The sequence below is a fragment of the Lemur catta genome, chromosome 20 (genome assembly GCF_020740605.2).
Source record: "Lemur catta isolate mLemCat1 chromosome 20, mLemCat1.pri, whole genome shotgun sequence".
In the NCBI taxonomy this organism is placed as follows: domain Eukaryota; kingdom Metazoa; phylum Chordata; class Mammalia; order Primates; family Lemuridae; genus Lemur; species Lemur catta.
Window position 1 is genome coordinate 4,970,813 of NC_059147.1, and position 144,179 is coordinate 5,114,991.

The 144,179-nt window shown below is 45.0% G+C and overlaps 1 protein-coding gene and 2 long non-coding RNA genes across 9 annotated transcripts; 2 read left to right on the top strand and 1 right to left on the bottom strand.

Moving 5' to 3' along the window:
- Positions 1-1,065: 1,065 nt before the first annotated feature.
- On the top strand, positions 1,066-8,958 carry LOC123625114. 6 transcript variants are annotated; one of them, XR_006730363.1, is made up of 5 exons: positions 1,066-1,169; positions 1,575-4,860; positions 5,346-5,497; positions 5,632-5,700; positions 5,788-8,958. It is a non-coding gene; the product is annotated as an uncharacterized LOC123625114 (long non-coding RNA). The 6 variants fall into 6 exon arrangements; XR_006730360.1 differs by having other exon boundaries at positions 1,575-3,594; positions 3,982-4,860; positions 5,632-8,958; XR_006730362.1 differs by having other exon boundaries at positions 1,575-3,495; positions 3,982-4,860; positions 5,632-8,958.
- A 7,962-nt stretch (positions 8,959-16,920) lies between these two features.
- Positions 16,921-75,525, bottom strand: N4BP1 (NEDD4 binding protein 1). Of its 2 annotated transcripts, none has more exons than XM_045533101.1 (7): positions 75,111-75,525; positions 38,274-39,961; positions 30,880-31,010; positions 29,253-29,349; positions 26,210-26,317; positions 24,237-24,344; positions 16,921-21,213 (listed from the first exon to the last, which is right to left on the bottom strand). In XM_045533101.1, exons 1-7 carry the CDS (start codon positions 75,306-75,308, stop codon positions 20,856-20,858), a joined length of 2,688 nt encoding a protein of 895 aa, XP_045389057.1. In that variant the 5' UTR covers positions 75,309-75,525; the 3' UTR covers positions 16,921-20,855. The 2 variants fall into 2 exon arrangements, with proteins under 2 accessions (XP_045389057.1, XP_045389058.1); XM_045533102.1 differs by lacking the exon at positions 75,111-75,525 and adding an exon at positions 49,896-49,925.
- LOC123624957 lies at positions 17,836-30,456 on the top strand. The gene is made up of 3 exons (XR_006730314.1): positions 17,836-18,665; positions 24,072-25,022; positions 30,311-30,456. It is a non-coding gene; the product is annotated as an uncharacterized LOC123624957 (long non-coding RNA).
- Positions 75,526-144,179: the final 68,654 nt, after the last annotated feature.

A 144,179-nucleotide genomic window follows, 5' to 3' on the forward strand; every position in this document is an offset into this window, starting at 1 on the left:
GGGGAACTGGTCTGTACGGTACCGTGATGGTGGATACGTGTCGTTATACACATGTCTTTAAACGCACGGAACGTACAGCATCAACAGTGGGCCCTGATGTAAACTGTGGACTTGGGTGATGATGGTGTGTCAATATAGGTGCATCAGTTTTTTCTTGTTTTTGTTTTTTCTTCATTTTTCTCTAATTATTTATAATTGATATGTACTTTTTAAAAAATATGTTACTCCCCACTATACAAACAAGGAATTTTCATCAGTTTTAACAAATACACCACTCCGGTGAGGGCTGCTGATAGTGGGGGCGGTTGTGTGTGTGGGAATAGAAGGTCTATAGGGACTCTACTTTCTGCTCACTTTTGCTATGAACCTGAAACTGCTCTAAGAAATAAAGCTTATGGCCGGGCGCGGTGGCTCACGCCTGTAATCCCAGCACTCTGGGAGGCCGGGGCGGGTGGATCGCTCGAGGTCAGGAGTTCGAGACCAGCCTGAGCAAGAGCGAGACCTTGTCTCTACTAAAAATAGAAAGAAATTATCTGGCCAACTAAAAATATATATAGAAAAAATTAGCCGGGCATGGTGGCGCATGCCTGTAGTCCCAGCTACTCGGGAGGCTGAGATAGGAGGATCGCTTGAGCCCAGGAGTTTGAGGTTGCTGTGAGCTAGGCTGACGCCAACGGCACTCACTGTAGCCCAGGCAACAAAGCGAGACTCTGTCTCAAAAAAAAAAAAAGAAACCTTATTAATTTAAAAACTGAAAAAAAAAAAAAAACACAACAAAAACCAGAAATCAGAGAAAGGCCAGCCAGTTCTCCCTCCTGCCCTGCGGAACCCAACAGTCACCCACCCCTGGACGGTCTGGGGTCCCCTCATCCATCCTGCTGAGAGCCAGGCCCTGGGAGCCCCAAAAAACACGGCCCAGCTGCTCCCGGGCGCTCACAGCCAGAGCAGCAGCAGTTCTCAGCCAGCTGCGCGTCACAGTCACAGGAGGAGACTAAAGCCGGCTGCGCCCAGGCTGCCCTCCAGACAGCTGAGTCACAGTCTCTGGGGGCGGGACCCAAGCGTCAGTGTTTTTTACAGTCCCTCAGGTGACTCGGGTGTGCAGTAGCAGGTTGGGAAGACTGGGAGACAGAGCCACACAAGCAGACACAACCCGTGGGGAAGTTCTGCAGGTGACCACGCTGAGGGCCCGTAAGGTGGCCTGGGAATGTGGAGAGGCCACTTTGGGGAGTGTGGGCTGAGGGAGGGCTCGGAGCATCTCAGGCAAAGCAGGTGGAAGGGGGACGTGTTTCTGCAGGGGACGCAGCGTGTACCTAGGCCGGAGGCCCAGGGAGGGCCTAGAGTCCACATCTGCCCCGAAGTACACGGGAGCCCCTGAAGGGGACGGATGTGACTCATTAGAGTGGGGCTTGGAGGACTGGCTTGACGGGGCCAGGCCTGGGGCCTCGAGGCCAGCGTGGTCCTGCACTGGTCGCTTGTCTCCAGGCCTGACAAGTTGAGGGCATGGCCATCTGTGTCCCTTGGCAAAAAGTAGGCTCTCCGTGAACTCTTCTTGGTTGACGTCATTTGCTTTTCAGGTCAGCGTGGTCCACACAGGCGTCCCAGAGGAAACAGCGGGGGGCGCACCAGGGAAGATGGGGCTGAGGGCCTGATTGTTCAAGTCTTCGCGGTGGAACAGCCACCGGTGCCAACTCTGAGACCAGTTACAGGGGACACAGGAGGGAGTATGGACAGCACAGAGCCGTAAGGCAAAGGGGTCCCAGGTGGTCCCTGTTCTCCTAGGAGCCAACTCCACCTACCCCCAGGCTGGCTCTTCCCAGGAATTGGCAGTTTTCTGGGGGTCTGAGGGAAAGACCTGCTTGGAGAGAGCCCCAGTTTGGGGGAGGAAGTCAGGAGCAGAGACTTGCTGGGAGATTCTTGGTCCACGGGGAGTCGGGGGGGCCTGGGTCCCCGTCACCAGGTCTACCCGGGGGAGGCGGGCCGGGTGCAGCCTTCAGCGGGAACTAGACCACACCATGGAAAAGCCACCTGGGGATCCCCAGCCCAGGCTGGAGGTTCGGGGGTGTCTGGCTGAGAGGGCTCTTCCTGGGAGGCCTGTCCTACCCCACAGGGTGTGTTGTTTTCTCCAGAGGAGGCATCTAGCACCCAGAACGCCCAAGCTGGGCAGGGCGGGTGTGAATCAGCTGGGGCCGGGGGTGGTGGCGCTGGAACGGGTGTGCTGTGGGGACAGTGCCCGGGCTGTGCTGCCCGCAGACCCAAGTTGAATCCAGAGCCTCAGTTTACTCCCTAGTGAAGTGAGGATTCAATAAGACATATGTGGACGTCACCTTGTGCACCAACAGGAACACGGCAGGCACTTGGCAAGTGGGAGCTGTGACTGCCCCAAGACGGAGCCTGGTGAGGTTGGCATGGCCCTGAAAACCCATAGCGTACCCAGGGTCCCCCAGTGGAAAGACCCGCTGACTCCAGGCAGCTGCACTGAAGGGGGAGTCTGACTTGTGTTGGGGTGGCGGGGTAGCCACCTAGGGGCGGAAGCAACCCACTAGAGAGGGGCGACAAGGGTGGCTGAGAAGTTGAGAGGAGGGAGTCTTGGGCTCCAAACGCGGAGGCCACGCACATCCTGGGGGCAGGCTCAGAGCCCCCCTACCAGTGAGCTTTGGCCAGAAGTCCAGGGCAGGATTCCAGCTCAGGGGCCAGGGTGCTAAAGACAGGCTCTGCCCAGGGGACTCCGGGCCGTAGGCTGAGCTCTCGTACCTTGGGCTGGGAAATGGCGAGATAGCACCAGCCACCAAACTTCACCCAGGACAGAGCCACCCGGGCTCTTAAAAGCCACCCCTGCCTCCGGGCTCCAGAGCAGCCTTGGCTGCTGGCTGGCTGCAGATCTGCCAGGAGCCATCCCTAGGGTCTCTGGGGAAGGTGCCCTCCTCTGGCATCCACACGGGCAACTTGCAGGGGCAACCAGGCAGCTGGGAAGAGCGTGTTGGGTTTTGTTTTGGAAGCCTGTGTGGACAGACAAGAAAAAGCAGCCTTTGTTGGGGAGGCTGACCCGGCTGGCGAGGCCGCTGTCCCTGGGCGTGGCTGTCTGCCTGTCTGGGAGCAGCGGGTGGGACTGTCAGGCCCTGCTGGGCAGGCTAGGGGCGACGGCTCCCTCCCTGCTGACGCGGTGCCCGCTGCACCCGAATCTGTTCACACGGCATCTGGACGGTTGGGCCAGCCCTGCCCTCCCCTGCTGGGGAAACTGAGACCCCACCACACTCTCATTTCAGGACGTGTGGCTGGATGACTGACTCACACATGGAACTTGGGGTGTGCTTTGCACTGTTGTCGATGCCACAGGGAGGTCAACGCATCCCTCAGGATGCAGGGTCAGGGGTCAGGCCTGTGCCCCAGGCCCAGGGGAGGAAACGAGGGCTTGTGTGTTTTCAGGCAGAACTGCTCAGAGAGACTTTGCCTTGTGACCGTGGAGGCCCAGTGGCAGGACCGCGCTGGACTGCAGAGGTGGGCAGAGCACGGGCCCAGCACAAGGACCTGGCCTCCAGGAAGGGGGCATTTGCCGTGTGGTGGAGACCTGGCACCCCTCATACCCAGCACCTGGAGGTGACTGGTCCGTGGGTGGCAGTGGTGTGATGTCCTGTCCTTGACAGCCTCAACAACGGCTCTGCGGCAGTCCTGGGCCCAGAGACATCTGTCTTCAAATCAGGAGCCTAGCAGGGGGACATCCCATCTAGGAGGTGGGGCCTTGCCCTGTGGGGTCCAGGTGGCAAAGTCCTGGAGTCCTCGCACGGCCCAGGCAGGGGGAAAGGCCACAAAATGTGGCTGGTATTGTGTCTCTGCAACCGCGGCCAATGGGGGTTCCAAACGGATGTAATTTGGTTTAGAGAGAAATGTGATTTAGAAGTACCAAGAAATATGACATTTCTTTTACCTCAAATGCCTCAGGTGGATTTGTACCTGTTGCAGCCATTTGACCAGGTTTCTTCACAGGTTGAGTGGTTTCTCGTGGCCAGGCCTTTGCTCACGTTGGCTTCCTCTCCCTCTGTGGCTGGCCCTACCCTGCCAGTCCCAGCCAGCCTTCTCCGGGAGCTTTCCTGGGGCCCGCGGATGCCATCATTCTCTCGTCTGCTTCCAGGCATGTGTATCCTCAGACACAGGAGGAACCCATGTGTCTGTCTTCACTCGTCCCAGTCTTGCCCCATCCAACAGGTTCTCCACTCCGCAGGTTGTCCCTTGTGTGAGTCCCTCGACTGGGACGCTCCTTCCGGAACCTGGCTAACTCCAGCTCCAGACAGCCGCAGCCAGGCCACGTGGGAGGGAATGAGCTTTCAGATGGTCCCATCACCCAGCCGAGTCCCCAGACTCATGGGGTAACAACAGGCCAGCCCCACAGAGCCCTTGCTACATTTCCAACCCACAGAAATGTGAGAGACGATGAATGATTATAGTTGCGGAAGCCCCTACATTTGGAGGTGATTTGTTACGCAGCCGCAGCTCTGCAGACCGACACCCTGCGCCTGCCCTGCCCTGGTCAGATGCTCACAGCACCCCACTTGTTTCTTCTTTGCACGTGGCACTGTTGTCATTTTGTCCATTTACGTGTGTTTGAGTAATCTCATTCCCCCACTAGGACGTAAGCCCCACGAGGGCAGGAACCTTGTCTGCTGTGCCCACCGTTCTGTCCCCAGCAGTGAGCACAGCGTCTGGCTCTCTGTTCAATACAAAACATGAGCCGTGAATGAATGAATGAATGAATGAAGCTGGTGAGAGGCAGGAGCCTGCCCCAGCGACCTAGAGGTGGAGTTCAAATGCTTCCAGGAACCTCCTGTTTGCTCCTGCTTGCAGGAAGCTCCGCGCTGGCAAGTGGCAGTGAGAGAGGCGGTGCTCCGGGAGGGTGGGGGGAAGGTGGCAGCCAAGGGCGTAACCGATAGCCAGCCCAGCAGGGAGAATTCCCGACTCCAGTGCTCTGCCTGACTCTGGTCCACCTGGTGGCTTCCTTCCTGTCTGGGGACCCTTTGGTCTCCGCCACTCTTCCAGACACACTTTGCTAATTCCTGCGGGGGGCAGGCCTGGGCCCACATGTCCACCTCCACCTGCCCAGCACCACCAGGGGTGGAAAGGTGCTGTCCCTCCGCAGGCTCCTGCAGCCCCTGGGCTGTGTCCTTTCACACCCACTCTCGAGTTCCTCCTCCAGGAAGCCTTCCAGGTTCCCCTTGTCACCTGTCACGTTAGGGCACAGGCACCTGTCAGTTCTATAAGTACCGCAGGCCCCACCAGCACCAGGGCAGCAGGCAGCTCCGGGGGTGAACAGCACACCGAGCAGGCACCCGCCAACGCCTTCCTCCGCCCCACAGCACAGCAACCTTCACTTCACGACAAGCCGCAGGGGCCTCTGCCGCCACCTCTCCTTATCTTCTCGCCCTGAGTTCTTCTCTGAGGTCCAGGCGGGTCACCCCCATATGCAGCGTAAGCTTCGTGGAGGCCTTGGCAGAGCACTTTGTTTGGGGTGAGTATCCTGTGCCCCATTCACAAGTCCAGGTTTTCTTCATTCTAGTTTTCCAGCGTGGTGGAAATGTTGGCCTGCTCCTGAGGCCACAGAACAAATGAACTGACATTGACCTTCTGCATTTCTTGAAACAGCTTCCGTGCCCTTCGGACATCCCGGGAGTCACACTCCCTACTCTACCCTGCTGCCCCGCTCTGGCCTGGGTAATCCTTCACGGAGGCCCGCGGGGAGCGAGGGAGGCAGAGTGTTCTCAGAACCAAGGGAGTGCTGGTCCCTGGCTCCGTCTACAGGTGACGATGCAGGTGGCGGAAGCTGGAGGGCGGTGTCAGTGACTGATCTGGGACCAGCCAGGGCGCGCAAACCCAGCGCCCTCCAGCGTCCTCCACGTAACTCTGCTGGGTGGCCCGCTCTGTGCCTCCCTGCACAAGGGCTGCTGGGCCACAAGCCGCCATTGCATGTCGGGACCTGAGAGCCCCCATGTCCTGGCCCCCGCACCTCTGGGGCACGCAAGTGCTTGTGAAATGACTCCCCCTGGAGGCCCCTTGGCCCAGGTCATCAGTGATGACGCAGGGCTGAGTCACCTATTTTCCTGGAGGAGCTTCTTAGAAAGGGCTGGGCCCTGCCCTCCCCAGGTAGCTTCCAGCACCCCGCCCCCCCGCACCTGTCTTCCACAGAGAGAGCCGCTCTCCCGCCCTCCCAGTCGGGACTTCCGCTTGCCCGGGCTTGCAGCAGCAGGGATGGCTTGGGAGGGGCCACGGGATCTCTGGCCTGGGGCCGTCTCTAGGGAGCCTCAGCATGTGGGCACGGAAGGGACTCAGCGCCTTTTTGGGCAGCAGAGGAGACCGAGGCACAGAGAGCAGGGTTTCTCTCTGATGCGTCCCTCACCGCACCTCTCTTGTCCAGCGTCCCCCCACAGCCCGCACTAGCAGGTGTCGACTGGAGGCCGTGCAGAAGGGTGGACGCAGATCAGACTGGGAGCCGGCACCGGCCCAGGGACCGCACATCCGAAGGCTGGTCAGCCACACATGAAGGAGCCTGGGGCAAAGGACTCTGCCCCAGGGCTGGCATTAACCAAGCCAGTCTGACTTGGACCACACTGAAGAATACCTAGGGACTGGGGCTGAGAGCAAGAGGAGACCAGCAGACACCAGAGATCCTGGAGCCAAGGCTGCTGCTGTCCCCGTACCACCGCAGGCAGCTCTGGACCCCGAGTCCTGATGGGTCACAACTGGGCTCTCCCCCACCCCCACTACGGCTGCCATCTTGGCCACCGCCTCCAAATATACACAGCTGTGTACACTGTTTCCCTTTTTTTTTTTTTTTTTACATTTTAGAGTTTTACATTTAGACAGGACCTATTTTTAGTTAATTTTTGTATTTGGTGTGAGTATGGTTGGAGGTTCATTTTTGGGTTTATGGATTGTATTGGTTTTTTATGCTGCACAATAAATGAACCCAAACTTAGCAGCTTAACACGTTTATGACATCACAGTTCCTGTGGGTCAGGAGCCTGGGCACGGCTTAGCCACGTCCTCTCCTGAGGGTCTCCCCAGGCTGTACCTGGTATTGCTGGGCTGTGTTCTCATCTGAAGGCTTGACTGGAGAGAATCCATCTGCAAGCTCATTCAGTTGGTGGTGGAATTCATTTCCTTGCAGCTAGAGGACTGAGGGCCCAGCTCCTAGAGGTGTCCTGCAATTCCTTGACATGTGGGCTTCCCACACACGACTGCTTCTTGTCAAGCCAGGAAGGCCAGTCCAGAGCAGTTGGCTAGCAAGACAGAATCTTAAATAAGGTGACGCAATCATGAGGACAACATCCCATAGCTTGCCATATCCCACTGATTAGAAGCAAGTCACACTCAAGGGGCAGGGACTTCCACAACGATGGAACCTTGGCTCTAGGATCTCTGGTCTCCACTGGTCTCCTCTTGCTCTCAGGCCCAGTCCCTACATATTCTTCAGTGTGGTCCAAGTCAGACTGGCTTAGATAATGCCAGCCCTGGGGCAGAGTCCTTTGCCCCAGGCTCCTTCATGTGTGGCTGACCAGCCTTTGGATGGGCGGTCCCTGGGCTGGTGCCGGCTCCCAGTCTGATCTGTGTCCACCCTTCTGCACATCCTCCAGTCGACACCTGCTAGTGCGGGCTGTGGGGGGACGCTGGACAAGAGAGGCAGGGGCCATCACGGGATCTGAGATTCTGCCTGCTGCATGGACGTACCATTTGCTGAAAAGACTATCTTTCCTCCATTGAATTGTCTTTATACTTCTGCAAAAAATCAATCGCTCATATTTGTGTGAGCACATTTCTGGACACCACCTTCTATTCAACTGATCTACGTGTCCATCCCTTTGCCACTAACACGACGTCCTGATGACTGTAGCTTGTGCTGCATTCTATCAGCAAATCGTGTTCCAACTGGGCTGTTCTTTTTCGCAACTGATTTTAGGTATTCTAGGTCCTTTGCTGTTTCGTATACATTTTAGAATTGGTTTACAAATTTTTGTTAAAAAAATCCTGCTGGAATTTTGATTGGGATTGCTTTGAACCTATAGAAGTGAGTAAAAATTTTGAGTCAAGATTTAAAAAGTGACTTGAGTTTACATGTGAAAAACTCTAGATTTCCAGGTTTTCTTGGGAAATGAGAAAATGGAGCAGCAGCAGGCCTGTGACCCTACAGGTCCATGACCAGATGACCAGCTCTCGTCCTGCCCAGCAGGTGGGCCATGTCCCAGTGCACCTGCTGTCCTCTTGCCCACCCACGGTGGCTCATGTGCCACACTCTCTCTCTCTGTTCACTGTCGCCTGCCTGGGCCTCTCAGGCCCTAGAGTTGGTGGCTCCTGTGCTAGCCTCTCTGTGCTGTAACTTAGGGGCAGGATGCTCTCCCTCCACTCTTGGCCTGGCTAATAGCTTCTCATCGTGCAAAACTCAGGGCCCCAAGAGGCCTCCCAGACCCAAGCGAGGTGAGGACCCCAGGCTTGTGATCTTGTAGCTCCCGGAGCTGCTCCTCCTAAGTCCTCACCCCAGGAGGACGATGTCTGTTTCTCCCAGTGAGTTCCATGAGGCGAGGACCAGGCCTTTTGGTCACTGCTGCATCTCCAGTGACTGCCGCAGAGTCTGGCACATAGTAGATGCTCAATAAACATTCAAAGGCTCAATGAGCCTTTTCCCAGGCTGCAGCTCAGGAGCCTTTAAGTAGTTCCCCATGTCCTTCCCCCCTCGCCCCGTCTTGGCCTCCTTGTTTGAAGATGTGCCTGTGAAAATGACAAAGTGGGACACTCATGTTCTTGGCCTGGAAACTGCTCCCTTCTAACAGGACAAACAAGCTCCTTGGAGCCTGGGACAGGCTTTGGCTGGAAACCCAGGACACTGTCTCCTTGCACGGCCCTGAGGGCTCTTGCTCCTTTTCTTTCTTTCCTTTTTCAGCTTTAATCATTTAAAAAAATTAAAGCATTATTTACATACATTAAAATGCACAAGTCCTAGTTGTCCAGTGTTCTGACAAGTGTATACACCCACATAACCCCCACTCACAGCTACACATGGGACTTTTCCACCATCCCAGGAAGTTCCCTCTTGCCCCTCTCCTCCCGACCACTTTCTGATTGCTGTTCCCATATAGTAATAGTTTCGCCTGTTCTGGAACTTCATATAAATGGAATCATACAGTGTATACTCTTTGTGTCTGGCTTCTGTTTTTAATTTTTTTTTTGTTGTCCAGGCTGTTGTCCAGGCTGCAGTGCAGTAGCATCATCACAGCTCACTGCAGCCTCAAACTCCTGGGCTAAAGCGATCCTCCTGCCTCAGCCTCCCCAGTAGTTGGGACTACAGGCATGCACCACCACACCTGGCTAATTTTTTTATTTTTTGTAGACAGGGTCTTGCTATGTCACCCAGGCTGGTCTCAAACTCCTAGCCTTAAGCACTTCTCTCACCTTGGCCTCCCAAAGTGCTGGGATTCCAGGCGTGAGCCACCGTGCGAGGCCCTGGTCCAGCTTCTTAGACGCAACACCATGCCTGTGCGATTCGTCCACAGGGTTGCCTCTGGGTATGGTCTGAATGCCGTATGTACGTGCGGGTCTGAGTATCTGCTGAGGGCTGTTCCACTGCATGCATGTTCCACCATGTGGATGTTCCACCGTTAGCTAATTCGCTCATCTACCTGTTGCATACTTTGATTACTTCCAGCTTTGGCTATTAGGGAGAGGGCTGCTATACACATTCTTGTACAGTCTTTGTTTTGTGGACATATGTTTTCATCCTCTTAGGTAGACACCTAGGAGGTGCTGGGTCAATATGTGTGCAGCTTTGTTTTCTAAGGAGGCCTGGGCTTGTTCTTCCTGCTCTTGGCTGCTTCTGCTCTGCGTGACAAGAGGAAATTCCAGGCATGGGAAAAGGGTAGAGCTGCAGGCCTTGGGGGGCAGGGCTTGTCCTCAGATGCTCCCTGAGACCTGGGGGAGCCAGAACGGTGACTGGGGCTAGACTGGGGCTCAGCAGAAAGGGAGAGAGTGTCGCAGTGACAGCAGTGACAGCAGTGACAGCGGTCCGACGCCTGGTGCCAGGCCTGGCTTTCTGCAGACGCTGTCGGTGCTCCTGAGAGATTTGCCTGTGGCTCCAGCCTGGTTGGGAGGGTGCCTGTTCTTGCAACCAGAAGTTTCTTGGCAAAAAATTGAAGTGCGAGGTGCCGCCCTGCTGACTGCCCCGACGCTCACTCACCCAGCACGAGGGAGGGAGATGCCGGCCAGGTCAGTGACCAAAGCCACAGCTCCACGAGGGCCCAGGCCGCGCTGCATGGTTCAGGGCTGTGTGCTCCCTGCGCCCGAACATAGACGCTGTCCCAGGATCAACAGCAGTGGCTGCTGCACTCGGGGTGGGGGCGCGGCTCCTCGGGAGACTTCCTGGAGGAGGTGGCTTGGAGCTGATGCCAGAGAACTCTCTCTCCAGTCTCACAGTGCTTTTACCTCCATGGGTCTCACAGCCGTCCAGTCCATCACAGTGTGGGGACTCTTACGTATGTGTCACCTAGTGGGACACTGACACCCAGAGGGGGGAAGGGACACGACCACGGGAGCCCACAGCGCAGCTGGGACCCGCACTGGGGAGTCTTTGGCTGTGGGCGGCAGGAGGAGGGACTTCCACCCTCGGTGCCTGTCAACCACCCTCCCGAGGGGACCTGGAAGCAGTTTCCACTCCGGACAGGCGGTTGCCGTGACCCAGGGCATGGCGGGTGACGAGGAGCACCTTCCTCCGGGAAGCCTGGGACGCAGGCCACATGCACGGCCATTGTCCAGCTGTTCCAACTGAAAACCTTGAAACCACCTCCTTTTTGCTGCTTTCCTCTCATCCACCAACTGGGCACGTGGTTCTGACAATTTCATACACTTTTTAAAGAAAAGAAAAGAAAATTGGTCTTTTTCTTGGAAAGCCGTGTCTGGTTGGTTCTCTGTAGATGAGCTCGTGGGGGTTCCTCTTGGCGCCCCTTGGCGGGAAGTCAGAGCCCCGGGGGAGCGGCCCCCGCTCTGGGCCTTGGTGGGTCTGAGCACTTCAAAGGCTGCGGGCAGGCGGGGGGCGCAGGTTTCTCCTCAGCCCAGCAGTCAGGTGTCTCCTGCAGTCGGGTGTCCCCTGCAGTCAGGTGTGCCCCACGCAGGTGTCCCCTGCAGTCAGGTGTCCCCCACGCAGGTGTCCCCTGCAATCAGGTGTCTCCTACAGTCAGGTGTCCCCCACGCAGGTGTCCCCTGAAGTCAGGTGTCCCCTGCAGTCAGGTGTCCCCTGAAGTCAGGTGTCCCCTGCAATCAGGTGTCCCCCACGCAGGTGTCCCCTGAAGTCAGGTGTCCCCTGCAATCAGGTGTCCCCTGTAATCAGGTGTCCCCTGCAGTCAGGTGTGCCCTGCAGTCAGGTGTCCCCCACGCAAGTGTCCCCTGCAGTCAGGTGTCCCCCATGCAAGTGTCCCCTGCAGTCAGGTGTCCCCTGCAGTCAGGTGTCCCCCGTGCAGGTGTCCCCTGCAGTCAGGTGTCTCCTACAGTCAGGTGTCCCCCACGCAGGTGTCCCCTGCAATCAGGTGTCTCCTACAGTCAGGTGTCCCCCACGCAGGTGTGCCCTGCAGTCAGGTGTCCCTTGCAGTCAGGTGTCCCCCAAGCAGGTGCCCTGGAGCCTCTGTGTTTTAAAAGGGCCTGCCCTCCCTGTGCAGCGGGAAGCGGAGTGGAGCCTTTCTGAAGCCCATTAGAAGCCGAGGCTGCAGCTACCGTGGAGGGAGGCGGGGACTGAGGGGCACGAGGGAGCCGAGATGCTCCTTCCTCTCCTGGGTCCTGGACACGGTGTCCGGGTTGTGAGCGCGCAGCGAGCTGGCTGCTCACGACGTGGGGGTGCCAGCCACACCTCAGGCAAGGCCACAGAAGGAAAGGGAACCAGCCCCTCCTCAACTGCACAGAGCTCGCCGGATATAAACGGACAACGGTGTCATCTGGCCAAGCAGGGTGACAAAGTGCACAGACAGGGGAAACTGAGGCTCTGAGTAGCTACAGGATCCTCTTGAACAGAAGTCATAAATACATTAGGTCACGATTAGGAATGAATCTTTGCCCATAAAACAAGCCAACGTGTCTTTTCCCAGAAAGGAACCAGATGCCTTTTCCTGCCACCAGAGCGGGGCGTGACCCGCGCAGCCACAGGCGGGAGGACGGACTCGCCCGGCTCTTCAGGGAGGCACAAGTGGGGCCAGAGGCGCCGCCCGGGGTCCTCGCGGAGGAGCCAGCCCAGCCTGAGGGCTCAGGCAGACTCAGCCGTGGCCATTTGGCCCCAGGCAGCATGTGCCACCCTGGGCCCCACACGCTGTGACGGGCTGGGCCTCCCAGAAGGGGCGCCTGGGCGCTCAGCGTGCCGCTGCATCAGGGAGGCGCCGGCCGCTGCAGGGGTCGGGCTGAGCGACTGGAGACTCGGGCTGCCCTCCTGTCCCAACGGTCAGCGGGGGCGGGAGGCAGAGTGGTGACAAGGCACAGGAACGCAGACAGGGGAAGGGCTTTTCCAGAACAGACTGTTTACCCGCCGGCCTCCCCCCGTCCCCCCCGGGGGACAGAAGGCAGAACACAGCCTTTAGGATCTAGCCAAACCCTCTTCCCTGACCTCTCCAGCCTCAAGAAACTTCTGAGTTCCCTGGAGAAAATCTCCCCGCCGAGGCCCTCCTTTCCCTCTGCTGTCCCCCTCAGGAGTGGGCCTATCCCCAGCCCCGGCCTCCCCAGCCTGCCTCATTTGCTCCACCCTGGGGACACTCCAGTGCTGCCCCTGCCCAGGGGCCCTGCCAGGCCCCACAGTGGCCCTTCCCGCCACCCACTTGGTATTCAGCAGCATGAACAGAGGCTTGGTGACCTCCGCGGATGAACACGTGCCCGCCTGGCTATGGCTTCCTGAGCCAGTCCATGGAGGGACAGAGTGGAGACCCAGGTTCAAGTTTTGGCTCTGCGGATCACAGAATGACCCCGCCTCAGTTTCCTCACCTACTGCACTGGGCTGCTGCAGAAATGGGTTCAAACGAGAAGACGGTGAGCGGGTCTGGCTGGGACTGGGGTTCCCTGAAGCCCGCACCTGCGAACAAACCACGTGGCCTGGGTCTTCGGCCCGGGAAGGTGCTGGAAAAGGGCAGGTCTTAGTCATTCATGCTGGGGCTGGTCCTCAGGCTCCAGCCCCAGACCCGGGGTGAAGTTTTCCTGCTGATCAAAATGCCAAGCCCCGAGTGGGGATATTAATTCTGATAAACCTGAGGGTGGCAGATGAATCCAAACCTGAGCACAGGGACGTCTGGGGTAGGCGACCGCGTCGGCGGAGGCCACTTCTGTGGTGGGCAAGGGCCTCTCCCTACCTGCTGTCCTTGCACCCTGTCAGGGCAGGATTCCAGGAGGGAGGGACCAGGTGACTCTGGCGGTCACTCTCCACTGTCCCCGCCCCTGCAGGTGCATGACACCTGGCTGGTCCTCGACGCCAAAGTCCTGGGCTGGGGGTAAACCGGAGGTGTTGGACAACTGGAAAATGCTTGCAGGAAAACACGCTGGTGTCCTCTGCGGAGGCAGTGGACAGAACTGACGCGGCAATAAGACCCAGATCCGGTCTGGCCTCCCCTGATGGCTGACGGTCGTGGGCAGCCCCCCAGCCAGGCCTCCGGACACACCGCGCACGGGGGCTTCTCCACCGCGTGGTCTCCTCCTGCCCTTCCCGCCGGCGTGGCTGCCTCCCAGGCCCGTGAGCCCCGTGGGACAGCGATGCGCTTTGTGGGTGTCCGACGCTGAGTGCAGTGCGACCGCTTAGTGGGAGCAGCTTGCACGCTCAGTGAGTGCAGTCGCTCCCTGCCCTCTCTGCTTCTTGCTCAGAAACCACCCCCAGATGCGATCCCAGCCAGCTTCTGCCAGGGAGTGAGGACGCACCGCGGCGCTGGGGTCGGGAGGGACAACCAAAGCCAAGGCTGGCGCCCAGGACACAGGAGCCGAAAGGCGTCGTCCTCTGGCTCCATCAGCTCCTTGCGCCCCTCTGCACCCGGCCCCTGCAGCGTCCTAGACTGGAAACCACCAAAGGCCAGATGAGGCCCTGAGGGACGTTTACTTGGACCTCGTGCATTCTAAGCGGACGATGACAGGCCTCTCAGGCTCAAAGGGGCCGTCCTACTTGTGGGCTGTCAGGAGAGGGAAGGACTCTCCTGGGGCCAGGCCGATGTCTTGGGAGTCAGCCCAGGTTGCAGCCATTCTTTAGTGGGGTGGTGGCTCGCAACCTCGAGGGCAGAGTGGGATCACCTGGGGATCGGCACAAACTACAACGTCCGAGATTCTGGTCTCCGGGGCCTGGCGTGTGGCCGGGCACGAGCACCGTGACAGGGCTCCCTCCCAGGGGTTTGATGGACAGCCAGCATTGAGACCACCCGCTGTAAGGGCAGTGGCATCTCTCCCACCACAGATGAGGAACCCGCGGCTTTGAGAGGCTGAGTAACTTTCTCAAGGTCGAGCAGCAGTGCCAGAGCAGGTGACGCTCACCCAGGGGCTGGCCACACGTGGGGCCCTTCAGAAAAGAGGCCATTCCCGCTGTCTTCTACCTTCCCCCAGCACTGGGCCCTGCACACAGTGGCTGCTCAAGGACAGTGGTGGACAGGGCATGGGGACGGGGGATGGGGCCTGGGCTCCAGCCTGCCTCTGCTGCTCAGCCGCCGGCCGGGCCCCTCAGCCTGGCCGCAGGAGCCAGAGTGAGTGCCCAGCCCTCCGGAGGAGCTGGCAAGCGGAGAGGGGAGTGGAGAGACAGACACTTTGGTTTGAGGAAATCATGTGAGCAAAACAGCATCTGCAGCGCCCTGGGGCAGCTGCGGGAGGCCCCCTTCTTCCTGCTGCCCTTTTTGGAGGCTGAAACCTTAGACTGATCCTGGAGCCAGACAGGCGGGCAGACAAGCACATTCTTTTCAGGGGAGGCTGCCCCCTCCTCTCGCTGGGGACAGTGGGGAGGGCAGAGCCTGCCCAGGCCTGACCCCAGGCTGGGTTTCTGGCTGCGGGGCCAAGCTGGGTCCCCTGGGGAATGGGGGCGGGTGAGGAAAGCCCCTAAGGCTGGAGGCTGCGGTCTGCAGCCCCGTGCCTGGCAGGGAAAGCCACCGCGCAGCAGGGGTGGGAGGGGCTGTGGGTACTCCGGCAGCTCGGGGCAAATCCCTGCCCGCCCGGCACCACGGTGTCAAGGGGACGGAGCCCGCGTTGGGAGAAAGGCTGCCCTGGGTGTTCAGAGCCGTCACGGGCCGGTCACTGATCTGCGTCCCTCCAGTGGGGCGGACCCTCCCGACAGCTTCCGCAGCTCCGCTCCACCTTGTCTCTTCAGCAGTGGCCCTGGCGTCTCCCACGGCAACAGGGCGGACGCCCCGCACAGGCGGGGGCGCTTCCTTCCCCAGCCTCCTCGACCTCCGTCCCTCACAGACCCTCAATTCTTTTCTTGGGGGCGTGGGGGGTCCCTCCTTAGGTGCCATCCTGGCTGCTGAGTCACCTCTGAGGGAGTTTTGCTTTTTGGGGAGGTGGGATGGCCCAGTGGAATGCGAACCCCGACTCAGGGACGCGTTAGCTTTGACCACTGCAAGTTCCTAGCGTCTCTGCCCAATTCCCCCCACAACACGGAGACACAGCACCCGCTCAGGGGACTGTCGTGAGGGTTAAATGAGAGGAAACCGTGCCTGGCACATACAGGACGCGGGCTCGGTGGGGGCCGCCAGGACTCACTGTCCTGGCACCGTGTGGGCAGGCAGTGGGCGAGCCTCCCCTGTCCTCTCTCCTGGGCGCCAGCCTTGTCAGGGGAACAGTGCCCTCTGCAGGCCACCGCCGGGCTCCCACAGCCCTGCTGGGCACTGACCCGAGCGCACCCTCCTGCTGGCCGGCAGGGACAGAGCAGCACACTCAGAACCCGGAAGATGCAGCCCCTGAGCTCGGGCCAGCAGAGGTGTGGGATGAGGGGTTGGTGTGGGGGGGGGGGGAGCAGGAGCAGGTTTCCACAGGTGTCCTCTGGGCTGGCAGTCGGAGCCGTGACGTGACAACGCCGTCCTTGAATGGGGCTGTGGGTCAGGCACCTCACACTTACCCCTCACAGCACCCTTGGAGTAGGAGGCATGACTTTATTATGCCTATTTTAGATGAGGAAACCGACAGAAAGGTCAAAGTCCAAATGCGCAGGGCTGGCTCTGCCCGGCTGGGGAACAGAGCAAAGCACTTCCTATCAGGGAACAGGGACACGACCTCCAGGGGCTGCAGGGCGGCAGCAGGAAACAGCTTGCACGGGGGAGGGGGCGGGGAGAGCTCTGAGGGGCCCGAGGGTGAGTTTCGAGTTACTCAGAAACTGTCAGGCTCTCGCACCGTTTTCCGACTGGGATGGCGACTCCGAGTCTTTGGGACCTTTCTGGACATGAGGGACGTCTCCCAGCCGGCCTGGAAGTCCTTGCTGAGGACGGTGATGCATGTTACTCAGGACTCCGGATTTCAAGGAAAGTAAATCCAACTGGAACTAGCTTAGCCAAAAGGGGAAGGGTGGTGACATCTGGGGACGGGCTTCCCCGGCAACAGGACCCCGGAACTCGTGTTGCCAGGAATCTCTTGTTTCTGTCCCTTTCCTGCCACAGACCAGCTCCCGCCATGGCAGACAGTGGCCTCTAACACACCGGGGCAGGTCATCCCACGCTTCCCGCCGCCAGAGAGGAAACTCCCGGAGAACCACTCTGACTGGCGCAGCTCGGGCCATGCCGGAAGTGGAGTGCCCGGGCAGGTGCCACCCCCCGACCAGTCTGTCCCGGACGGTGTGTGCTGGGAGCTGGGAGCTCGCTGGGGCCCAGGCCGAGCCGCCCCCCCCCCCAGGTCTCCCACAGCAGGTAGGGATGCGTGGCCCCCAGTGGGCCCTGCGCTGGGTGCCGCAGTCAAGAAGGCACCGTCCTCCAGTTCGCTTGAGCAGACATTTATTGAGCACCTGCCAAGTGCAAGTCACTGTGCTAGGCGCCACGGGAAATACAGAGTAAACACAGATGGTCCCTGCCCGCGAGGAGCTCACAGTCTAAAACGGGAGGTAAGACGCGGTACACGATCAGCTGCGGTGACACCAGCCAGAGCGGCAGGTGCCAGAGGCGAGACACGAAGCGCTGTGGTGTCACGGAACACGCGGGGCCGCTCCTGCGCGGCAGCACTGGGCAGGGGCGCGGAGGACTCGGCCGGCCTTGAAGAGGGAAGCCCTTTGGGAGCGCGGGTCTAGCAGGGAGAAGCACTCGGGTGGGCGGGCGCCTGCGGGCACCTGCGAACCCTGCGTGGCTGCGGGAGGCATGGGGAGGGCTGCGCACGGCTGGGAACGCTCAGCTCGGGCGTCTGAGCCTGATGCTGGGTCAAATACCACTGGGTGTCACTGAACAGGAGGGGTGACCAGAAGGAAGAGCAATCTGGCAGCACTGAGCACTGTGGGAGAGGGGGAGCTGATGGGGGCTGGCTGGTTGGGGCCCCCTGCCCAGGGCGGCCGTGAGAGCAGGGCTAGTGGGCAGCGGTGAGCAAAGGAGGGGGCGGGGGGGGGGCAGCGAGGTTAGGGAGAGTGAGACCCCTAAGAGTGAGGGCAGTTTCTCAGGATGCGGCCTACGGCCACCCGCACGGGCATCACGCAGGACCGTGCTGGGCTTGCAGGTTCCCGGGCCCTGCCGCCGGGCTGCCGCGTGAGCGAATCGGGGGCACCACACAGCAAGCTGCCTTTTCAACCTGAGCTCCCCCTCCACCTGGCCCCACAGGCGGGCCAACATTGGGGAACCGCCTGTTGAGAAAGAGAAGGGTTTAAGGACTGACTTTTAGGTAAAAGAAGGGACAAAAAAGAACGAAGACGTCCAGGAGAGAGGGAAATCTCAGAAAATAGGGAAAAGGCCCCACGGTAGCAAAAGCTGTGGCTGCCGCGTGTGCGCCCTGCGACCCGGGCTGAGCACAGGCCACGGACTCCAGCCACGAGTGGAGGGCGAGGGCCGGGTGTGCAGACTGGGGAGTGAGGCGCGGGAGGCAGAGCCACGGCCAGGCGGGATCCTTAGGGAATCGGGCTTTACTCTAAAGGATCTGAAGGAGGCAGGCTAGATGGCGAGGTAGACAATGAAATGGAGGTGAGTAGGAGGGACTGACTCCAGGCAGGAGAGGAGAGGTGGTGGTCGCAGGGCAGGTGGGGACGAGCAAGCCCCGCGAGGAGGGTGGGCAGGAGGCAGGCGGGGGTCTGAGGTGCGGGGCAGTACCAGGCTGAGAGTCGCCTAAAGCACACGGCCCTCCTTCCACAAGGAACACGACAAGCCTACATAAGACCGATGCCATCTCTCCTTTCACTGCTACCAAAGGCCCGCACCAGGCCCGGGTCCCCAGCAACACGGCTGCAGGGTCTCCCACACTCCTCAGAGAGGCTCCCAGAGCGCGGCCTGGGCGCTAAGGACAGAGGCACGGGCGTCACCCAGCCCCACCGGCCACTCCTGACCCTGCACAAACTCTCCAGCAAGACACCTGGTCTGTTGAATGTGGGTGACATGCTCTGCCCTGTCAGCCACACCACATTAATGCTGAGCCACAGGGAAGCCTGAGGAAGTGTCACCGTGGCCACGCCCAGGCAGTGGCTGAGGCCCACGGAAAGCACTGACTTAGCAGCAACGCTGGGCCCAGCGCTAGGAGGAGGCTGAGAACAGGTAATGAGTCCTTTTTATTTTTGTTTTTCTTGTTTCTGTTTTGTAGAGACGGGGTCTCACTGTGCTCAGTCTGGTGTTGAACCCCCAAGCTCCAGCGATACGCCAGCCTCGGCCTCCCAGAGAGCTAGGATTACAGGCGTTGAGCCACCACGCCCGGCCAATGAGTCCTTTTTTAATGGTTTGGTAATTAACTAAATTTAACTGAATTTGATGGATTTCAGAAAAACTGTGAATTGTCTCATTACCATTTATAAAGGTAAGCACTTAAGCTTTTCTGCATTCCTCCTGCTGGGTCCCTCCCATGCCCAGGAAGGGGAAGAGGGCAGGTAGATCTCTCAGAAACTCAAGGGTCACAGGTCAAAGGTCAAGTTGCTTCTAGAGCCTGGAAAACCCAAGACCCCCTCAGCCCAGCCAGTTCCACCCTGTGTCTCTTCTCTGAAAGCGAGGAGAAATACTGGATTGGCAAGGCTGCTGGACTGAACTCCAGCTGGCAGGTCAAGGCCACTGCAGACAGCTGGGCCCTCACACCTCTGCTGTGCTGCTGAAAACCACCCGCTGAGAAGCCCAGGCACAGGGGCTGTGGCTGAAGCCACCTTCCAGGCTTGCCTCAAGTCTCTACCTCTACTTCCACAGCCGGGCGACCTGGCAACCTGCCCCAAAGAGACAGGGGACAACCAGTTTCACATTAGGATGCAGCAAGGCATCCGAGAGAAATAAGATTGAGGTACAAGTCTGGCCACCTGGAGGGCTCTGGCTTTGTCCTGAGGGATGCAGGCATCAAACAAACCTAAGAGGAAACGCGCCTGGCAGGAACATTCTGGGATGCCACCCAGGCCCCTCACCATGAAGAACCAACAAGCACCCAGACCTCAGCCACTGTCCCGGGGGCTGGGAGAGAGAGATGGTCCAGAGAGCAGATGGGAACTTGACCACGAGCAGGCTGGGGAGCGCACAGGTGTAGAATACAAAGCCCTTTGAGGTCGAGATAAGAGTAAAGATGTTAAAAATTGCCCAGGAAAAGAACTTCACTGACACAGAATTTGGGCAACACTGAAAAAAGATAATACTAAGATATCAATTCTGAGAAAGACTCACAGGAAAGATTGTTTACGAGGACACTAAGGAGAAAACACAGGAAAAATAAATACAGGGGCTCTGGGACCCCACGGAAGTTACTAATGCTATTTATCGGCTTGGGTCATTCTTGAGAATAGAAAACCGCTTTTTGGCAAAGCTGCACAAATTCTACATCGGGACATCTCCCATGGTTCTGGACACAAGATGGCCACAATGATGGAGCTCTTCATTAAACTTCCTTACACCCTGCCATGGTCTTCAGAGGCTAAGACAAGACTTCTAGAGTCAAGTCAGGTGTGTGGAGGCCCCAGCCCGGTGAGTGCATGAGAGCACTGGCTGAGGAGTTTGGTCCCTGCCCAGCCACTCCACGGCCGTGGACGTGGCCCGTCCAGGAGGTGAGCATTCCGGGCCTCTGTTCCTCTTCTGTAGGGTGGAAGGGGAAGGAGGGTGGGGACTACACGAACTTCAACACTTCTTCTAGCCCTGTTATTCTGTGAGTCTGACTTTGCCCTGGTCATTAACAATGGCTAGGCACAAAGTGCCATCTAGTGGCACCACTGGTCCACTCCCACACATGGCTTCAACAAAAGACCCCACAGAAGCCAACCAACTAACTCCTACTGACTCCAACTCTGGGGGTGAGGGCAGAGGAGGCTGGGAGGGGTGAGCACACTTCATGTTAGTGGACATGACATATTCATCTCAAGAAAATATACTTTAAGAGATCTTGCTTTCCTTAAGAAAGCAACTCTTTTTTATTTAGAAAGGCTAACCATATCCATTTGTCAATATTTTCAGCTTTAAGGAAAATAGTTTAAAAAACATAAAAATGTAAATACACTCAAGAGTAACTGCTATTAAACAGTTCCGAACAGGCAGAAAATGTAGGCTTTCCTTTTACAGAAAATGTTAAATCTGTAATAGCAGCAAAATTTATATATAGAAAAAAGCTGGTTTTGAAAACCCAGATTTTTTGTACACAAAACATTTTTTCTATACAACAGCGTTTACACTGGGAAACGGGTTCTTCACATTGCGCTAGTTCCCGTCAGGGACAGGCAGTAGCTTGAGTTTGATCCGCGAGCCCTGAGCTCAAGCTCCTCAGCACAACCTTCAATCCAACACCATGGCAGAGAGCGCGTTCAGATCTTTCATGTACGGATGGGCCACCAAGATCTGGTCAATTTTCAGTCTCTGCTCTGAGTCAGGGAAGATCTTCAGAAGGGCTTCCCTCAGCTCGCTGGTTTCCGCAGAAGATCTCTGTGCTGGCATGGGCAGATTCTGCTGGATACTGGGAAGGTTCGGCAGGAGTGGGAAGTGGGGCTGCTGAGGAAGCCAGTGGCTAGGAGGGGCTCCCTGAATCCGGGTGGGAGGCTGGTGGCTGGTGCTGGCTGCCTGGTTGCCAGGGACTCTGAAGCTGGGGTCAAAGATGCCCACATTTGGCAGGGCATTGAGTAGGGGCTGCATGTCTCTGTGAATGGAAGCAAGTCCTGGTGAGTTGGGTTACATGATAAATAAGAAACCCTTCTAACATATCTACTGTTGGCCTTGGGGCTCAAGACTTTGCTCCCTGGTTTCCAAAGCAAGACATGAGATTGCAGTACAGGCGGTGATGTCAGCTGCCCCCAGAGGAGCCTGCAGGGATTCCACCGATGCCATCCCTAGACCGATCACAGCAGGGAAGGAGAGCTCTTCATGAGCTGGCACCAGCCTCCCAGGTCTGCTCCTGTGAGGACTGACCCCATCCAGCTGTTTGGCTCTAATCCAGGCTGCACCTGGGAGCTTTCAAAACACATAATGGGGTCTTACTCTTCTGGAGATTCTGATTTTGCACAGGGGCAGGGCTGATAGAAATTAGAAAAAGGGACCCCCAGGCCAGCATGTTGGCTCACATCTCTAATCTCAGCACTTTGGGAGGCCAAGGTGGGAGGATCCCTTGAAGCCAGGAGTTCAAGACCAGCCTAAGCATCATAGCAAGACCAATTTGTACAAAAAACTTAAAATTAGCTGGGCATGGTGGTGTGCACCTGTAGTCCCAGCTACTTGGGAGGCTGAGGCACGAGGACCATTTGAGCCCAGGAATTTGAGACTGCAATGAGCTATGGACACCACTGTACCCCAGCCTGGGAAAACAAGGCAAGACCCTGTCTCAAAAAAAAAAAAAAAAGAAGTATCTACTGATTGTCCTTAAGATTCATAAAAAAAGGAAAAAAAAAAAAAAGGAAAAAAAAAAAAAGAGGCCGGGCGTGGTGGCTCACGCCTGTAATCCTACCACTTTGGGAGGCCAAGGTGGGTTGATCGTTTGAGCTCAGGAGTTCGAGATCAGGCTGAGCAAGAGCGAGACCCTGTCTCTACTAAAAATAGAAAGAAATTATATGGACAACTAAAAATATATATGGAAAAATTAGCCGGGCATGGTGGTGCGTGCTTGTAGTCCCAGCTACTCGGGAGGCTGAGGCAGGAGGATCGCTTGAGCCCAGGAGTTTGAGGTTGCTGTGAGCTTAGCTGAAGCCACGGCACTCTAGCCTGGGCAACAGGCGCAAGACTCTGTTTCAAAAAAAAAAAAAAAAAACAGAAAGAAAAGGAAAGAAAGAAAAAGAGGCCCTATTTGGGCAGAGGGGTAACCCTACCGGCTCGTGGATTCTCCTTCCCCACCAAAGTCTGGGTGAGGTGCCGGTGTACGTGGACGTGTGCAGTGTGTGTGTGGGGGCAGACGCACTGTCCCAAAGCTGTCCACCTGCCTGCGGCCTGCAGCAGAGAAATGGGGCTGGCTGAACAGTTTTCCCAACCCCAAAACTCAACTAACTTCTAAAGTTAGCCCCCCTGTGGTAGAAGAGATTAATAAATTCTTTTTTTTTAACACTCCAACCTGCCCTCCCACTCAGTTGTTCTCTCTTACTAAATTCTTAACAAATTAGTTAAGACCTCTGTAAAGAGCCACTAGGTGAGAAGAAAAAGGGCAGGCAGGACTGAGCCCGCTACCAGGCTGCTGGAGGAGCGGGAGGAAGCAGAGACTCCCCTGGTCAAGTCTGCCCCGTGGCCCTGATGCTCACACACAGGCCTCAGGTCTACAGCTCAGCAGAGGCTTTCCAGGTCAAGAAGGGCGGCAGTGAACTGAGACGGACTGACGTGCAGCAGGTGTTACAAATGGCTGCCGTTCTCCTGGTGTGCGCAGAGAAGCATGACACTTGGGAACTAAGTCCTCATCTGTGTAATAGAACCCAAAGGCTCAAGGAGAAACAATTCACAAGACCAGGGAGCTAAAATTGTGGTGGTCTCCCGGACAGAAGACACCTCGGTGTGAATCTCCGCCATCACTGAATCCAAACCTAGAACCCCAAAGGCTCCCGTCACAAATAGAGATCAGCTGGAAAGTTTTACTGCCTAGAAAACTGGAGAGCTGTGTGTCTTCCCCTCAGTGTACCCCCGACCCCCCAGGATCCCCATGCAAATAGCTGCTGGGAAATGCAAAGCATTGTAGCCTATTTTAGCTTTAAAAAAGAAGAAAGGTTATATGCTATATGTCACCAAGGTTATATGATTTGCCAGTTAGGCAGGAAACTTCAGTTAACAATGTCTGTTACCTGAATTCTGAAAACAAACTGCCACTACACCAAGGTCTTAAAAACAAACAAACCAATCCAAACTATAACAAGAAAACCTAAACTATCAAATCAATTTCACATAAATATGGAATACTAGCTTTTCCATCCAGGGAAGGTAGAAATCAACTGTCAGTTCCCCAGGTCATGATTCCTGAATAAATTAATGTAAGCACAACATATTCAAAGTAAATGACCTTAGAAAATGAAAATAAAGACATTTTACACATATATAATGAATCCAAGTGGCATTCGCTAATAAGTGACCACCAGCATAGAAACTCTGCTTTGTCTTTTTACACCACGAAATAAGTTTGGCTCCCAATCCTCTCCTAGGATTAAAACCCAAAGGACCACAGCTGAAAATCTGGGGTGCGTGCTGGATTAGCTTCCACATGCATTACACCAGCAGTAAATCTAAGGCTTTAAAAAATTTTTTTTTGTCTTTCTTCTTTTTTATTCCCACTTGCTCATGCTGTATAAAAAAAATTAAAATGCCATTTTTAGTGTTTAAGGACAGCACTTGCACTAAAACACAATTAACTTAATGGAAAAAAATTTATTTGTTTTTTTTTTTTTTGACAGGAGTGCAGTGGCACAATCACAGCGCACTGAAGCCATGAACCCCCAGACTCAAGCAATCCTCCTGCCTCAGCCTCCTGAGGAGCTAGGACTACAGGGGCATGCCACAAGGTCCGGCTAATGTGTTTTTTTTGTTTGTTTGTAGAGACGAGGTTTCGGCATGTTGCCCCAGATGGTCTCAAACTACTGGACTCAAGTGATGACCTCTCCCCCATCTCAGCCTCCCAAAGTGCTGGGAACACAAGCATGAGTCACTACACCTGATCTGAAATAAATTTTTAAGTACAAGACAGTCTGAACAAGGAAATACCTAAGAAAGACTTCCTTCCGAAGAAATTCTTCTAATCGGGGTCCACTTCTTCCCAGAGGATCATCAGGAACCATAAATATGTCCCCCACGAATGTATATTGAAGCAATCTACAACACAGAAAATAATCACAGTGCTGGGGAAACACGAAGTCTTCATTGCTGCAGGCTGAGAAGTCTCTCAAAGTAGCTACCCAGTTCCAAAGCAATATTTCTGGTCAGCCTATAGATTCTAAGACTGCTTAACTGCCCAAAGGGGAAGCAAAAAAATAAATAAATAAATAGAAACCACCCAAGTTAAACCATTTAAATTTCTGTTTTGGACACAAATACAAGGACTAAGAAACGTGGTCACAGCTGGCCCTCAAATTTCTCAAAGACTTTCAGATTTCTAGCCCAGCCTGGAAAGCAGCTTCTTCTCCTACTGTAACTTTCAATATAACTTTCAAAAACAAGATGTAAAGACTGTCTGTCAGCTCAGGAACCAACAGGTACTCAATGAAGGTTTAATTTTAGAATAAAAGTGGTAATAAGTGTGCCCATAGGCAAACCTACTGAAAACAACCTTTTAAAAAAGAAAAACAATATATGAAGAAAGAAAATCTGAGGTCAGCAGAGCATTATTCATCAAATCTGGGGAAGATGGAAAAAAAAAAAATAGTCCCAAGTGCCTGTGTTTGTTGCCCAGGTCTTGTTTCTGCCTTGCTTTTGTGGATTCCGAAAGCAACGGGTTGGTCTGAAAATATGAATCTTGTATTCTCGTGCATTTAAAGCCTCCAGCATGCACAGGTGAGTGTCCCATAAATAGTGACAGTGAGCCCTGGGCAAAGATCCAACAGAAACACGCCCTAGGAGATTAATGGCTGATTAACCGTGCCCAGAAGGTCAAGGTCAAAGGCCAATTCTTGGTTCAGCTATCAACAACAGCTTTTTAACAGAATATGGGTCAAAGTGCATTTAGGAATTAACTCTCAACTGGGCTTTTACAGAATAGAATCTTTTTCTAAAATCCTCTAATGATTTAGCAAAATGTAAAGACCAGACAAGGGGAAACTGTGAGACCCCAATAGAGATAAATATGTAGTTATGCTAGTTATATTACTAGTTACATTATACACTAGTTATACTTAGTTTGAGGTATGTTGTTTCGTGTTTTAAGATGTGTGGCATATGTGACTTATCCCTGGTACTAGCATATACTCGTGCTTTTCGGTTTAAATAACCGGTCAGGCGATGCTTGTTAACAAAAAGTCCCAGAAGGCAGTGTTCACTGATCTTAAGGCAGTTTTCAGCAGGTGTACACATTCACAGTATCATCAAAAACAGAAGCAGCAATGAATGCTAAACTCTTGACTTAATTTTGTTATTTTGGATGATATCTAAACATGTTTTCAATACAGATGATTAAACTATGACTGTAGAAAGCTCAAGAAAAGCATCAGACATTAAAAAGTAGAAATAATCTTTCCCAACCCTCAAAAGTGAAATCCAATCAGCGCGCTGCTTTTGGTCCTCCCCTTGGTGGAATCAAAGTATTTCAGAGCTGGAACCTCAGGTGACATAACGTCCACCCTTTCCCTTCACAGTTGAGAAAAACGGGGAGGCCCAAGGACCTGCCAGTCACCATGGCATCAAGGCAGGGTGAAGTCAGGAGGCCATGTGTGCTCCATCACAGTTAACTGTGCCACAAAACTTTTCCCTTGTGGCACGCAAGAAAACACTGACATCTCAGAAGACACCACGTGGCCACACGCAGCGTGCCCACACCCGTCACTCGCTGGTTCTACAGCTTTGTGCTGGGTCCTCCCAATCACCTAGCGGGGCCAACCACCCTGTGGACTGTGAGGACGGCACGGCCATGTGACAATATGGTCCCCTATATTGCCTTCTGCAGGGCCAGCGTGCATAAAAAACGAACAGAATGCAAAAAGAAACAAAAAAACTTTTCTGCCCAAAGACAAAGAAAAACATACTACCTTTTTGTAATAATTTCTCGCCAAGAAACGGACTCAGTCACAAATTCTCTGAAGTTATCATTTGTTACAATTATGCCACCAGTTTTGTCTGCCAAGTGTAGCAGAAACCTGTGGTAATATAAGAGAATTTAAAATGAGCAACAAGCACCCCTGGCTTAGAGAAGCTGTGTTATAAGAAAACAAAGGGACATCCTGTTCACAGGAAAATTACCAAAGAATTTTAAGCAGCAGAAAAGTCAAGCCCGTCATCTGAATCTCTGAAATTATCAGTGATTATAAAAAAATTATTTTTCATACAACCTAATTCTTTTTCCAAATGACCTCAAGTATAATTTACATATTTTTCCAGAAAAGTCACATTATCAATAGTGGTAATATGAATACATGAGGACCAGAGCAGAGAATGAATTAAGTTGGCAAGCTATGACATCACAATTCTGTTTTTAGTTGCTAAGCTACAGACAATATTTTGGTTCTCAGATTAGCTGTTTGGTAAATCAGCCTTGCAATTCTTCTTTTCTGTTTTTTTAAATTTATAGGTTCATATTTTTTGCTCTGATTTAAGAAGAGATGTCTAGAACTACCTTTCTGTTTAGCCTAAGTTCTAGATTCATTCTAAAGGAAGTTGTGAAGGGACACACAGTGACGAGAAAGGGTAAGAATTAAATAGTAAAGAAGAATTCCGTTTCACTGGTGGAGATTATTCACATTCAAACCCTCTTAATAAGGTATCTGTGAGGAAAATGTGACGTTTATCCCTTAAGTCAGGATGACTGCTTTTGTCTAAGACAGTGTAGACAAAGATAATAAAACAATAAAGACAATCACTGGAATTAAAGCTGCAAAACAAATGCTTTTATTAGCAGTAATGAGTACTTAAAGGGAATTTAAAAAACAAACTTCAGGCCCGGTGTGGTGGCTCATGCCTCTTCTGGGAGGCCCAGGCTCAGGAGTTTGAGTATAGCCTAACCTCTCTACTGAAAATAGGAAAGTTAGCCAGGCATCATGGCGCATGCCTGTAGTCCCAGCTACTCGGGAGGCTGAGGCAGGAGGGTCACTTGAGCCCAGGAGTTTGAGGTTGCTGGGAGCTACGATAACGCCACTGCACTCTGCCCAGGGCGACAGAGTGAGACTCTGTCTCAAAAAACGAAACAAAACAAAAAGAAACCCCACCAAACTTCGTTAGTTTCAGAGATCTTAACAAACCTTGAGTTCTTTGGCTTTATTAGTGAACATTTTACAAATTATTTCTAACTTGCATGAGTTGTAAGTGGTGATGTCTGCTCAGAGGTGTTAATAAAAATAGGTAGTAAGGCTTCTGAGTGCAAGTCCTACGAATTAGGACATACATTCGTGTCCTCTAAAAACCCAGACAGCCATATAAATCAAGCTAAAGCTTACTATGCACACTTGTATATGGGTTCAAGTCCTGCTGGTGTGAGGACAAAGCTGCAGTGTCAGAGGACCTGAGCCCTGCAGGGTCCCTGCCCACTGTCACTGGGCTGAGCGAGAGGTGCCTTCCACACCAGACTCCCAGTACTGCTCACCCCTGCGCCTGCCCCCTCGTGCTGCCCTCCCAGCTGCCCTGTCCCTGCTGATTCTCCCCATCAGATCTGGTCTCTCACACCAGCCTGGTGCAGGGCAAGGGGCTGTCAATGAGAAGGCCCTCTTGGTGAACGAATGTCTGCTGTGGTCCCAAGTCCCCTTCCCCCTGCCAAGGCCCTCTTTTCATCTCTTACCCATTCAACTATCATTCACTGGCTTGGGTTGCAAGCTAGACACTATGTCCAGTGGGGAGTATTCAGGTGGAACACTGAGGCAAAAGCACCATGGGGGCTCTAAGTGCTATGAACCAGATAAACAGGGTAAATGCACGAGAGCAAACACTAAGCAACCACCACTTAGGTCCCCAAGTACTGGCAGACATATTCCTAATTCCACACCATGAGGAGCATTTTAAAAACTGGTCCTCATGCCACTGGGTAAGTTTAGAACCTTCTCTTAGGCAAAACTCCCCTCTGTTACTTACACGTGTGCCTTTTCTAGACCACAGTTTCTTTAGGGCAGGAGGCACTTCTGAACCACGTTATGTCCCCAGAACCTAGCTCTGCCCATTGAACTTAGTGCATTGGACTTGGTCACTGCTTAGTAAAGTGTTTTGTTTGTTTGAGACAGAATCTCACTCTGTTGCCCGGGCTAGAGTGCCGTGGCGTCAGCCAAGCTCACAGCAACCTCAAACTCCTGGGCTCAAGCGATCCTCCTGCCTCAGCCTCCGGAGTAGCTGTGACTACAGGCATGTGCCACCATGCCCGGATAATTTTTTTCTATATATTTTTAGTTGTCCAGCTAATTTCTTTCTATTTTTAGTAGAGATGGGGTCTGGCTCTTGCTCAGGCTGGTCTCAAACTCCTGACCTCAAACTATCCACCTGCCTTGGCCACCCAGAGTGCTAGGATTACAGGCGTGAGCCATCATGCCTGGCCTGCTTAGTAAAGTTTTTAAAAACAAATTTAAAAGGTGCATACTAAATGTTGGTGACCCAGGTACACTAGAGGCTACTTTCCAGGCACACCAGCATAAGAAATGCAGCTTGCTTCTATCACACTAGGGTCAGTTGAGACATCTTCCATTATGTGGAGGAAAACAGAGGGCTTAGGCATCACAATGACAAACTAAGTCAGTGGCCAAAAATAGAACAGGAGGAGACAGACATTAGTGAAAACCACTTTTGAGGTTGCCATGCTAAGATAAGACAAACATGACTTGAAGTATGTACCAAAGAAAGCCTACAACTAAATATCTACTCTTATTGATTTTCAGCCATGTTTTAGTAAAAATCCAAACCAAACCTCTTAACTCAACAGCTTCTTTTGTGACGTTCCTGAAACCATATAGCAAAGGCTGTTAGCATCATGTTAATGACAATAGATGTTAAAATTCTCAACCCCCCCCCGAGTCAAGCGAGTCCTGGAAGAGTGTGGACCTGTCCAGCAGGACAGCGCCCCCCCACTCACACCTTAGGAAGGAAAAGGGCCTTTCGTACCTGTCATCATGAGAAGCAATTCTTTCTCCAAAGACCATCCGGGCAGGAGTCAAAGATAATATTCCGAGCTCCTGGAGCTGGGTTAAGAAGTGCTGTTCTGTTCATGGAATAAGTTGAATACACATTCAGAAAATGGCCATATTCTCAGATGTGTAAATAAATGAAAGTACACCCCAGTGTTTCAATTGTAGAGTAGTAAAAACCTTTTTTCTGCTGACTCAATTTTACTAACTCATTGGGAAAGGAAAAAACAAAAAAAAATCAAGCAGATCCATACTAAGGCAAATACAATGTATGAAATGACTTTAGCTATTTTTTAAACATAAAAAGGTTCAACTCATTTGCTAAGAAAAGTAAATCATAAACCTGTATTTAATGAATCCTACCATCAAGAACTTTTTCAGAGCCATATTACAAGAAGCAGAGGACAAAGAGTGATGAGAAGAGGCCACAACAAAGGGTGCGGGTGGGGACAGGGAAGAGCTATGGGACTAGCAGCAGTGGGAGGGACCAACCGCTTCACCCAATCCCAAGAAAGGTCCCCCTTTCAAAATCCCCCTCCAGCCAGCCTCCTATCTAACTTCTCTTAGTTGTCTGTATAAATATTTACTGGTTTTAATGGGGGTGGGTGGTGACAGAGGAGAATGGGGGGCCAATGCCCCATTTTAGAAAACCAGTAATGGGCAAAAAGAAGCTAAAAGCTCATGGTCTGAGATTCCCACACCTGCATCCCCCACAATGGCACTCACCACTGACTCCAACTGAAATGCCCAAATATAGTGTTTTATTGTCCTAGAACAGCACAGTATATCAGGATTCTAAGACTCTTTCACAGATCCAATTGCAAAAGTAACTACAAAATGAGTGGATCTGCCTCATTCCTCATGTACCTGCTGTTAAAAACAAATACGCTCTTCACAATGAGGGAAGTTGGGAATACTTGGGAAATGTGTGGTTTGACCATTTCCACCTCACTAGTGACTAAGTTCACTTCCTGTTTAATGTGTTGGGCAAGCCTTGTACTCACCCTCCCTCTCTGATCTACCTTTTATTTCTAGGTACTCTGAGCTGCCTGGCAAAGCCTTTTTAACCATCTTCCAATCATGACCTAAGCCACAAACAACTTGAAGTTTCCCTGGAACATTTCATAATTCATAAAAAGTTCAAAACCTTCACGAGTGGCCTGCCGGTCAGTCACGAAGTACTTTACAGTTAACAGAAATGATTTATATTAAGCTATTAAACAGACTGTTAAATAGACATATTTGAAGGTGCCAAATTTATCAAGTGACCTCAAAAATACTATCTCAACAGTCAGAGATGCAGCCTAAAGGAAAGATATATTTTACTTTTTAGAAAGTAAAAAGAAAACTATTGTGATACATAATGAACTCAACTTTCTATACAAACGACTATATTAACTTTCTACCTATCCTTCCTCCAAGTATTTCTTATGCTATAACACTCTCTTCAACTGATATTTTACTAGGTGCAATGAATTTACAATTTTGTCTTTAAAGCTGCTGCCCATGGCACATGGCTCTATTCTAAGCAGCTAGGTGTTGCAATTATAAGCCAACTCACCAAACATCTAATTAGAAATCTGAAAAAATTCATTTTGTCTCACCTGTGACATTAGGATCACGTCTTGTTCTCCACTGAGGGACAAATACAGTGATGTTTCTGTTGCCAAGCTTCCAAAAATATTCGACTGCAATTGCAATTCCACGGCAAGAAAAGAACTTTTTCAGACCATGGCTATAAGAAAATAAGTAAAATTTATTTCAGTTTAAAGCATCTTAAAAGCATATTAAGTTCACTATGAAAGGCTAAAATCCACAGACAGCAAAAACAGAACAAAATTCCCCGCCCCTCTTTTTTTTTTTTAATTTTTTGGTATATGGTTGCATGGTCTGCTGCTTTGCAAAGCCAAGACAGCACCCTTTGTGGAAGATATAAGACAGAATCTTATGATTTTTCTTGTATTTTGTTTAGTTGATGTAATCAGGTGTGCCATTGTGGTAGAAGGCTATGAACTTCATGGTAATACTTGTTTATTGTACTTTTTCTTTTTTAAAAAAGAACCCATTCTATTGGGGGGAAAAAATACTATTTTTAAGTCCTGCCGAGTCACTGGCCTCTGAAGTACCTGCCGAAGCAGAAACAATTTAGTAGCTGTGCTGATGCTTACTCCTAGGACGGAGGAATGGGGTGAAAATGTGACATGGTTGGCACCACTGCAGTGTCCAAGGCTGCACCTGCCTCCCGCCTCAGTATGGCTCCACCCTCCTTCTGGGGAAAGGCAACATTTACCCCGTTCACACCTTACAGGAAGCAAGCTGAGGGCAAGGCTCAAATGAAACTAACTGGGGGCCATGGAAAGTGATTTTGTTGAAGAAAGCAGAAACCAGGGGAAAAAGGTAAACAAGAAACAACAGAGGATTAAAAAATGCACACTCTCCCAAAAATACAGTGTCACATTTCAAAACCAAGGAAGAAAAATATTTAAATTTTATTCTCCAGAAGTGGAGGTAAAAAAGAATAGTGTTTTTTAAGTTTAAAATTCTGTAGGCAGTAATCTGTTTGTCTACCCATGGGTATTAGAAAGAAAATAATATCAAAATCTCAAACTGTGACGCTACAGTTTATGAGATTAGCATAATCTATTTTCACTGCTTCAGTGATCACCTATATTCCAGTGACAGTAAATTCTGCATCTTCAGTCCTGACTTCTCTCCCTGTCTACTACCACACATCAAAACTGCTTCATGAATATTTATTCCACTTGAAAGTCCTGCCATCGGGGACACGTGTGTCCCAAATTAAACCCAGGCTCTCCTAATTCCAACCCACCCTGCAAATGCCAGTTAGATTAACCTCTGAAAGCAGCCCGAGGCCTTTGATTCTGCTCAGGGCCGTCAGCAACACTGTCCTTCTAACACAGATCCTCTGCCTGGCTCTAGGGCCACTCCTCCTCTGACTAGTCAGAAAGGATCTGGCCAAGTGAGCCTCCCGCTACCATCTGTCAACACACTCAGTTCTGACCAGATGGTCCTGCTATCTTGCCCCTCCTGGTCTCTCAGCTTTTCCTTTTGTTGCTTTCTTTGTGGACAATTTTCTTGCACCTTTCCCTTGCTCCTTCTTCAAATGCCCCCAGGACTGAATTCCAGTCTCTCTTCTTCTAGGAAGCTATCTCTAGACACAGGCCCTCTATCAGCCTCCTCCCTCTCCTCTGACTGCCTATCTTGTATGGTGCACCAGAACCACAGAGACAGAATGAATTTAGATTCCTGTGAAAGATGAGGAGACGACACTTAGAGACAGAGCGATCTGCCCTGGGTGCACAGCCAGAGGGTGGAGGAGCTAAGTCAGACTCAAGCGTCCTCACTCCTGGCCAGGGCCCTTCCCACTCCTGCACAGTGGTACCTGCGCACCAACGGTCCTCGAGAACAGGAATGGGCTGGACACTCACAAACATCTAATGCCATGAGGGAATTAGAAAAGCTGCTCACGAACTCTTTTTGGAGGCTAACGTCTACTCTCTTTTTCAGTGAACCATAAATAAGAAACTACAGAGGATCTTATCCTAGAAAATATATGCAAGTAAATAAACGTTTTCTTTTCTTCTTCTTTTTTGAGACAGAGTCTCACTTTGTTGCCCAGGCTAGAGTGAGTGCCGTGGCATCAGCCTCGCTCACAGCAACCTCGAACTCCTGGGCTTAAGCGATCCTACTGCCTCAGCCTCCCGAGTAGCTGGGACTACAAGCATGCACCACCACGCCCAGCTAATTTTTTTCTATATATATTTTTAGTTGGCTAGATAATTTCTATTTTTTTTTTTTAGTAGAGACGGGGTCTCGCTCAGGCTGGTCTCGAACTCCTGACCTCAAGCGATCCACCCGCCTCGGCCTTCCAGAGTGCTAGGATTACAAGCGTGAGCCACCGCGCCCAGCCAATAAACGTTTTCTTGATGAAATAATTCAGGAGTGATTTATCCTAAAAGCACTCAAATATGGCAAGAATGCAGCAAAAATATGACATCTGTTACTAGAAAAAAGACTGGTAGTTTTTAATAAGAGGCCCTTTTAAATCCTTAAAAAATAATAGATCATCTATTACTCTAATTGCTTAACTACAAGGACAGGCCTAAAGTTAATGTCAACGACAGCCTTAAAAATGACAAGTCACAATACAAACGCCTACTGATTCTTGTTTGTTTGGGGTTTTTCTTGGAGGATGGGAGAAGAGAAATTTATTAATTTTCTGGAAAATGAGGAGGTTGGCAGACTCCCATCTTGAAGTACCAATGTCCTCAAGCCTACTGATTCTTAGAAAAACCAAGGGATATGTATGTTTAGTCCTCAAAATGATAACCCCTGAGAGAAATGCACTGAAAAAGTTTGTAAAGTGCCTCCTTGGTTCTTTAACAGTGCTTCAACTGTGTACTTTTCCTCTTTTCCTTAAATGCATCTGTTGACAGCAACAGTACAAACTGGATAGAGGTAGATTGCCCAGTCCCATTCCACTGGGTCACTGAACAAAAAGGCAAAAATGCAATAGATGAATTCTACAAACCTGGAAAAGCTCAGAGAGGAATAAATGGAGCTTCTAGAAACATCAGCTCTAAACTAAGTTCCAAAGTGTTATTCCCAGTGATAAAATCATATCATTTTTGATACTCTGAAAACTCTCCAGAGCTGCAAATTCACACAGAAAATAAAACAGAAAAAAAAAAAAAATCAAGTGGAACCAAATTATTGTCCTCAAAATAATAGAGGGTCCACTAGGGCCCCTTACTGCTTCAGGTCCAACACCCCAACCAGGCAGACATGTGCTTAATCATCACTGTCTCTGAGCCTCTTTGCAATCAAACCAGAGCAGCTTATTTATTGACAGGTAAACCCTGACCAACTGTCTATTTTGACCTAGAGACAAAGTATATATACCAAGTTTACGTACAACACCACCTCTCTACTTACGGGAAGGCCATAGCTCTGGGGCTCCCAGCTCCAAATGCAGAATGAACAGCTATTAGACCTGGAAGGCCAGGTGTGCACACTCTTAAGAGAGATTTAAACTACTATTTCCATATAATTGGGAACAAGTTATATAATCAGGTTGTTTCCCATATTATAGCAGGCAGTCAACTAAAAGGAAGAGTGTCAAAAGCAGAGGAGAGATGGGTGACACATGGCTCATGGCAGTCACAGAATCAGACAGGGCAGTGTGGGGAAAGAGTGGAAAGCCCTTTCTGAGTTACCCAGGAAAAAGTGATTTCCTTTTACAGCTTCCACTTAATAAAAACAGCCATGGAACCTGATAAAGACTAGCATAAAAATGGTTAAAATATGGAGTTGTAGCAAGTGAAGGGACAAATCTCATCTACATGGAAAATTATCAACCTAGCTAAGTCAGGTGCTCTTATGCTACAGTTTCAGACTGACAAAGCCCAAATGTTATCTGGCCACCACTGTGCTGTCTAGCCATACACCGCAAACAATTTCCACTTACTCATCATTTGACTCATTTATGGTGACAAGGGGGAAAAAACCAAGTGAAGATATACATGATTGGCAGCATTAAGTAGGGTATTTCGGAATTTCTCACGGGTGTATATAAGCTGCAGACATCACACTAGACAGGCAAATAAACAAAGACTTTGCAGAAATACAGGAAAGGGTGGGCCTGGGCTGCTTTAGGGCATGGTTCACACAAAAGGATCCTATTGCTTAAGAACCCAAATTTCCTTTTAACTACTTCCCCCAACTAGTTGGGTCAAATGAGTGAGGTTTACTCATTAGCGCTTATGCAGCTAAAGACTTAAGTATCCAGTGATGCCAGGGCCTGAAAATCCCAACCTCAACTTCTGTTGGAGAAAACAGGGTGTGTGGGGGGTCTGGGGAGAGACATTATAGGCCCAAATCTCATTATCTGTATAACCCTGGACAAGATTTTTAAGCCATTTCATGCTATATACATTATGATTTTTTCCTTGCACTGTAGGTGTGAAGAGTACGTTTTTCAAAAATAAAGTACAGTGCCCGATATACACATAACAGGCATTTCAGCTTTAAGATCACAAATACTTGCTGAATTAAAAATATGGGCTCAGTTAAAATTTAATCTAAATTGATCATTGGAATAGCAACTATGAAGTTACAAATGGGTGGTAAAAAGCCACTTAAAAAATCCTAAACTGGCCACAGTGGCACTTTCCTGTAGTTCCAGCTACTCGGGAGGCTGAAATAGGAGGATCACTTGAGACTGGAAGTTCGAGTCCAGCCTGGGCAACACAGTGAGACTCCATCTCTTAAAAAGAAAAGAAAAATACCAAATTATCTTTAAGTTTTTAATTCATTTATTCATCAACAAATCTTAAGATTGAGTACCTACTGTATGCCAGGGGCTACAGATATTAGGGGTAGTTCAGTGAATAGCACAGACACGAAGCAGTTTCTTCATGGAATTTGGTCTAATCTAATTCACACTTAATATTGAGGCAACTAATGGAAAATAATGGCTGATTTTTTTCCAACTTAAAAAAATTTATTATTCACATAATATGAAAATAACCATTTTAAAGTGGCTAATTAAATGGCATTTACTAAGTTCACACTACTATGCAACCGTCACATCTAGTTCCCAACTATTTCCATCACTCCAAAATAAAACCCTACACCCATTAAGCAGTTTCTCCCATAGAATAAGGGTTAATTTCAATTACTGATATTTTCAGATCAATCTACATCAAATTAAGTATAAGTCTGTCTTCTCAGGGGAACACATCCTTTTGTAAAAGTGCTGCTTTTAAACTGAGACATCTGTGAATTCGAAGAAAATGCAAATCCTCCCAAAATCATCAGTTTTCAGAAACATTAACAAAAGTCAGCTTGCACATTTCCCTTAGTGCACTAACCAGTGGTTTTCAAGAGCTGGTACTGTACTCCAGTGTGTTAGGAAATACCTGGGGTGTCACAATGTCTGCGGAGGAAAACTGTGGGCAAAGGGGGGGTGAGATACAAAGTACTTCCTGTCACGGACAGATGGCACCACTCTGAATTCTAACAGTGACCCCTCTGAGAAATACGCTAGTTACTACTACAAAAGGGTTTTTTAAAGTATCATTATCACTTCTTATTCTATGTTAATTTGCATTTCTTATTCTTTGAACATCAATTTGGGAAATGTTTCCACATACAGAAAAGTGAAAAAGGATTAGTATTACTCACAATTGTGACCTAAATTTTTTACCATCATTTGGCTCAAGAAATCATAACAATGAGGAACTAGTGCTGGGCTTGGACTATCTACGGATGACTGAAGTTAGGTTTTACATTTTTACTTAGATAATGCTATGCAGCTATGGGTCATCTGCTGGGTTTCCCCCAATAGGGCTGCCAAAAAAGCAAAGTGAAATGACAATCAACAGTGTTACTTGGAAATGAAGACAAGCATGACATATTTTTACAGCCTATCTTCAAAACTTTAACATCTGAAATGCTAGCATTTTCTTTTCCTTTTTAACAGCAAAACAAAACATCAGTAATTCATTCAAACAATAAAAAGCAAAAGAATCCTTGTACTTTTAAAAACACATACTAAAATGTTTGTGGATAAAATAATATATTGAGATATCCTTCAAAGTAATAAAGGTGTAAGGCAGTAGGTGAGGTTAAGGTTGAAACAAAATTGGTCAAGAGTTGATAACTGTTGAAGCTGGGTGATGAGCTCATGGGGATTCATTGCATTACCTTGTGTATTCAGAAATTCTAATTAAAAATACTCACAAAACAAAAAAATTACAAATGCTGCCTCCCTATCCTGAGTTCAAACATAGGGAACTTTGAACTAACTTAACTTAGTATGTAAACAAACTGCAACCTAACAAGAGCACTCTTGTAGAAAAAAAAAACAACAAAACAGCTGAGTCTCAGCCAATCACAGGTTGGGAAATGATCAGACCATGCCCAAAGAAGGCAAATCCGGAGCCATAACCAATCAGGTTGTTTCTGTAGGTCACTTCCTCCTTCTGTCTATAAATACTGCCTGCCCACATCGCTGGGCAGGGCTTTGAACCTCTCCTGGCTCAGGGTACTGCCTGCTTGATTCATAAATCATTCCTTGCTCAAACAAACTCTGCCAAATTTAATTCGTCTCAAGTTTTTAACAACAGGATGACTGGCTATCAAAAAGGAAGGCAAATTTACCTGCCAGCTGGGGAAATGGCATGATAAAGATGTCCTTAAGGACAGGTCAAAAGGGAACCTACTACAGCAACTGAAACTCAGAGGGCAGTGACCTACTCCAAATCAAACAGCTGGTCCACAGTGGGCTGGAGACTGACCCTCACACTCTTCTTAGCCATGATATTAACCTGCCCCTTAGGAAAAAAACCCAGTCCCACACCACAGGTATAAAATCAAAATGCTAAGAGTGGTTCTAAGTCAGGCTAAATAGAAATGATGGTTTCAATTCTTTCACTAAAAGCAAACACTACAAACTTTTAGCAAGAGCAAAGGCCCACAATGAAGTTCAAACTGACCAATTTCCTTACAAAGGAAATTGTGATTGCTCCATCAACAGAAGTGAATCCCACCTACTACCACTGTACACTCCTGGCTAGAAAACAGGCATTCCAGCATAACAAGACAGAAAAATCTCTTTTTTAATCCAAATCTCCATCCTTATATTCAGAATCTAATGGTTTTCATAGTGTTGAGACCCTAATGACTTAAAGTCTCTATACTGCGTATCACCAGGCAATGTAATGTGAAAAGGTAAATTTTCTATAATCTCTTGTCTTTAGAAATATAAGTTCAGCAGGGTGAAGCAAAGTTCACAACTCCAGAAGACAGAATGAAAACCTTTCCAACCAGCTGGTTGTCCCCTTCAATCCCCCTGGTAAGGATATAGAGATCAACTAGACAAATGCATAGCGTAGTTCCTATATACATATATAATTCTGAGACATTACTTGGGGTCCTATTTAAAACTATAAAATAATTTGCAGAGTGGACTTACGTAATTGCAACATTGCTCCCATCTATAACAATGTGCTTCAAATCCGTTCTCCCAGGTTCATTTTTTAATTCCAACTTGTAGGGTACCTTTAGAGTATCTCGAAACCTTTGGACCCCTGTAACTGAGGAATCAATATGATCAGAAGGTCCTGCCAACCTTGCATCGGTAACCAAAGGTAGTAGCTGGGACAGTGGCACTGGTGGAGAAAGGGGTGGACAATTTGGCTTAGACTGAGGAGAGTTACAACATCCTGAACGTTTTTCACAGGTAGATTTCATATTATTTGGAAACAAGGGTTCTACTTGATGCGGCAAACCATTTTCAGGAAAAGCTGGACTTCTGGGCTGGTGACTTGAAGCTCCCCTTGAAACAAAATGGACTTCTTTAGGACTTGATGAGGCAACAGAAGGTGAGAGCCCGTCAGTTTCAAGGTCTACATTAAGAACATAGTTCTGGTTTGAAACCCAGATTTCATGTTTCTGTTCTGTCGGCACTGTTCTGAAAGTATTAATTTTGCAATTTGAGGTACATGGTTTAGCTTCTACTTTGAATGGTAACTGAGAAAATTTTTCTATCATATTTTGCTGTGTGTGAGTCTGTGTTTTCTTTGGAGTGGAATCTGTTGAAAGCTCCTTTATGCTGTTAGAAACATCTTTATTTTTGGTTTTGTTGCTCTCTGGACACATAGTATCAGGTGAAAATTCTCTGTCTTCTTGGAACCTTTTATTTTCTTTTTCAATTTCCTCTAAGAGCAATAATGGTTCAGTAGATGGCCCATACTCCCTAATAACCTTTTGAACAATTTCTTGGGAATAGCCCATGGTTTTAAAAAAGTTTACGAGGATGTTGTATTCCATCTCCGCAGTAGTGTCTTTTACATCTGGACTTAAATTTTCAGAACTGGTAGAAGAATCAGATAGGTCGATGATTACATTTCCGACTGAGGTCTTACTCTCATGTAAAAGCTCCCCCTCTTGAACATTTTCCAAAGAAAACTGCTTCTTGGTATGTCTTTCTTCAGAATCAGAAGATCTCCTTTTGTAACAAACTCTCTCTTTGGAAAGCGCTTCATCTACGGTTAGGCCATTTACTGGAACGAAAAGCACATCTGGTGAGCTAGAAAAGATTGAGTCCATTTGCTTTGTAAGCTCAGTAACAGGAGTCCCAGCTTTATTTCTTTCATCTTCCTGCAAAACAATTTCATCTTTGGAAATATTTAGCCCTGTGGCAGCATCCTGCGTAAACTCTGTTTGTTTAGAATCTCTAATTTCAATAACATCATCATCTCCTGTTTCAAATAGATTCTCCTCACCTTGTGTGAGCGTCAAAAGTTCTTTTTTCAATGAAGTGGGCAAAATTAACAAATCCATTGTATAATTGTCTGCACGGGCTTCAACAAATTGTCTGAATTCCCTTTTCACCTCTGATTCTTTCTGACTGCTGGGTAGGTTCTCATTATTCTCAAAGAGTTTTACAAACTGTTGAATGTGACTCCTAGCCATGACTACGGCCTCGGCACTTCCTCGGATGCCAAGCAGGCCAATATCCAGAATGCAGAGGTCGGCACAAGTATCCTGAATCAAGCTCTTCAGAAACAGGCTCTCTGCCCCAACGAAAATGCAGTGCATGGCCTTGGGGTAACATTCCCTTTCTTCTAGCTCAGGTTCACAGATCCCTTTAATATATTCCTATAAAGAAAGAGAACATAAGAAATTAGATCAATTTACAAAAGCTCCTTACAGCACGTACTAAGTTACACATGTAATTCCAAAGCTGGGTTTATTTACATCTATGAAAAACAAACATCTTTGCTTGCTACCAGTTACTACCATGACAAAAATCAAGAGATAAAACAATCAAATCAAATGATTTACTAGAGAACAAGCCTTGACTTTTGCTTTGATACTATGACCCTTGATTTACAGATATAACAAAAACCATTCTTGGTCTCCAGATTTCTTGAAGGCATTTAGAAAGAACAAGATATAAGAAAAAAAAAATTTTCCAGCTGGTTGGAACAATCTATATCCTACATATAATAACTCTACATCTATTTTCTAAAGAAGACCAGCCTGTTTAAACTAAATGCAGCCCTCACAGAAGCAGAAAATGCTGGACATTACGGACATTCTCAGATGCTGGTATTGAAGGAGGCCTGCAAGTGGCAAGAAAGGGATTCGGGTTCTTTAATAATCAGGCTGCTACTGGAGGCAGAAGTGTGAAGCGTGCGTGTGCACACACACACACACACACATCTGTTAATAACTTTGGTTCTCAAATCAGTGTCTTAGTCTCAAATTCCAGCCATATGAATGGCTCAAATTACCAATCTTTCTAGGCTCAGTTTCTTCAACTGTAAAAGAGATAAGGATAGTACAATTGCAGGGGTCTTGAGGGAATGAATGTGAAAGTCTTGACAGTAGGGCCTTACACATAGTAAGTGCTTACTAAATATGAATGACATTCTTACTTATTAGTGAAATCATTCTGGACAGACATTTGTAAGAAACGAGCCTGGTGATACGTGATCTACAAACTAAAATTAGAATGGTATTCCCAAAAATGATGTTATGTAAAAGTTCAACCTGTGTGGCACCAGTCAGAGGCTTTATAAGCTTGCGCCTACCATACAGTTGCTACGCTGATGGCCACACTGCTTCAGTTAGAATTTATATTCAAACACGTGTATACCTATTACTTATGCATCTATAATCGGGAACTACAACGTCAACACCAGATACATGAGTAAAACGTCACAGAGAACAAGTGCTACCTAAGAGTATGACATTCAGCTATGATTTTTTGGGTCCCTGCGTCCTTCTGAATGTGCCTGGAGCGCCTGTGGTCTTGGCGGTGCAGCACAGAGATAACTGGTGCTGAACAGCGGAGCTCTGTCTTTTAATAGCGCCGTTTGCTATTTTTGTCAACAGGGTAACTGAGTTAAACACAAAGTTCCAGTAAACTTATCATCCCTTTTTCCTGAATGAGCAGCAGTGTTAAACACTGACGTCAGCATCCCTGAAGATCTTCAAAAAAGCAACATTTAGCTATCACTTGTTTGAAATTACGCTGCATTAAGGTTGTGGCTTTAAGTTTTTTTTTTTGTAAACATTTTATTTCAAAATAGTTACAGGTCTGTAAGATGTTGCAAAAGTAGTACATAAAGATCCTGTGTACTCTTCATCCAGTGATTCCCCTGATCACTACATCTTACATAATTATAGTACAATATCAAAATCAGGACATTTACATCAACACATTATGTATACATAGTTCTATGCCATTTTATCACACGTGGCTTCGTGAAACTAGGCAAGATACAGAACTATTCCATCACCACAAACATTTCCTTCATGTTACCCTGTACAGTCATGCTCACCCACTCATACCTTCTTCCATCTTAGCTCCTGGCAACCACTTATCTTTTTTCATCTTTATAATTTTTATATAAATGGTATTTATACAACACGCGACTTTTGAAGTTGGCTTATGTTCTTGAAGTCCATCCAAGTTGTTGCATATATCAGTAATTCATTCCTTGTTGCCACTTAGTGGTACTCCATGGTACATCTGAACCAGTTTTTTAACCATCTACTACTGAGGGACATTTTAGTTGTTCCTGTTTGGAAATATTACAAATAAAACTGCTATAAACAATCAAGCATGGGTTTTTATGTAAACTCACATTTTCATTTCTCAGGGATAAATGCCCAAGGGAGCAACTGCTGGGTCACGTGGTAAGTGTATGTTTAGTTTACCATCAATATACCCTCTTCAGCTAAATATCTGCCATTTTCTAACTGGACTGTATTTTACTATTGAGTTTTGAGAGTTGTTTATACATTGTAGGTGAGTATTTTGTCAGATATGTTATTTGCAGTGTTTTTTCCTAGCTATAGTTTGTTTTCCCAGCATCTTAACAGGGTGTTTTGTGACAAGTTTTTAATTTTAAGAAAGTTCAGTTTATTGATTTTTTTTCCTTCACAAAATCATAGGTCCTGAAGATTTCTCCTATATTATTTTCTAAGTTTTACATTTAAATCTATGACCCATTTTGAGTAGACTTTTGTATAAGGTATGAGGTTTAAGCTGAGATTGTCTTTGCTTATGGATATTAAATTGCTCTAGCACCATTTCTTGAAAAGACTATCCTTTCACCATTTAATTGCACCTTTGTCAAAAATCAGTTGGCCATACTTGTGTGGCCTTACTTCTGGTTCCCTATTCTGTTCCATCAATCTCTGTAACTGTCCCTTCGCCAATCCCATACCATTTTGATTGCTGTGCTTGTAGGATGTCTTGAAATTGGGTAGTGACGGCTCCCTTTTTATTGTTCCTTTAACAATTGTTTAATTATTCTATTTTTTTTGGCCTTTCCATATAAATTTTAGAATCATCTTATCTACAAACTACCTTACTAGAATTTTGTCAGCAATTGTGTGTCAGCAACTGACATCAATCTGGATGGTAACTGACATCTGCTGAGTTTTCTAATCCATGAACCTGGTACATCTCTCCATTTATTTAGATCTTTGCTTTCTTTCATCGGCATTTTTAGTGTTGAACATACAAAGTCCTGTACATGTTTTGCTAGATTTACACTTAAGAATTTCATTTTTCTGAGTGACTGTAAATGGTACTGTATTTTAAATTTTATTTCCTATGTGTTCATTGCTAGTATATAAAATACAATTGATTTTTACATGTTGATCATGTATCCTACAATCTTCCTCAACTCACTTATTCCTAGGATTTTTTTTTGTGCGTGTAGTTTCCTGGGAATTTCTATGTAGACAATTATGTCATCTACAAATATTTTTTCTTTTCTGATTTATATTCCTTGTATTTTTGTTTTCTTTATTTACTGCAGTGGCTACAAAGTCCAGCACTATGTTGAAGAGCAGTAGCGAGAACTGACATGCTTGCTGTGTTCATGATCTAAAGGGAAGCACATTCAGTTTTTCACCATAAAGAATGTTAGATGGAGATTTTCTGAAGATGTTCTCTTTTCTTTCCTTCCTTTCCTTTCCTTTTCTTTCTCTTTTAAGATTATACCATATTTTTACTGTATTTATAGATGTTCTTTATTACATTGAGGAAGCTACCTAGCTTTCTAGGAACATGAACATGAATGGGTATTGAAATTTGTCAAATGCTTTTATGACATCAATTAATACAATCTTGTGAATTTTTTCTTCTTCAGCCTGTTAATATGGTGGGTTACATTAATTTTTGAATACTGAACCAGCCATGCATCCCTGGAATAATCCCTACATGCTCATGGTGTGTAATTCTTTTATATATTGAATTCTATTTGCAAGTATTTTGTTAAGAATTTATGCATCTTTTGCATTTATATTCATAAAGGACTTTATAGTTTTCCTTTTTGGTTAGGTTTTTGTGTGGGTTTCGCATCAGGCTAATTAACACTTGCTATACATGAGTTAGGAAGTGTCCTCTCCTCTTGTATTTCCTGGAAGAGACTGTGTAAAACTGATATTCTTCTGAAAACATTTTGTAGAATTCTCCTGTGAAACAAGCTTGCCCTGGAGATTTCTTTTATGGGAGTTTAAAAATTATTAACTCAATTTCCTTAATATCTATCTAAGGCTATTTAAATCAGCTATTTTATATTAGGTGAGTCATGGTAGTTTGTGCCCTTTGAGGAATCGGTCCATCTCACCTAAGTTACCAAATTCATTAATGTAGAGTTGTTTGTAGTATTTCCTTATCTTTTTGAAGTCTGCAGTCTGCAATGATACACTGTTTAATTCCTGATATTAGTAATTTGCATCCTCTCTAATGTAAGCATTTAAGTGTTATCAATTTCCCCTTCATCGTTGCTTTAGCAGCATCCCCAAATTTTGATACACTGTATTTTCTTTTAGTTCAATGCATTTTTCAAAATTTCCTTTGACTTATGAATTATTTACAAGTGTTTACTTGTTTAGTTTCCAAGTATTTGGAGATTTTCCTGTAACTTTCTGTTACTGATTTTTAGTTTGATTCTTTTCATCAGAACACAAAATGATTTCAATTCTTTTAAATTTACTAAGATTTGTTTTGTGGCCTAGGATAAAGTCCACCTTGATAATTCTGTGGATGGTTGTAAAGAATGTGTTCTGTTGTTGTTGAGTAGAATGCTCTGTAAATGTGTATTAGATCCAGTTGGTTGATGGTGATGTTGAGTTCTAGATCGTTGCTGATTCTATTTAATGGTTCTATCAATTGCTGAGAACAGTGTTGAAGTCTCCAACTATAATTGTGGATTTGTCAAGTTCTCCTTTCAGTTGTCAGTTTTTGCTTCACATATTTTGCAGCTCTACTGTAAGGAATGTACACATTTGGAATTGTTACATAATGTCTTCCTGAATAGACCCTCTTAATACGTAATGTCTGTTTATCTCTGGTAATTTTCTTTGTTCTGAAGGTTACTATGACTGATAGTAATATGGTCACTCCAGTTTTCTTCTGATTAATGTTTGTATGATATATGCTTTTCCTTTAACTTGCCTATATTATTATATTTGAAATATTAAGTAAGTTTCTTAAAGACACCATATAGTTGGGTTATATGTTTTTAATTCATTCTGACAATCTCTTTCATTTACTATCTGTTTTTAATGTAATTATTGGTAAATTTGGATTTAAGTCTTCCATTTTATTTGTTTCCTGTTTGTTCCCTATATTTGATTCCTGTTCTCCCTTTCTGGACTTCTCTTGCATTATACAACATTCTTAGTATTATAATTTTACTATATCTATTCATATAGTTGTTTAAGTAGTCATGCTAGCAATTACAATATCCATAATTTTTACAGTCCACTTATAATCAATATTCTATCATTTCATAAAACCTTACCACCTGTACTAATCATGTTTTTTATTTTCTGTATCTTACGATGTTCTCACATCTTTGCAGGCCGTTCAGAGCTGGGGAGAGACTGCCCTTCCCAGGGCTAGCTAATTTTTAGGGGTAGTGGAGAGCTTGTCTGGAGCATGCCTTTCCTGTGTAGACTGTTGGATCCAGTGCTCTGTCCCTACTCAGTTCATTACCTAACTCACACACCAAGCCCATATTGCCCTGCTTTAAATCAACCTAGGGCCAGGTACCAGACAACTAGTGATAGTCCCTATAAAGCCATTGGGATTATTCAAACTAGCCAATCTTAACACATTAACTGCCATATGAGTTGTATTTAACTCACGCTAGTTTTGAGCCTGGGGCCTCACGAAGCACATGTAACTCACATGTCTCTTTACCTTGGGAGCTGCGTGGTGTCCAGGCAACTCACGCTGCCATGCTGTAGCATACATGTTATGTGATGGGTGGCTCCCTGTGCAAAACCCTGCAGTTGCTTCATGAAAATCTTACTTATTGATGCTCTTATTGTTATATTTAATATTGACAATTTAACTGCATATAACTCATGCAAAGAAAACAATAAAAAAATAACAAATTTTTCATTAAATTAGAAAGGATCATTTGTTTTTGAAGTTCTTATTCTATTTTCATAATAAAATGTCATGGACCCAAGGAAAACATTTTTTTTCTATTGTGGCAGTCAATGAGTTAAACTGTTTACCCCTCCCTGCCTTGCCTTTCTCATGGAAACCCTAATAAAGTCTCTGGCCTAGGCCTTCCCCTTGCCCCTGCTTCTGTCTCCTGATCAACCAAAACCTGATGCTTCCTCTGTGGCCCTGCACGGTGGGTGCGGCAAGTCTCCTTCTCTCAGTAAATGTAAGTAACAAATTCTCCATCAGTGGAACTGATCTCTCTGTGCTGTCCAATCACTCACCTACCTCTGTAAATTCAAATCCCATGGGTACAAATTTTAGAACACCATCATATAGGTTTCTTTATCCTTGGTCCTTTTACTGTCTTTCTTCACTTTATGTTAAAGCTGTCTCATACCTTGTATCTACATACATTTGAAATCATAACAGACAAGGTTATAATTTTGCTTTCAATGATCAAACCCATTTTAAAGGACTCAAGAGGAGAAAGTAACCTATTACATTTACCCAGATATTTACCATCTGTGTCTGAAGAACTTCCCTCAGGGATTCTTTTGGAGCAAACTGCTGGTAATGACTTCTCTTTAGTTCATCTTCAACTGAGAATGCTTTATTTCACCTTCATTCTTGAAGGATAATTTCACTGGACAGGGAACTCTGGGTTAACAATTCTTTTCATTCATCACTTCAAAAACATTGTGCCACCTCCTTCTGGCTTCCATGGTCCCCTGCGTATAATGTGTTTTCTCTGGATGCTTTCAGGATTTTTAATTTGTCTTCACTTTTCAGCAGTGTGCGTATGACATGTCTGGGTGTAGAATTCCTTGGGTTTATTCTTTTTGTGTTCACTGAGCTTCTTAAATCATTATGTTTATATCTTTTGCCAGATTTGGGAAGTGTTCAACAATTATTTCTTCAAATATTTTATTAGCACCACACACTTTCTCCTCTTCTCACCCCAACTCCAAGGTTCAGATTAATTTTAAATTTTCTATCTTCAAGTTCACTGACTCTTTCCCTCTGCCATCTCCACTTTAAAATTGAGCCCATCTAGTAAGTTTTTATTTAGGTTATTGGACTTTTCAATTTTCAGCTTGCCATTTGGTTCTTCTATCTTCTATTTCTTTGCTGAAACTTTTAACTTTTCTATTGGTTTCTCCTGTATTTCTGGATTGCCTGTTGTGTTTCCATAATAGTGTTTTCATAATAGACATTTTACTCTTTTATCAGATAATTCCAACATCTGTGTCATTTCAGCAATGGTTTCTGCTGCCTTTACCCATAAGAACTGAGATTTTCCTAGTTCTTCATATGCCAAGTAATTTTGTACTGTATCTATTTTGTGAAATATTATGAGACTGGGTCTTGTTTAAATCCTATGACTGTTGGCACTCTTGTTTTAGAAGAGAGCTGACCTAATTAGATTCAGGCTGCAAGCTGCAATCTGTCCTCTGTGAGCTGTGGTTCCAATGTCAGTTCAGTTTTCAAAGCCTCTACAATGCTATTTGTATCTGTCCCATAAGTATGCCACCATATGGCCATTCTGGGACTTGGATGGTGGTCTTTGTTAGTTCAGCTTTCAGAAGACTTTCTTACGCTGATTAGAAAGAGATCCATGCATGTGTAGCTTAGGGATGAGCCTAGGAGATGATAAACAACTTTATGGCTCACTTTCCTCAACTCCTTTCCCTCTGCAATCTACTGGTGCTTTCTGGGTTTCCTGAGGCTCTTCTTTTGGGCTGGGGCTTTGATTACTCCACTCTGCCTGTATTACACTTCGGCAGCTGTGCCTGGGTCCAGCCGGAGGACATAAAGAGAAAAATCAATGGAGACTGGTCCCACAACTCTGCTAATCAGAGAGAAAGGTTCTCTTCCCTCAGAACGTTGGCTCCTCAAGCTTTCATCACTACCACATGACTGTTTGGGGGCTGGAGTGCATGAGAATGAAGGAAAGAAAAAGAAAACACAGGAATTTTTGGTTTAGGTGTTCCCTTTTCTGTCCCTTGAGCCAAAGCCAGAGGGCTTCTCCTGGTGCTCCTTCTGTGCCCTGGGAGCCATTTCCACTTCCAGGTTAGCTGTGTTGTATCCAGTTCTGGAGGATAACAGGAAAAAATGGTAAACTCTCCCTGCTTTGGTGGTATTTTGAATCCTGGTGTTTTCCAATCCACTTGCTACTGTTTACTCTTCAGAGTCCTCTATGCATGCTGTCTGGGTTTCACAGCTGTATTCAGTAGGACTGATAGGATGGAGTGCGCTTACCCTACTTGAGTTAGAACCTCTTTGCTGCCCTTTTAATACAAGTGATGCTTCCCGTCTCACAAGGTTAAGTGAAGTACAGGCACTTTGATAAGGAAACGTGATCCCATTTCCTCAGTGGGCTGCTAGCACCAATTAGCCAAGCTAAAGAGATTTTTTTCTCCAGGTAAAGACTTCCAGAACAAATACTCTCTCAAAGAGGGGCTGATTCCCTAAGTCACCCGAGGTAAAGCTTACGATCAACAGATTCTGCCCAGACACAGAGCAAGTGGCTTTTCAGATTTAGCATGAAACGTAAAAAACACCCATATTGGAAATAAGGCCCAAATATAAAAGAAACCAATAAAGTAGAACACAAAATAAAGAGAACTGGAGGAAACTAGGTAATACAGGGTACAAAAGAAAACTAAGACAAAATTTTACCAGTTTTAAACAGATACAGGATGATGGTGAACTCACAAAACAGGAATCACGATGCTAAAAGAAGGGAAGGGAAGGAAGTTGAGGGTAGGAAAAGGAAAGAAATCATAATAGGAGTGCTGGCAAATTAAGAATATGATGGCCAAAATGAGAGTCAATAGAAGAACTGAAAGACAAAGTGGAAGAAATCTTTCTAAAAGTACCATAAAAACAAAGAAATGGGAAAAATAAAAGAGGCCTTAACGGTCCATCGAGGATATCCCAAATCCAAACAACTGCCATTCCAAAAAGACAGAGCGAAATTAATAGAGAAATAACACAAAATCATTTCCTGGAACTACAAGACACAAGACCTCGTGCAAAATTAGTGAGAAAATTACATCACAACTTTTGGGGACACAGACCCCACCTTGGAAGGGTCCACAGAATACCTAATCACGTTTACTTTCAATAGACCCACGAGAGAAACCCTGGAGGCAGGGTGGGAACAGGCCACACAAAAGAAGGACATCAGAATGTCACAAATTCTCAAAAGCAATTCTGGATGATGGGGGTGGAGGGCAGTAATACATCCAAAATTCTAAGGGAAGATAATTTTCAATCTATAATTCTAAACCTATCCATATTACATATCAAATATAGGGTAAAGACATTTCTAACATGCTAAAGGCCCAGAAAATTACTCCCATGGATCCTTTTTCTTAGGAAAACATTTGACAGCAAAGTTCACCAAAAATATGGAGGGAGAAGTAATTAGGACTACTATCTAAGAATAGCAAGTGGAAGTCCAAAGATGATGGCTGTGCAGCAGACAAGCTGAGGAACCAGCTGATTGGAGGAGGGAAGAGGGCTCTAGGGGTGTTCTCCCAGAAAATGAGACCAAATGAATAGAGGACATGGAGAAATACTTGTAAAATATTAGAGATACACATAAAGCAAATTTCACAGGTGGACAAAAACACAGCAGATAAAAATTCCAGGAAAAATTAAAAGCTGTACCAGAAAGAAAACATAATGTAGTAAAGTACTTGGCTCTGCAGTAACATTTATGTAAGTCATAATTATATAAGGCCTATTTCTTATTTTAAATACAAAAAAACTATATTGGGAAAACAGGGGTAGTTTTTGTCTCACCTATTTTAAATAGAGTGAATAATGCCTGAAGCTGGTGAGGAGCAGCACAGCTGACTTTTGAACAAGGCAGGAGTCAGGGACACTCACCTCCCCCTTGAACACAGTAAAAAATCCACAAATAACTTGACTTCTCAAAAACTTAACTACTAACAACCTACTGCTGACTGAAAGCCTTACCAGTAACATAGTTAATTAACACATATTTTATATGTTATATACTGTATTCTTATAATAAAGTAAGCCAGAGGAAAGAAAGTCATTTAGAAAATCATAAGGAAGAGAAAATTTATTTACTATTTATTAAGTGGAAGTGGATCATCATAAAGGTCTTCATCCTCATCATCCTCACGTTGCGTAGGCTGAGAAGGAAGAAAAAGAAGGGTTGGTCTTGCTGTCTCAAGAGTGGCAGAGGTGGAAGGAAATCCATGTATAAATCTGCACAGTTCAAACTTACGTTGTTCAAGGGTCAACAGCCTATAATTTATAACTATTTGGGTAACCATCAGAACAGCTAAAGACAGTAAACAGTAGTTGCCTCTAGGAAGCTGGGGAGTGTTAGAAGCAAGAGACTGCTGTTCTTCACTATAAACCTTACAGTACTACTTAATTTTCTTTCTCTCTTTCTATACATCCTTGAGACAGAGTCTTGCTCTGTCGCCCTGGGTAGAGTGTGGTGCGTGCCATGATGCCCGGCTAATTTCTCTATTTTTAGTAGAGACAGGGTCTTGTTCTTGCTCAGGCTGGTCTTGAACTCCTGAGTTCAAGCAATCCTCCTTGCCTTGGCCTCCCAGAGTGTTAGGATTACAGGTGTCAGCCACCGTTCCTGGCCATATTTTTCTATTTTAATTCATGTGTATACATTATTTTGGTACACTTCCACCTTCTAATTTTAATTAAAAAATTTAAAAAGTGAATGCATAACATGCTGTGATGTGCTACTGAGTTTTGGCCCTAATTTTGAGTTTTGCTTGCTTGTTGCCCCACATTTTAGATAAGCAATGTTAGCAGTTATGAAATACCATTAGTGATTCATCCTTGAAACAAACTTCAACGATTACTTCTCTGTTAATTTTCTAGATTAGTTTAATTGAAGAGTATTATGCAAAAAGAGCTGTTCAAAAACTATTATATCCCTAAGTAATTATATGGACTTCAGATGTTCTCAATACCATGCAACCAAAAGAAAATGTAAAATTAAACTGGATGTTGAGGCAGATAAGTAACAGCAAAAAGATTAGTGAATGATTTGAATTTTTTAATATAATCCTTAAGCCCCTATATTTTCTATCAATGTAAGTCAATTTTATACATTTGAACCTACAGAAAATTCATTTTATAAAATTCTCAATCTGATGTGTTATCTACAAACAAATCCATTTACTTTTCATAGCATATATGATTCCTTCACAGAAAGTGATATTCGTGGGATATATCCAGATACTGTTTAGATTACTATCTCTTGGAGGAAAAATAAATTAAGTGAAAGTCAGATCCTCTGAGAACATTACAGAATGTTCTCCGGAGAGGCTACTATGTCCTAGGAGGAGTAAGTGCGGGGAAGACCAGCAGAGAAATGCGCAACACAGGCAGAGTTGTCTGATATTATCCCACAAGTAACTAAAACTGATACTGAATGATTACTTGCATAGTTTTGGGAAAGAGCTGTACAAAAAGCCATTATTGCTTCACATGTACAAAACCCATTTTTTGGTGTGCCCCCAAAGAAATTATCCCTTGAGACGCAGACTCATTTTTTTCATTAATGATTTACTCTCATGAAGTACCGAGTAGCAACAATTATTATACTCAAGTTCAGAAGTGAACAGTTTAAGCATACAGCTTATTACATTTTAGGAGATGTTTGGCCATCACTTGTTTGATAGGAAAGATTCTGTAGACCCAAATATCCATCATTTGCATTTGGCTGTATTTGGTATCTGAATATTTTCAATGTTAGTTAAAAACTGTCTCCTCCATCCTGCAATATTTTTACTGTTTTACTTTACTCAGGCTTTTAAGAAAAAAAGGGGGGGAGGATATAAAATAAGTTCCCTTTCGTTTCTACCTTCTTCAAACTCACCTTTTCTCAACTCTATCACAACATTTACTATCGAGAGAGAAGCTCCAGGTAATTTCTGCCATTCAAAACATAGCTAAAACGAGAAATGATCAAAGCAGTTACACAAGTCTGCAGGTTTGACCTGGGGAAAAGGTTTCTCCACACCACTATTCACCATCTACTATCTCTTAGTATTAGTACACACTTCAGAGGCTTTATCAGCTTTTCCCAGGTTACATATTCTTAGAAGCAGCTGACTGCAAGCACAGCAAAAACAGCATAGGGTACTACCTGCAGATCACATAAAAGCAAACGATACCTGACACACAGGGTGCAAAAACAAATGTAAGGACCAGGCATGGTGGCTCACGCCAGTAATCCTAGCGCTCTAGGAGGCTGAAGGATCACTTGAGCCCAGGCATTCAAGGTTGTGGTGAGCTATGATGATGCTACTGCATTCTAGCTGGGGCGACAAAGCATGACTGTCTCAAAAAAATGTAAGGCAGACACGATGGTTAAAAACCATAGCAACCAGACCAGCTCTGACATGGGCAGATCTAACATACTTTGCCAGGTACCAGGACCATCACTGTGCTATGCTATAATATAACAGAAGATGTTCAAGTCCATCACAATCATTGAGGAAAGAGAAACCATGCAGGCAAGGAAGCTCTTAATATATTACAGACAGATTTATAAAATGTTTCACATCAGTAGTTCTCAACTTTGGCTGCACACTTAAGGATCTAAAGAATATTTTTAGTATTTAGGAGACTTGTATAAATGCTGTTCTATATTATCTCTAACAGAAAAGAGAATTAATATGACTTTTAGATATTAACATGAGCCCTACAGCACGAATTAGAAGTACCATATAAATATACAACCCTTTTAACATCATTAATCTACAAATCTGTAACAGATCTCTATCTGGCCATCTTTAATAACAGTGCTACAAAACTAATAATACCCATATTAGCCATTTTCCCAATATACTTTCAATATTTGCTTTCTGTTCATTTTTTTCTTCAATCTCGTCTCTAAAATGTCTATCATGTCCTTATCTTCCGCCTTTCCCCAGGCAGCACCATTCTCTTTTTCCCCACTCCTGTCCCTCTGCCTACAAATGTGTTTGGGTTTCCTGGATCCTAAGGAAGAGAGGCCTTCCTTCAGCCCCACTGGCTATGCACAGGGCCCTCTGTCCTTTCACCTTCACACTTTTTGAAAACAGTAGCCTAAGGCCCATTTCAATGTCAAACCCTTGAAATCTGAATTCTGCCCCTTTCAAACTGAAAACACTTTATGAATGCCAACAATGACAACTAAGACCAAACCCAAAGTCCCCTTCTTTGCACTGCTAGGGCTATACGCTGCCTGATGCTGTCGAACAACTCTCCATGAGAAGTTCTTTTCTCACTGGCTGTCTTTACTTGCTATCTTTCTGATTATTCCCCCAAATTTTTGCTGCCTTTTTCTACTGTCCCTTAAATGTTGTTATTTCCCAAAATTCTCTCCTGGCACTCTCCCTCAACTACACTCTCATAAACTAACTCTTCAAGCCCTAATGCAAACTGTTACTGTTCTGGTGGTAACTACAAATTTCCATCTCTAACCTTTAACACTTTGTTAGGGTGCAAGACTATACCCTGAAAATTTCTACCTGGTTATCCCACAAGTGTCTCAAACTTAACAGGTCTGAGTCAGAGCTCACAGCTCTCCCCCACTCCATCCTTGCCCAAGTTACTTTTCAATGAAGCACAGTCACTTATATGAACACTGCAACTAATTCTAAACTCTTCTTTCTACTGTCAAGTCTTGTCACACTCCACTTCTTTGTTACAATATCAAAGTTATTTCTGAAAACACACCCATTTCACTTCCTTGCTCAAAAACTTTCTAAAGCTCCTCATTGTGTAGGGTTAATGTACAAGATACTAAGAACCATATTTGAGGTCCTTGTGATTTGGACTTAACATGTTTTATTTCTGCAACCTAATTTAACGTTCCTTTCCTTTCATTCTTATCCAAAAGCACCTTCCAAGAAATCCAAAGTGTGTGTGTACTAATCTCTCTTTTCTACACACAACAATATCTCATTATTTAAACTACAGCATATCATAACTCTACTAGACTATAAATGTATTCAGAGCAGGGACTGTCCTTCATCTAACTCTGGTTGTCAGCTCTGATTTTGCTCTTCCTGGGGGCATCTGGCAATGTCAGGAGACATTTCTGGTGGCCACAATTGAGGGGATACACCTGGCATCTAAGGAGTAGAAGCCAGAGAAGCTGCTAAATATCCACAGTACAGGCCCCCACAACAAAGAATTATCTAGCCCAAAATGTCAGTAGTGCCACTGTTGAGAAACCCTGAACAAATCAATAAATATCTAACAAACACAGGTCAGAACAGGAATTAGGAGGGTTGAGAACACAGGCTAACATCTAGCCTAGTATCAGTGATATGGTCAACATTGTTTAAGAGAGAGAATAGCCAAAATGACCAAAAAACGCAGGAGGGAGTGTTCCTTTTAGTAATTTAAATAACATTAAGGGAAATTATCAACTACTTCTACATAAGGCAGAAGGATGGCCTTTCAATCACAAGGGAGCACTCTCTTTGGCCCACCCAAAAATTATTTAATTCTCTAGGAAATACACCTTTATGTGACACACCATTCATTATTGATTAGGGTCTGGACTGTGAAGCTACACATTATCCAGATTTTTATCCAGTGGAGATGCCAGCTTTCTCAGTCTGGTAGAAAAGTAACCTGAAAGGTTATGATGGCACTGTAAGGTATTAGCTAATCTGCATCTAACCGAGCATTTTATTCTAACATACTTTTTCTAGTGCTGATACTCAGACCCTCTACAAAACATAAATAAGTAACAAAATAGTGGTAGTAAGTCCTTACCTATCAATAATAACTTTCAATGTAAATGGATTACATTCTCCAATCAAAAGACACAGAATGACCACATAGATAAAAAGCAAAACCAAACCATATGCTACCTACAGAGACTCACTTCATCTGTAAGGACATACACAGACCGAAAGTAAAGGGATGGGAAAAGACGTATCATGCAAATGGAAATCAAGAGAGCAGGAGAAGCTATACTTACATTACACAAAATAGACTTTGAGTCAAAAATTGTAAAAAGAAACAAAGAAGGTCATCATGTAATGATAAAGGGATCAATTCAATTCAGCAAGAGAATATAACAATTGTAAATATACATGCATGCAACATTGGAGGACCTAAATATATAATGAAAATATTAGTAGCTTTCGAGAGACTGCAATATTAATAAAATAACAGGAGGGCACTTCAACACCCCACTTTCAGCCATGAATAAATCACCCAGAAAGAAAATCAAGAAAAAATTTCTAAAAAATTCATCAAGCATGGTGGTGCATGTTTACAGTCCCAGCTGCTTGGGAGGCTGAAGGAGGAGGATCACTTGAGCCCAGGAGTTCAAGGCTGCAGTGAGCTATGACTGTGCCACTGCACTCTAGCCTGGGCGACAGAGATCCTGTCTCTAAAAAAGACAAAAAAAATAAATAAATAAAAAAATACCAATGACATTCTTCATAGAAATAGAAAAAGAATCCTAAAATTTATATAGAACAACCAAAGACCATAAATATCCAAACCAATCTTGACCAAAAAGAACAAAGCTAGAGGCATCAGACTACCTGACTTCAAATATACTACAAAGATATAGTAACCAAAATGGCATGGTACTGGCATAAAAATAGACCAATGGAACAAAACACAAAACCCAGAAATAAATTCACACATTTACAGCCAACTGACTTGCAACAAAGATGCCAAGAACACACAATGGGGAAAGGACGGTCTCTTCAATAAATGTATCGGAAAAATTGGATATTTACATGCAGAAGAATGAAAGTACGCCCTTCTCTCACACTATATACAAAAATCAACTCAAAATGGATTAGACTTAAATTTAAGACCAGAAACTATGAAACTACTAGGAGAAGTTTCTAAAAAGTACAGGCCACAAAAGCAAAAACAGACTAACGGGATTACATTAAAGTAAAACGCTTCAGCACAGCACAGGAAACAATCGACAGAGTGAAAAGACAAACTACAGACCGGGAGAAAATACCTGCAAACCGTACATATGGTAAGGGTTCATACCCAAAATATATAAGGAACTCAACTCAATAGCAAGGACAACAATGCTCTGAAAATACTAAATAAAAAATTTCAGAAATAATTCATAAGTTTTAAACTGTGCTCTGTTCTGAGTAGCATGATGAAATCTCCTGCTGTTGGGTATGTGAATCACCCCTCTGTCCAGCGTAGCCACACTGTATATGCCAACTGCCTGTTGGCCACTAGCAGCTGTCTCGGTTATCAGATCAGCTGCTGTGTTATCTTGATGCTTGCCTTCAAGTAGTCCTTATTTTATTTAATAATGGCCCCACAGTGCAAGAGTATTGATGTTGACAATTCAGATATGCCAAAGAGAAGCTGTAAAGTGCTTCATTTAAGTGCAAATATGAAAGTTCTCCACTTAGTAAGAAAAACATAACTTTTATTATAGTATATTGTTATAACTTTTCTATTTTATTATTGGTGTTAATCTCATACTATGCCTAATTTATAATTTAAAACTTTATCATAGGTATGTATGCACGGGGAAAAAAAATCATGTATACAGGGTTCAGTACTATGAAAGGTTTCAGGCATCCAGGAGGGGTCTTGAAACCACAAATAAGTGGAGAATGGTATATATGAAAAAAATGCTCAACATCACTAATCATCAGGGAAATTTAAATCAAAACCACAATGAAATATTACCTCACTCCTTTAGAATGGGTACTATCAAAAAGACAACAAATGTGGGTGAGGATGTGGAGAAAAGGGAGTCTTGTACACTGCTGGTAGAAATGTAAATTAATACAGCCATTATAGAAAACAATACGGAGATTCCTCGAAAATTTAAAAGTAGAATTAGCATATGATCCAGCAATCCCACTACTGGGTATATAGCCAAAGGGAATTAAGTCAGTATGCTGAAGAGATGTCTGCACTCCCATGTTTATTGCAGCACTATTCCCAATAGATACAGAATTGACCCAAGTGTCTGTCAGTGGATAAATGATAAAGAAAATGTAGCATATATACACAATGGGATACCACTCAGCCATAAAAAAAAAAAAAGGAAATCCTGTCATTTATAACAACATGGATGAACCTGGAGGACATTATGTTAAGTGAAATAAACCAGGCACAGAAAGACAAATACCACATGATCTCACTCACGTAGAATCTACGGTGGCTACCGGAGGCTGGCGGAGTTGGGGAAAGGGTTGAGATGTTCAAAGGATACAAAATTACAGTCAGATAGAAATATGTTCAACAGATCTATTGTACAGCATGGTGACTATACATATACTATAGTTAATGATGATATATTGTATTTGTGAAAAACGATAGAGAATGGATGGTAAGTGTTCTCATTATAAAAATAACTATGTGAGGTAATACATATGTTAATTAGCTAGACTTAACTATACCACAATGTATATTTACTTCAAAACATGTCGTATACAATAAATGCATACAATTTTAAAAAAATAAACAAATTTGAAAACCTCACATGCTCTTTGAATCACTTTTACATTTCTGCTGGCCCCTGATTCATGAGTTACCTGATTGTAAGGAAGTCATGCTTATAATTTTTTTTTAAAGAGATAGGGTCTTGCTCTGTCACCCAGGCCGAAGTGCAGTGGCACAATCACAGTTCACTGTAAGTTCAAATGTCCGGCTCACAAAATCCTCCTACCTCAGCCTCATGAATAGCTGGGACTATAGGCATGCACCATCACACCTAGCTAATTTTTCTTATTTTTTGTAGAGATGGAGTCTCAGTACTTTGCCCAAGGTGGTCTGGAACTCCTGGCCTCAAGTGATTCCCCCCAACTCAGCCTCCCAAAGTGTTCAGATTACAGGCATGAGTCACGGCACCTGGCTTATGCTTATCACTTAAAAAAATTTTTTTACACTTTGGCAGTATTGTAGGACCCACTGACGTGTTCAAAGGAACTCACCCACTGAAGCTATTAAACTGAGTGGCCCCAAAAGGGCACCTCCTTGGATGTCTAAGTCCAAGCATGTCTCATTTTGACTCCCAGAGTAAATACCAAGCAGCAAGAGAATTAGACAATTTTATTTCTGTTGTTTTCTTTTCCTCCAATACTGTGTTTTTGTTTTATGGGTCTCAGCCACATACTGGCCCAGAGACCAGCAGATATGGATCACTAGGCCAGTTTCAACTGCATCCTTTGTATACATGAATTTAGTCTACGTATGGCTAATAACTTATCTCTGCTAGGAATCTGATTTTATAGTCTGACCACACAGTGATCTGTCAGGTAGAGAATAAGGATTCTATTTTCTGTTAGATATTCAGAGACTTCAAGAAAATCTACTTTTAAGGCTGGACACACACCTGTAATCCCAGCATTATGTATGGAAGCCCAAGCTGGGAGGATCACTTGGGGGCTAGAAGTTTGAGACCAGACTGGGCAACACAGCAAGACCCCAATGCTACAAAAAAATAAAAAATTAGCAGGGCATGGTGGCACATGCCTGTAATACAGCTACTTGGGGTGGGAGGCTGAGGTCGGAGAATCACTTGAGCCCAGCAGTTCAAGGCTGCACTGAACTATGATCTCATGCCACTGCACTCCAGCCTGAGAAAGACCCTGTCTACAAAAAAAGGAAAAAAAAAAAAAAAAAAAAAATCCATTTTTAGTCTTTTCTGTTTTCTGTTTCTGCAAGATCACATCATCTCAGTACCAATAAAAACAGAGAAGGGAGGACAGCCTTTTTGAAATCTGGACCAGTTATGTGTTTTTAAATTATTAATACTTCTGACCTGTGGCTAAGACTGTGGAACCAAAGCTGAAAGTTCTCTGTGTGTTTGTGACTATAAATAACAAAAACCTTTATTTTTCACGGTGTGAATGTGAAATGTATTCCTACTTCTGGGGGTTTAATAAATTAGATTATAAAATTTCTTAACACATTGACTGCCACTAGGAAAAAAAAATTTGAGACCACAGTGTTTTATTGAAAAAATAGAATAAAAAATCTGAAAACAAAATGATCCTTTCTATTTAATGACAAATTTGTTACATCAACAAAAAATATAAAAACTTGAAAATCAGTTTATTTAAAAAGTAATGTGCAAACTTGAAAAACAGTTCAAAAGGGTAAAGTGTTTTTCTTGACTTGTCAGGCTTAAATGTAATTTAAAGGTAAATATAAATAGAAAAACGAAATTTATTGACTTCTATTCATTTAATCCATAGTTTTAGAATTCAATTGTCAATAGGTAAAGAGACATGTGAGTTATATATGCTTCACGAGGCCCCGGGCTCAAAACTAGTGTAAATTAAATATAACTCTCGTGGCAGTCAATGTGCGAAAGAATTTCTGTTCTAACTGGTTGACAAAGAATTACAATATCTATATTCTTAGACAAATACACTATATTCTTGGAATTCCTAAAAAATAAAGAAACCAAATATCTAATGCATGAAATATGTTACCCTTTTAAGGACAAAAAACCAAAAACCAAGCCAGGAATAGTGGTATGCTCCTGCAGTTCCAGCTACTCAGGAGGCAGAGACAGGACGATCCCTTGAGTCCATGAGTTCAAGGCCAGCATGGGCAACATAGCAAGACCCCATCTCCTAACACACACACACAGAGAGTCACAGAATCTGATACTTCAAAATCATTTGCTATTAAGAGTCCAAATTCATGTAAGCAAAATAATTCTTAGGCAAATCAATCTTATGTGATCATTTTAATGTTAATTAAAAATAGATATCGTTTCCCTGATTTTATCAGTATAGAATACAATGCATATATCTTTCTAAAAAAGATTTTTTTTTCTCAGGAAGAGCTAAACTACTTAAACTTTACTGGCTTACTGATCAGGTAAGCTAATATTACTCAGATATATTTATGATTATAAAAATATAAAATAACATATTCAACTAAATTGAATTTATATAAACTTACTGAATTAAGTTGTCAGCTTAAGCATAACTTCGAAGATCCCTAATTAACCTTAAGAACCTTGGGTGGACTAATATTAAATAAAGTTTAATTAACAAGTAATCTTTGGATATGTGGTTAATTTCTAGGTGAAACAGACACTGAGTATAATTTTTTACCTTTTTGAATATTTATTATTTTTTTAGAGACAGGGTCTTGCTATGTTGCACAAATCACAGCATACTGCAGCCTCGAACTGCTGGCCTCAAGCCATCCTCCTGACTCAGCCTCCTGAGTAGGTGGAACTACCGGCACACACCACCGCGCCCAGCCACTGAGTAGCTTCCACATACACGTACACATGCTTTCCAATATATCTGCCATGTAATTGCTGCACCCAACAAAAAAAACAATAATTCCTTAATCTAATACTTGGTCTGTGTTTAATGTCTTTTTCCAGTTGTTTTGTCCTAATTACTCTGATTTTTTTCAACATAATTACCCAATAGTTTACCCTTGTCTAGTGTATGATATAAACAGAATCATAATAGTATATACTCTTTTGGGTAAGGCTTCTTCCACTTACCATGGTATTTCTTGAGATTCAACCACATTGTTGCATGTATCAGCTAGTAATTTGTATTACTGAGTATTATGCAACCTTGTGTGTCTTTTACACCTATCTTTGGTGGTTCCCCAAAATCCCTGCGAAATCAAAGATTTGTTTTTTCACCTTGTAACAAGGAAGATGCTAAAATTAATTTCTGTGAGGTGTTCTGTACTTCTTAAATAGCTTAACATTATTAGGTTGTGTTAAATCAAAGGAGAAGCTCGGTCTTTTCTGGATACTTTTGCACAAGTAAAAACTTCTATCTTTTTTTAGAGACTACACAAGTACAAGAAGACTGGCCTTGTCAACGTCTGTAATATATTCTTACCGTTCAGATTAACATTGGTCAAATCTTAGCGAAGTCGTATGTTGTACCCCAGTAGATTTTTCACTCTCCTCCATCCTGATATTGTTGGTGTCTGTATAAACTGACTAGTTATCCAGTCTTATATTGACAACTGTTCTTTGCTTTCCTCTCTTCCTTGCTATGAGCTAGAAAGTAGGTCCACAACAAAGGACGACACTCCCAGAACTTTGTGGAAAGGACTGTACCAGACATTTTACTACTGAGATACTTCAAGAAATTGACTTATGGCTGCAAACTTTGGAGTTTAAGCTGACATCCCTTAAACCTGCGGTCCCCACCCCTGGGCTGCACAGCAGAAGGTGAGCAGCATCGAGTGAGCGAAGCTTCAATCAGTATTTAAAGTCACTGTCTCCCATCACTCCAGATGGGACCATCTAGTTGCAGAAAAACAAGCTCAGGGCTTCAACTGATTCTGCATTATGTGTGCTGTATATTATTTCATTATATATTACAGTATAATAAAAATAGAAATAAAGTGCACAATAAATGTAATGCACTTGAATCATCCTGAAACCATATCCCCCTGCACCCTCCTGCAGTCTGTGGAAAAACTATCTTCCATGAAACTGGTCCCTGGTACCAAAAAGGCTGGGACCGCTGCTTTAGACAACTGCTAGACTGTGATAAAGGACTCGGCTGGGATTTTGGGGACCCTTTGTGATACAGACGGCATTTGAAAAGCACTCTACTGACCTAAGATCCAGTGGAACAGAAAGTAATAAGGCTGCAGGAATTAATGAAAGAAATCCAACTGTAGTTATTTGAAACATTGTTTATTTTAAAGCCTGTTCATCTTCTATCAGGTATATGGAGAATCCCTTTTTCATTCATTTTTTTTAACAGTTAATTTAGTAAGCTATGCTTTTACAAACTGAAATAAAACATTTTTTAAGTGTTCTCCCTGATCCTTCAAACTTCAGGAATTATACTTTCACTGAGACTCTTCCCTTTTCATGGTAATGTAGTTACCTGCATAAGATCATTAAGAATCTGGCCTCCTTTTTACTGGGATAGAATTAGATAAATTGATAGTGCAACCCAGGCCATAACTGGAATGATGTGTTTAAGGATCTTATTTAATCAGGTATGGGGAGGCCACCATTAAAGACTAAGAATTGCCGCTCATATGTGGAACCAATGCTCAGGAAACTGGCCTGGTGCCTGTTCTATGGTGCAGTCTCAGCCTTACATGCTCTTTAAAGAAAGTCACTTCCTGGCAGCCCAGGAATTTTAGCAGATTGTGTGAACTCTGAGGAGAGAGGAATTCATCCAACTGTACAGATACTACAGATCAAGACGATTTTCTTGATTTTTTGGAGGTTTCCAAGCTTTAGAATAGAGACACCAATAAAAACAGTTAAAAATAAAAATAAATAAAAAATCACCTGGCTATTGAAAGCGTAATCTATGATTCCTTATGAAATTTCCAGGGGAAAATTCTCTAGCCTTACTGGCTGCTACCTCCTCCTGTCTTCACCCCAAAACAACAAGGCTAGTCTATATGTCTGTGTGGTCAAGAATAACCTTTGGGTATTATTTATGATGACAAGCGGGCACAATCAACAAAAATTACAAAAACCCTGAAAATAAGGTAAAAGAATGGCAGCATGTTCTTTCGATGTAATAGCAGAGTATTGTCTAGCAGGCCCAATCAAGGATTACTTAATACTCCAGGGGCACACTGTCCAACAGAACTTTCTGAAATGATAGAAACGTTCTCTATCTGTACAGTCCAAATTGGTAGCCACTGGTTACATGTAACTACTTAGCCCTTGAAATTCAATTGAGGAACTGAGTATTTAATTTCATGGAATTTTAATTAACTTAAATATAAACAGCCACTTGTGGTAGTGGCCACCATACTGGTCAGTGTAAATCCACCCCTGGGACTATTTTGTATATACACACCCTAAGGTAAGAATTTTTTTGTGCATTTTTAAAGGGATGTAAAAACAAAAAAGAATATAAGACAGAGACCTTGTGTGGTTCACAAAGCCTCAAGTATTTATTATCTGGCCCTTTACAGAGAAAGTTTGCCAATGTATGCTCTAGGACTGTGGTCCCCAGTCCCCCCCCATGGAAAAACTGTCTTCCATGAAACCGGTCCCTGGTGTCAAAAGGGATGGGGATCACTGCTCTCGGAGAATGCACTTTTTTTTTAAACCAATGTATAGACTGGGGAGACCCAGCCTTCAGCACAAGTCAAAGTGCACTCCTGAGAATATACTTTTTGTTTGACAAATTGTCTGGTATAAAAGACAATCCTCAAAACATGGTTTCATTACCCTGTAGGACTGTGAAATATTTACTGTGAAATATTTATTTCCCTCCTGGCACACAACTCCTAAAATTCTTAGACTCTTCAAAGTAATGTATCTTTTTATATGCTAATGAATTGGGTGATGGCTGGCAGTCCCCAGGTAGCTTCAGGATGAGAGCTGGTCACTAGAAATACCAAAGCAGATCTACAGGGTTGACGCTTTCAGCCCCACCCCTCAACCCCCGGAGAGGGGCTAAAGGTTAAGCCAATCACCAATGCCAGTGATTTCATTAATCATGTCTGTGCAATGAAGCTAAGAAAATCCTAAAGCAGTGGACCCCAATCTTTTTGGCACCAGAGAAGATAATTTCATGAAGACAATTTTTCCACAAACGAAGGGTAAGGGGATGGGGTGTCATGGCAGGGGTGGGGGAGGTGGTGCAGAGCTCAGGCAGTGACACAAGGCCGCTTTCTAACAGGCCATGGACGGATACTGGGCCGGGGCCCTGGGATTGGGGACCGCAGCCCTAAAGGACTAGGTTCAAGGAGCTTCCAGAAAGTTGAACAAGTGGAGGTTTCTGGAGGGTGATGCACCTGTAGAGGGTATGGAAGTTCCTCACCCCTTCCCCCATACCTCACCATACGCATCTCTTTATTGGTAGCCTTTGGAACATCCTTTATAATAAACTGGTAAACGTGTTTCCCCAAGTTCTATGCTATGCTCTAGCAAATTAAATGAACCCAAGAAGGGGGTTGTGGGAATTCCAATTTATAGCCAGTCAGAAGCACAAGTGAAACCGGGGGCTTGTGATTGGCCTTGGAAGAGGCATTCTTGTGGGTCTGAGCCCTCCACCTGTGGGATCTGATGCTATATCCAGGTAGATAGTTAGGAAATGCATTGGAGGACACTAACTGGCATTCGTTCACTGCTGCAGAGTCAACTGCTTGATGTATGGGGAAATCCTTCCCCAAACACACATCTGGTGTTATTCTACGAGCATGTTTTAAGAGTACAGTAGGAGAAACTGAATTTATTCCTATATTCTCAGAATTGGTGTCAGAATTAGGATTTGCTAAAACAACTCCAGCTCACAGAAATGTGGTTTGGGGAGAAAGAGGATAAAAGGGTAAGAGATGAAAAATTTTTGGCTCCTGGGTTGTCATGTGGTCACTCATGGTAATGAGCAGCAATTCTGCTGTAATCAATTATTAATGGTAAAAGTCACCAATAGAATTAAGAGATGGATCCAGCAACTCCTGGGAAGCTGGTTCACCAGATGCATAAGGAAATGCAAATTAAATGGAACAGGGACCCCTCTTAGAAGTCTGCTGGCCCCCCCTAAGCATGGAAATAAAGGAAAGTAAATCTTGAGTCCTTCAGGGCAAGTTCCAGGCACCTGGCTAGCCTTGAAAAGTAATGGGCAACCTGATGAGAACAATGGCCCTCCAAGCCAGCCAGAGCCACGAGGTGCTTTGGTTCCCTGTGGAAACTAAAAGATGGCATCTTATCATATGTTGAGTAGTTTTTCAGAAACACCCACTAGATGGAAAATGCAGATAAGGGGGAACTGGGAATTGAACTCTAACCGTTCTTTGTTCTACATTTCCTCCTGTGGGGGCCTACAACAACCGTCTTAATATTCCAAGAATCTTGGACTCTACCTATGACCACAGGGCCTCCCACTTCAGGATATCCCACCTTTTGGGGCCAAGCCAATGTATAACCCCCATGTACCGATTTACATGTGCTGTCTTTAAAAACCCTGGCTTGTAAGCCAGTAAGGAGTTTGGGTTAAGTGTCAACTGCCTGTACTCCTCGCATGGCACCATGCAATAAAAATGCCTCTTTCTCCCACTACGACTCTTGGCTTCCGTGTTTGGCTTTGCTGCTTCGGGTGAGCAGACCCCAATTGGGTTTGGTAATACAAACTAGTAAGAAAAAAAGCAAACTATACAATCCTTTGGCTAGTGTCATCTGTAATAGTAAAATGAAAGTAAAAGAGTATTGGGATGATCTTTCTGCTAGCCAAAGCTCAGATTTCAGTCAGTCTTGAAACCATCCGTATTAAAATAATGTGCAGCCCCGAGGTATAAACAGTAATCAAAGTCTGATTTTTATAAAAGTATAGATACAGCCAGAAATTAACCAGCCATTGCTCCCTAACTCCCTTGCTGCTATAACTGGTCACTGCTTAATGACACTATCCTCCCTGACAGGGGAGCAAGATTCTGACTCCTCCCACTACTTCTACAGGTAACACTGCTACTGTAAATCCCACAACTTGTGATTCTATGGTAACTTTGGTGTCGTAAATCTCAAGACTGGTCTTTGAGGTGTTTTTCAGACTTTGCATTCCGGAGACCTACAGACCAGGGACAGGCGTGGAAACGGATCCAACAGCCCTGAAACCCCCTACCCAGGAACCTCCCAACTGGGAGATAATTTCTGCATCCCAACTCTATGAGTTCATCCCCGCCCCCCATTAGCAGACCCAATTCCCTAGCCCTTTGTTTGCCAAACCACCTTTAAAAACCTCAGACCCAAAATTCTCGAAGAGATGGATTTGAGAAATTACTCCCATTTCCTCACCTGGCGCCTTGGGAAATAAAACTCTCTCTCTGCTGCAACCCCAGCTGTCTCAGTGTCTTCATCTTCACTGGGCAGTGGGCAAGGGACCTGGATGGGCTGTAACAGTCTGAACTCTGGCCACCAGCCTCAATGCTGGCCCCTGAAGGGAGAAATTATGCAGGGACAATAGAAAGTATCTCTAAGACCTGTGGTTTCCAAGAAGGCAGTCAATGTAGGGGAAAAGCAAAACCGAGAAACTACAAGGTATTGGGGTGTGGAAAATAATTCCCAAAATATGACACTTGGGCACGCTGCTTTTGAACATTAAAAGGACTCTCTGGAATTTCCTTATCCAATCAAGAAAGTCTTACCAAAAGAAATCCAATTGCCTTTCATCCCCTCCCTGTTACCTCAAAATTTACTGCAGAAAAGACTGAAGAATGCAAGCACCCCTAGATGGTCTCAGACACAAGGTGATGCCTGCCCCTCGGGTTCATTCAAATTCCAAAAAGACTCATTTACAAGTTAATTTCTATGTTCTAGGTCCACATTCACTGTCTCCATCTTCCCCTAGGAAAAAGAGTATATAAGTTTCTACATTCCATTGGGGAGTTGGGGAAACCACTCTGATCTCTCCCCATCCCCTTACTTCAATAAATTTGTAGGCCCATTCTCCTATTGATCTGCCCTTGTGTCAGTTACGTTCAGAGAATCTTCAGAATGGGAAGGGGGAGTTTTCCCTAGATCCCTACAAGGGTATAGTGTGAAGGAATTGTCTCATTTGTAAACTGGCATGAACTTCCTGAAGAGCCTTTACTAAAGGAGATTTTGAGAGTAACTGATTTAGGGTACATAAGCTTTTGCACAATGCCGCAGAGCGCAAGAGTGTTTTCTGGTGGATGCAGGACTCACAGCTCACTATGGAACAGTCACAGGTGGCTGTGTGATCCAGACACACAGGTTATTCCTGAGGGAACAGCCAGCCTGAGGGACTGGATAAAAGCCACTCTAAAGTATGCTTACCCTGCAAAGGGAGACAGCCCAATTCCCCCTATAAATGCCAAGTAGAACCCCCCAGATAAAGTAGCTGATATGCCTTTCACGCGAGCCATGTGGGACTGGCTTTATGACCGTGGTATTCACCCACTGAATATCCCTGTTTCCCAAGTCATGGTAAATGCTGTGGTTAAGAGCATCCTTTTAATGTGGAACCCCGACATAACCTTACTGCTGCAAAACTGAAAAAGAATTCAGGAAGCCTGATCAGATTTGCTGTCTCAGCTTTCCCTGGTTCTTACAGATGCTAATAAAAACATTAAGTTAATTTGTAAGAGAATGAGGGGAGCAAAAGGACTCTTCCCAGGCAGGTGAATATTTTAAAATGGTCATTAAGAAATAAGGTAAATAAAGAAAATATTGCTGGGATGAAACTAAGAGGAAAAAGAAAGGGGAGATTCACAGGGCCCATCCCAGCAGGGTGGAACTCTTTAGAAGGTTATTAGGAAATGAGGTGAATAAAACAGAAATTGATGGGTTTAAAACAAAGGTTAGTACAACACTATCAAAGGTGTGGCGACCAGAGAGAGATCCTGCTGGTCCCTCAACTTTACCCCAGTTTGGAGAAATTCCAAGTCAGAAGGCAAAGAATATAATGAGGAATCTGACATGAAATTGCCTAGGACAAGAGTCAGGCAGATTAATCAAGATAAAGACTGCTGAAGAGCAAGGGTCCCTTTGCTCAGCCCTCTGCTGGAGACTCAAAGTGAGTAACAATGGTCAGGAGGTAGTGAACAGAAACTCCTGTTACTCTTTGATATGGGTTCCCCACACACCACGGCCCCAACATCCACTGGCGAAGCCCTGAGAGAAAATAAAAAGGGCTGACAGGATTATATAAATTGGAATGGTTAAACAGGCTTAATGTAAAGTTCTATCTCCTTTACCTAAATGTTTTAGCAGAGTGGATGTTATTCTGGCCAGGGGATACTTCCCCTACCTAGTCATTATAAAACCAGAACCTGTTGATAAAGTCCTAATAGAGGCTACAGTTAGGAAAATAAGGGTAGATGCAATTAAGGTAAAAGTCTGGAGGACTGGGATATCTGAGGAGTATACTGGCATATCAGCTACAACTTTTCCTTTCTTCCCCAAAACACCTCAATTTTTTTCCCCTACCGGATACAATGGTCACAGGACTAGGACTGCAAATACAGCTGCAGTAAGTAGTGATGATTCCTAAGCAAGAAACTGTAACTATGTTTTTAAACCCTATGTCAAAATTCCTAAGGGGCTAATGGGGGTGGGGCTCTACTTTTCCAACTTCTGGCAAAATTGAGGCTTAGAGGAAAAACTCCCACACATCTGATGTCAGAGGCATATTAGAGTATGTATAGTAGGAAAAACTGAATTTGTTATTCCCACATTCTCAGAAGGACATTAACCAGTTTTGTATACAACCTAGCAATCTTATTCTAATGTTCTTTTTTTTTAGTACCTATACTAATTCCCCCCAATGGTCCTTGAACCAGTTTCAATGCAGCTGGTTCCCTCAAAAATAAGTTAAATAAATATGCTCACTTTTTTTTTTTTTTAAAGAGACAGAGTCTTTCTTTGCTACCCAGGCTGGAGTGCAGCGGTGGGAATGATAGTTCATTGCAGGTGGGAACTCCTGGGCTCAAGTGATCCTCCTGAGTAGCTGAGACTACTACAGGCACACACACCACCATGTTGGCTACTTTTTCTTTTTTTTTTGCCCAGGCAGGTCTTGAACTTCCTGGAGTGCTGGGATTACAGCTGTGAGACACGGTGCCCTGCCTTATGCTGTTTTAAGAATTACATTTTAATAATAAAAAAAATTGAAAATAAGAGGCACCCTTCTTTGTTAACATTTCCATTTATTAGAACAAAACAAAAAATGGGAGGGATTGAGGGTATATGTTAAAAAGTTGATAATGTGATGTGGCAGCCCTGCTGTCTACCGATATCCACTTTTAATTTCTTTAATAACAGAACCCAGATTTTGTGAAGGGTAGCACAACGTGCCTAGTTACAACTGAATATTCCCTAGCTCCCTCTGATACTAATAGTGGCCACATGGTATAGTTCTGGACAACAAGAGGTAAGCAGACATCTATTGGGGTTACTTTCTCTTCCATTCTTCCTTTCTGAAACAGAGACCTGATAGCTGGAGCTGGAGCAATCATTTGTGACCATGAGGATACAGTACCTAACAACTACTTAGCCCTGGACTGCTGCTTATCTTTAGACTTCTTAAATGAAACAAAACTAAATCCTTATTTTTTATAGGTTTCTATTATTGCAGGCAAATCCACTACCTAACACAGATACATCAATCTGCATTAACCTATTAACAACACAGTAACAACTTCATTATCTTAATTTTTAAAATGGGAGAGTCAATAATAAAACATAAGTGTGAATTAAATATATTGGTTTAAGAATGGAGAAAGATCCCAGATGACTGGTATATAACCCGTTTCAACCAAAAGGTGCCATAATAACAAATGACTTTCATGCAGAAAATTCAGCTGTGAATTTATTCATGCAGTCTTATTCATCAACTAATGTAAATTACTAATTCTGTCAGCACTAAGACCAAACAAAACCTTCCTTAAGTTGAAAGGAATCTTTTAAAAAATTCAGTTCCTTTGAGCAAAAAAATTTTCTTCATGTTGTTTCCACCCGAAAAACTGATTTTTTAAAAAAAGTTCTTTAATTAATTACTGCAATGATTTTCCCTTTATATTTTTGTTTTTGAAACTCAAGACCTCTAATCTCATATGATCACACCAATTTAGTAAAAAGCCAACACGAACAAGATGTGGTCCTTGATTTAATTAAAATCCTATAATACTGGCTGGAAAGCAGATAGGGAAGGGAAACTAGTCACGAGCAATCCACTTTTGACACAGTGTGAGTATTCCTTATTTCAACATACACCACCATACCCCTCCAAACAGTAACCATAAGAAACTGAACAAACTATTGTTTCTTAAGAAGATGATTTTCACAAGCATTCTGAGTAAAAAATATCATTCTAGGAAGTACAAAAAGGCCACCAAACTCCTTTCTGGTAAAATCAAAACAAAAACTCCATGTCACTACCCAGTATTACACTTATGAATTATTTCCTTCATGAACAAATCAACTGTTCAAAAACTCATTCATGAAACCAGGTACTGAGCTCTTCTTACCAAAAACCAAGTAAAACAACACAGAGTCAACTTTAACCCTCTGAAGTCAGTGCTGTTAACAGGCCACTTGTACTTGAATTACATTTTTTTCTTCCCTTACTCCACAAACATGTAAGTAAAAACTGGGAAAAGGTCAATTACTAGCTGTTCTTAAAGACCCTCTATTCCTCTTTCTTTTCCTCACAAATTAAAAATGGATTGGACAATTGTCTTGGTTTTGTGGATGTACTATAATTCCCATTTTTTTTAAGACTGGTTAAACCTCCCAATTACTGTCCTTGTAAGTCCTCCAGCTGGTACTCTGGGAAGGTCACTGGCTATGTCTCAAGGTGTCTACACACTGCCAGGAGGTAATGCTTAAAACAAAACATCAACTGATGGGCAGCTGTGGTTGGCAAATTCAACACCCAAAAAGTTCACGGAGAGACAATGGGAACAAGCAGCTGCCCCATTTACTGCCAATCACTCCTCTTCTGTTTGTTAACCTCCAGGAGAGGCTCCTGACTCACTCACTGACTTTAGGACCCAACTTCCTGGAGCTGGGTACTACATTATCTCCAGATATTTCACATTTCCATCTCCTCTTATCTTACTCTAAGATGAAACAACACTTCCACTTTGCCCACAACAACTGAAGCACTCCTTGGCCCTCAAAATCATCCTCAGAATTCTTTCATATCCAAGACTCTGATCTCTGAAATTCCTCTGATTACAACTTCCAGAATTCTCCAATGCTTACCTGTCCTTGTGTGCCTGACTCCCTGAGTCTAGGAGGGAGTAGGGTCTAAGGTCTTGCCCCTTCCTTTATTCTCACAGTTCACTGTACCTCTCCTGCTTTCACGTGCCTCTTTGTCCCTAGGCAAGGCTGACCCATTCAGAAACATTCCTGAGCCCCGTTTTGCCTTGCTCAACTGTACTTTAGTCCCCTCCATCTCTAGTCCTTGTCTGCTGGCAACATTGAGCCCCTGGGGGAGGAGGGAGTATCAGCTGCCTGAGTTTCTGCCTCAAGTTACATTTAAAAGTTCATGCTATCTAACCTCCCTGGCCCTTATTTCATTCCCACAAACCTGGGTCTTTCTTTTCCAATACACTTCCAGCAGTTCCACTGCACCTAACACATTCCACTGTTTTTAAGCTCTCACCCTCCCTCCCTTGGGATGAACCAGTGTTCTACTTTACTGAGACTGTACTGTATGTAGGCCATTAGGGTCTTCAATTGTCTTCTTCTTCAAGCGGGAAAATAGATGTGTATCTTACTAATCCTGTTTCCTACCATTTAAAGTAGAGGTCCTAAAAAGGCAGCGCAAAAGCTGAATTTGGTCCACTGATGTGTTTTGTTTAGCATACACAGCTGTTTTTTGTTTTGTTTTTTAGAATATATACTTTAAAAACAAAATTTTTATTAATGTAATTCAGTGTGTATGGTTTTTAAAACCTAAATCGGTTGCCACTTAGAAAAACAAAACACAAAGAGTTCACATAATGAAATCCAGACTCCTGGCTTCTCTAGGATAATGAGATTAGACATCACTGAGCCCACACTGTGTAAGCAGCTAATACTATGTGCACAGGCATTTGCCCTCTGCAACAGGCAGAGTGCCTTAGGTCACCACAGTCCCTCATCCCTACCACACAGCCACTTCCTACAGCCTCCCCACCTGGTCCCAGGAGTCTGTGGTCCTTTGATCTAAAAGAAGTGTTCCAACTCATCTCACTCCCTACGCCTGAATCTCCTCAACTTCATCCCTTTGCGCCACTGCCTGGATGGGAAGATCCCACCCTGCTTTGCACCTTTAATTTCTTCCTTTGTGAACGAGGCAAGAGCTAGTCAATACCTTCATTTCCTCTGAAATTCAATCCTCAAACTACTTTGCTTCTGTGATGCCTTCCGCCACTGACTTCAGCCCCTCTCTCTGGGGACCCTATGGACAATGCTCTCTTCTGGTTTTCCTCTCACTCTCAGACATTGCCTCTCTAACCCCGTAGTAATGTCAAATGGCCACGAAAGTTGCTGAACACTTACTCTCAATTTCTGTACATCATTGCAAACTAGCAACAGCACACACTGATTAGCACAAGCTGAGAGGTGTCAACGCTGAGGCATTTTTAGAAATATAAGTCTCTCATGTCCTTACATCTCTTCCATGACTCTCCACTGCCTGCCTGCAGAATAAAATCCATGTTCTTCAAGAGGTCCCTTTCCATCTCTGGCAATTTCCTCTCTTCTCCCCCTACACTTGAGGAATCTGGGATAAAGTCGCACTCTTTCATGTCCCTGTGATTTTGCACATGCTCTTACTTCTGCCAGGAACTCACTGTCCTCTGGCAAATTCCCATTCATCCTTTAGAAGGCAGCAGGGCAGAGCAACCCTTCCTTTCCTGGATTACTGTAACACCCTGCACACACTTCAACTGTTACATGTATCACACTGTACTATCTGTTTCCCTGCTTGTCTGCCCTACACGATGGTGGGTTCTTCCAGCTCAAGGAGCAACAGTTGGTACACTTCCTGGCACGTGAGAAGTTTTCCTTAAATGTCCACTACCTGGTAGCCCCACCAACAGGTCAAACAACATAATCAACCATTTTTCCTGCCACCAGGCTTAAGACTTGCCCCTAAATCCCCACATCCACTCAGCTGCCAAGTCCTTGTGAAAACCTTGCTCCCCACTCCCCATTCATGCCCAACTCTAACTTGAAACAATGTTTCTTCCACTGTTGGGTCTTTCTGCCTCCAAATTATCCTACACAGTTTCAGGCAAATTCATTCCCTCTCAAAACCCTCACTGACTATTGACTATATCCAATGGCCTTAGCCTGGCATTTGGGTCCTCAGGCTTCATCTCTCTCTGGGAGACCCCAACACTCCGTATGTTTTCTGGCTTCTAGGACGTTGCTCACAACAACCTGTCTGGAATGCTAGGTATCTGGGAGTCTTCCTGGCTCTTCACAGCCCAGCTAAAGCGCTGCATCCTCCAAGAAATTTCCGCTTTAACGAAAGTGGCCACCCTTGTAGACCAGTGCCTTTTTACAACCTTCCTGGGCATTATCACTTTCTAACAGTTAACTCCCATCTCACCTATTCCGAATAAATGGAGGCCTAACTAAAACTCCACATTGTCTTCTACTCCAGCATTTACAAAAAGCAGTGAATTAACATTTTGAAAGCAAGAAAACAAACTAAATCACTTGGTGGGAGAACAGTTGATTTCATCTTATTTTGATCTAAGACTCTATATCAGCTAGTTTAAAAATCCTTCTTTACTCTAAATCTTCCTTCCTCCAAACCTTCCTCTCCACAGCTTAACTGAAAATACTATAGATGCTAAATTAAGTTTGCTTTCCTGTTCTTAATTTTTTAAATCAAATTAATGGCTTTCTCTTCCTCCAAAAAAAAAAAAAAAAAAAAAAGGTAAAACAAATTAACAAGAACAAAAAGCCCTGGTTGTGCATTCAACTCTTACCCATGAGTCTCAAGAGGGGGAAAAAAAGGATTTCTTGCAACTGGTAGAGTTGAATTATGAGTAATACACATCACAAAAATAAACAGGGACAAATACTACCAAGATACTGTAAGACACACCTTTCTCAATCAGCTTAGGCTAAACTGTGTAGCAGGGACAGCCAAGAGAACAGCAGTTTTGAAAGGGTCTGGCAGGACTTCTGCAGAACAAAGGAAGCACTTTCCATGATTGGGGTCAATCTTAAGTAAAAGCACAACTGGGAGCAGGCAGAACACAGAGCAAAGGCAGTGAAACTACAGTGGAGGTTTAAACTGAGAGCTGCTAAAACTGAACATTGGAAAAATAAGGTGGGGTTGGATTAATAAGCAATGTCGAAGGGAGAGGAGGAATTTAGGACAGGTGACAGGAGGCCCTAGCATGTCCCAGGGCAGGAGAATGACTTTTTGTGGGAGGATTACTCTAATGCAAGTTAGATTACTCTAACATGAGGGAGGGAGCAATAGAGTAAAGGGAGGGGACACACCAAGAATGAAGATCTTAACTGCAGTAAGGGAAAGGGAAAGGACAAGAATGAATGCATATGAGACTTTCAGAAGAACGAACAGGACTTAGTCATGTCAAACTTTTTGGCCCTAGGGAGTGGAAGATATTAAATAGCTGGGAAGAAAAAAGGGGAATACGAAGAAGTTAGACCAGCTGTCTAAAATCCAAATGATTAAAAGAATTAAGCACAGGAAAGCAAACGTGATTCAACATCTACCATGTTTTAAGTTAAGCTGTGGAGAAGAATCATACAGCTAGGTGTCCCATCTCCTCTAAACATATTAAAGGCAAGCATCCGTGATTTTGTTGCTGTTGTTAATTCTAAGAACGTCAGGAGATAGAGCTACTCAGATTCTTCAAGAGCCCTAGTGAAATTTGTGAAGGATGTCAAAAGAAGAGTCCCCCTCACCTCCCTGAAGAGAGGGCTCGTCACTCGGGAGGCAAGGATCAAAACAAGGGATCTGCAAACACACTCCCTACATCGGAATCCTACTGCCCTACATAAGAGACGGGAAAACCTGGAGAAACTTGGTTACCTGGGAAGCGGGGCTAACTTTGTTGCTGTATTCTGGCTTGGGAAGGGAGAGAAGTAGGTGGAGGTGTTGAGAAGGTAAAACTCTGAAATGCTGATTTAGACAGAAGGTGAGTCACCACTCAGAGTTTCAGTTTCCCCAGCTGTTAATTTAAAAAAAGTGGGTGGGGGGAATAAAACCTACCTCATTATATTTCTTAAGGGCTGCATATTCCTTCTAAAACATTTAGCGTTACGTCCGATATGCTATAAGCATTATATAAATGCTAGTTGTACAGAACATCGATACAAGGAATAATGCTATTTTTAACACTACCATTAAATATCTTCTGTTTGATATTCGCTCAGCGTTTTACTACTATTACAGTTTTTCTCAAGTCTCAAGGGGAACTGCAATCCCAAAAGGGATCGGGACCCCTGCAGCGGAGGCCTTGGCGGAGGAGAAGGGCACAGGGAGGCTGCGGGCCCGGACGCCAGGCCTTGCGTACCATCCCGGGGGCTGGGCGGACGACAGCAGGCAACTTTACAGCCGCTTACTCCGCGCCGGACACCGTGCTCTGTGCTTTACACGCCACCCACTACCACACTCGCCACAGTCCTCAGAGGCAGAGGCTTTCGTCAACGCCACTTTACAAATGGGGAAACTGAGGCCCCCGGGAGGAAACCGCCAGCCCAAGGTCACACGGCTCTGGAGCCCGGAGCGCAGGTTCGCGGCTCCCGAGACCCCGCTCTCGCGCTCCGCGCTCCGGCGCGTTCCCGCGCGGCCGGCCGGCCGGAGACCGCGAACGAGCGGAGGCCGCGGCTCAGGCCCAGGCGGGAGCGGGGGCGGCGGCCGGACTCACCTTGGCGCTGTGCACCGCCTCCGGCGCCCCGTGGAGCTGCAGCCAGATGCGCGCGGGCAGCGGTTCCTCGGCCCCAAGCGCGCCGAGCACGGCCAGGCTCACGCCGAACAGGCCCTCGATGCGGCCGCGGCTCCGCTCCAGCAGCGCCGCTTTCTCGGCCGGCGCCGTGAACTCATCCAGGACCGCCCGGGCCGCCATGGCGGGCGCGGCCTCCCGCGGCGGCGCCGCCCCCTCAGCGTGCTGCCAGGCTCCCGAGCCCGTCGGGCGGCGTCGGCCAGCCCCGGCCGCCTCGTCCCCGCCCGCGCTCCGCCGCCCGCCCGCAGGCCCGACTACGCCATACCGCCTCGGCCGCCGCAGCTCAGCAACTGCCGGCTGCAAACCCCTCCACCCCTTCGCCGCCGCCGCCGCCGCAGCCGCGGCCCGCCGCCGCGCATGCGCCCCGCTCGCAGCCGTCACCGAAGCTCGCCACCCTGTAGGGGAAGGGGGCGTAGGTGAGGGCGACGGAAGTGACGTCACGCGCGGACGCCGCCACTCGCGGTCGCCATGTTGGTTGAGGGCAAAGCGAGGGCTCAGGAGGCCTTCTTCGATGAGGGTACGAGGTTTTCCGGTGATCTGGTAAATGTAGATTTGTGGGTTTACAGTTGGGGAAATTGAGACTCAGAGCCATAAGAGGAGACTGACCCAGTGTCACACAGTGATTGGATTTGACCTCAGACTTCTTGAAGCTCAAACCAGCGTTCTAGCAATTGAATTACCTAGTTTCGCATTAACTGATAAGCAGATTGGATCTTTCATTCTCTTTTCTTTCTCCTTCCCTCCATCCTTTCTTCCCTTCCCTCTTTATTTCTTTTACCAAAAATAGTAACAGGAAGAGAGGAAAATGGACATACGTATGGAGAATTGGAAAACGAAAAATGATTAAATTCAGGAGCGTGATCTCTCCCGCAGGGGAGGAAGGGGAATGTGTTTTGGGAGAAGCACTACAGGAGGGAGGGGATGGGGACTCACCCGTGACCTTACTGCTGGACTGGGACAAATAAACCCTAACTCTTCCCTCGGTCTGTTTTCCCATCTGTAAAATAAAAGTTATCTCTAAGGTCTTTTCCAGTTTTTGCATTTTCTGAGTCCATGAAAACAAATTATGGAAGATAAAGTATTGGATTCCTTCCCTTGGGCTAAATATAGTGGATATAGTAGATAGTTAGGAGTAATGGGAATGTTACTGAACTTCTCTATGTCTTAATTCCTCATCTGTAAAACGTAGATAATAGTACTTATTTCCTGTTGTGAAAATTAATATAGTACCTGACACAGTAAATGGTGACTGAATATTAACCATTATTGCTAAATTAGCAATATATTTAAAGCTCAATTTTCATGGAGAATCTTAGTGTGGATTATGCAACCACAGTGAAATTGTAGGCCCAGGAACCTGCTCCATTTGTGCAAAAAGTGGATCTAAAGACCTTGCAGCTGGAAATGCCAAGGGGGAATGGGCTTGGTAAGAGGGATTACCCAAGGTAAAAACTGTCTGGGATCCTGGCTGCTGGGGGTTTCCATACGTCTCGGAAACTCAGGCAGGTGTGGTCTCCTGGTACCCCATTGAGAGGTGACTCAGCACAGGGAAGAGAACCACTAGGCTCACAGACCAACAGCTTCCTGCTCCCCTGGGTTTTTCCCTGATGTCCACACAACCAGCAGCCTTGCTCCATCAGGTAGGTGACCTGGGATTGGCTGAGGAGGGTCAGGTGGTGAGTGTGGCCTTGCTGATATATTGCATGCAGGACTGCAGTATATCAGTAAGGTATGCTATCACCACAACATGTAATTTCCTGTCTCCTCATTGCACTCACCTTAAATGGAATTGTTATTGTTCAGTAATTGGACAGGGCTTTTCCCAGGGCTGGTTCCTGTTTGCTTCCAGTGACTTCCCTGGCAGTGATTCTTAATTTCTTAATTGTAAGGAATGAGGAGGAAGGCTGCCTTGAAAAACATGCAACAGCCCTTCCCTCTCCCTCCTAATCCAAATCCCACCCTAAAACAACAGAAGTAGTGCATACACACACCCATTAAAAGAAAGCTAGGCCATCAAACTGTATTCATAAGTAACTGGGTTGATGTACCACCAAAAATACACAGCTTTGGGTTTTTCCCTTCTGTTTGGAAGACTTGCCAGTTCATAGTTGGTCAGCATTTCCCTTTAGGGAACTCTCAAGGTTTCCTGAGTATAGGGAACAGGAGGAAGAGAGAGAGAGAAATCCCCCTTTAAGAACTCCCTTGTTTCATGCAGTTTCTGAACCACAACTTCCCTCAGTTAACCAGCCTTGCCCATCTGGCTGGCCTTACCAGTCCAGGACAGTTGACACCAGGGATGAGAACTTTATGGAGTTTTTATTCCAGAGACTTTACCTATATTTTTCTCTAGTTCCCATATTAACCCCATAAGATGGTGTTGAGAGAATCATGAATTCTCCTTTCTCATATTTTCAAGGCCAGTGCGAGGTGAGAGGGGATTCCTACTCTACTCCACAGTGGGGCCAAGTGTGAAGAAACATCTGTCTAGCTTTCATCTGCCTCTTCCCCGGAGAAGAAGGAAGATTTCTCTGTCTGGCGACTTTCTAAGAAGGCTCAGTGCTGGGTGGGGCCACCTTAACCCCTGAGAGGATGCTGTATTACCTGCTGTCTGTAGTTGCCCACTGTGTTGGTGACTGGGTGAAGTATCTTCACCTCAACCACATCCTTCAGTCGAGCTTTTGTGAGTAATGGAGATATTATTTTGATCTCTACCTGTCTGATGTTTGCTTTTTTCCTCAGTTCTGAACTCAGAAGGATCAGAAAGAGTGTTTATTGGCCTCCTAAAACTCCAGCAGTGGTTGCTATTGTTATCATCCCTATCTTAAAGGAAACGGAAGCATAGTGAGTTTCTGTAGTGTTCCACAGGGCTGGTAAGTGTCGGTAAGAATAAGCATTTGAATCCAGGCAGTCTGACTCTGCTGAGGCTCTTATGTGCTATGCTGTAATGACAGCAAGCTTGTGTGTGCACCCAACCCCCTTTCTGCCCTTGTGTAAAACTGAGCAAGAGGAGGTAATGTGTTCTCATGACCAACCTCTTAATGCTTGGACCCTACTTGCCTTGGGATGCTGTCAAAACCAGACAGATCTGCGTGTGGAATGCTGCTCAGCGTGCCTGAGCAACCCGATAAACAGGCTCAGGATGCTCCCTGGCTGGCAGTGTCCAGGTTGGTGTGTCTTTCTCGGTTCTGTATTTTTGGTGTAATCACATGTAGAGCTTTAGAATAAGAAACAGGAATACAACTGTGCTGCAACCACACATAAGTTTTAATACATTTGCAAACCATTCAAATTCTCTTATCTCCTGTCACCAGTCCAAGTCACCATCATCTCTCACTTTGACAACTGTAGGGTTTCTTCATACTCTTTCTGGCCTCTCTCTCAATTTATTTTTATTTATTTATTTTTAATTTTTTTGAGACAGAGTCTCACACTGTTGCCTGGACTAGAGTGCCATGGTGTCAGCCTAGCTCACAGCAACCTTAAACTCCTGGGCTCAAGCATCCTCCTGCCTCAACGTCCCAACTAGCTGGGACTACAGGCATGCGCCACCATGCCTGGCTAATCTTTTCTATTTGTAGTAGAGACGGGGTCTCACTCTTGCTCAGGCTGGTCTCCAACTCCTGAGCTCAAGGGATCCTCCTGCCGTGGCCTCCCAGAGTACTAGGATTACTGGCGTGAGCCACCTTGCCTGGCCAGCTCTCTAAATTTCAAGAGCTGCAACTGCTATAAGACTGGGAGAAATTACTTACAAATATCGATGCTTCAGCCAGAGTGATCTTCTCAAATTGCTAATCTCATCACTCAGTCCCTTGCTTAAGCCACTCCATAAGCTTCCCCTTAGGCTCCAAATAAAATCCAAACTCCTTATCTTGGTTTGCAGCCCTTGCAAGATCTCTCTCCTGCCTACCCTACCTCTACTCTTCTCTCCACTTGGCCTAGCTTGCCCCACCTCGGGGCATTTGTACATGCTGTTCTTTATTCCTGTTTTCATTTCATTTAGTTAACTCCTCATCCTCCAAAGCTCCATTCAAGAGCAACTTTGTCAAGAGTTCATTCACTGGTCTCTCCCATGAGCCAAATCTCCCTGGGGCACTGTGGCCCTCTCACTCATGGCAGCAGGGCCTGTTTTATGTGTGCTTGTGTGACATGATCAATTCAGTTCCATCTCCACCATCAGACCTTGGGGGCCGTGACTTGAGGCTGGATTGAGCTAGAATGAAAAGCAGGCCTGCATGTACCCTCCACGGCTGGATTACCCTGCGGCCCGGAACACCCAGAGGTAGGTGAGGCCAAATCTTACAGAATGTGGTGGAACAGTTACAGATTTTGTGTTTTAAGTACAATGAGAAAAGAAAAAAAAGCCTTGCCAGGTTTTTAAACAGCAAATATATCATCTAATTTGTGCTCTAAGATCCCTCTCCTTTCTCTGGGGGAGAAAGTATGGAGGGAGCCCGGGAAGAGCACTGAGTGAGTCTTGGCCCAGGCATGAGATGCTGGTGGCTTGGACCAGGAAAGTTGGAGTGGAGACAGAGAGAAATTTGAGAGCATTTTGGTGATAGACTCTTGAATTCCAACTGCGGAGGGCTTGTTTCTCCTCAGCTGCAGGAAGACCTTGATGCCTGTTGCTTCCAATCTTTTACTTCTCCCCCTTTATATTTCTTTTGAATTTTTATTATCGGTGTTATTGAAACTCCTTTAGCACTAATTCAAACTGCTAGAACTGCTACAATATTGAGAGGAGCTATTTATAAAACTCAGACATCTTAGGTGGGAACACAGCTCTGGGCCAAGTGCTACTGCAGAGATTGCCTGCTGTGTGCCGGCTCCTGGATGCCTCTAATGCACGGCTTTTCTCTGTCACCCTCTACAGCAGGGCTTCTCAACAGTGGCACAATCAACATTTGGGCCTGTCCTGTGCACTGTAGGATATTTAGCAGAATCCTTAGCCTCTACTCACTAAATGCCAGTAACAATCACCCCTTTTAAGTGTGATGACAGCAAAAATGTTCCCAGATATTGCCTCATGTCAAAACTGTCCCAGGATGAGAATCACTGGTCTACAGAGCAAATTCAGAGAAAGCCCAGTCCCTGGGACTGAGCTAGTGAGACTTCAGTATCCTCCTCCCTTGTGCAGACTTCCCCTGGGACACACACATACACACACCCTAAATCTAATGAACACTCCCCTGAGTGTAGAACAACAATGGGTTAAGGTTCCTGGTTGACTGTGTGACCACCAAGTAAGTGAGTAGGCAATGTGCCCACTAGCCATCACTGCCTCTCATTAGCTCAGCACATTCTTGCCAGGCCTACCTGTCTTTGAAGCCCAGCTGAAGTCCTGCTTCTTCCATGAAAACTTCTTGGCCTACTCAACGTCCTGTGGCTGGTTTGGATAACTGGATGACTCATTACTTGACTGATTGATTTATGCATTCATTCATTCAACAGATATTTACTGAGCACCTACAATGTGCCAAACATTGTTATAAGTGCTGGGAATATAGCAGTGAACAAAGCAAAGTGTCTGCTTTTATGAACTTATAGGTAGAGGGGAAGACAGGCGACGAACAGATGAATAAACGAGGAGATGGTACTGCCCCAGCGAGTGGCTGCTGGGATTTAGAGGGCCGACTGTCTATTCCACGTGTGTGTTCGGCAGTCTGCCAAGATGGCCCTCAACAACTCCTTCCTTCCTGGCATGTGCAAGCTTCTCTCTTTGTGTCAGGAGTCTGGGCTGGCTTCACACCTCATGGACTAACAGAATTCAGTGGAAGTGCTGTTCCAGGACTTCTAAAACCAATTCTTAGGATGACTGACAGCTTCTACGTTCTTTTTCTTGGAATGCCTACTTGTGGAACAGTGCTGCTTGGAATCTAGCTACCATGCCAAGAGGAAGCCCAACCCCTTTCATGTAGGAGAAAGGGGATTGGATGGAATTGCTGTGGCACAGAAAAAAAAATTATCTGTCTGTCTATCTTTACTGCTTTTTCCAAATTCTCCTTGCATACATACCCTGTACAAGGAACTGGGCTATGCACCAAGCACTTAGAATAGTAGGTGTTCAGCAAATATTGATTGGCTGACTCTACATGAATCATCTCATTTAGCCCCCACAAACAATTCTATGAAGTAGGTATTATGCACATTTTATAGATGAAGAAGCTGAGGCTTAGGGAGGTTAAGTAACTTGTCTGAAGTTCCCCCCACTAGGAAGGGACAGCAGTCTTCACATCGAAGACTCCCCTGCAGAGCCCGAGGGGCAGAGGCCTGCCTTGCTTCCCCTTGAACTCTCCCACACCCAAATTCATACCAGGCTAGTTCAGGGACTTCCCAGAACCAACAATTGGGACTTCTTGACCTAAAGATTTCTAGGACAAGAGGGACAAATAACCTCTCTGCATTCCAGGACTGCAGGACACAGTGAGGAGGGTATTCCTCCTACTTGACCACAGTATCCTGGTTCTCAAAGAAAAGAGACTGTCTACACAGCTTGTTATAAAAGTCCTGTGTGCACTCACTGGAAGACAGGAGTGGCCAGGAGGCAACTTAAACCTCTAACAGCTCCAAGTCTTAGGCTGAAGAGGGGCTTGGGGATGGCTCTAACTATAAGGCCCTGTCTGATCCACCCTCTTTATTTTATAGGTAAGGAAACCAAGATTAAGAGGGAAGTGCCTTGCCTATAGTCCCATGGTTATCTTTCCCTACACCTTAACCCAGAGTGAACAGATCTATATTTTTTGTTTTGTTTTGAGATAGTGTCTTGCTCTGTTGTCCAGGCTAGTGTGCAGTGGCATCATCATAGCTCACTACAACCTCAAACTCTTGGGCTTGAGCAATTCTCCTGCCTCAGCCTCTGGAGTAGCTGGGACTACAGGTATGCACCACCACATCTGGTTAATTTTTTTATATTATGTAGAGATGGGGTCTTGCTATGTTTCTCAGGCTGGTCTTGAACTCCTGGCCTCAAACAATCCTCCTGCCTTGGCCTCCCAAAGTGCTAGGATTACAGGTGTGAGGCACCATGCCTGGTCTAGGCAGATCTCTTTAACAACAAGGCGACTGAGGCCATGTCTAGGGAGGGCCATGTCTAGCGAGGACACCCAGGTCCTGCCTGCTGCTCTGGCCAGTGCCCCATCTGTAGGTGGCCTCCACAGCAGGCAATAGGCTGGGGAAGAACAGGGATGTGGGAGGGAATCAATCCTCAGACGTGGGGGGGGACTTCTAAGGACCTCCGTACTTTGTGATACCATCGCACTTGATATCAGAGCTCAGGGTGGGGGCGGTGCGCAGGAAGGCAGGTCTCCACCCTTCCCCTCCAGCTTCCCAGTGAAAAATAACTCGCAGTTTCCGGAAGTATGTGCATCCTGCAGGAAGGCCATGGAAGTAGCTTCAGTACAGAATTTCAGCCAAGCTTCACTTTTTAGCAATGGGGCAAAAATGTCACCCCCTCTCTCTCATTTTTTGCTTAATTTCATTCAGAATTCCTGGAGGAGGTTGCACTGGAATCCGCGTTTTTCCTAAAGTGTGGAAAACACAACCACCAATGGCGTATCAGATGATTTTCTGTAGTAAACAGCCAGACTTTGAAGAAATCTTAACTGCTGTGTATTTATTTTACAGTTCTCTTCTGTTTGGGCAAGAAATGCTGGGCTTCCAGTTCATATAACAACAAACTGTTTCCCTAATCATTATATGTAACTTTAAAAAGGAATTGATTGTAAAAAAAATATTAAGCCAACGATAACACAGGTGGCCTGTAGGTATGTGCAGAATCATGCAGGGGGATGTTAATGACTCAGCGTGGGAAACACGGGGTCGGTGTTTGAGGACCAAGTCCCTTGTCCCTGAGGGGGATGTGCTCCCAGCACAGATCTTTGGGGAAGTCCACGTGTCCGGGTGCCAGGGCCGGAGTCCCGCAGGACCCAGCTGGGCGACTCCGTTTCGTCACTGACACGTTCTCAGTCTCTCACCCTCCGGCCAGCTCTGCTGCATAGACCCGGGACACAGGAAATGACTTCGGGTCTCACCCGCCCGCTTACCCAGTTTTACCGAGCCCTGGGGCGCGCCGGGCACCTGCTCTCCCAGGAAAGTCGCGCGCTGCGGCCTCTGCTGTCCCCGCGGCGCCAGCTGCGCCCGGAGCCCGGTCACCCCGCGCGCACAGCCTGCGCCAGCAGGCGGCAAGGCGGCCCGGATGCAAAGTCAACGCACGTGTGGGACTGTCAGAGAAAGCCTCCCACGGGCCGCGGGGACTTCAGAGGGAACCGCGAGGAGATTGGTAGCGGCAGCAGCCCCGTTCCCCTGCTTTTCTCTCTGACCGGAAAGCTCCAGGCGCCGGGGGTGGGGGCGACGGGGTCTGCGTCTACCCCCGCCGCTCCCCGAGTGTGCGGAGGGCGGCTGGAGGCCGGGGCTGCGTCGGGAGCTCGACACTGTTTAATTGGAGCCCTGCACTCTGCTTGTGCCGCTCCAGGTGGAAAGAAGTTACAGGTGTCAGAGCCGGGAGGGCGGCCTCCGCCTTCCTTCCCCCGCCGCCGGGTCACATGGGGGGAAAGTGCTCCTCAAAGCTCTCTTTCTTAACAGTCTCTGATGATGACTTGGGAACTTCTTGACAACATCTGCAAGTCAGTGGGCCTGGGCCTGCCACCTCCGGCCTCCCCGGGGTCCACCTGGTGGACCGTGAACTGTGAACCAGTCCATTGGGTTTTGCAGCTGGAGGCCAAGAGGTGAAACCCGGGGGCACAGGACACCTCAACTCAGCTGTTCTCCAGCTCTGATGCGCCCAGCTTAAAGGGGCAGTGTTAAAACAGGTTCAGGGCCCCTCTGCTAGGTGCTGGCTCAGGGGGTTTGAGTGGGACCCTGGGCATGGAGAGAGCCGCTGGGGAAGAGGCTGCATCAGAAACTCAGTACAATTCATTTGGGACGCTGTGCTCTCTTTCTGGTGCTCCAAAAGTTGAGAACCCCTACCCTGGCTCAAAGCCATCCTTTTTGTCCGGCCCTTTTCCTGATGCACTGAAAAAAATGATAGTCATTGGGAACTCTGAGCACACTTTGGGCTGGATTCTGTGCTCTGTGCGTTGCAAGAATTCTCATTTAATGCTCCTGAAAATGCTTTGAGGGGCAACACTTTTATGTGCATTTTGAAGAACAAGGAGACTAAAGCTTAGAGACATAAACTTGACTTTCCCAGTGCCAGTAAATGGCAGGGACAGGATTTGAATTCAGTTCAGTGATTTCAAAGCATGTGTTCTTTTTTTTTTTTTTAAACTCTTTACTCAACTGAGAGAGACATCAGTGATGTATTTGTGCATAATCATTTTTAAATTAATTTTTAAAATAGTCAATACAGTTGTATGGTTCAAAAATTTACAGAAGTGTTAAAATGCATTTAGTGTTACACAGCAATGTAAGTACACTTAACATGATCAAACTGTACACTTGAAAATGGTAAAGATGTTGAAATTTATGTTATTTTTTTAAGTTACATTTTTTTTTTAAAAAGCATTCAGTGGAAGAATTCTCTCCTGCCTTTGTCCCCTGGCTGCCTAGTGGACCCCCAGGGGTACTCATTGCTATCTACTTTTTGTGGATCTTTTCAAATTTTTGAAGTATACACAAGTAAGTACAAATGCATCTCTCCCCTCCCTTTTTGCACAGAGTAGCAAACTTTCCATATGAGTCTGCAACATGTTATTGTCATAGGACACTGTATCTTGGAGATCTTTCTATATCAGAACACTGAGAGCTCCCACTTTTTTTTTTTTTTTTTTTTACAGCTGCTCTACTAGATCATTGTACAATATCTACCATTTCTTTCACCACTCCCTACTGCTGGGCATTTACTTTGTTTCCAGTCTCTTGAAGACAGGAGTTGTTTACTGTAACCCAGATGAGCAAGCTCAACTTACTCAGGGTTTATTTTATTTTATTTTATTTTTAATTAATTAATTTATTTTTTTGAGACAGATTCTCACTCTGTTGCCCAGACTAGAGTGCTGTGGTGTCAGCCTAGCTCACAGCAACCTCAAACTCCTGGGCTCAAGCGATCCTACTGCCTCAGGCTCCTGAGTAGCTGGGACTACAGACATGCACCACCATGCCTGGCTAATATTTTTCTGTATATATTTTTAGATGTCCATATAATTTCTTTCTATTTTTAGTAGAGACAGGGTCTCGCTCTTGCTCAGGCTGGCCTCGAACTCCTGACCTTGAGCGATCCTTCCGCCTCAGCCTCCCAGAGTGCTAGGATTACAGGCGTGAGCCACCGCGCCTGGCCTTACCCAGGGTTTAAATGGCAACTACAAAGTAAAAAGTGTCATAGACTTACCCTTGAAAATGGACAGAACCAGCCTTTGAGACTGGCCACCCTCTCTCAGTAAATGTGATGCTGTTTTTCCTCCACCGTGGAATGGATCCCTGTTGCGGTGCCATGTGAAGCAGCAGGTGTGCGTTTAGAAGACTTGTGGTGCAAGTCGAGTGTCTTTACACATTGCAGTCATCCACACTGCAGTCAGCTCCTGCTACAAGAGGCTTTTGGAACAGAGAGCCCAGCAGGGTCACAGTCTCCATCCATGCCCTCTCTGGGCTCATTACATGAGTGGTGAGTGGAGTGACTCAAGATATGCTTTTTGGAGAAGGGGGAGCAGGTACATACAGATGAACTCACGTAAGTTGCATGCAGGGGTGTGTGGGGGCGTGCCTCTTGCTGTGCTGTATGGTGGTGATCTCCCCCCATGGGTATGCTGACGGCCCTTCCACTAGCACTTTTCCTCCTTAGACTGTGAGCTCCGTAACACCCAAAGTGGAGATCATTTGTCCCTGCAGTTTTCAAAGCCTTGGATGTATGCCCTTGGTGCAGGCAATGCCTGAGCACTTACCATGTGCCAGGTGCCCTGCTGAGCACCTTATTCAATCACTCACTCAATCCTCACGACAACTCCCTGAAGTAGGTGCTAATACAGTTCCCCATTTGAGCAACTCAACACAGTCACACAGCCCCTGAGTGGCAGATTGCGAATCCAGGTGGTTTGGCTCTGGAATCTGCCCTCTGTACCACTACTGTGCCGCCTCAGTGGCCTGTCCTCTTCATCCTGGAAAGTCGGGGAGGAAATGCTCGATCATGTTTACTGTAATCCAACACAAAACAGTAACACTTGATTTAACAGAAGGGTATTGTATTTGAGCCCTGGCTCTGCTAGCAATTAGCTGTGACAGCCTCGGGATAGTTACCTAATGTTTTTGTTTCTCACCCATAAAACAGGGACAATAACACTGATTTCGTGGAGCTCTTGTGAGGGCTCACTGCACTGGTGCACATCAGGAGCTCACTCACAGCAGGCGCTCGGGAGGGGCACACTGCTCTCACCGGCCAAGCACGGGCCAGGCCCTTTACGCTCTCGGCACTCAATGTATGGGGTGTGGACCCACTGCACGAACATCCCCGAGAAAGCTCGCTAGAAACGCACTCTCAGGCCCCACCCCAGACCAGCTGAATCAGAATCTGCATTTTAACCAGCGGCCCAGGTGTTGTGCAAGCAAGTTAAAGTCCAAGAAGTCCTGTCCTACAGCAGTGAACTCAGTCATCCTTCTCCACCAGACTCCTAGGCCCAATTATGACCACGGTGTGGGGGTGGGGCCAGACAGCCTGATTTTATCAGCTCCTTCAACCTCTTCTGAGGTTTGTGGACCCAGCTAGAAGACAGAGCAGACATGAATGAATGAAGCTGTTTCAGCACTTTTTTTTAGGGGGGAGGGGGACAGGGTCTCACTCTGTTGTCCAGGCTGGAGTGCAGTGGTGATATCACAGCTCACAGCAACCTCAAACTCCTGGACTCAGCTGCCTGAGTATCTGGGACTACAGGTGTGCACCACCATGCCCGGCTGATTTTTCTATTTTTAGTAGAGATGGGGTCTTGCTCTTGCTCGGGCTGGTCTGAACTCCTGACCTCAAGTGATCCTCCAGCCTCAGCCTCCCAGGGTGTTGTGATTACAGGCATGAGCCACCGTGCTCGGCCAATTTCATCACTTTTGATGTGACAAGGAAGACCTTTTTTTGGCTAGAGTGCCCCGACTCTCATCTTTTTCTGGGTCCTCCCTCTATTCTCCCCCAACTTGGCATTTTGAGGAAGGAAACGTCAGCGACTTGGGAAGGGTGGCCAGAGACAACAGTGACACCTTGTGGCAAGATCCTGGCATTACCATTCTAGAAGGCAGGTGGTTAAAAGTAACATTTCTGCCATTGCAGGCAGTGACAGCTAAGTCCTAGTGAGCCTTTATTATATGCCAGATGCCATGCCAAGCCCTCCTCATAGATAAGTTTATTTAAAACTCACAACAAGAGTGTGAAGTGGGTACTACTGCTATCACCGTATCGCAAGGCTGGGGGGATGGAGCTTGAGAGAGATGGAGCAATTTGCTCGCAGTCGCTGGGCCGTGAAGGCTGGAGCTGGGACGGAAACTGGGGCAGCCTGTTTCCAAAGTCTATGCTTCTAACCATTTTTACGGATTTCCTCTGTAACAAGAGAAGGACCTATTTCTGGTATAGAGCCCCACATTTTAGACTCCTTTTAGACCTGCTATTTTATTTACTGTAGCCCAGCCAAGCACTGAACCCTGCGTGAGGAGTCAGAGCCCCTGGGTTTGGCATTAGCTCCCCTCTCTGCTATCCAGGCAGTTTCAGGCAGTAATTCATGTCATTCTCCTGAGTTTGTAAGTTAGGGGGTAATACTGGACCTGTTTATCTTAGAGCATCCTTGCAAGGATCCAAGGAGGCCCTTGGAAAACATAAAGTTGAACTTAAAATTGTGTGGCAGTGGGAAAGCCAAGGTGGGGTCTGATATTCTCAGGGAGTAAAATATTGAAAAGATGTGATTTTTCCCCGATGCCTCAAACCAACGGCACCAATCAGAAAAGACATGATCATGCTAGGTTAGCAATAAACCCTAGACTCTCAAGAGTTCAAAAGAACAGTGAGTTTCTCACTCAGTGTTGTGTGTCCACTCCAGGTCGGCCAGGGGCTGTGCTGGTCTAGTCACTCAGGGGTCCTGGCTGCCAGAGACGCCATCTCAACACGTGCTGCTGGGACCTAGCAGGCCGTGGATAGAGCGTGGAGGTCACAGACTGGCCTTGTAGCTTCTGCCTGGATGTGACACATGTCACTTTCACTCATGCTTCATGGGCCCGAATAGCTCACGTGCTACACATGAGCTCAATTGGGTGGAGAGGTGTAGACCTACCACATGACCAGAAAGAGAGCTGAGCACATGAGACCCAATAATTTCCTTCCTTCTTTTCTGCTTTCCTCCATCCCTTCTTCCTACCTTCCTTCCCGTCTTACTGGCTAAGGCCCAACTAAGTGTAGAGGCTGTACCCTCACTGGGGTTATAGGATAAGACAAAATGCCAGTCCTCAAGGCTCACGTGGCCTCATGGCAAAGTCAGAAAAGCTTACAGAGATCAGCATGGGCTGATAAGTGAACACAGAGATGAGGCAGCTCACCCAGCCTAAGGAGCGGCTGGGAGGGCTTCCTAGAGGTGGTACATAGGCCCCAAAGACAGGCAGGGACAAACCTGGTGAAAGAGGTGGGGGGAGCATTTTCAGCAGAAAGGACAGAAAGTATAAGGGTCTGCAGGAGAGCTCTTTGGCCAGCAGGGACAAGTTCCACGGGTCTGAGGATGCTGGGATGGGGGTGAGGAGAGGCAGCATGGTGGGAGCTGGGGCTGGATTACGCAGTCTTGTGGGCCATTTTAGAGTTTAGACTTCAGCATTAGGGCCATGGGGGGCTATAAAAAGTTTGTTAAAAAATTGTATATATATTTTTTAGAGATGGGGTCTGGCCATGTTGCCCAGGCTGGACTTGAACTCCTGAGCTCAAGTGATCTTCCCACTGAACCTCCTGAGTAGCTGGGACTACAGGTGTGTGCCACCACACCTGGCTGCCACAGAAAGGTTTTAAGCAGGGCAGTGACACAGGGAGGTCCTCTGTCTGTGGGTGTGCTGGAGGGGAAAGGATTGGGAATAGACAGTTAGGACGCTGTTGCAGCAACTAGAGGGAAATGATGGGGCCTCAGATGCAGGTAGTACTGGGGGAAATAGAGAGGGTGAATTCAGCTGCTATGCAGAGACAGTTTAGAGGACTTAGTTTTAGTGGAAAGTGTACGTAACACGGAACCTTTAAAACTGTCTGAGTTTCGAATGACACGGAATGGATGAGGTTTCTTTATTCATTCAATATCTTTATTAATGTCTATCATAGGTTCATTTTGGGTGCTTGGGATACACAAGTGACAAAAAAGACAAAACCACAGCCATCCTGAGGTTCTATTCTAATGCGGGAGCAGGCGATGTATAATAAATATAAATGAGTCCATTATATAGTACGTTAAAAAGCAGATGCCATGGGGGAAAAGGGCAGGGAAAAGATGGCCAGGAGGGATGGGGAGGGAGAGGGGTCAATATTCTAAATGGGGCAGTGAGAAAATATCCCACTGAGAGGTGACATTTGAGAAGAGACTTGAAGGAGGCCAGGAGTAACAAACAGGGCGCATTCTGCGTGCTGGAGGCTGGACAGGGGAGGAGGCAGGTGGCGTGCACACCGGTTCCCAGGAGATACATTTGTTGTTAGGTGGTCTTCCTGGAAATACACCACGCACGTCCACTTCCATCTCATTTGCCAGGACTGAGATACATGACCACCTCTGACTCCAGGGAAGGCTGGGGCGTGCAGGAAGGGGGATGGATGCTGAGGCAGGTGTCTACTGCCCCAGAAAGTGACAGTTGAGCTGGGTCTTGATGGATGGACAGGATTATTTCAGTGGAGATGTTGAAGGGCATTCTAGACAGAGGAAATAGAATGCAAAGGCAAGGAGGAGTGAAAGAGGATGTTTGGGAAAATACAAGGTGGATTGCGTGACTGGAAGCAAAGGTGTGTGTGTGTGTGTGTGTGTGTGTGTGTGTGTGTGTGTGTGTGTGTGTGTTTGTGTGCATGCATACGTGTAAGGGTGAAGAGATGGCAGTAGACATAGAGGTCACAGACTCAAATGCTTTCAGAGTTCAGGAAGCTGGCACAAATGAATGAAACCAACAGGGGTTAAGCAATAGGGGATGGTGGGGACTGTGTCATTTTTGTGTCCTTAGTTCCAAAATCTGAAGCAGCTAGCTCTGATTTTGCTTCAAGTCATTTGAGAATGCAGGGCCAAGGGGGCCGGATATTCTAATCTCTTCTGAGCAGCCAGAAATCCATATTTGTGTGTAAGAAATCTCCCAATTGTATCTAATTAAAAATTTTAAGCACTGCTAAATGAACATGTCAGTAGGTTGGACATGGCCCACAGAGAGCTGGTTTGTGTGGGGTGATACAGAATGGACTTAATCCCAGAGTTAACTGCTGTAATCAAGTTACATAAATGTCTCAAATGGCAATGGTTGCAAATTGAAGAACAGAAAGAAAGCTAGTTAGCCACTAAAGTTTACTGATCACTTTGCTTCAAGGTCTGGTTCTAAGCTTTGTTGGTTCAGAAATTCTATTTGCCTTTTCCAAACACTTTCTCAAGAGGACTGGCTTACAGTAATTGTATCAGCCAGGATGGGCTACATTCTGCTACAGTAACAAATGATCTCCAAGTCTCTAGTGGCTTCACACAAGGATGCATTTCTCACTGACGCTACATGCCCGATGCAAGTTGTCAGAGGGGCTCTGCTCATCATTGTCTTTCAGGGACTCAGGGTGGTGGAGTCTCCATCTCAGCCATTACAGAGGGAGGAAAAGGACATAGCAGACTCCTTGCTGTCTCCTAAAGCTTCCCCCTGAAGGAGACCCATGTTCCTCCCACCCACTTTTCATTGGCTAAAGCAAGTCACATGGACTCACCTAATTTCAAAGGTATGGGTGTCTTAGTCCATTTGTGTTGCTGTAAAGGAATACCTGAGGCTGGGTAACTTATAAAGAATTTATAACAGTTTATTTGGCTCACAGTTCTGCAGGCTGTACAAGAAGCATGGTGCCAGCAGCGGCTCAGCTTCTGGTGAAGGTGTCAGGATGCTTCCACTCAGGGCAGGAAGTGACGGGGAGCCAGGGTGTGCAGAGATCACATGGTGAGAGAGGAAGCAAGAGACAAAGCAGGAGGTGTCAGGCTCGTTTTAACAACCAGCTTGGGGGAATTCTCATGGGAACTCTCGTGGGAACTAACAGAGCAAGAACTCACGCATTACTGCCAGGATGGCACCAAGCCATTCATGAGGGATCTGCCCCCATGATCCAGAAGCCTCTGACTTCCAACACTGGGGTCAAATTTCAACACGAGACATGATGGGGCCCAGAAAACCATATCCAAACCATGGCAGTGGGGAAATGCAATCCTTGCAGGTTCTTGGAAGGAGATAGAACAGGAATATTTGGAGTCAGCCCTAATTACTACCCTGCCAACCATGCTCAAGGAGGTCAAAGGATAAACCATAAGAAATATAACATATTGAGCTAACTGGACTCCTGTGCCCCCGGATGGGCACATTGTCCCATGGTCGGCAGCCCTTGAAGGAGAGGCAGCAGATGGATCATCCTAACGGTTGGTGGCATCTGGCTGGGCCATGGTGACATGTCCAGCTCTACTCTAAGGTGGCCCCAGGTACTTGCATGCCTGCATAAGAAGACAAGCCACAGACTGAGAGGAAATATTTGCAAAAGACACATCTGACAAAGGACTATTATCCAAAATATACAAAGAACTTTTAAAACTCAACAACAAGAAAATGAACAAGCTGATTAAGAAACTGTGCCAATGGATTTAACAGATACAGCACGGGAGAAGATAGACGGAGGGCGAGCAGCTCCTGCAGGTAGAGTCATGACTGGGTCCCCCGGCGTTTTTCTCACTCAGACTCGTCCTCACTGAGCCTCCAGCAACTTGTCAGCTCCAGTCCGGGTTTCCCGGCCTGGCACCGGCTCTCACACAGGTTTCTGCCTCAGTAAACTGCTTTCCTGCGTTCGTCTCTCGCTCTCCAGCTCACCACATCTTGGAACCCACAGCAGTCTCTCATCAGATCTGTCCATGTGGGCTTCCGTGCCACCCGAGTCCAACTCCTGGACCTCTCCCCGGTGTCCCCAGCCGCCTGCTTGGGTCTGGGGGGCACGGGGTCTGGTCTGCTTGTCTGACCCACCGGTGTGTGACTCTGCCAAATGCCAGGGGCCAGGGAGCTCCCAGATGAGGAGCCCTGAGTCCACTGCAAGTCCCGAGGGGGAAATGTGTGGGACCCGCTCTTTGCTGAAGCCTCGGCCTGCAGCGCATTTGCGGTGGGCAGAGGCAGCGGCTCACCAGGCCCAGCTCAAACCGCCCTCCGGACTGCAGGGGTGGGGCCGGGCGGGGAGAGGGAGCATCTGAATGGAAGACAGCCAGCTCTGCAGAATCCTGTGACACTCCCCTTGGGGGGGAGCCTTACGTGGGTGCCCAAGCTCCAGGGTCACGCAGGTTCTCCCCACTGTACTGTGTTTGCCACTGTGCCTGGGCTTGTCGGGGTGGAAAAGCCTCCAGGAAACTTGGCAGCCTGCTGGCCACCAAATGCTTGTGGAAGGTGACAGGAATCCCCCCTCACCCTCTCACTGGACTTGGAGCCTCTCTGGTTAGATCCTCACCGATATCTTTTTTCCTTTATCTTCTTCCTTCTCTGCTTTGCAACTTTCCTCTGTGAGAGCCCCAGCAGGCTCCGGGCCTGGCCTTGTCCTCTGCACCTGCTCTGTGTCCCCTCCCTCCTTGCCATTATCTGAAATACTGTCTTCCCTCCAGGACGCTCTGGCAAGTGATGTCTCCAGCTGGCCATCTTGTCCCCACTCTCGTCTCCATTTCGTACTCATCTGGAACCCACGGAACCTGGCTTTGCTTTTCCCTGCAGGGAAACGACATTTTTGTACTGACTTTCTCTGAGGTGACCAATGTTCTGAACTGATTATTCTTCTCAGGGACACTTTCACAGAGGTCCTGCAGAAAGCTCTTGACTGCACTTCCTGTGAGCTACAGCACTTTCTCATAACGTTCTGCTATTTCGGTGGAACTCATAGTAATGCCTCCACTTTTTACTTTTGATTTTAGTAATTTGAATCTTCTCTCTTTCTTTCTCAGTCAATCTAGCTAAAGTTTCTTTTTTTTTTTTTTTAATTTTTGAGACAGAGTCTCACTCTGTTGCCTTGGGTAGAGTGCAGTGGCTTCATCATAGCTCACTGCAACCTCAAACTCCTGGGCTCAAGTGATCCTCTTGCCTCAGCCTCCCAAGTAGCTGGGATTACTGGAGTGTGCCACCATGCCCGGCTACTTTTTCTATTTTTAGTAGAGATGAGGGTCTCACTCTTGCTCAGGCTGGTCTCGAACTCCTGAGCTCAAACAATCCTCCCACCTTGGCCTCCCAGAGTGCTAGGATTATAGGCGTGAGCCACCATGCCCGGCCAAAGTTTTGTCAATTTGGTTGATCTTTTTGAAAAACCAACTTTTGGTGTCATTGATTTTCTCTATTGTTTTTCTATTCTCTATTTTTATGTATCTCTTCTCTAATCTTTTATTATTTCCCTTCTTGTGTTAGCTTTGGGTTTAGTTTGTTCTTGTTTTTCTAGAACCTTAAGTTATAAAATTGGGTTGTTGATTTTAGATCTTTCCTCTTTTTTAATATTAGCATTTTCAACTATAAATTTCCCCCTTTAACACTGCTTTTGCTACATCTCATAAGTTTTGGTATGTTGTGTTTTCATTTTCTCTTGTATAAAGATGTTTTCTCTTTTTTTGTCTGAAGGTATTTAAAAAATTTTTCATAACTCATTTGTTGTTTAAAAGTGTGCTAATTTCCACATATTTGTGAATTTTCAAGGTTTTCTTTTGCTATTGATTTGTTCCATTTCATTGTGATCAGTAAAGATAGTTGGTATGACTTCAATCTTTTAAAATTTGTTGACTTTTTTTGGTCTAACATAATTATGGATAATGTTTTATGTACACTTGAGAAAAATGTGTATTCTGCTTTTTTTGGATGGAAAATGTTCTGTATATGTCAGTTAGATCCAATTGGTTTGTAGTGTTGTTCAAGTCTTCTATTTCCTTATTTATCTGTCAGTTCTATCCATTACTAAAAGTGGGATATATAGATAGAAGCCTCTATTATTGCAGAACTGTCTATTTCTCCCTTCAATTCTATCAGTGTTTGCTTCATATATTTTTGAGCTCTGATGTTTGATAACTGTTATATCTTCTTGGTGAATTGGCCCTTTATGGATATATAATGTCCTTCTTTGTTTTTTTATAACAGTTTTTTTTGACGTAAAGTCTATTTGCTTGACATTAGTACAGCCACTCCTGTTCTCTTTTGGTTACTGTTAGATTATCTTTTTCCATCCTTTCACTTTCAGCCTGTCAGTTCCTGAGATCTAAAGTGAGTCTCCGGTAGATACCATATAGTTGGAACATGGCTTTCTTAAACACACACACACACACACACACACACACACACACACACACACACACACACACCTTCTGGCAATCCATGCCTTTTGATTGGCGACTTTAATTCATTTTCATTTAAAGTAATTTCTCATAGAGAAGGACTTACTTTTGCCATTTTGTTGTCTTCTGTGTGTCTTACAGCATTTCATTCCTCATTTCTTCCAACTGTCTTCCTTTGTGTTTATTTATTTTTTTTTGTGATGACTCAATTTAATTCCTTTCTGTGTATGTTCCATGGTTATTTTCATTGTGGTTATCATGGAGATTACATATAACATCTTAAATTTATAACAATGTATTTTAAATTGATATCAACTTAATTTTGAGTGCACATAAAAATGCTTCTCCCTCACAGCTCTGCCCCCACCTTTATGTTATTTATGTCACAAATTATACACACACACATATATATCTCTATGTGTGTGTGTATATAGAGATATATGTGTGTGTGTATGTATATATGTACATATATATGTATTTTTTGTGAGACAGAGTCTTTCTCTGTCTCCCTGGGTAGAGTGCAGTGGTGTCATCATAGCTCACTGCAACCTCAAACTCCTGGGATCAAGGGATCCTCTTGCCTCAGCTTCCCGAGCAGTTGGGATTATAGGCATGTGCCACCAAGCCCAGCTAATTTTTCTATTTTTAATAGGATAGGGTCTCACTCTTGCTCAGGCTAATCTCGAACTCCTAAGCTTGAGTGATCCTCCCATCTTGGTCTCACAGTGCTAGGATTACAGGTGTGAGTCACCATGCCTGGCCACCTTTATATATTGTGTATTCATCATCATAGATTTATAATTATTTTTACTTTAAATCCAGGAGCAAATAAGAAGTGGAGTTCTAGATTCTTAGGTGGGATCTTAGATCATTGATTTTAAAGCATTTAAAACTACAGATTTTCTTCTAAGTACTGTTTTAGCTGAATCCCCCAAATTTTCATATGTTGTAGTTTCATTTTATTAAGTTTAAAATTTTTTTTATTTGTGGAGATGAGGTTTTGCTATGTTGCCCAGGCTGGAGCACAGTGGCCATTCACAGGCATGGTCACAGCTAACTGTAGCATTGAACTGGCCTCAAGTGATTCTCTTGCCTCAGCCTCCTGAGTTGTTGGGACTATAGGTGTGTGCAACCTTGCCTGACTCTCATTTTCATTAAGTTTAAAATATTTACTTATAACTGTTTTGATTTCTTTCCTTACTCATGTATTATTAGGAAATGTGGTTTTAAAATTTTTAAATATTTGGAGGTTTCTGAGATATTTTGTTGTTTTTCATTTCTCATTTTATTCCATTGTGGTCAGAGAATATATTCTGCACAATTTCAATTCTTCAAAATTGACTGGGATGTGTTTGTGGTCTGGCATATAGTCTGTCTTCTTCCAAGTTCCATGTGCCCTGAAAGGGAATGTGTCACCCACAGTTCTTGGGTGGAACAGTCATGTCAATTATGTCCAGTCAGTTGACAGTGTTAAGTGTTTTGTAGCCTTATTAATTTACTGTCTACTTGTTCTATTAATTGTTAAGACAAGAGTGTTAAAATATCCAACTATAATTGTGAATTATTTTTTAACTTTTTTGATTTTTGCTTCATATATTTTGAAGCTCAGTAATAGACTGCATAGAAATTTAGAATTGTTACATATTGATAGACTGGCCCTTCATCACTATAAAATAGTCCTATTGATAGTTCTTGTTTTGAAGTTTGCTTTGTCTGATATTAACATAGCCATTCCAGTTTTATTATCTTTAGTATTTTTATCATATTTTTCTATACTTTTATACTTAATTTATTTGTGTTTTAATATGTATTTATTTACTTTAAACCTTCATCCCTCTGTGGGATTGGAACCAATTGAGTGGTAGGCATTAATTCATCAGATTTACTTATTTTGTTTTTTTCTTTTCTTTTCTTTCTTTTCAATTTTAATACATTTTGGGATTGCAAGTGGTCTTTTGCTACACAGACAAATTATATGGTGGTAAAGTCAGAGCTTTTAGTGTACCTGTTGCCTGAACAGTATACATTGTACCTTATGGGTAATTTTTGATCCCTTACCGCCACACCCTCTCCTTTCTTGAGTCTACAAAGTCTATTATGCCACTCTGTATGACCATGTATACCCACTGCTTAGCTGCCACTTATAAGTGAGTACATGCAGTACTTGTTTTTCTATCCCTGAGCTACTTCACTTAAGATAGTGGTCTAGAGTTCCATCCAAGTTGCTGCAAAAGACATTATTTCATTCTTTCTTATGGCTGAGTAGTATTGCATGGTGTGTATACATATATTAATATTTATATATACATATTTAATACATGCCTACCACATTTTTTTTATCCATTCATTAGTTGATGGGCATTTAAGTTGATTCCATATCTTTGAAATTGTGAATTGTGCTGGAATAAACATGTAAGTGCATGTGTCTTTTTGATGTAATGATTTCTTTTCCTTTGGGTAGATATCCAACGGTGGGATTTCTGGATCAAATGGTAAGTTTACTTTTAGTTCTCTGAGGAATCTCCACACTGTTTTCCATAGAGGTTGTACTATTTTACATTCCCACCAACAGTGTATAAGCATTCCCTTTTCACCTCATCTGTGCCAACATCTACTCTTTTTTGACTTTTTAGTAATGGCCATTCTGATAGGGTAAAGGACTATGTCACTGTGGTTTTAGATAGCATTTACTTGATGATTAGTGATGTTAATCATTTTTTCGTATATTTGTTGGCCATTTGTCTATCTTCTTTTGAAAAATGTCGGATGTCTTTTGCTCACTTTTTAATGGGGTTATATATTTATTTCTTACTGATTTGTTTGAGTTTCTAGTAGATTCTGGATATTAGTCCTTTGTTGGATTTATAGTTTGCAAATATTTTCTCCCATTCTGTAGGTTGTTGATTTACTCTGTTGATTATTTCCTTTGCTGTGCAGAAACATTTTAGCTTAATTAAGTACCATTTATTTATTTTTGCTTTTGTTATATTTTCTTTTGGGGTTTTAGTCATAAATTCTTTGCCTAGGCCAATATCCAGAAGAGTTTCCCCTAGGTTTTCTTCTAGAAATTTTATGGTGTCAGCTCTTACATTTAAGTCTTTAATTCATCTTGAGTTAATTTTTGTGTATAGTGAGAGATAGGGATCAAGTTTCATTCTTCTCCATGTGGTTCTCCAGTTTATTCAGGACCATTTATTGAATAGGGCATCCTTTCCCCAGTGTATGTTTTTGTCTGCTTTGTTGAAGATCAGTAGGTTATGGTTTTATTTCTGGGTTCTCTATTTTTGCTCCATTGATCTATGTGTCTACTTTTATATCAGTACCATGATGTTTTCATTACTATAGCCTTGTAGTATAATTTGAAGTCAGGTAATATGATGTCTCCAGATTTGTTTTTTTATGCTTAGGATTGCATTGACTATTTAGACTCTTTTTCTATTCCATAAGAAATTTAGGATTGTGTTCTCTAATTCTGTGAAAAGACATTGGTGTTTTGATGGGATTTGCATTGAATCTGTAAATCACTTGGGGCAGAATGGATATTTTAACAATATTGATTCTTCCAATCCATGAGCATGGGATGTTTTTCATCTGTTTGTGTCATCAATGATTTCTTTCATTAATGTCTTGTAGCTCTCCTTGCAGAGATCTTTCACCTCACTGGTTAAATATATTCCTAGGTACTTTACTTTTTTGCAGCTATTGTAATTGTTGTTGAGTTCTTCATTTGATTTTCAGCTTGGCTGTTATTAGTATATAGAAATGCTACAGATTTGTGTATACTAATTTTGTAACCTGAGACTTTACTGAATTTATTTATCAATTCTAGGAGTCCTTTGGAGGAGTCTTTAGGGTTTTCCAGACATAAGATCATATCATGAGCAAACACAGATAGTTTGACCTTCTGATTTCTGATTTGGATGCCCTTTATTTCTTTCTCTTGCCTGATTGCTCTGGCTAGGACTTCCAGTATTACATTGAATAGAAGTGGTGAAAGTGGACATCCTTGCCTTGTTCCAGTTCTTAGGGAGAATGCTTTCAACTTCATTGCATTCAGAATGATGTTGGCTGTGAGTTTGTCATGTACGGCTTTTATTATTTTGAGATATTTTCCTTCTGTTCCTTGTTTGCTAAGGGTTTTCATCATGAATGGATGTTAGATTTTATTGAATTATTGTTCTGCATCTATTGAGATGATCATATGGTTTTGTTTTTAATCCTGTTTATGTGCTGAATCACATTTATTGATCTTTATATATTGAACCATCCTTGGATCCCTAGATGAAATCCATTTGATCATGGTGAATTATTTTTTTGGTGTGCTGTTGGATTCTGTTTGCTAATATTTTTCTGAGGATTTTTGCATCTATTAATATGTTCATAATGGATGTTGGTCCATAATTTTCTTTTTTTTTTTTTTTTGCTTTGTCATTTTCTGGCTTTGGTATTAGGGTGATAGTGGCTTTATAGAATGAATTGGGGAGGATTCCCTCCTTATAAATGTTTTGAAACAATTTTATTAGGATAGGGGCCAATTTTTCTTTGTAGGTCTGGTAGAATTCAGCTGTGCATCCATCTGGTTTTCAGTTTGTTTTTGTTAGGAGATTTTTTTATTATTATTACTGATTCAATATCGCTACTCATTATTAGTCTGTTCAGGATTTCTACTTCTTCCTAATTCAAGCTTAGGAGCTTCTTGTTTCCAAAAATTTGTCCATTTACTCTAGATTTTCTAGTTTGTGTACATAGTAGTCTTGGATGATCTTTTGTATTTCTGTGATATTGTTGTAATGCCTACTTTTCATTTCCAATTGAGCTTATTTGAATCCTCTCTCTTCTTTTCTTGGTTAGTCTAGCCAGTGATCTGTTGATTTTATTTATCTTTCCAAAGAACAACTTTTCAATTCATTGATCCTTTGTATTGTCTTTTTGGTTTTAATTTCATTTAGTTATGCTCTGATCTTTGTTATTTCTTTTCTTCTGCTAGCTTTGGGTTTGGTTTGTTTTTGTTTTTCTAGTGGCCTGAAGTATGAATTAGGGTGTTAATTTGTGGTCTTTCTGTCTTTTTGATGTAGGCATCTAGTGCTATGAACTTCCCTCTTAGCACCACTTTTACTGTATCCCAGAGGTTTTGGTAGCTTGTGTTGACATTGTCATTCAATTAAAAAAAGTTTTTTTTTGGGACAATCTTGCTCTGTCACCCTGGGTAGAGTGCAGTGGCATCATCGTAACTCACTGCAACCTTAAACTCCTGGGCTCAAGTGATCCTCCTGCCTCAGCCTCCTGAGTAGCTGGGACTAAAGGTACACACCATCATGCTGGGTTAATTTTTTCTATTTTTAGTAGAGATGGGGTCTCACTTTTGCTCAGGCTGGTCTTGAACTCCTGGCCTCAAGCCATCCTCCCACCTTGGCCTCCCAGAGTGCTAGGATTATAGGCATGAGCCACCAGGCCTGGCCTCAAGTCAATTTTTTTTTTATTTCCCCCTTGATTTAATCATTGACACAAAGATCTTTCAGCATCAGGTTGTTTAATTTCCATATATTTGTATAGTTTTGAGAGTCTTGGAATTGATTTCTAGTTATTTTTTTCATTGTGGTCTGGGAAGATGCATGGTATGATTTTGACTTTTAAAAATTTGCTCAGACTTGTTTTGTGACCTAACATATGATCCATCTTGGAAAGTGTTCTATGTACTGATGAGAAGAATGCATATTCTGCATTTATTGGGTAGAATGTTCTGTGAATTTCTGTTAGGTCCATTTGTTCTAGAGTCTCATTTAAGTCTTGTGTTTCTTTGTTGATTTTTGGCCTTGATGATCTGTCTAGTTCTGTCAGTGGAGTGTTGAATTCCCCCACTATTATGAAATTGCTGTTTATTTCATTTCTTACTTCTAGTAGTATTTGTTTTATGAATACGGGAGCTCCATTGTTAGGTGCATGTATGTATATTTAAGATTGTTATATCCTCTTGTTGAATTAATTCCTTTATCATTATCTAATGACCATTTTTGTCTTAGTGTTTATGATTTAAAGTCTGTTTTATCTGATAAGAAATAGCTACTCCTGCTTGCTTTTGGTTTCCATTGGTGTGGAATTTTTTTTCCACCCTTTTACCTTGAGTTTATGTGACTATGAGTTAAATGGATTTATTGGACACTGCAGATATTTGGGTTGTGTTTTTTTAAATCCATTCTGTCAATCCATATCTTTTCAGTGGGGGCATTTAGATTGTTTACATTCAATGTTAATATTGATAAGTGAGATACTGTTTCAGTCATCATGTTCATTGTTGTCTAATTGCATTGTATTCTCTCTTATGTTACTGTTTTATAAAAGCTGTGAGTCTTTACTTCTGAGCATTTTTTACACTGGTGAGTATTGAGTATTCTTTTTAGCTTAGAGCACTATTGAGCATTTCTTGTAGGACAGGTTTAGTGGTGACAAATTCCCTTAGTGTTTGCTTATCTGAGAAAACTTTTATTTCTCCTTCATTTGTGAAACTTAGTTTTGCAGGATATAAAATTCTGGCTGAATGTTATTCTGTTTAAGAAGACTGAAGATGGAACCCCAATCCCTTCTGGCTTGTAAGGTTTCTCTTGAGAAGTCTGCTTTAGTCTGAGGGGTTTTCCTTTGTAAATTACTAGATGCTTTCATATTGCAGCTTGTAGGATTTTCTCCTTCACTTTGACTTTGGCCAGACTGATGTCTTTGTTCCTTAGTGATATCCTGTTTGCAATGACTCTTCTAGGAGTTAATTGACCTTCTTGTGTCTGGATGTCTAAATCTCTAGCAAGGCTAGGGAAATTTTCCTCCCTCATTCACCTAAGTATATTTTTCATGCTTTTTAAAAATTTTTCTCCCACAGGGATACCTATAATTCTTATGTTTGGGCGTTTTACATAATCTCATATTTCTTGGAAATTTTGTTCATTTTGTTCATTTCCTTTCTTGATTTTTTTTTTTGTGTGTATTTGTGACTGACTGGGTTAATTCAAAAGCCTTGTCTTCAAGCTCTGAAATTCTTTTGTCTGCTTGGTTTACTCTGTCATTAAGACTTTCCACTATATTTTGAAATTCCCCAAATGAATCTTTCATTTGCAGAAGCTGTTATGCTTTCTTTTTTAAATCTATCTCTTGAGTGAATTTTTCACTCATGTCCTGAATTTTTTTTTCTTTTGATTTCTTTTCAAGTTTCTCATTGATCCCATTGAGCTTGCTTGTGATCCATATTTTGAATTCTATATCTGACAGTTCAAAAATTTCCTTTTGGTTTGAGTCCATTGCCGGAGAACTACGTGATCCTTTGGAGGTGTTGAAAGAGGCTTTTCTTTTTTTTTTCATATTGCCAGAGGTCTTATGCTGGTTGCTTCTCATCTGGAAACTTTTCCCTCAGCGAAACAGACAGCTTTGTGGTTCACCTGTTCTCTGCTGGGAAGTCTGGTGCTTAGTGCAGAGGGAGAGATACACCGCCCTTTGGCTCACGCAGATAGGTACCCATTATGGTGTTGCTGGCAATCCAGGTCAGTTGAACCTCGGCCCCCTGGGGGAGTGTTGTACCAGTGGTTGTGGAGTAGGGTAGGTAATCTCCAGTTCCCAAGTCCCGGGCTGGCATGTTTGAGTCCTGGGGGGATGAGATGGAGATCACTGCCAGGCTGGAAAACTTGCCCTCAAGCCTCCCTGAGTTCAGGCCCTGCCTGTGATAATAGGGGGTGGGGTGATCTGTTCTGGAAGAATCCTCAGGCAGGAGAAGGGCGTATGCTCTGTGAGCCTGTGACAGGAGGGGTGGGTCCCTCTTGACGAAATTAGTAGAAGCAGGCAGCTGCGGGATGCACAGCCACTCATACCTCTCCCTCTTCGCAGTAATCGTGGTCTCTCCCTGTCCTCTGGGGACACAAAGGCACCCAGATTCCTAGCCCCCACCCTGACCCAGCTACAGCAGAGGTGGTGGAGGCAGCTCAACTCACTGTGTGCAGAGCTACCAGACTGGCTGTGGGCTGTGGCAGAACTGCTTCCGGGAGGGCAAGTGTGGTTGTGCCAGGGACTTGCTTCCAGGGGGTGTAGACTCCTCCCAGAAGAGAAAAGCAGCTCAGGAAGAGGACGGCCAGCCCTGCCTTACCTCAGGGGAGGCAGTAGATTTTTTTCCTTGGGACACACAGAAATGCTTGATGCTGCTTTTTAGAGGGAAAGGAGTGCGCTCCAAGCTCTGTGGAAGCCTGGCTGTGATAAGTGCTCTGTCAGAGGTGGAAGAGCCACTCCTAGGTGCCCTGGCTTGCTTGTCCCCTGTCGAACCCTCACCAGTCCTGAGTGGAAACAGCCATGGCTGCCTCAGCCACACTGAGCAAGGAAGGGGAGGAGGAGGGGAAGGCTCTGAATGGAGGGGAGCTAGTACCTTCGTCCCCTTTGTTCTAAGGGGCCCTCTGGCATGTTGCACTCTCCTCTTGGCTGGAAGGGCCCATCCTGCATGCCCTAGCCCTGGAAGACCTACAGTTCCCCCAGGACCCACTGGTCCCCCAAGGCTGCTGTGGTCCTGGTGGGTTCTGAGAGGCGTTGGCTGTGCATCCAGTAGAGACCCAGAGCCTAAGATTCCTAGGTCAGGACAGCTGCAAAAACACTGAATGTCCATGAAAGGAGGGAAATGAGCTGTGCTCTCTGCAGAAACTAGGTGCAGTGAGCAGGGTACTATTTGGGGTGTACCTGCCCTCCCTGTCCCAGAACCCCAGAACTGGTGTCCCACAGCTCACTCGTACCAAAAGCTCATGCTCGGGAGCAGAGGTGACTATGTCCATAGCACTGGGTGGTTGGCGGAGGGGGAGTTTCTGTCTCCATGTCCCTTCCCTGGCTGTCCAGCTTTAAACACCCAAAATGACACCTTGGACCTGTGACCTGAGAACGTGGGGCCTCTTCCGGGCAAGCAGCATAGGCAAGATGCTACATGGACTGCTGTCCGCTTGCATCTTGGTCACACTGCAGCTTGTAGCAGGGCAGTGGGAATTGTCCTAGGAGTAGGTAGAAAAGCTTGGAGTCCCTTGTCCCTCCTCAGCTGGGTGGGGCTGCATCAGGCTGAATTGAGACTGAAGGCAGGGAACTGCCCAGATTAAAAATCCCAAAATGGCACCTTGGGCCTATGACCAGAGAGGGTGGGGCCCTTCTCAGGTAGGCTGCACTGGCAGGAACTTGTGGGGAGTGCAGTTAGCTTAGGGCTCAGTCCTACAGCAGCCAGCTGTAGGATGGTGGGCACTATCCCAGAAGTGTGCGAGAAAGCCTGGTTTCTCTGCCCCTCCCCAGCAAGCTGGGGGCTACAGCTGTGTAAGCCCAAACCCAGCCTGAGGGTGAGACACTGCCCAGTGTCAAACCCTCAGAATGGTACCTTGGACCTGCCGCTAGAAAGGCTGGGGCCCCACCCAGGCAGGCAATGTGGGTGAGAAACTGTGAAAAATGCTGTCCACTCATGTCTCAGTCTCAAAAGCAGCTCCCATCAGGGAGGTGGAGACCTTCCCAGGGGTGTGTGAGAGCATGTGGGCTCCTCTATCTCTCCTCAGAGCCACACAGTGGCTGCAGGAACACCTGTGGTTCCCCAGTATCCAGGCTTTCAGAATGGTGCCCAGCTCAAGCTGTTCTAGGGTCCGATGCCTGTGGGATTTTGCAGGGGTTCCCTTTCTGGAACAGCATCTCTGTGCAGTCTCCAAGCACTCCCATGTTGGGCTTGAGACCTGAATGGATTGGAGGGGTCTTTTAGAGCCATGATCACAAAAGCTCATCTTGGAGAGTGGAGCCTTGGGGGCTTTTCTCTTACTGTTTCACTGCGCCCCGGAGTCTCTCCCAGCTTTAGCTAGTCCCCACCTGGGGAAGTAGTCCTGAATCCTCACCTTACCCACTTGCGGTGCTTCCTGTCACTTCCCTGGTGAGTCCCAGCATTCTCTCCTAGATGATCTGTTCAAAATGTGAGAATCCACTTACTATTCTGGCTCCTCTCCATGGAGAAGGCACACACTACCTGTGTCTAGTCAGCCATCTTGATCCTGTCCCTGTGTTTTAATATTTAAAGTGAGTTTTTTTAATTCAGCGTATAATTGGGTCATGCTTCTAAAAAAATCTAATTTGGCTATCTGTCTTTTAACTGAAATATTTAGACAATTTACATTTAATGTAATAATTGAAAAAATTTGCTTTAAGTCTACCATCTTGATATTTGTTTTTTGTTTGTTTCATCTGTTCTTTTATCCACCTCCTTTTCCTTGTCTTCTTTTGGATTAATTGTTTTTCTAGTATTTATCTTATTTGTGATATTTATAAACAAGATAGCTTTTTAGTATTTTTCTAAGTAATTGCTCTAGGATTTAAAATATACATCATTCACATCACAGACTATCTTCAAATATAACATTTAATGTATATTTTAAGAATCTTACAGTAATATGCTCTCCTTCCATACTTTGTGCATATATTTCACTTCTTTATATGATACAAAACTCCAAATATATAGTAATTATTTTTGCTTCAAATGGTCAATTATCTTTAAAGAAAAAAATCTTTTATATTTACCCACATATTTGTCATTTCTAGCCATTTTTATTCTTTTTTCATATGTAAACTTCTATTTGGTATAATTTGCCACTGCCTGCAAAAATTCCTTTAGCATTTCTTGTAGTGCAGATATGCCAGTGATAAACTAGCTCAGCTTTTGTTTTCTGAATATGGTTTTTTGTTTTGTTTTGTTTTGAAACAGAGTCTCACTCTGTTCTCTTCCTGGGCTAGAGTGCTGTGGTGTCAGCCTAGCTCACAGAAACCGCAAACTCCTGGGCTCAAGCAATCCTACTGCCTCAGCCTCCTGAGAAGCTGGGATTATAGGTGTGTGCCACCATGCCTGGATAATTTTTTCTATTTTTCATTGCCTGGCTAATTTCTTTCTATTTTTAGTAGAGATGGGGTCTTGCTCTTGCTCAGGCTGGTCTCAAACTCCTGAGCTCAAGCAATCCTCCTGCCTCAGCCTCCCAGAGTGCTAGGATTATAGGTGTGAGCCAACACAATTGGCCTTGAATATGTTTTTATTTGCATTAATTTTTGAGATATATTTTTACTGTATCTAGAATTCTAAGTTGATAATTTTCTTCCTTCTTAGTGTTTTAAAGATGTTGTTTCATTGTTTTCTGGGTTTCTGAAGAGATCTGAATTCATTTTTACCTTTGCTCTTTTGTACCTAATGTGTCTTTTTTCCCCCTAGCTTTTAGGAATTTGATTAAGGTGTGTCTTTGTGTGCTTTTCTTTATTTATCCTGTTTGGGGATTAGTTGAACTTCTTGAATCTTTTGCTTTGTGTTTTTCATCATATTTGTAAAAAACTTTTGGAATTATTTGTTCAATTTTTTTGGTGCTTCTTTATCTACCTCTACTTCTGGGACTCTAATTATATGTACATTACACGCATGGCCCCAACCCCTGGGCCACTGACCAGTGTCGGTCCCGTGGCCTGTGAGAAACTGGGCCACACAGCAGGGGGTGAGTGGCAGGTGAGTGAGTGAAGCTTCTCCTGTTTTTATGGCTGTTCCCCATCACTCGCATCACTGCTTGAGCTCCGCCTCCTGTCAGATCAGTGGGGGCATTAGATTCTCACAGGAGCATGAGCCCTACTGTAAACTGCACACGCAAGGGATCTAGGTTGTGGCTCCTTATGAGAACCTGATGCCCGATGATCTGAGGTGGAGCTGAGGCGGTGATGCTAGTGCTGGGGAGTGGCTGCAAATACAGATTATCGTTAGCAGAGGGGTTTGACTGCACAGAGACCATAATAAATCAATTGCTTGCAGACTCATATCAAAACCCTATCAGTGAGTGGCAAGTGACAGTTAAGCTGCATCTGGTGGCAGCCTTTAGAGTGGCAAGTGAGTTGATGTACTTCAATTGTGCAGCTGCATCTGGTGGCAGGCTTTAAGTCAGAATCCGACACTTATTTTAGTCTGCATGTGGCCCACTCATTATTTCATTTACCATTTCCATCTGTGCCTCTTTCCTGCACTGCATACTTGTCTCAGTCATAGTTTTGGTAAGCCCACAAGCTAACCCTAGGAAAAATGAGTAAAAAACAAATGTTGCTAGAGAGCTTCTTTGAAAAGGGGGAAAGACCCAGTGATGAGGCAGCAGGAGACTCTAAGACTGCCAACAAAATGAAAGCTGCATTTAAAAGAAAATGCTAAGAGTCCTACTTAAATTACGAGTTCATTGCAATAGGCGATTCACATTCTCCAAGTCCCCTTTGTATAATATGTGGCAACTGGCTAGCCAAAAAAGCCAGGAAAACTTCAAAACCACTTTGCCACATGGAGACCAAGCAGCCTGCATTAAGAGACAAGCCTTTGGAGTCTTTCAAAAGACAAAAAACATGAACACAAAGAACAGAAGCAATTATTCAAGGCCACCACTTCATCAACTATGTCTGCACTGAGAGCATCATTCTTAGTGGCTACCTGCATTGCTGAAGCTAAGAAGCCCTTTACCACTGGTGAAGAGTTGATCCTGCCTGCTGCTGAGGACATTTGCCGTGAACTTTTAGGAGAGGCTGCAGTTCAAAAGGTGGCATGTGTTCCTCTTTCAGCTAGCACCATAACTAGATGAACTGATGAAATAGCAGAGGATATTGAGGTACAATTGTCAGAGAGGATTAATGAGTCACCATGGTGTGCAATACAGGTTGATAAGTCTACTGATGTTGACAACAAGACAACAGTGCTTGATTTTGTGTGATGTATTTTTCAGGAGGATGTGCATGAGGCTATGTTATGTGCATTTTTACTACCAACCAACACCACGGCTGCAGAACTATTCAATGATTACATATCAGGAAAACTGAATTGGTATTTTGTGTCACTATATGCATGGATGGAGCAGCTGCCATGACTGGACGGCTTTCTTGTTTCACTACTCAGGTCAAGGAGGTCACTTCTGAATGTGAGTCTGCACTGCGTCATCCATAGAGAAACGCTGGCTAGCTGAAAAACGTCACCTGAACAAAAGAGCGTTTTTGCATGACGTGATTAAAATTATCAAACACATTAAAGTACATGCCCTTAACTCACATCTGCTCGCGCAGTCTGTGAGGAGATGGACGCAGAGCACACATCTTCTCTTGTACACAGAAGCGAGACGGCTTTCTAAAGGTAGATCACTGGCCAGAGTTTTTGAGTTACAAGAGCTGCTACAGAGATTTCTTTTAGAAAAACAGTCACCACTGGTAGCACATTTCAGTGACACAGAATGGGTCACAAAAGTTGCTTTACTTGTGTGACATCTTCAACCTGCTCAATGAACTCAATCTGTCACTTCAGGGGAGAATGACAACTGTGTTCAAGTCAGCAGATAAAGTGGCTGCATTCAAAGCCAAACTGGAATTATGGGGGTGATGAGTGAACACTGGGATTTTTGACATGTTTCAAACATTATCAGAGGTTTTGAAAGAGGCTGAGTCAGGGCCTTCTGTCTCCCAGCTGGTGCATGATCACCTACCTCAGCTTTCAAAAGAGTTTGAGCATTAATTCCCAACCACAAAGACCCCCAAACTGGGAAGGAATGGATCCATGACCCATTTGTGAATAAGCCAGGTGAATAGACTTTGTCCATGCTAGGAGAGGATCAGCTGCTTTGAGATAGCAAATGATGGTGACCATAACGGTAAGTTTGAGACAACTTCAAATCTCCATACATTCTGGATTAAAGTCAGGGCAGAATATCCTGAGAGTGCCATAAAAGCACTGAAAAGCCTGCTTTCATTTCCAACATCCTGTCTTTGTGAAGCAGAGTTTTCTGCAGTGACTGCAACCAAAACAAGATTATGGAGTAGACTGCACATAAGCAACACAGTTTGGGTGTCACTGTCTCCCATCACCCCCAGATGGGACCATCTAGTTGCAGGAAAACAAGCTCAGGGCTCCCACTGATTCTGCCTTATGGTGAGTTGTATAGTTATTTCATTATATATTACAATGTAATAATAATAGAAATAAAGTGCACAATAAATATAATGCACTTGAATCATCCTAAAACCATACCCCACTCCCTCTGCGCCACCTGCCATCCAGTCTGTGGAAAAATTGTCTTCCATGAAACTAGTCCCTGGTGCCAAAGAGCTTGGGGACGGCTGCATTACACTGCTTGATATTGTGACATATGTTACAGAGGATCTCTTCGTTTCTTTCAGTCTTCTTTTTGTGTGTGTGTGCACCTTATTTTGGTTAGTTTCTCCTATTATTTTTTTCTTCTGCAGCACCTAGTATGCAGTTATTCCCATCCAGTGAAATTTTCTCTGGAGCTGTTGTATTTTTCAACTTACAGTTCTATTTTTGAAATAACTTCCATTTTCCTCCTCATTATGTTTGTGCTTTTAAAAAACCTAGTTAAGCATTTTGAACATATTTGTAAAAGCTCTTTTAACATCCTTGTTAGTTACTTACATAATTTTTGTCATTTCTAGGTCTGTTTCTATTGGTTAATTTTTCCCTCTTATTTTGGATTCTATTTTCTTGCTGCTACACATGTCTGGTAATTTTGTACTGAATGCTGGACATTGTAAATTTTGCATCATTAAGTACTGCATTTTGCTATGAGCTTTTAAAGAGTGTTGGACTTTGTCCTGGCTGGCAGTTAAATTGCTTACAGATTAGTTTGATTCTTTTGAGGCTTGTTGTTAAATTTTTTGACAATGACTCTTGAGTAGACTTTCCTCTAGGATTCGTTTAGCCCCACTAATAAGTCCTGATCCTTTGGGCCCTCCGTCTGAGGCCCTGTGAATGCAGTGAGGTCTCTACACTCTTGCCGGTGAGAACTGAGCAAGTCTAGGCCCAGGGTGAGCTCTGGGATTATCTGGCTTATAGCTCTTTTGTAATTTTTTTTCCCCCATCTTTATGGAATCTCACCATACACAGTTTGGTATCTAGCCAGAGACTCAAAGAAGTTCTCATGCAGATATTTGGAACTCGTTTTTTTGTTTGTTTTTTGTTTTTGTTTTTATTGAGACCGAGGCTAGAGTGTTGCCCAGGCTAGAGTGCCATGGCGTCAGCCTAGCTCACAGCAACCTCAAACTCCTGGGTTCAAGCAGTCCTCCTGCCTCAGACTCCACAGGAGCTGAGACTACAGGCATGCACCACTACGCCTGGCTAATTTTTTCTGTTTTTAGTAGAGATGGGGTCTCACTCTTGCTCAGGCTGGTCTCGAACTCCTGACCTCAAGCGATTCTCCCGCCTTGGCCTCCCAAGTGGTAGGATTACAGGCGTGAGCCACCGCGCCCGGCCTGGAACTCGTTTTTTGAGGGCTCCTTGATGTGATTGCTTCTCTTCCTTGATATTCTGCACCAAAGATTTTAGCTACCTTAGCCTCCCCAAACACCAGTCTGTCTCCCCAGTTCAGCAATACCCACTGTGCTTGACTTTAGGGTTCCCTTTCCTGTGCCACCAAAAATTGACTCCAGGCAGAAAACAGTGGTGATCGTGGAGTTCACCTTGTTTGTCTCCTTCTCTCAGGAATCACAGTCTTCGGTTGCCTATGGTCTAATATCTGAAAACAGTTGCTCCGTATATTTTGCACAGTTTCCTAATTATTTATGGTGGGAAGGTAAGTCTAGATACCGTTATTCCCTCATGGCTGGAAGTAAAAATGGAATCTTTTCTCTCTCTCTCTCTCTTTTTTTTTTTTTTTGTGTGTGTGGTTTCTACTACTGCCCCTCAGTTAAGTCCGTTACTACTTCCTTTCTGGTTGTTGTAACATTCACCTCTTGAAATCCACCAACCACCTGCCTAGTGGATCTCTGTTATTTTTATCTTGTTTCTTCCCAGTTTCACCATGTTTCATCCTGTTACTCCCCTGCTCAAAAACATTTAGTGGCTCCTGGAGTGAACATATGTTGTTTTTCCCACTCTTTTGTTTGTTTCCTTTGGGAATCATTCTTCTCCCATTCCAGAAGAATGTCAGTCTCTATCTTTTGCCCCCAAACTACCAGCCCACCCTGGCTAGGCAATTTTGAGACCTGTACCTTCTTTCACAGCAAAGGTGACTGTTGCAGGGGCAGACAGCGCCCCTCGCAGTCTGTGGCACTGATACATGGCGTTGATAGGGAGGCATGCTCTCCTGGCTTGGTGCGCTAAGGTGGGGGAATTGAATGTGGTACCATCAAGGACTATTTTCCTCTGCCTAATGGAGAAAAAGATTTACTGCTATTGGAGAGAATGAAATCAACCCACTGAGTGAAGAAGGGCAAAGAGATAGAGAGAGAGAGAGAGAAGTAATGAAAGAGAAAAATTTTGGGAAATCCCTGGATACACCTGTGCATGGAGCTAGTAAATCCCCACACTGCCTAGTTCTTCAAACCAATTAATTTCCATTTTGCTTAATCTACTTTGACTTGATATTCTCTTACTTACATCTGAAAGAATTTGGTTTAAGACAGTTACCTGTTTTTGTAATAAAGTATGGCTTTAGGAAAGCTACTCACTAACTCCAGATTTCCCTACTTTGAGTACTTTGTGCCGACGTTCCTACCAAGAGTTCCCTTCTGTGCTTATCAAAATGATAGAACGTATCTTGGCACTGTGGAAAGAGTTCGAGCTTCAGAGCCAGAGACACCTGGGTGGAAGCTTTTTTGCTACCTTTTAGCTATGTGATCTGAAAGGTCAGTGCGCATGTTCTACTTCCTTCCCAATAAAGAGGGAGGGAAGAAGGAGGCAAGTGGGGAAGAAGGAGGCAGCACCATGATAACCCTGAGAATTAGGTTTAACCACATATGACTGAAAACCTAAGAATACTTTGAATAAGATAGATGTTTATTTCTTTTTTTTTAATTTTTTAATTTTTTTGTTTTTTCTGAGACAGAGTCTCACTCTGTTGCCTGGGCTAGAGTGCCGTGGCGTCAGCCTAGCTCACAGCAACCTCAAACTCCTGGACTCAGGCAATCCTCCTGCCTCAGCCTCCCGAGCAGCTGGGACTACAGGCATGTGCCACCATGCCCGGCTAGTTTTTTTCTCTATATATTTTTGGTGTCCAGATAATTTCTTTGTATTTTTGATACAGACAGAGTCTCACTCTTGCTCAGGCTGGTCACGAACTCCTGACCTCGAGCGATCCTCCTGCCTCGGCCTCCCAGAGTGCTAGGATTACAGGCATGAGTCGCTGCGCCCAGCCAGAAGTTTATTTATTTCTCATGTAAATTGAGTCTGGAGGGAACTGACCCGGGCTTCCCAAAGCCATCAGAGAGCCGCTCCTCCCCTTTCCTTCACCACCGTAACATATGACTTCCATACTGAAATCACCTGGGCCTACGGTGCAGCATCGACATGTTATCCTCGCCCAGGGACATGGAGAGCTGGTTAGGAAAATGGACAGGCATTTTCCTTGCGGGAATTTTCCTCCTTAGGAGGGAGCTTTCCTTTGCTCCAATTCTTCACCTCAGTTGGCAGAACCTGCCTAAGCAGAAGGTTGGACGCTCTCTGATTTCCAATGAATAGGAAGAGATATGATCAAAGACTATGTGACAGTAGCAACCGTGATGAGTTGTAAGATTTCTATGGTGGGGGGCGGGGGGGCGGCGTGGTGCTCGGATGTGTTTGTGGGGTGGCAAGGAAAGGATGGAGAGCTGGCGAGCGGGAAGCTAACTGATTTGAGAACTCTGGGAATACCGGCAAAGGAAAAGCCAAAGTTCACACAGGTGCCTGGTGTCTCGGGGTATCCCCCCATCCCCCGCTGGGATTCTAACTGTTCTTCCAGCAGCCTTTTCTGGCCTCTCCTTTCCCGCCTTTCCCACACCTTCCTCCTTCTTAGGCTCTCGTTGGCTCTCACCCCACTAGTCCCGCCTCCTCCAATCCACCTTCACATCAGAGCAAGAGGTGTCTTCTAAAAATACATTTTTTGTTATGTTGCTTTTCTGTTTTGGTGGCTTGGACAGTTTGTTTTGCATTATGGCTGCTACATTTTGTCACTAGGACCTGTCTCTTCAGGATCCATGGGCCCTAGGCTCCTGGACTAATGTCATTTAAGACGTGAGGACAAACACCACTTGGTTGTTAGACTCTGAGGAGACTTTATCGATACTCAACAGGCATCATGTCTTTGAAGTTAGGCCTGGTCCTCAGAGGCAGGACAGGCTAAGCTGTGCTGAGTTGACAAACAACTTGAAATCTTGGTGGCTGGAAACCACAGAGATGTATTTTCTGCTGATGTTACTCAGGCAGCGTGGGCTGGCAAGGGGCTCTTCTCCACACAGACACTCGGGGCACCAGCCTTCTCCACCTTGTATTTGCCCCACCTGTGACACACGGTCCTCGCGGGCCTGAGGGGGATGGAGGGCACCTGTTCAAAGCCAGCCCCTTCCCTCTGTCAGAGCCTATGTTCCTCAGGGGCAGGGACTGCATTTTATAATCACCTATTTTTTTTTTTTATTCTGTCAGAAATCTGGGTGAAAGATGTTACTAAGGCAAAGTTTGGCCAATAAACCAGGAAAACCCCAATTCTGCTCATTCTTTCCCAGTAGGACTCTGAGGGAAAGGAACAGTGGCAGCATGCCTCCGGAGGCAGAGGACCCTGGCCAGCTGGACCGGGTGGTGTGGACCCATCCTTACACTTGCTCTTCATGAAAATGCAGTGGAGTGCAGGGCCGGCTCTGCCCACCTGGTCCCTCCATGTCAGGACTCGAGGCTCAGCAATTACCATGAAAAAGAAAGGCTGGTCCCTGCCACCCCATCCCAAGCCGGAAGACTTTAATGAGGGAGTGGAGTTGTGAGGAAGAGAATGTTAGTCTCCAGTGCCCAGTGCCAGGCTGGCTTTGTCACTGGCCAGGGCTGATGCCATGTGGGAGAAGAGGCCGGAGGTGAGTAGGATGGCGGGGTCTCTTTCGCCAGGTACTCGCTCTGATCTCCTTACCCCTCTCAGCTCATGTGCACAGACCTGCTAGCACAGGGCGTCCATACTCTTTAGCCCAATCGACGGTCACAGATCTGACCAGTCCATGGAAATTCCTCCTCCCTGGGCTGGTGAGGAAAAGGATGGGGAGAAGAAAGGAAAGGGGTCATATTAATCAATTAATTGTATTTATTTTTTTATTTTTAAATTGACAAAAATTGTGTATATTTATTGTGTACAACATGTTGTTTTGAATTATGTGTGCATTATAGGATGGCTATATTGGGCTGATTAACATATGCAATATCTTACATATTCACATGCTTGTTTTTTTGGTGTGGGAACACTTGAAACCTACTCTCTTAGCATTTTTTGAGAATACAATACATTGTTATTATTATGGTCACCATGTTGTACAATAGATATCTTACTGAAATTTTGCATCCTTTAGCCAACATCTCTCTCTCTCCCCCACCCAACCCTTGGTACCACCATTCTATTCTCTACTTCTGTGAGTTCAATGTTTTTAGATTCCACATATAAGTGAGATCATGCAATATTTAATACTTTTTCCATGGCTTATTTCACTTAGCATAATTTCCTCCAAGTTCATCCATATTGTTGCAAATGATGCACCTCAGTGAAAAGTCTATTAACTGTAAATGCATGGATTTATTTCTGGGCTCTCTTCTCTGTTCCATTGCTCTATGTGTCTGTTTTTACGCCAGTACCATGCTGTTTTGATTATTATAGTTTTGTAGTAGATTTCAAGATCAGGTAGTGTGATGCCTCCAGTTTTGTTCTTTTTGCTCGAGATTACTGTAGCTTGTCAGGGTCTTTTGTGGTTCCATATGAATTTTAGGATTTTTTTTTTTCTATTTCTGTGAAAAATGTCATTGGGGTTTTGATAAAGATTGCATTGTATCTGTAGATCACTTTGGGTAATTTGGCCACTTTAACAACATTAATTCTTTCAATCTATGAACACGGGATATCTTTCCATTTATTTGTGTTTTCTTCAGTTTCTTTTATCAGTGGTTTATAGTTTTCAGTGTACGGGTCTTTCACCTCCTTGGTTAAATTTATTCCTAAGTATTTTTTTTTTTTTTAGTATTTATTGTACATGGTTTATGTTCTTGGCTTCTTTTTTGAATAGCTTGTTTTTACTGTGTAAAAGGCTACTGATTTTTATATGTGGATATTATATCCTGGAACTTTACTGAATCTCTTTATTAGTTCTAACAGTTTTTTGGTGGAATCTTTAGGGCTTTCTAAATATAAGGTTATGTCATCTGCAAACAGAGACAATTAACTTCTTCCTTTCTAATTTAGATGCCTTTTATTTCTTTCTCTTGCCTAATTACTCTGGCTAGGACTCCCAGTACTATGTTGAATAGAAGTAGTGAGAGTGCATTCTTGTCTTGTTCCTGACCAGAGACCAACTTTTCACTTTTGAGTATGATGTTAGCGGTGGGTTTGTCGTGCATGGCCTTTATCGCATTGAGGTACATTCTATCTGTATTTAATTTGTTGGGAGTTTTTTTTTTTTTTAACATGAAAAGATATTGAAATTTGTCAAATGCTTTTTATGCGTCTATTGAGATGATCACATGGTTTTTGTCCTTCATTCTGGTAATGTGTTAAAATCAATTGAAATTAATTAAATTAAACTAAAATTCTCTTATGGGCTAAAGATTTCTCATAGCTGCTATATCAGGACTGTGGGCAAATAGTATCTAATAATGTAATGTGCCACAATTTTTATTATCTTAATAAAATCTGCATATTTTCAAAATTAAATCCGCTTGGGTACCTCCCACTAGAGTTTGCAGGTAAGAATGATGATGAAGATGACGGCAGTGGGTATTGCTTATTTAATGTTTGCTACACGCTGGTTGCAGTAGTAAGTCAAATGCGCTGCCTAATTCTCACAACAAACCCGGGGGTGTGACGCTGTCTCTGTTCAGTGTGTGGGTAAGCTGACGGGCGGTAGAGAAGTAAAGTGGCTTAATTGATACACAGCAAGTCGCAGGCAGGGCCAGTTTCTTCTTGAGGAAAATATCATTTTGAGGAAAAGCAAGGCTCTAAAATTTACCTGAAAAAAGGTTGCTTTTCAAATTTCAATAATAATCATTTTAATAATAACTATAAAAATCCCATTCATCCTCATACTGATAAAGCACATACCATGTGCCGATGCTGCTCTGAGCATGGCACACACCTCTGCTCCCTGATCCCATAGCGGCACAGTGAGACGGGCACCATGTTGTCCCCAGCCGCAGGTGAAGCAGCTGAGGCATGAGGCTAAGTAACTTGAAGTTTTATGCACAATAAGTGGAGTCTGGTTTGAATTGTCCAAGCTGTCTGAACTATAATGATGACAGACAATAGTAGCAATTATTTGCATAAATAAAATGATATGTAATAATTAATGATCCTATGTACACTCCCTGAAGTGCTGAGGTTATGGGACAAGGAGGCAGATTTCCTGGCAGGCTTCCAGAATACCCCCTGTGTCTGGGACTCACTTCATTCAATGACCACACACAGGGATGGAAGCTCCAGGAAGCAGAACTTCCTGTTCCACTCCCTGCTCTTTAGGAACTCCTGGAACAGTGTTTGGCACGTGGAGGGTACTCAGTGGCCAAGTGCCTCTTACAGTCCATTTGTGCACACGCGGTGGTAGTTATACGGTGACACCGGAAAGGGCACTGGGCAGGGAGATAGAACTGGACTTGAGATCTACCCTGACTTACCTTGCCAGTTGGGTGACCTTGGCCAGTTAGTTGAATCCCTGTGAGCCTCAGTTGCCCCTTCTGTGCTCCCTCTCCACGCTGTTGTGGGATAGGAATTGAATGTCAGTGCACTGAGAGCTGTGTAAACTCTAAGGTGCAGTATTTGGTGACAAGTTCTGGTTCCTCTGGCTGCCTTAGTTTTAAGGAATAGATTGTGAAGATTACCACGCAAGGAGGTTTACAACGAGGATGCACGTGGCGAAGAGGGAGAAACTTGTCCCCCAGGAGTTCTCAAAGAGTCAGTGTGGGACATAGTTCAGGAAATGGAAGGTTCTGGGCCTCAGAAGGGGTTTCCAGATCTGCTACCTTAAGATAATGTAACGCCTGCCAATATTCGTCTTTACCGTCCCTGCTGTCGCTGACACCCCTGCCCATGTATCTTTCTCCTCCTGCAATCCCTGCTTCTGCAAACTTCAGCTGGCTTACAGCCCCAGCTGCTTCAAGGCACCCCTGCTATGGGCACCCTCAGGACCTGGACTCTGTCCACCAGATATTCCAGGTCAGATCCCTGAGAGAGAGCACGTGACAGGCTCCATGGACTCCACTTTCTCTTTTTTAGTAGAGCTTTCCCCACCGGGACACTGCGTGGTTAGTGTCCACCCTGTCCACACACTTGTGCCTAGGGGCTAGGACTGTGGCGTCATTGCACGCTGTACTGGATCACTCACTCGGGGGAAAGCCAGCCACCATGTCAGAAGACACTCGAGCAACCCTGTGGAGAAGTCCACGTGATGAGGAGCTGAGTCCCCCTGCCCACAGCCAGCACCAGCCTTCCAGCAATAAGCGTGAGCCATCTTGGAAGCAGACCCTCCAGGCCACAGTCAAGCTTCAGTTGGATTATGTCCCAGCTGACACCTTGACTCCAGCCTCATGAGAGACCCTGACCCAGAATCTCCCAGCTAAGCTACTCCTGAATTCCTGACTCACAGAACTGGGAGAGATAATAAAAGTTTATTGTTGCTTTAGGCCACTAAGTTTTACAGGAATTTATTATGTGCCAGTAGATAACTAATGCTAGGTGGGTCTTGAGGAAAGTAGGCTTACCTTGCAAGATGCCAGGTAAAGTACTACAAGATCTTCAAGCAACGGAAGATTAGCCTCCTAGGTACACGAGGAGGTGCTGCTCCTTTCTATAAAAGAGAGGCTCAGAAAGACAGAGTTTAGGATCCTCAATTTCATCTGGGTCCACCCAGATATCCTTATTTCTTCCCAATAAATGCCTTAACTGTCACGTATGAGACCTGGGGAGTCTGGCAATTCCACTCAAGCGGTAGATCAGCAACTTACAAAATCAGGTTCCAGGTTTGTTTTTTGTTGAGACAGGATCTTCAGTTATAAGAAGTAAGGATTTCTTTTAAAGCTGCCATTAAAGCTCTCTGGGTCTCTTCTCTGACTCAAGCTGAGCATTTAAAGCACTGAGTTTTTCATTTTCTTAAACCCTTCAGTGCAGTGTGTGGTCCTCAAAGTCATTGTCACTCCTTCAACAGGCACGTGCAGCAGCCACTTTGTCCCCAAGGCAATTGCTTTGGTAGACAATCTATCATGATCAATTGCAGGTGATAACTGACTCATCATGGTGCCACCGCCCACCATGGGTCACTGTCACTCACGTCCCATTTCTCAAGGACTCCATCACTGCATTCATGGCCAAAGACATGACCAAACCCAACCCCAGAATCCTACATTTGAGGATCCCTTTCCTGGGGTCACTTCTGGTATCAAATATTGAATCAGTCAGAGTCAAGTCAGGGAAAAAATCATGTTAGTTTTCTCTAAATTAAATTATCTCTTTTGAAGGGACTTAAGAGGCAAAAAGCAAACCCAGAGATATCAAAAAGTGGTAACTACAGAAAATAAACATTGCCCTTTGGACTTCCTGTGGTTGGAACATGTGTGTCCCTCCAAAATTCACATGTTGGAACTAACCCCCAAGGTGATGGTATTGAGGTGGGGCCCTTGGGTGTGATTGGGCCATGGGGGCCACCCTCATGGATGGGATTAGTGTCCTTATCAAGGGAGAGGGTTCGTCCCTTTTTTGCCCTTCGGTCCCTGGCACCATGTGAGAGCTCAGTGTTTGTCCCCTGCAGAAGACGCGGCAACAAGGTGCCATGTTGGAAGCAGAGAGTGAGCCTTCACCAGACACTGCGTCTGTGGGTGCCGCGATCCTGCACTTCCAGCCTCCGGAGCTGTGACAAATACATGTCTATTATTCACCAATTACCCAGTCTGAGGTTTTGGTGTGGCAGGCTGATCAGACAAAGACAGGGCTTGAGAAAGACAGGTAGGAGGTTGGGGTTATTGGAACATAGATTCTTGGCGGAGGGGCCCCATGGAGCTGGGACTCAGAACTTTGAGAAGGACAAGTATATTTGCCTTTTATAAATTTTATATATTTCTAACCTTTATATTCTAATGCTTTCTGTTTTATCTTTAGCCACTACCCTGTTTCATGTGTATTTATATCTATAATATCGTCTTCCTCATTTGTACTTTTAATGTGTATACTGCCCCATTTTAATCCTCTTTAGTGCTTTTAATTATAAATCCCAACTTGTTGGACAATAACTTTACCAGTTTTATTTTCCTTGGGTTTCAAATGCCTGGTATTTTTTGTCCACTCCTTTGCTTTCCTTTTTATTATTATTTTATGTGTAAAAAGAAAAGAGCTTTGAGAAGGGCTGCTGCCAGCTGGTGCTGGTATATCTGGGAGGGGGAGGAGGATGCAATGGGGCTATTTCTGGAAGTGCAGGAGGAAGGTGGAGAATGGGACCAATGGTTGCTGCTGGGGTAAAGTGCCATCCTGAGCGATGTCAGCAGGACTCAGCAAAACAGAAAAGAGCAAGTCCTTTCTCCTCCCTCCAGCTTTCCAATCTCCCTCAAGTGCCCTCTGTACCAGCAGCACCCAGCAGGGAGTGGCCGGCAGAGGAGGAATTAGTTTGCAGCCTCTCAGCCCCGCTTCGCAGAGGGCAGGGTAGAAGGCTGGGCTGTGGCAGGTCGGTAACCTGACTATTGGCCCCTGGAGCCCGTGGTGTCTGAAAGCCCTGATCGGGATGCTGAAGTACTAAAATAACCCCACCATCAGGGAATTTTACTTAAGACTGGGGTTCCCCTAAAACATTGCTTTTTGAGCCCAAGGACAAGAGCATAGGCGAGATTTCAGGAGATTTTTCCTCCCCTCGCCAAGGGCCTTCTCCACCTTCCTCCTGCTCCCAACACTGGCTCTTCAGACAGTGCAGGCTCAGCAAGGGGGACCACTTGGTTGCGCTTCTGCACACGCTTGACCAGGACACACCCCAATTAGAGTCCTGAAGGGTATATTGCATGGGACCATCTTTGTATCTGCTTCCTTTTTTCTTTTTTTTTTGAACTTAAACTTCCCCTTCTCATTAGCACAGTCTTCTGGAGAGAAAGGAAGGGGCAGAGGAGCTAATTAGAGACCCTGGGTGACTTTGCCCCAGACCCCTCCCCCCACCGCCTTTCCCAAACATCTGCCCCGCCTGCTAGAGACAGCCAGAGCCTGCTGCTCACTGACTTTCTCTTTTGAGAAACTATCAGAAAACATTTGCAAATAAATGTGATTGCCTTAAAAAGCAGGAAAGAAGCACATTTTCCAATTACAAGCCTGGGTGATTGCTCCTGCTTGTTTAATTAATGGCGTGTGCATCTGTTTGCTGGGGCCCTTTTGAACGTGTTTTCTGGAGTTCCTTACTTAGTGACAAAAAGCTGCAGGTGTACTGGCAGGGAGAACAGTGGAGCTGGGATGTCTTCCAGAAGAGAGAATCTTTTTTAATGTAAATATTTAGTCGTATGATGATGAGGTTCATTTTAAAGTTCTCTTCCGTATTTGGTCTGTGTGCAGTGGTGTTGGGAGATATATTTGGGCTTCATTTGGATTGTTGACAAAATAAATTGAAACGGAAGAGACTAATTTTCATTATGACAGACACTTACATGCAGTTAGACCATTACCAGAATGACAAGTTATTCTCGTGTTGTCACCGTGAGGCAGCTTGCAAAGCAGATGAGGTGCTTGCGTGCTAATTCTGTGGACTGAATCGCGGTGTTGCACTTTCACATGGGGGCCCAGGGGGACAGCGAGGGAGGCTCTGTCCTCACAGTAGGCGAAGATTGTTTTAGATGTACTGGGAGGGTTTATCCTCCTGTAATAGTTTACGAGACACGTTGCCTCCTACTGCAACAACTGCAGTAATTCCCACCTCTGGTTCTGAGATAGGGGTTACCAACTGAAAGGTTTTCCAGGCCGAGTTTAAAGAGTCTGTGACAATAGAATGTGTGGGTGTGGAGGATGGGGAATAGCACACTCTGATCCACCATAGAGGGGTGGGCAAACTATGGCCCTGGGCCAAATTTGGCCCACTGCCTGTTCTATAAATAAAATTTATTGGAATACATCCGCTCCCATTAGTTTAAGTATTGCCTTTGGCGGCTTTCGCCTCGATGGCAGAGTTGCATAGTTGTGGCTGTGTGGCCCGCACAGCCTGAAATATTCGCCATCTGCCTCTTTGTAGAAAAAGGACACTGTGGGCTACTGGACAAAGCTTGAGAGAGGCTATGGCTTCTATTGCCTTCTTTCCAGGCCTCCATTTTTAGATCTGTAAGTTGGAGCTGAAATTTCCTATTCTTTCTGAGACATGGTGGTTAAAAATTTTTCCGATGAAATTTTGTATAATAATTTTTCCCTAAGAAACACAAAGCGCACAATTGAGAAAACGGAAAATATGTTTTCCTTCTTTCCTTGGTGCCCTCTATGCTCTGAACTAAGATTGAACAAAACATCACCTGGGTCAGGCGCTTCTGTTTCCCACCACCGCTTCCCTCCAGCACCCCCACCGCGCTCATGGGTCAAAGGCTCTGCTGTGTTCTAGAAGAGGCGGATGTCTGTGGATGTCTGTGGATGTCTGTGGCCGTCCCTCACTGCCACCTGCCATCCTCACGCATATACATGTATGTCCCAGTTCCACCTGTGGGATCGTCACTGTTTCACTTCAGTGACTACAAGAGGAGGTGTCTCCACTCTGTAAATCCTAATTAATTTTTTTATTTTCAAAATATCTCACAACATTGTTCTTAAGATTTCATAAATCAGGGTTATGCTTCTGGGCTAGGATTACAGTTTAGAGGCAAAACTGATTTTAGCAAAGCATCCTGCTAGCATCTGGGCACAGCTTGGTGGGATGGATCATGCCCCTCTGTTGTTTCGCTCTAGCCACGTTGCGGTGCCCACATAGATGATGCAATTAAAAAGCTGAGATCACGAGTCTTAGGGAAGCTGTTATTCACTGGCTACGCAACCTTGAACAACTCACCTGCTTCCTCTGGGTTTCATCTGCCAAAGGAAGGGTGTGGGATAGATGGTCTCTCTAATCCTTGTCTGTTTAGAAATTTCAGTATGTGGAGACTGATTCCTGTTATCTGGGTAACAGAGCAATCGTTTCATCCAACATGTTCTTTCCCTTATAATTCCACACACCTATTAAGCCTGGTCTTTGCCAGGGGCCCTTAGGTCACAGCGAGGTGGGATTAGCTGGCAAGAAGGGTGTGCAGTCAGGGTCCTCTGGGCAGGTGACAGATGTGCAAACAGAAACTGATTTCTGCAGACTTGAGCAGAAGAGTGAAGTGATGGAAGAGAATGGGGAGGTCACAGACTCTGCAGAAGGGCTGGAGGGCAGGGACCCAGGGAGGCTGTGTGGCTGAAGACACAGCCAGGATTATGCCCCTGGAGTAGGTGGTGGTGCTGCTGCTCTACCTGAGCCCCAGCTCAGGGCCACTGCTGTTCATTTATATGAATTAGAAAAGGGCGCAAGGCGCCTGCTTCATCACCGCACGCTAGGTGCATGAGCTTGGCGAGGGGAGTGGGGGCTGGATTCCGTCCTCCCCACCCAGTCAGTTCTACCACTGCTGTCTTCGATTATCTCCATGGTGCCTGCATTTTTGCATCACCCCCTTTAGATTTAGAGTTCTGGGCAAGAGCACTGGTTTGGCTTACTTTGAATGAGCCTGGGGCCGATCCAAGGAGTGGGGAAGGCTGAAATACACATCCTCTTTGGCTACCATCATGGGATTTTGGCTCCTGCCTCCCTCTGGTGGTTTGGGTTCCCCTCAAATTGGAGGAATATTTCCATTCTGGGTAGCCTAACCAAAAAATGTGCCAAGTGCAGTGGTGCAGGTTGTGTGCTGCAGAACTCAAGGGGGCGCCATTTGCCTTGTGGTCTAAATAAATAGTAGCCCCTGGAGCTCTGCAGGGTACAACAACTGTGACCCTGCGGTTATCAAACCCCATTAGTGCTTTTACCTTCTCTTTTCAGCATTCTATGAACCCTGAGCCAGCAGTCCCAGCGCCCTCTGTCTTCGGAGATACTGAGTCAGATTCAGGATTATACCAGCACGCCGAATACATCGAACAGGAGCAGCGGTTTAATTGCTGGTTCCTTGATGTGACTTGGGTTGAAAGTATGCCAATTTCATTCAAATGTTGTCACAAGTAAAAAATGACAAGCCAATCATTTGCCTGTTTCCAGAGAGTTTGCTTCACTTAGGTGAGCTCTCTCTCTTTCTCTTTTAAGTCTTTACAAAATTCAGTTTCCTCTGTTCAGAGGGATTTGCTCTGGAAACACTGTGGGGGACATCATGAAAGAAGTTAATATTTAAACTTGCCATGACATGTTTATATTTAATGTTCAATTTTGAATGCCAAAGGAAGGAGAGAGATTTTTTAGTGATTTTTATCAACAAAAGTGTCTTTGACAGTTGCTAAGGGCTTAGAAATAGAGTTTAAAAGGAGATAGTTTTTCCTCCAATTGCCCTACAAAAACCCTACATTGTGCCCTCCTTGGTTGAGCTGTTTATGTTCATTTTCCTGAGTTTAATAACAGAAAATTCTCTTTCCATTATTTTATCTAGAAGCCTATATTTTGACATAAAACCAAGAAGCATTTCCACTTCTTACATTTTAGTTTCCTCACTTCTCAAAGCAAAAGTAGTTCAATTAAATATCATCTGAGGGCTCCTTTGAGGCAGAGACCTTTGGAAATTGCTCTAACCCTTTAACATTTAGAAAAGCATATTTATAGAAGCAGAATGTCTTTGCAGTGTGTGCTTGCTGTTCAGAGAGGGAAAAACTCCCTGCACTTTACTCTGAAGAATGAAGTGATTCCATTCCAAGGCTGGCCATTAGGAGTAATGGAGAAGCTGCCCAGACGGAGCCTCGAGTGTCAGTGGCCCATCAGACTGGATTCATGTTCAGGTTTTAAATTAACTTCAAGGAGAGGGAGCACTTCTGTTTCCACTGGATTAAGGGAGCATCAGGGTAGAGATTTAGCAGGGGGCAGGGAGGATTTTTGAAATTACAAGAAGACGTTTCCTCCATGCTAAGGGGGTGGGGGTTCCCACATCGATCCTCTCATTTGCCTAAGTGTCCATCATTCATTTACCCATTCACCCATCCCTGCATTTATCCAGTGAAGTTTACTGAGCACTTACTGTGTACCAGATGCTATGTGTGGATGGTACAGAGAATAGAGAAACATGGAGTGCCAGAGAAACAGATTCAGGGACAGAAAGGGACAGAGAGGAGCGAGGAGAAGGCAGGATGGCAGGGTGGGGCTAGGGAGGAGGGCGGGTGGCCAGAGGAAGTAGGCCAAATGTATTTGCATGTCAGCATTTTAAGCTTTCTTCAGACTCACTCTCCAATGACTTGACGTGGCTTCCCTACCGTGACGAATTTTCATAAACGTACATTCTCATTGGACAAATTCATTTATTCATTCAACAAATATACATTGATACCAGGGACTGTGCCAGGCCTTGGGTATACAGTGGTAGACAAAAAAGACATGTGCTCTGGCTTTGTGGAGTTTAGTGTCTACAGGGGGAATGATTACACGCAAATTAATATCTGTTTACAGTTGCTATGCAGGCCACAAAGCAAAAGCAAAAGGCCCCATGATGATTTACTGGACATGCTGCGAACCAAGCACCGTTCTAGGTGCTGCTTGGAGGTGCTGTGTCTCACTTATGCCTCAGAACAAGCCTATTTTAATTTCCATTTTTACAGATAAGGAAACAGAAATACAAAACCGCAAGTATGGAGAGACCTTATTTGGATTAGGGGGTCAGAGAAGGCATTCTGAGTAACACATGCATGACGAGGGGATGGCTAGGTGAGGACGGAGGGGAAGATATCCAGGCAGAGGGAAGGCATAGCCTGTGTGAAGGTCTTGGGCAAGAAAGAGCCACAAAGTGGAAAGCCAGCCCTTGTGCGTGGAGCCCGGGCAGGAATGTATGGAGGGGTCAGGAGCGGGGCAGGAACGGGGGGCCTGGCAGGCGGGCAGGTCAGGGCTGCCTTCACCATGGGAGTGGGGTGGCGTTGAGGAGCTTAAGCAGGGGTGCTGGGAAGCACAGCTGCAGGTGGAAGCCCTGGAATAGAAATGTCACCAAACCTGAGTATCTGTCCATTTGTGTCGGATGGGCTCTCTCAGTGGCACCCACGCTAGCTGCAGGGGGACGGCTTGGCAAATTAGAGTTTCATCATTACTTTGGAAACACTCGCTATGAAAAAGTTGGATTCAGTTAAAGATTCCTTTGCATTATTATAAGAAACTTCCACATTCAAAAGAGCCATTAGGTTCTTTAAGTATAAATTCTACAATTTTGGAATTGTTGTAAAAATGTTAAAAGTATTTCATCACTGCCTGTGCATACGCGTTTTCCCGTGGGAGGTAACTACCGGGAATGTGAAGAGATCACCATTAACAAGTCCTGCTCAGGACTTGCACGGCCGTGTCAGCATAAAGTGTAATGCAAAAAAATTATATCCAGCAAAGCAAGCCCAAGCTTCTCAATTAAAAACTTAAAAAAGATTTCAAAAGGAGAGCATATCAAATCCAATAATTAATATGCTCTTTAAAATTTTTCATTTTATTTTGCATGTTATACTTATTTAATGGTTAGAAAACAAAATGACATTTTCAGCAAAGCTTATGTAGATATTCCCAGTTTCCCTTCAGTTTGCCCTAGAATACCTGCACGTGTCTTCTGCTTGGGCTGTGACTTGAAACAAGCAGGGAAGTGCCCTGCTGGGCCAGCACCCGCGTCGGCGCGACTTTGGCCTTCTCAGTGGGAGCAGCAGCCACACCCTGGCTACCTGCACAGCCCACAGATGCTCTTTGGATTTCAATGTTCTTCTGAGCACAGGGTTCCCCACCTTGCGACCTCGCGTGACAGGCCAGCAATGAAGGCACAAAACCCCCTCAAATCTCCCAAGTTTTATTTTGCTACTATGTGCAAGGGCACTTGTAGCTGGGGGGTTGGGGGAACTCTGCTCACTGTGGAGGAAGAACCCTGGAAGGTCTGACGCCTGTAATTAGCTGCTCTGACTTCCGCTCAGACAGCACGGCCCGAGCGGTCCGCGCGGCCTCGTGCGATCCCGGGGCCAGAAGGCGCGACCCCCGCGTGCCCGGACGGTGGAGAGCCAGGGCCGCCCGGCACGGCAGCCGAGTACCGCGGGGGTTACTGCGAGTGGCCCCGGCGGTGGCTACTGTCAGCTTCGTGCCCTCCGTCTGTTCCAGACGTCCCCTTGCATGAGTGCCGGAGCCTGGGTCGTGGATCGTGGATTTCTCCTCCCGCCAGAAGTGCTTTAAGGGATGACGTGTCTCCCTCAGTTGCCCGTGAGGATGGTCGTTCCAGTAGGGTCTGCCCCGGGGATGGGAACCTCCGCGTGGGAAAGTGCGGGGCGGGCGGGGACATCAGGAGGGGCCGATGCGTGGGCAGGGGTGGGCGGGCAGACCCCCGCAGCCCTCACCCGGCCCAGGCGGGCAGCGCCGGGCCTGTCCGCGAGGATTCTGCCTGGGGGCCTCACGCCCAGGGCCAAGACACCGCTCCCGCGCTCTCCACGTTGCGAACACGGCTGCAGCTCCGCACGGCGCCGCGCTCCGGGCCCCCGCGCCGCTGGTCCCGGTGAGAACAGGCCCGCGGGAGCCGCGCCTCCCTCCGCTCCGCCCTCCGCTCCGGCGCAGGCCGCGGCGTCCGCTCCCGACGGCAGGGGTCAGCCTTCCCCTTTTGTAATTCTTCGGAGACTGAAGCTGGGGCCGCCACAGGCCTAGCTGTACTCTTCCCTTTTTGTTTATAGCATCAATCCTGAGGTCAGGGTCGGCCTGTGGTGAGCAATAATACATCTGACCTTTGGCTCTGTGCACCGAGATGTCGTTGATCATTTGCAGTCTCCTTTCCGGGAGCTGGGCGCCGCAGGTCCGCCCGAGACGAACGGGGACAGGCAGCCCCTTGATTTCAGCGATGTGCTGAGAGCAAACACACACATGACTGACTTATTTTATGAACTCTACTGTCCTTCTCGTCTTTATTTAAAAGCAAAAAATTTTCCTTTCACTAAGTGATTTGTTATTTAACATTTTACGGCCATAGACGGATCCTAGCGAGGGCAATTTCACTTCGATGCACATTAATGTCTACTTGGTAAATAAACTTGAGGCATTTCTGCATTGGGCATAAAATAAAGATGAAAACATTGAATTCTCAACCAAAGAGTAGCACAGAAATAGAGGTTCTACATGGTACACTCTGTGTTATTTCTTTAATTATAATCTTGTTGCTGTTTGTATTACAAAACAATTATCTAATATGTTTTAACACAAACGTAAAGAACCATTTCTGGCAAAATAACAGTAACTGTGACTATTTATCAAAAGCCCACTCTACTAGCTAATAACATCATCTCTTTTGTAATCTTCACAATCTTCCTGAAAAGTAGGTATCACTAGATTTGATAAACAAAGAAACTGCAGCAAAGAGAGTTTATAAATGAGGAAAGACAAGATGGCAAAATTACTAAGGAGCAGAACTAAGATTTGAACCCAAGTCTCAGGGACTCAAAAAGCCCTTGGTCTTGCCACGATACCACTTTGGGCTCTGAATACACTCATGAATGTTTTGCCTTTTCACCTAATTTTTATTTTTTTGGTTTGGTTTTCTTGTTTTCCAGTATGAGGCTCTAGAAGTATGAACTTTTCAATTCCCTAATGTGTGTCTGGACTTTAATTTGGCCTGAGACTTAAGGAACATCCCTGGAGTGGTCTAGTTAGTAGCTTGCTCCTCATAAGAGGAAAATAATATGTGCTTGATACATTTTTAATCTTCTAAATGGATGCAGCAGCCACCTGAATTCTGCAGGGATTTGGATTTTTCTTCTCATGGGGCACTCTTCCCTTATCCTTGGACAATGAAACTGATTATTGAAAGAGAATCTTGGTCCAGCAGGGCCTGGGGTACCCCGGTAAAGTTACTCCCTGAATGGCAGGCCTGCATCGAGCCACCGGTGGGTTCCTTGTTAGTGACCTTGATTGGACCACCTGACTCTCAGGACTCTGTGACGGGGCTTGGCAGATTGCGTAAGTGCATGAGGCTTTCTGCAGGGTCATCTGGTGCCACAGGATGGTCCTGATCTCTGGCCAGGCAGATGCCATCTTCATTAATTTTTACTTTTTTGAATAGTAAGGAGAGTGGGTTTGAGGACCCCCCATCCTTCCGTGGTTAATGCTTTCCCTCATGACTGCCAATTTCAAATGCAGTCATCAAGGCTTTGTATCAACTGGGCCCCTGGGGGAACACAAGATGCCATCTCTTCTCTTGTCCTGCGCCTTGTACACTAATGTCCTAGGGGCATCTCTATTTTTAATGAAATTCCAGGATATAAGATTCCACAATCTTTTGTAATAGTATTTGATTATTTAAATTTGTTAAATATTTGTCTTTCCTGGAAGCTAATTTAAATAGTGCGTAGGTATGGTGAGCCCGTTTCTCCTCTTCCTCTTCCTTGGACGGATGGCTGAAGAGTCGCACCGATGCCCCTCAGGGTATGAACCTACCTAACACCTTAATAAACGGTTCTTTGAAGTGTGTGAAGTGCCTTCCTGGACCCCATGAAATAGGCTTTCAGCAAGGAGTAAACTGAGGCTCAGAGAAATTAGGGGCTTTGTCTAGGTCGCAGAGGGGGGTGCTCAAACTAGACAGTAGGCTGGAAGGGTCTGGGAGAGAGCAGTTTGGACAGAGAATCAGATGTAAGTAGGTACAACTACTAAGGAAATGGAGGGAATGAGCGTGGTCTGGTTGGGTGACGTCGGGGAGATCTCTCAGCTCACAGGAACTTGGCCTCCGGGGCCAGCTGCAACAGCCCAAGTCTTGCTTCATGCCCCCCCCAGATGGAGCTGACCCCTGCCCCTCGGTGCCCTGCGTCCATAAGGATGATTCTTAGGGCATCCAACAGAAACAACAGGATCTGCACAAAGAAGGATTTATTTTAAGGAATTGGCTTACGTAACCGTGTGGAGGCTCGCTGAGTCCCAGATCCGATGGGGGGCTGGCAGGTTGGAGACCCAGGGAAGAACTGCAGTTGGGGTCCGAAGGTGTCTGCTGGCAGAATCGCTTGTTCCATAGACGAGGTCAGTCTTTGTTCCATTCAGGCCTTCAGCTGAGTGGATGAGACTCACCTGCATTATTACACAGGGTAACCTGCTTTACTCAAAGTTCACCTGTTTAGATCCTGCTCCTATCTAAAAACACTTTCACGGAAACATCCAGAATAATCTTTGGCCAAGTATCTGGCCATGGTGGCCAGCCAAGCTGATTTGTAAAATTAACCATGACGCTTCTTTCCTGGGTGGGTCTTGACTGCTGGACTGTGAGGTCCTCCAGAGCAGTTTTCATCCTTCCCCCCGGCGCTCCCTGGTGAGCACACAGCAGGTCCTCAGTAGGTGCATTTTGATTTGAAAAGACAAACAAAATAAACAAAAACTCCAAAGTGCTTTCCAAAACAGTATTTCATTTTATTCCCCCCACACCTCTCTGGGGTAGGTACACGCATTCCTACTTTTTATAGGCGGAAACGGAGGCTTGAGAGAACATCCCCAAGGTCACAACCCGGCAAGTGGCGCTGCAGTCCCTGTGCTTCTTGCACTATCTGCTGCGTTGTCCTTTTACTTGGTAAAAATGTCCATGGAGGTGTCCTGGGGTATGCTGAATCAGCGTCTTACAGAAACTGGCACTCAGAGTCTCGCCCAACTACGATCAACAGCAATGAGTGTTTCATTGAGACCTATGATTTGTCTCTCAAAATCAATCAGCTATTTACTGAGCAGCTGCTAAGTGCCTAGCCCTGACTGGAGGTGGGCGATTGATCTATGTCTCTGTCCACTGATTTCTCCATCCCTCCTCTCATCCCTCTCTCCCTCTTCCTGAACATGTGCTATGCACCAGACCCCGGGGCAGGTGCTGGTACCACAGACATGGCTAAGACCTGATCCTTCTCTCAAGATGCTCACAGTCAAGGGGGCACCAGGCATGTTATCCCGAGCCTTCTCACAAACTCTTCCGTATGCTTGGAGGAGCACTGTTCTTTTACGTAGTTTCTCCTCATCCTTTTGTGTCCTAACTTAAATTCACATTTTCTCTTTGGAAAGACTGTCTTTCCAGCCTTCCCAATATGAAGTATTAATAGCTCCTGATTTACTTATTTATGTAATTTTTTGTGCAAATTTATGAGGTACATGTGTGAGTTTTTTGCATGTATAGATTGTGCAGTGGTCAAGTCAGGGCTTTTAGGGTACCCGTCACCTGAATAACGTACATTGTACCCATTAAGTAATTTCTGCCAGTCATCCTCCTCCCACTCCCTCATCTTCCTGAGTCTCCACTGCCTATCATTCCACTCTCTGTGTCCATGTGTATGTATTTTTAACACCCACTTATGTGTGAGAACATGTGATATTTGACTTCCTGTGCCTGACTTGTTTCATTTGATGTAATGACCTCCAGTTTCATCCATGTTCCTGCAAGAGACTTGATTTTGTTGTTTTTTAATGCTGAACAGTCTTCCACTGTGTATATATACCACATTTTCTTTATCCATTCATGCACTGATGGACGCTTAGGTTGATTCTGTATCTTTGATATTATGAATAGTGCTGCAATAAACACCTGAGTGCAGGTATCTTTTTTTATATATTGATTTCTTTTCTGTTGGGTAGATACTCAGTAGTGGGATTGCGGGATCAAATGGCAGTTCCATTTTTAGTTCTTTGAGAAATCTATGTACTGTTTTCCATAGAGGTTATACTAATTTATATTCCCAACAAATGCATCTTTGCCAAAATATGTTATTTTTTGTTGTTTTTAATAATAGCTATTCTGACTGGGGTAAGATGATATCTCATTGTGGCTTTAATTTGCATTTCTCTGATGACTGGTGATGTTGAGCACTTTTTCATATACCTGTTGGCCATTTGTATGCCTTCTTTTGAAAAATATCTATTCATGTTCTTTGCCCAATTTTTAGTGGGATTATTTGTGTTTTGTTATTGTCATTGATGAGTTGTTTGAGTTCTTTGTATATTCTGGGTATTAGTACCATGTCAGATGAACAGTTTGTATTTTCTCTCATTCCTCAGGTTGTCTGTTCACCCTGTTGATTATTTCTTTGCTATGCAGAAGATTTTTATTCCAATTAAGTTCCTTTTGTCTGTTTTTGTTGCCTGTGCTTCTGAGGTCTTTAGTCATAATTCTTTGCCTAGACCAATGTCCAGAAGAGTTTTCCCTAGGATTTCTTATAGTGTTTTTATAGTTTCAGGTCTTAAATTTAAGTCTTTAATTCATCTTGAGTTGATTTTTGTATATGGTGAGGGATGGGGGTCCACTTTCATTCTTCTGCATATGAAATCTAATTTTTCCAGCACCATTTATTGAAAACAGTGTCCTTTCCCCAATGTATGTGCTTGTTGGCTTTGTCAAAGATCAGTTGGCTGTAAGTATGTGGCTTTATTTCTGGGCTGTCTATTCTGTTCCATTAATCTATGCATTTATTTTTATACCAGTACCATGCTGCTTTTGTTACTATAGTCTTATAATATAATTTGAAGTCAGTTAATATGATGCCTCCAGCTTTGTTCTTTTTACTTACAATTGCTTTGGCTATTTGGGCTCTTTTTTGTTACCATATGAATTTTAGGATTTTTTTTTCTGTTTTTTCTAATTTTGTGGAAAATGATGTTGGTATTTTGATAGGGATTGCATTGAATATGTACATTGCTTTGGGTAATATGGTCATTTTAATAATATTAATTTTTCACAAGCATGGGAAGTTTTTTCATTTGTTTGTGTCATCTAAAATTTCTTTCATCAGTGTTTTGTAGTTTTCCTTGTAAAGATTTTTCATATCCTTTGTTAAATTTATTCCTAGATATTTTATTTTTTTGTAGCTATTATAATGTGATTGCCTTTTTGATTTCTTACTCAGGTAGATTGGTATTGATGTATAGAAACCTACTAATTTTTGCACATTGATTTTGTATCCTGCAACTTTACTAAATTCATTTATCAAATCTGAGATTTTTTTGGTGGAGTCTAGGTTTTTCTAGATATAAGATCATATCATCAGCAAAGTAGGGTAACTTAATTTCCACTTTTCCAATTTTGATACATTTAATTTCTTTCTCTTGTCTGATTGCTCTGCCTAGGACTTCCAGGACTATGTTGAATAGGAGTGGTAAAAATGGACATACTTGTCTTGTTCTTAGGGGAAATGCACTTTTCCTCATTCATTATGATGTTGGCTGTGGGTATGTTATATATATGGCCTTTATTATTTTGAGGTTTGTTCCTTTCATGCCTAGCTTGTTGAGGGTTTTTATCATGAAGGGATATTACGTTTTTTTTATTATTTTAAAATATTATGGGGGTGAAAATGTTTTTTGATTACATGGATTTCTTTTGCTATGTTGCTATAGTCAGGGCTATAAGTTTGCCCATCACTGGATAATGTTCATTATACCCATTAGATAAGTTTTTGCCCATCCCCTTCTTCCCCCCTCCTCTGCTTGATTTCCACTGAGTTTTAGTGCCCTCTGTCCACATGTGTGCTCATCGATTAGTTCCAATTTAGTAGTGAGTCCATGTGGTGTTTGTTCTTCCATTCTTTAGATACTTCACTTGGGATAATTGTCTCCAGTTCCATCCAGATTATTGCAAAAGGCCTTAATTCCTTCCTCATGGCTGAGTAGAATTCATAGTATACATATACCACATTTTGTTAATTCATTCATAAATTGATGGGCGCTTGGGTTGATTCCACATCTTTGCAATTGTGAATTGTGCTGCAATAAACATTTGAGTGCAGCTGCCTTTTTGATAAAATGACTTTTTTTCCTTTGGGTAAATACCCAGTAGTGGATTGCTGGATCAAATGGTAGGTCTACTTTTAGTTCTTTGATCAATCTCCATACTGTTTTCCATAGAGGTTGTATAATTTACAGTCCCACCAACAGTGTATAAGCATTCCTTTCTCTCTGCATACACTACAGAATCTATTGTTTTTGGACTTTTAAATAAAAGCCATTCTAACTGGGATAAGGTGATATTTCATTGTGGTTTTAATTTGCATTTCCATGATAGTTAGTGATGTTGAACATTTTTTCATATCTTTATTGGCCATTTTTCTAGGTTCTTTTGAAAAGCTCCTGTTCATGTCTTTTGCCCACTTTTTAATGGGGGTGTTTGTTTCTTTATTGCTGATTTGCTTGTGTTCTTTGTAGATTCTGGTTATTAACCCTTTATTGGATGTATAAATCATGAGTATTTTCTCCCATTCTGTATGTTGTCTATTTGCTCTGTTGATTATTTGCTTAGATGTGCAGAGGCTTTCTAATTTAATCAAGTCCCATTTAATTATTTTTGTTGTTGCTGTGATTGCCACTGGGGTCTTCTTCATAAATTCTTTGCCTAGGCTGATATCTAGAAGAGTTTTTCAAATATTGTCTCCTAGAATCCTTATGGTTTCATGCCTTGCATTTAAGTTGTTTATCAATCTTTGAATTAATTTTTGTAAGTGGTGAGAGATATGGATCCTGTTTCATTCTTATGGATGTGGCTATCCAATCCTCCAAGCACCATTTATTGAATAGGGCTTTGATTCTCCAGCGTATTGTTGTCTGCTTTGTCAAAGATCAGTTGGATGTATTTAGATGGTTTTATAGTTGGGTTCTCTGTTCTGTTTCATTGGTATATGTCTCTATTTTTGTGCCAGTACTATGCTGTTTTGGTTACTATAGCCTTGTAGTATAGTTGGAAGTGTGGTAATGTGATGCCTCCACATTTGTTATTTTTGCTTAAGATTGCTTTGGCTATTCAGGCTCTTTTCTGGTTCCAAACGAAGTGTAGAACTATTTCTTCTAGATCTGTGAAGTATGACTTCGGTAACTTGGTGTAGATTGCATTGAATTTGTAAGTCACTTTGGGTAGTATGGACATTTTGACAATGTTGATTCTACTGATCCATGAGCATGATATGTTTTTCTATTTGTTTGTGTAAACTGTGATTTCTTTCCTCAGTGTTTCATAATTTTCTTTGTAGGAATCTTTCACCTCCTTTGTTAAGTATATTTCTAGGTATTTAATTTTCTTTGTGGCTATTGTGAATGCTGTGAGTCTTTGATTTGACTCTCAGCTGGACTGTTATTGTATAGGAATACTACTGATTTATGTACATTGATTTTTATAACCTGAGACCTTGCTGAATTTATTTATTAACTCCAGGAGTCTCTTGGTGGGATCTTTGAGGTTTTCTAGATATAATACCATATGGTCAGCAGAAAGCTATAGTTTGACCTCTTCTTTCATGATTTAGATACATTTTATTTTTTTGCCTGATGGCTCTGGCTGGGACTTCCATCACTATATTGAATAGAAGTAGTGACAGCGGGCACCCTTGTCTTGTTCCAGTTCTTAGTGGGAATGTTTTCAACTTTTCCCTAGTTAGTATGATATTGGCTGTGGGTTTGTCATATGGCTTTTATAATTTTGAGATATGTTCCTTCTATGCCTAGTTTGTTGAGGTGTTCTTTTTTTCATGAAGGGTGCTGAATTTTGTTGAATGCTTTGTCTGCATCTATTGAGATGATAGCATGGTCTTTTTTTGCTTTTGTTTATATGGTAAATCACATTTATTGATTTCCATATGTTGAACCATCCTTGCATTCCTAGGATGAGCCCACTTGGTCATGGTGGATTATTTTTTGATTACTGTTGAATTTGGCTTGCTAGTATTTTATTGAGGATTTTTGCATCTATATTCATAGGGATATTGGTCTGTAGTTTTCTTTTTTTTGTTATGTCTTTTTCTTGGCTTTCATACCAAGATGATATTGACTTCATAGAATGAGTTGGGAATGAGTCCCTCCTCTCAATGTTATGGAATAATTTCTGTGGTATGAGTGCCAGCTCCTCTTTGTAGGTCTGGTAAAATTTGGCTGTGAGGCTGTGAATTCATCTGGCCTGGGGTTTTTTGTTTTGTTGGAAGTTTTTTTTTTTTATTGGTGCCTCAATCTCATTGCTCCTTATTGGTCTGTTCAGGAGTTCTATTTCTTCCTGATTGGGTCTTGGGAGATTGTTTGTTTCCAGGAATTTGTCCATTTTCTCTGTTTTCGAGTTTATGTGGGTAGAGATTTTCAGAGTATTCACAGATGATATTTTGTATTTCTGTGGTATCAGTTACAATATCTCCTTTTTCATCTCTGATGGAGATCATTTGTGTTCTTTCTCTTCTAATCTCTTCTAATCCTGGTTAATATAGCAAGAGGTCTATCAATTTTGTTTATCTTTTCAAAGAACCAACTATTTTTTTCCCCAGGAGATAAAGTTTATTGTCTCTTCAGTTTTATAAGATCAACCCTGCCCACAAACTAATTTTGTAGAACATATATATGGAAAAGAGGGGGATGCAAATCACACTTTTAAAATTTATATCATTCATATATAAAAAACTATATAATTTTCTCCTAAAATGCTGCCTGGTATAGTTTTAAAAAAAGAGCAAATATCAAACCAAAAGAAAAAACCTAATAAAATTTAGGACTAAGCAAGACAAAAGTGGCTTGAGATGACCAGAGGGAAAGAGTTTGAAGATTACAAGGGTCAAAAGATTTTTCCATCAGGATGACAGCCATTTGACTCAAGTTGGTAGCTTTTGAAGCACAATCTTTTGTTCCCTTTTTCTTTGTTTTCATAAAGGGATAGTTTTGAAAGTGGGAAATAGGAAAATTCTTAGAAGGATTGGCTATTTGTTTTCTGGGCTTGGGTTGGTGGGGAGGAAGCAATGGCTTCTAGTGACTATTTTTCCTTTCCCCAAGGAAAGAAAGAACATTTTCCCTTCTATTATACTGATGAGACTAAACAGACTCTGGGAAACTCACATGTAAACAAGACTAGAGAGATGGGGTCATCTGCTGCTTAGCATAACTACTGGCTACCATAGCCATGGTAAGCAGCATGCCCAGAGAGATCGCTATCTGGTCACCACTGGCCAGGTAGAGTTCTTAGGGCATGTGATGGACTGAGATATGGTGTGGATGAGGTGGCAGATATTATTAGTTGCTATGATGAGAGCCAACTTTTTGTTTCACTGATCCTTTATATTGTCTTTTTGTTTTATTTTCCATTTTGTTTAGTTCTGCTCTGACTTCAGTTATTTCTTTTCTTCTGCTGGCTTTGGGTTGGTTTGTTCTTCCTTTTATAGTTCCTTGAGACATATCATTAGATTGTTGATTTGTGATCTTTCTGTCTTTTTGATGTAGCTATTTAAGGCTATAAATTTTCCCCTTAGGACTGCTTTTGCTGAATACCACAGATTTTCATGGCTTGTGTCTCCTTTGTCATTCAGTTTGAGGATTTTTTGATTTCCATCTTAATTTCATTATTGAGTCAACAGTAGTTCAGCAGCAGGTTGTTTAATTTCCATGATTTTGTGTAGAATTAGGTCTTTTTCTTGGAGTTGTTTCTAGGTTTATTGCACTATGGTCTGAGAAGATACATGGTATGATTTCTATTTTTTTGAATTTTTTGAGCCATGTTTTGTGGCCTACCAGGATGTTCCATGTGCTGATAAGAAGAATGAATATTCAGTAGTTTTTGGGTAAAATGTTCTATAAATGTTTGTTAGGCCCATTTGTTCTAGAGTCCCATTTAAGTCCAGTGTTTCTTTATTTATTTTCTGCTTGGATGATCTGTTCTTTTCTGCCAGTGGGCTGTTGAAGTCCCCAGCAATTATGATGCTGCTGTTTATCTCTTTGCTTAGATCTAGTAGGGTTTGCTTTATGAATCTGGGTGCTCCTGTGTTAGGTGAGTAAATATTTACTATTGTTATATCTGGTTATTATAATGTTGAATTGCTCCCTTTACCATTATATAATGACCATCCTTTTCTTTCTTTACTACTGTTGATTTAAAGTCATTTTTATTTGATATGAGAATGGCTATACCTGCTTTCTTTTTGTTTCCATGGATATATTTTTTTCATCCCTTCACCTCAAGTCTGTATGTATCCTTGTGGGTTAGATGTGTTCTCTGGAGACAGCAGATACTTAGGTTGTATTTTTTCATCCATTCAGCCAGCCTGTGTCTCTTGAGTGGGTCATTAAAGCCATTCACATTGATTGATAGAATTGATATGTGGGATATTGCCCTATTCATCCTGTTGGGTAGTACCTTATTGCTTTTTTTGACCTTTTGTGCTTTTGTTTTATATAAGCTCTGAGCTTTAGCTTTTGGGTGGTTTTATTCTGGCGGGGGCATATTGTGCTGATATATGTACAATGTGGTTCTGAGTATTTCTTGCAGAGCAGGTCTAGTCTTGACAAATTCCATCAATGTTTGCTTGTCTGGAAAAGTCTTTATTTTTCCTTTGTTTATGAAACTTAGTTTTGCAGGATACACAATTCTAGGCTGGCAGTTGTCCTCTCTAAGAAGACTGAAGATGGGGCCCAATCCCTTCTGGCTTGTAATATCTCATTTGGGATCTCTGCAGTTAGCCTGATGGACTTTCCTTTGTAGGTTACTTCAAGTTTTTGCCTCATGGCTCACAGAGTTTCTCCTTCGTGTTGACTTTGGCCAGTCTAATGACTATGTGTGTTGGTGATTGCCTGCTTGCAATGAATCTCTCAGGTGTTTGTTGAGTTTCTTGTACCTGGATGTTTAAATCTCTAGCAAGACTGGGGAAGTTTTCTTCAATTATTCCCTCAAATATGTTTTCCAGCCCTTGCGCCTTTTCTTCTTCACTCTCAAGGATGCCTAAGACTCTTATATTTGGCTGTTTTACAAAAATCTCATATTTCTTGAAGGCTTTGTTCATTCCTCTTCTCTGTTTTTTATGTTTGACTGACTGATTTTATTCAAAAGGGTTGTCTTCAAGCTCTGAGATTCTTTCTTCTGCCTGGTCTAGTCTATTCTTAAAACTTTCTGGTGTGTTTTGTATTTCCTTAAATGAATTTTTTATTTCTAGAAGTTCTATTTGTTTTTTTTTTAATATGTTGATCTCTTTAGTGAATTTTTGATTCATTTACTGAATTATTTTTCTAGTTTCTTTGAGTTGGCTTCCCATTTTCTCTTGAATTTCACTGAGCTTCCTTACAATCCATATGTGGAAATCTTTATCAGTTATATTAATATTTTCATTTTGCTTGGTATCCATTGCTAGAGAGCTGGTGTTCCATTTTGGGGGTGTCCTTTTGCTCTGATTTTTCATACTTAAGGAGTTCTTTTGCTGATTCCTTTTCACCTGGGGGAACTGTCACTTTTTATTTTTGGATTTTCCTTTGTTTAGATGGGACTTCCCACCTCCCCCCTGACGCACACACATTTGTAGAGGAGTGTCTGTGGCATATGTTGTGTAAGAAACTTTGGCTTTGCTTGTGGGTCCTTTGATGTCAATCTCGGTTCTGGATGCATGTCTTGGTTATAGATATCCTTAGTATGGTGGTTTTCTCAGCTGCTAGTTGTTTGTAGGCTGTGGCAGTGGTGAACTATGTGTGTGGGCAGGTTGCCTGTCTCTCTTTGATGAGGGAGGATGGAGGTCTTTGAAATCCTTTTGAAAGTCCCACCCCTGTGTTCTTCTTAACAGTGTGAATTGTATTAGCATGCCAAGTTTAATCTCTAAGACAGTAGATGGTGCCTGTGGTTAAAAATCAACCACACCCTGCATGATTGGGTCAGTAAATGCTGTAAAGAGCGTGCAAATTGACCTCCCTGTCAGTAGGGAGTACTTGCCAGAAAAAACAAGCTACAGTGTTATTTTTGGGGCCTGTGACAAGCTCTAGTCCCTCAGGAGAAGCACTTGAATGGCACAGGTGGTTGGTGGGGCCCTGGAACTTCTAGGTGGGTCCTTCTCTGCCACAGTAGTGGGGGGTTGGGGAGTGAGGGTAGGTGGGGCTGGGTTGGGTGAATTTGCCCTCAGATTCCACAAAAGCTGGTAAAATAGCTGTTTCAGCAGGGGTCAAAAGTCTGCTCCCATCTTCTGGGGAAAGCCACCCAGGTGGGGTTAAAATGGCCCCACCCAGCCAGAAAGTCTGCTTGTGGAGGTGGGGCCATTTGAGATTCACAATCTGGCTGTCAGGAGCTGGTTTTGCTCTTCTCCCTGCTCCCTGCTCCGTGGTCTCCCTGCAGTGTCTGCCAGCAGGCAGGAGCTCAAACTAGCTGAGCTCCCCCATGACGGCACTGCAGGCTGGGAGGTTCTCTGTCCAGGATCCCCCTGTGGGCTGAGAGCATGGCTTTCCCGTGGGGGAAGGCGTGCCCCTCGAGGGCGCTGTGGCTGGGACTCACTGCACTCTCTTTTCACTTCTGCCCACAGAGACTCCCTCACCTCCCAAGATTAGTTCACAAATCTCCTCTCCATGCACCCGAGCAACACTATCAAGTCCTGGGAGTATGGATCTGGCCTGTGGGCCTGTCCCTGGGTCTCTAAAGATCAATCCCTGACAGTGCCAGGGAGAAGCGTGCTGGTCCCGAGTTGCCTATGGGGTGCTCAGGCAGGTTTGATGTCTCTCTGCTTTGGGGTGTGCCCTGCTCTGATGGAGCAGCTGGGTAAGCAGCGCTGGGGAGGGCTGGTGAGCAGGAAGCGCACAGTCTGGGCACCCCTTAGTCCTCTGTAGGTCTTTAAGAGGAAAGGTTTTAGCCCCTCTTTCTGTGGAAGCCCCAGTGTGGTGTGTGTTCCAACAGGGAGCAGCAGCTCCTGAGAGCCCTGGCTCAATCGTCTCTCCCAGCAGCCACGGGCAGGGGAGGGGAAGGGAGGAACAGAGTCTGGATGGAGGAGAGCGAGCACTCTGTCATCTCTGTCCCTCTCTCCAGAAGGCAGCCTGCCTAGAATGTCCAGGCTCTTGGGTCATTCAGACCCCCAAGACCCATCAGCCCCCTGTGGCTCCCGCAGTCTGGGCCAGAGGTGGGAAATGTTTGCTTGTGAATGAGAAAGATGAAAACCGAGGGGCTGAAGCCCCCTGGGGAGGACAAAGGTGCATGGTAGATGGAGAAGCAGTGTGGTGCCTGCTGTCTCTGCTTGGGTCTGTGGTGACAGGAAGCGTCCCAAGGGGGATGGCAGGCTGGTGCTTTATCCTCAGGAAGCCCCAAGTTCCCTTCTGGGTTTGTGAGGGTAGAGGGGCTCTCTAACAGCTCAGGAGTGTGCCGACCGCCAGAGATGTGGGGGAGGGAGAAAGAACTGCCCCCCCTACCCATTTTGCTGGGCTCCAGAGCGCTCGGGGGCTGTCCTCTGCCGATACCTTGCTCCTTCTTGTTCTGCTCTGCAACTTCTTCCCATGGAATCTCTTGTAGGTTTTGGCACTTTTCCCTTGGAATTACACCCGATCTATGATTGTTTTTTCTTTTTCATCTAAAACTTTTCCTTCTTTCTCAGACGATCTGGCAGCTGGTTATCTCTACTCAGCCACCCTGTCTCTGCTTGGATGTTAAGTTTTATCAAATGCTTTTTCTGCATCGGCTGAGATCATCATACGGTTTTTGTCCTTGATTTTGTTTATGTGATGCAGTCACATTTATTGATTTGTGTATGTTGCACCATCCTTGCATCCCTGCTTCCTGAATGCAGGAGGGTGCCCGGGGTGTGTCTGGAGAGGCAGAGGGTGGGGAGAATTACCTACAGCTGTTGCATTGCATGTGCTTATTGAACTTAGTGGCCTCTCAGAAGCAGGCAGAGTCTTGCTGCTGGTGGGTGGCAGAGGACGGTGACAAAGAAAGGAACAATATAAATATAATAAAAGTAGGGACTACAGAGGGTTGCTCTGCCCCACAGGATCATACAGCATTCGGGGCTCTCAGTCACAGCCTTGGAGCTTCAGGCAAAAGTAGACTGTGCTAAGCCACCTGCTCTGTTTAAGAGACAGTTACATCTGTAATAATCATAGAAAGATTTCCACCAAATACAATTAAAATAAAAATACATAGGTAAACTCATAATCGCATAATTTGGCACGCATACAGTGAAACCTCTAAGTCTACTAGATTATGAGATGTTTGAGGGAAAGATTGATGAATGTTCATCCCGGAACCCCTGGTGCCTGCAGAGCGCCACACGCAGCACAGGCACTTAGGAGACACCGCTTGGTGGGATAAATGAATCTGCAACTTGATATTTGAGAAGCACGTCTTTCCTGTCATCTCCGTGCCACTGGCTACCCATGGCGGGAGGATTGAACTCTGTGGAAGGATCAGCTGGGGCGGGGGCCAGGAAGGAGCTGGGTTGGGTGCCAGAGCAGGGCAGCTAGAAGTGTGCTCTCGCCTGTGCACAGGGGCTGAGGAGAAGCAGCAGGGTCGGGGAGAAGCTGCCTAGAGCTCTGGAACTAGGAGGGATCAGCAGTACCAGCCCTTCCTTCTAGCACATGGAAATCTGATGCTGCCCAATTCTCTTGAAGGTCTCCAAGGATGGGGAGTCACCACTTCTTCCCTTATGACTGGCCGCATCTCTCCTGCTTTACTGGGAGCACACTTCTCATTCTTTGGGGCTCTGGGAAAATGTAAAGGAGCGCTTACCACCCTCAGTGTCTCGTTGACTTTATTTACAGCAATGTCTTTTAAATACTTTCACTGGAGTTCGGTAAGATGCCCAATGTAGCCCTTAAAAATGAAGAAGTTTCAATTGGACAGGTAAACCAGGGCATTCTGGAAGCTCAGTCACTAACCTTTAATTGTTCTGACCCAATTGAGGTCATCAGCTCCAGGTGGCCCAGAGGAAATACCCAAAATGCTCCCGAGGTGAGCGGAATGTCGCCACGAGGTGCTCCACACAGCCGGCCACGCTGCTGCGGAAGGCGAGCCGGTCCCTGGACACCGGGGAAGCCCCAGGCTAGCTGGGATTAGAAAAAGTGCTCCAGGGCTGGAGGACGCAGTGTGACCAGTGGGGCCTCCTGGGAAGCCGTAGGGGTGATTGGGTTAAACTCAGACCAGGGATTCAAGGAGGGCTGCAGCACAGATGGCAGTCATTAAGCTTTAGTGATACAAATAGCTTTTTTAAAAAAGACTTCCAATGTGCAAGGTATCCTGCTAAGCCCTTTACACATGTCATCTCATTTGATATTCTCACCAAACTATGAGTGGGCACTATTATTATGCCTGTTTTACAGGGGAGGAAATTGAGGTACATAGTGGCTCAGTGACTTGCCAGACACCGTGTAAAAGACTCAATACCAGTGGTTATCAACTGGCAATGATTTTGCACCCCAGGGGGCATTTGACAATGTCTGCAGGCATTTTTGGTTCTCATGTATGTGTGTGTATGTGTGTGTGTGGGGGGGTCTTACTGGCATCTGAGAGGCGGAGGCCAGGGATGCTGCTAAACATTCTGCAACACACGGAACAGCCCATTCTCCCCCCAACAAAGAATTACCTAGCTCCAAACGTCAACAATGCCCAGGTTGAGAAACCCCACTCTATACAAGCTATCTAATTTAATTCTTACGACAACCTTGATGAGAAAATCGAAGCTCACAGGGATGAAGTTACCCTCCTAAGGTCACACAACTGGTGGCAGGGCTGGGTGCATCTAATTCCCAAGCCAGTGCTCTTACCCACTCAGCTGGGTGGCTCCCAATGCATCGGTACCCAATTTCAGGGGTGGAGGAGGCTTGGGCTTGGAGCTTGGATGCTGAAGTGCTGTTACAAAGCTGTGAACACCACAACAGGTGAGCTGTGATTTGGGGCCTGTCGTGGCAGCACGACTGACGGTAGGAGGACTACACATAAGAAACTTGGAATGGATGTTGTTTGCATATTTATTCATTCATTGATTCAGTGTTCTTTTTTGAGGACAAACTCTGTACTTGGTGCTGTGATATATAATGATGAAGGAGCCAGGCCAGTTTCCTGCCCCTATGGAACACACATCCAAGTGGGGAAGATGGACAATATGCCAACAAATCAGCATAAGATAAGAATAGTTTGTGATTAGCACTTTGAAGGAAATAAATAGAATGCTGTAACAATGGGTGATGGGTTGGTGGGCATTTCATATGGGGTGTCAGGAAATTCTCCCTGAGGTGGGGCATGCGAGCCATATGCCGTCTGGGAAGGAGCCAGGTAAACCAATGTCAGGCAGCAGGAACAGCAAGGACAGAGATCGCATGTTAGGAATAAGCCCAGTGTGTTCTAGCAAGAGACAGAAGGATAATGTACAGGGCTACCCAGAGTGCCAGTCCCCGATGTGGTGAGGAGCTCACATCAGCATGTGCATTAATGTGTTGTTTCTTTCACTGAGAAAGTCTGGCTACGAAGAAAACATCAGTGGGACCAAGCAGTGTGCTTAGTGATGCAGTTGATTGACACTCTTGCCCAAGGGCCTCATCTCATCATAGACTGGTTACGGTGTGGGGGGTGGCTGGGCCACACCCTGCGTGGGGCTGAAGGGGCGGAAGCTGTCGGTGGTCCACTCAGATCCCCTCGGTCTATCCGGGTCACGGCTTCCTGCATTTTTCTGCCTAAGAGTGTTCTCTAGCCCCTGATGGGTGCCCTGCTGGAGCTCTGGGAAGCTGTGTCCCCAGCATGATGCTCAACAGTGAGGGCTGGGACCTGGTGGATAAACTCCCTAACTTCCTCAAGCCGTGCTGGGACAGCTCTGAGGCACGTCCATGCAGGGGCTTCCTACCTGAACTGAGCCCCAGTTGTCCACAGAGGTTAGGCTTCCCTCTGTCCTTTGTTACGCTTTTCCCTTTCCTCACCATGCTTCCTGGGATGCTCTCCCAAATTATCTACCTGAACCCGATCCTTGTCTCCAGGTCCACTTCTGGGAGAACCCCACGAGAGTGTGGCTGGAATGTGACTAGCAAAGGATGCCTGGTAGCAGTGGAGGTGAGACGGCACAGGGCCAGGTCATGCAGGGCCGTGGAGGCCATGGAAAGAAACTGGGACTTTATTCTAAGTGTGTGGGAGCCACCAAAGGGTTTTAAGCAAGAGAGGGATACTCCATCATCCAATTTATAACTTAAAAGTTTCCTCTTGTTGCAGTTTGTGAGATGGATTGGACAGGAGCGGAAGGAGAAGCAGGTGGTGAGTCGGGGAGCTGTTCGCAGCAGTCGCGGGGGGAGCAGCTGGGTGTGGCACAGACGGGGGTGTGTGCAAGTATCTGAGATATTTTGCAGGATGAACCAATAGGATTTGACGGTGGGTGGGCCGTGGGGGGCAAGGAGAGGGAGGAGTCAAAGATGACACCTTGATTTCTTGACTCCTGGCGTGGATTGAGGGAGCTGAGGGGTGTTCTGCCATGAAAGGCACTCAGAAAGTGAAGCGTTAGGAAGAGCATCTCTGCTTTGATAGCCCCTCAAATTTAACTAGGCTGCGCTGGCTGACGCAGGAGCACACTGTGTGCGGTGAATAAATATGCACTGCGGATATCTGGGTAGAATCTGAGAGGAGAGTAAAACCACCATCACAGCCACAAGGAGAGGCCGTTCCCTTTACTTCACCAAGCACAGGGGCATTAAACTTAACAGGCTAAAAAATGAAGTG

Bases quoted from the DNA above. Each gene is read 5' to 3' on its own strand.
- N4BP1 (XM_045533101.1), bottom strand. From the start codon at position 75,308: ATGGCGGCCCGGGCGGTCCTGGATGAGTTCACGGCGCCGGCCGAGAAA. The intron at 39,962-75,110 runs GTGAGTCCGGCC...CTTTCTTTATAG, and splicing joins AGGCGGTGCACAGCGCCAAG to GAATATATTAAAGGGATCTG. The intron at 24,345-26,209 runs GTAGTATGTTTT...TCTGTGTTGTAG, and splicing joins CGAGAAATTATTACAAAAAG to ATTGCTTCAATATACATTCG.